The sequence below is a fragment of the Lycorma delicatula genome, chromosome 2 (genome assembly GCF_047948215.1).
Source record: "Lycorma delicatula isolate Av1 chromosome 2, ASM4794821v1, whole genome shotgun sequence".
Taxonomy (NCBI): Eukaryota; Metazoa; Arthropoda; class Insecta; order Hemiptera; family Fulgoridae; genus Lycorma; species Lycorma delicatula.
Window position 1 is genome coordinate 16030526 of NC_134456.1, and position 144179 is coordinate 16174704.

At 32.7% G+C, this 144179-nt stretch overlaps 2 protein-coding genes and 1 pseudogene across 2 annotated transcripts; all 3 read right to left on the reverse strand.

Moving 5' to 3' along the window:
- Positions 1 to 12381: 12381 nt before the first annotated feature.
- On the reverse strand, positions 12382 to 15535 carry LOC142320500 (uncharacterized). The gene is made up of 2 exons (XM_075358364.1): positions 15382 to 15535; positions 12382 to 15046 (listed from the first exon to the last, which is right to left on the reverse strand). Exon 2 carries the CDS (start codon positions 13414 to 13416, stop codon positions 12628 to 12630), a length of 789 nt encoding a protein of 262 aa, XP_075214479.1. The 5' UTR covers positions 13417 to 15046; positions 15382 to 15535; the 3' UTR covers positions 12382 to 12627.
- Positions 15025 to 32396, reverse strand: LOC142319842 (uncharacterized). The gene is made up of 8 exons (XM_075357514.1): positions 32304 to 32396; positions 28561 to 28710; positions 22397 to 22527; positions 19180 to 19312; positions 18730 to 18914; positions 18171 to 18186; positions 15382 to 15488; positions 15025 to 15046 (listed from the first exon to the last, which is right to left on the reverse strand). The coding sequence occupies exons 1-8, from the start codon at positions 32394 to 32396 to the stop codon at positions 15025 to 15027; spliced, it is 837 nt and encodes a 278-aa protein (XP_075213629.1).
- Positions 32397 to 36779: 4383 nt separating this feature from the next.
- Positions 36780 to 120513, reverse strand: LOC142320501 (serine-enriched protein-like; annotated as a pseudogene).
- Between the last annotated feature and the right edge of the window lie 23666 nt (positions 120514 to 144179).

Sequence of the window (144179 nt, forward strand, 5' to 3'; positions counted from 1 at the left end):
AATCATGAATGGGAGGGTACCCCCCTTCATGACTGCGATATCCAGCACGTCAGGCCTAGATCTGCCTGAGCGATGCACGAACGTGGGCACCTCAGGGCCTACGACGACCAAGCGGCGGGCTCTCGCCCTTTCGTACAGCAATCTGCCATTCGGATTTGTCAGAATGCTGTTCGATGACACGTGTTTGGCATTGAGATCGCCCATGAGTATCACGGGCCCATCCCAATTTTCCAGCACGGCATCCAGATCTGCGCCGGTTACCGCGTCGTTCGGCTTGCTATAAGCCGAAACCAGCCGATACACCGTGCCCAGATGCTCCACATGCACACATGTTTGTATGAAGAACAACGCGCGTATGCATGTGGCGTCTGTGGATTAAAACCGCAGTTCCACCAGAGGTGCGAGATCCGGGTCGAACTGGCCTATCCGTCCTATATGTAAAATAGTTCCGAAGGGTCAGTTGCTTGTTTGGGTTCAAGCACGTCTCAGACAACAGTATCACGTCTATCAGTAGATCCTCGGCCAGACGGCATAGTTCCTCCGTCCGGCCTACTACTGAGTTGGCGTTCCACTGCAAGAGTCTGAGGGTGGGCCTAACCATACCTGGACAGTACAGCCATGAGGCACTCTATTAAGGACTGAATACAGTCCTTGAGCAGGCGTGGCAAACAAGTGACAGGGTAAAACAACTGCTGACAAGCCATCGAGAGGATTCGTGGAACGAATACCTCGCCTCGGTCTCTGACGACATCTCCTCGGTGTTCAGGTTGAACAGGAGACTGCGAGAAGGGAAGAAGCCTCGCCATCCGGTTGTGGGGCAGCGAGGTTTTCTTGCATACTCGGAGGCGGAGAGGGCCGAGGTATTCGCCGATACCTTGGAGGAGCAGTTCACTCCAAACCCCCCTCCCTCCCCGAACGACGAGCACACAACCGAGGTGGAATCCTTTCTTGTAGATTATTTCTCACAGGTGGAGGACGCCCCTCTAGAGATTGACCAAGTCACTGAAGCGGAAGTTTCCGCAGCCATTAAGGCCACAAGCCCCGACAAGGCCCCGGGTGTCGACGGGATCAGCGCCCGTGCATTCCGGAACATACCGGCCTCCGTGATTACAGCAATTTCGGTGATATTCACGTCCATTTTGTACGTTGGATATTTCCCGAATTGTTGGAAAACGGCCAAAGTCGTATGTTTACCCAAACCGGGGAAAAGTTTACTTTTCCCACGGAATTATAGGCCAATCTCCCTGTTACCGGTATTGTCTAAGTTGTTCGATAGGATTTTTCTCGAAAAACTGAGGCGATACATGGAGGGAGAAGTGCGGCCCGAGCAATTTGGGTTCAGGGAGGGTCATTCAACCACCCTCCAACTGGTAAAAATAATAGACGACCTTGTCGGAGGCCTGAACAGGAAACGGGTGACTGCAGCCGTTTTTCTGGATGTGGCCAAGGCCTTTGACAAAGTTTGGCATAGCGGGCTGCTTTATAAGCTAGCGCGATCGGCGATCCCCTACCGCTATGTCAGACTGATGCGGTCATATCTGCTAGACCGACATTTTGTCGTGCGCGTAGGGGAAACGATTTCCTCCACCAGAGAAATAGCCGCTGGGGTTCCCCAAGGAGCAGTACTTTCCCCGTTCTTGTACACTTTGTACGTGAACGATATGCCGCTGTCGGAAGGGGTCAAAACGGCCCTTTACGCAGACGACACGGCATATTTCTACGAATCCGCAAATGTGGATTACGCGGTCCGGAGGCTCCAAAGGCAGCTGGACTTAGTGGAACCGTGGCTCGACATGTGGAGAATCAGGGTCAACGGTGAAAAATCGGTGGCCGTGATGTTCACATGCAAGACACGAAAACCGACCAGAGAGCTGGAAATCTCAGGGGAGAAAATCCCTTTTGAGAAAACAGTTAAGTACCTGGGGGTGGTGTTGGACAGGCGGCTTACCTTCGGCGAACATGTAAATTATGCGACCCGGAGGGCTAAGGCCGCCAGAGCCTCGCTATACCCAGTGCTGAACAGTGCCAGCCCGTACCCACTGGCAACTAAGCTCCTCATTTTTCGGCTGTACGTACTGCCGATTCTAACATATGCTTACCCGGCATGGGGGGCAGTGTTGAGCTCCTCGCTTCAAAAGAAGATCGAGGCCGTCCAAAACATCGCGTTGCGGACGATCTTTGGAGCTCCGTGGTTCGTCAGGAACGCCACTCTCCGTTCTGATGCGAGATTTCAATCCGTGTCCGAGGTGGGGGTGGCGCAGGCGCGCAGACTGTTCGGGAGAACGGCTGTGTCCGAACACAGTCATCTTCGGGACATCTGCCGAGAGGACCCAACTCCGACAGTTGTAAGGAAGCGGCCTCACGCCGTACTGGACGAACCACCGTGATGGTGCGGTGCGGTAGCCGAAAATCGACAAACCAGGCTTAGGGGCCTCCATATCGCATGAGCCATAAACGGAATAGTGCGTCAGACGCGTTTCCGGGGTCGCGAGTGAAAAGTTTTCGCGAGTTATATAGTTTGAAGACGTCAAACACGGTAAGTCGCGCATAAAACAAAAACGCGGTCTAAATTTAAAAAAAACTTACAGTAAGACAAAATATCCCAGCAATTGCGACTCCTCCGGAAAAGGGGACGCATTGCTCCCTCCTTATAGCTAGTGCCCCGTTGTGGCGTATTCCTGCTAGCCTATTAAAGAGTTAGCACCGAAAGGACTTCAGTGGACGGTCTGAAGGGGAATTACGTCGGGAGGACAGGCTTTATAAGCCTAGCCTTCCGCGGTCGGCCCATGAAATGGGTTCGATAACGCTGGTTTAACAACGGATTGGAATGCAATTAAATCCGTCTTAAATTCACTAAAATAATAATAGACAAAACTTGAAAAATTAGATCCGAGATTAAAAAAAAAAATAACCCTTTTAAAAACAAGCCCGATTAGAATGATCCAGCAGCAAGGGACTCTGTCCAGGTTCTGCGATAAAGTAGGGAGTAATAGACTCCTGCCAACTTTGCATTCCATTCCATAACATTGATAATATAGCAAGCAATCCTTTAATTTATGAATATATATTGTTATGAGCAAAAATGGGCAACAATCACATGTAAATAGTTACATGAGGGTTATTGAAAAAATGGAAATTTGTGGTTCACTATTTTTTTAAAAATATTTAGGAAAAAAATTTAATTATAAAATGGGAAATATCTTAAAACTAATTCAATTTTAACATGGGGATATGAAAATAATCACAAGACAAAATGTACTTAAAAAAAAAAAATTATATAAATTCATTACAGTAGTTCTGAACTCAAGAAAATTGGTAACTGTCTAGTTGTAAAGATGATTTTGTGGTTTATTTACTGACATCTTAGTCTCCAAATTATCAAATTATACTGAACTTTTGAAAGAGCTACTCAAGCTACCCCATAAAAAAAGATACCTAAAATCCAAAATTACAAAATTTTATTATAAACTCAATTATTTATATTTAGATACAAAATGTTTAATAAACTAAAAACAAGCCCTTTACTACAAAATTTAAAAATGAATATAAAGATTACAGACATTTAATAAATGCAACTATCAGTAAAACAAAGAAGCAATTATAAGAGTAAAACTGATGAATTGGAAAATAAGAGTGGTAAGTGGAGTACTACGTACACAAAATTATAATGATAAAGAAACAAATAATATTAAAATTAACACTAATACATATTTTTTCTAAACACAGGCAAAAACCTTTCTCAACAGATCTTTATTAGGATTTAGAGCGTGGTGTTGCCAATAAGTAACTCATGTCTGATGGTAAAAGATCTCTTATTCTTTAATTCTGTCCGTTTCTCTGATGTGAAAGGAATTATTCTAAGTTTAAAAAATAACGGTAATCTGGGATTGGATGGATAAACAAATAGGTTTCCATTTTTTCTGTAATAAATAGATGCTTTTTGAAAAGCACTTAGATGACAGGTAGCTTATTGTATAGATTAAAAATAGTGAATATAAAACCAATTTTTCAAACTGGTAGCCCAATTCATGAAAATTATACACCATTCACACTAAATTCATGGAAAAATCAACTAATTACATTTTTACATTACCATATCACAAAAAGTAACCAGTTCGGTTTTCTAAATAAAAAATTACATTACACTCTTATTTTATTTTTAAAGACTTTTGTTTTATTTTCAAAGACTGTTGTGCCTTAAACAAAGATGAATTTTATCAGACAAAAACAGAAAACAAAGATGATTAACATTAGCAACTTTTCTCAAATTGGAAAAAGCATTGTAACATTTTTCCCTTTGAGAAATTATTCAAAGATAGAAAAGCATAGAATCAGAAAGTTAGCAATGTATCTTCTCAGAGACCATCTTGAAGATCGAACTCAAACTCTAACAATGGGTTTGGAATCAAGTGAAAACACCATAACACCTCATGGACTGCTACAAAGAACTATGTTATCCCTGATCTTTTATTTATTATTTATTATAAGTGAATATGTATAAGTTGAATTTTGAATAAATTATTTTTCCAAGAATCTTGGGAATCCGTGTTTGAGATAGCTAAAACAGTTTCTGTGCAATAAAAAAAATGACGACTCATTAAATTAAAAAATTCTTTAAGCTTAAACACAACAAAACCACAGTAGTATATAAGTTCTACACATAAAAAAAAAATTGCACACCAATTGTATGCGTAATTATCTGGGAACTGATGAATGTAGATTGAAATAGTAAGTAATAAAAAATATCTGTGTAATAAAAAATATCTGTATAATAATGGATAAAAATCTTACATGAGAGACTAATATTTCCTATATATCTAAAAGATTAAAATTCATGGTGTAAAAATCCAACTGAACTTTTAATTGTTTGGGAACTGATGGATGGAGATGCGTGGTAATTGGAAGAGTGAAAATTGAAAACTATTTTAAGCATAACGTGAGTTTGGGACTGTTTATAACAGCAGATATAGCATCCTGAACTCAACTACATGTTGAATTCATCATTTAGTATTAATTGTGGTAGTAGACAGCTAATTTATGCAGTCCCCCAAGCAGTTTAATATTATCCCTTTTAATTTAATAGAAAGGAATAATGCCATCAAAATCATACAACAGGACTGAAAAACTGGATAATTAAATTTTGCTTAATATTGTTTCTGATTTCTGTTCTTTACTCTCTCACATCTTCTTTTTCTAGTGTAAAATCCATTTTATGCTCCTGTTACTGCTTGCTTTTGTTCAAATGATAGTTGTTAGTATTAATTTGTTTATTAGTATTAAGTATTCACTATCATCATTGTTATTAATTGTTCATAACTGATAACCATTTTTTTAATGTACTTAATCTTTTAATGTAATAATCTTCTGCTGCCTTAAATCAATCTATTTTTTATAATAGATTATCATAACATGATAGATTGAATTCTGATTTTATATCATACTGATAATTAATTTAATTTAATCTGATTTGATTTAATATTTTATGATGTAAGAGTACACTTATTTTAAACTCTGCTACAACTAGTGAGCAAATTTTTAATTTAGGTTAGTATAACCATTTATAAAAACAGTTTAATATCTGTTTATCTATTATTTTTATTTATTGGAAGAAAAAAAATTCAGCATGCTGCATTTCTGGGTATTTTTAAGAATAGTGGAAAAATATTACCAGATTTCACTTTCTCAAATTAAGAAACAATGAGATCATACACATTTCAGTTTATGCCAAAAAATATATTTTTAAAAGAAACCTAAACTTACATTAAAGTACATCTTAATTCAATGGTAACAGTGATTACACAACTTGTGATACAACTATTCTGATTGTTAAACTGTTATGGTCAGCAGTACTTACTCAATTTATTTTTAGACAGCCATCATAAGTCAAATAATAATAATATAATTTTAAGAGAGTGAAATAAAATTATTTAAAAACATGATTTCAGGTTATCCATGATGCATGATATTTTTGGTCTATTGAATAAAACACTTAAGCATAAGTTATTTCTTGATTGTAAATAAATAAAAGCAACCTTTTACTTAAAAGCAAACACTGGAAAATGTTTGCGGTGGATAAGTATTCTCTTATAAGTGATTACTTAATTTGTAAGTACTCTTAATATTAATGGAATACATGTGTGATTTCAGAACATAAACAAACATGTTTAGTTATAGTCGTAGCTATAATTCTTTTACGACAAAGGATTTTATTTAATCATTTGACATGTCTTTGAATGAGGAAGAATTGCCTGCAGATACAAGAACTAGTTGTGGATGGCTTTTATTTGCAAAACTTTTAAAGGATCGTGCTGTTGTTTTCAATAAATTTATTATCCCGGCAATTGTACATGTTAAAGTAAACGCATGGGTAGAAATAAAAGATGAATCTGCCAGAAGTTTGGAGAAAAATTATACTGTTGGGAGGTTAAAAAACTTCTTAATAATATGAAGAAAGATGTAGAGCGGAAAGCAGACAAACTACTACAGGAAACAAGATTAAACTTCTTCAGTGGGAAAAAGCATTTCTGGAAATGTTAAATAATGTTCGTTTTCCCAGATAATTGCAGGAGTCTGTGATATGTAATCCACAAACTTCATTAAAAAAATCTAATGTGGACGCCACATGACTTCCTTGTACACCTATTAAATTACACATTTTTTGCTGCACTTCATTTAAACTTATTTCATTTAAAAGTGAGATACGATCCTCCAATTCTTTAATAAGGTGGACAGTTATACAATTCCATAGTGGTGGACACCACATTTTTTGTAGTGTCTGTATCAGCATTTTATATATTAATTTTTTTTAACATTGTTCAAGTAGTTACGTGGTGTAAGTGAAAACGTGTCAGATCCATAACCATGCATATATTGGTTGAATCCAACTTCAGATACATATTTTTTTTTAACGTTTTTCTCAATTTAAATATATTAATTTATTAATAATTATTAACCTCTGTAAAAATGTTTGAATTAAAATGAAAAGTAAGGGCCCCCGGTAAATCTTATGCCGATCTGTTGAAAACCATGAAAGAAAAGGTTAAGGTTGAGGAGGCCGGCGAAATACTGTCAATTAAACAGGGAAGGGATCAACAACTAGAAGTCCGAATTAGTGGGGCGCAGAAGGCGGGGGAGTTTTCCTCCCTGCTGAAGAACAGAGCAGAGGATCTCCAGGTGGATATAAGAACAAGAGGAGACCGCAGAACAGTCGTTCATGTAAAAGACATGCTAGGCGACACTACTGAGCGAGAGATCAGGGAAGCAGTAGAGAAGGTACTAGGACAAGGAGAAAACTTTCAGGTCACATCACTAAGGGAGGCATTTGGAAACACAAAAAATGCCACGGTGGTCACAAGTCAAAGGAATGCAACGAAATTAATTGCAGCAAGGCTGAGAGTAGGGTGGGTGAGTTGCAGGGCCTACATCCAGACGGATATAGAGAAATGTCATCGATGTTGGGATGTCGGTCACAGCAGAAGAGAGTGCAGAGGCCAGGACCGTTCAAACCTCTGCTTCAACTGTGGTAAACCCGGCCATGTAATTAAAGATTGCAAGGAGGCGACCATATGCCTGGACTGTGGAGCCACTTCACATAGGACCGGGAACCTGTGCTGTAACAAAGGTCATGACTAAAGTAATACTAGTTAATAATAACAGGAGCCGACTCTCTAGTGATTTGAGCATAGAAATAGCAGCTAGATACGAAGCGGACTTCCTGGTGGCCACCGAACCTAATGTGTATTTGGCGGCCAGAGAACAGTGGCTGACCGATGGGAATGGTGATGTGGCAATTAGAAAGATCGTTGGAAATGTGGATTATGATCTATATGGTAGAGGTGACGGACTCATTGCTGTTGAGGTAAGCGATAAGATTATAATAGGTGTATATATCAGCCCTAACTGCAGCAGGGAATCTCTTAAGAACAGACTCCTTGACCTCCAACAAGTCATTATACGAGCTCGGAAGAGAATTGTAGTCCTTGGAGACTTTAACTGCAGGACTGTTCTAGCTGGAGCGGTCTCCTCGAACGCTAGAGGAAAACTCCTGGAGGAATTGCTGGCAGCGACAGGAATGACATGTATTAATGACGGAACAGCCACCTACCAAGCAAGAGGGCATCAATTTGTTCTGGATTTAGTTATAATTGATGGAAGGATGCGCACTGATGCAGCTGATTTCATGGTTCTTAATGACGAAACAGCCAGCGATCACAGAGCCATCTTTGTTAACTTCAGAGAGCAACGGCCAGAAATAAGACAGATAAATAACAATATCAGACTGTCTGATCAACAGATGTATATAGAGTGGCTAATAATGCGGCAAATAGAATTAGAAATAGTACTCAGATAACACCTGAAATATTCCAAAATATAGTTAAAGAAGAGATGGCGAACATACCGAGGAGAAATAATATTAAACATAATATGGTCTACTGGTGGTCCAGGGAGATAGAGGAACAGCGTAGAATTATGCAAAGACACAAGAGGACGGCCCAGAAGTTGCGAGCTAGAGTTGGTTCGGAAATAGGATGTAACATTGCGACAGAGCAATATAGGCAAGCGAGAAAGACGCTTAACTTTCTCATAAAGCAGGCCAAAAGAAGGAAATGGTTAGAACTATGCGAGGAGTTGAATGCTGATCCGTGGGGAAGGGCTTTCAAAATAGTAACCAAGCGGCTTGGGAGACAAGCTCCGACACTGAATGAAGAAACGGCTGCGTTGCAGATCAGAAAGTTATTCCCCAGAACGGAGGAGCAATATAATAGAGAGGTGATAGAATGCCAGGGAGGAAGATTTACACAAAAAGAGGTCATGGAAGCTATAAATAAATTAAAAAATAATAAGAAAAGCCCCGGCCCAGATGGCATCCCAGCGACCATCATTAAGATAATAGCTAGGATCGTACCTTGGGAAATAGTCGATGTAGCCAGATACGGCCTACAAAATAGAAGCTTCCCTGAATGCTGGAAGGAAGCAAGAACAGTCTTCCTCCCAAAGGCAGGACAAACTCAAGAGAACACAGCATATAGACCGATTACGCTCATAAATAATATGGGAAAAGTAGTTGAAAGGTTCTTCTGGACAAAAGTTTAAGGTTCAGCAAGCATATTGATATGATTTGTGGGAGAGTTACTCCTGCTGTGAAGGGATTAAGAGGATTATTACAAAACCACGGCACACCTAAAATGGTTATTCGAAGATTGATAACCGCAGCTATCACTTCGACGGTACTGTATGCGGCTCCCATATGGGGGGCGGCAATGTACATACAGCGAAATAAAAAGAAGTTGAGAAGTGTCCATAGACTGGCGGCATTGCTGCGTGTAGCTGCTAGTTACTGTACGGTATCGTATTACGCGCTATGCGTACTGACCGGGGTCCTACCCATAGACCTTCAGATAAAAGCCAGAACCCTCAGACACAGCGGTATGTCGAAAGAAGAGATGGAAGGGATTATATAACAAGAATGGCAAGAAGAGTGGACAGGGTCCAGAGTGGGAGAATGGACCAGACGCCTAATCCCTAATATTAAAACCTGGAATAACAATAGACTCGGAGATGTCAATTTTTACAAGACACAATTACTGACGGGGCACGGCTCTTTCGGTCAGTATCTGTATAGGATCGGGAAGAGAGCCACCCCGCAGTGCATCTATTGTCCAGAGAACGACGATGCCGAACATACGTTGTTCATATGTCCAAGATGGGCCGTTAACAGAGGTCAAATAGTAATTAATGGTCTTACACCAGAAAATCTCATAAACTGGTTGGGGTACAACAATGAGAACCGGGAATGGTTCCGCAGGTTCGCCGGGGAGGTCCTGCGGACCAAAGAGGATGAAGACAGAAGAATGGGAGTATAAACAGTAGGGTAGGGCGGACAGTCACTCCATGGAGGGCCTGTACGCCTTGGTGTGCGGGTACCTGAGAAGGGGGTGAACTCCAGGGGAGTTTGAGTTAAAATAAAAGACCAAGTCCCGGTCGGCGGGGTCGTCCCTGCGGGAGCCTAGGCTCTTTGTGGGGTCGGCGCTGTCGATTAGAGGCCAAAGGCGTAAAGACCGAGTCCCGGTTCCCTGCTGAGGCGCTGGGGGACGGCATAGCCGGACCTTGGCTCTAAAGCGGGGGATTAGAGTCAGGCAATGTAAAACAAGAGATCCGAGACCGGGGAGGCCAACCTGCCGTGCTGGACGTATAGCCGGCGGGTGGGGGACGCCTCCTTTGAGAGTAAAAGGACACTCTCCCCGACTGAGTATACTTAATTGGATATCCGGTCGGGGAGAGTAGGGGAAAAAAAAAAAAAAACCTTGACTGGATTTGACATGGAATAACTTGACTGTTATTTCAAGGTTAACATGATTTTTTTCAAATGGAATGATCTAATTTTGACTCCACCAATGAAAAGAGCAGAAACTTTTACATTGAAATATGTGATCACACATATGACAGCCTTTTTTTGTAGGTAATATGGCTAATAGGCATTACTACCAAGAGCATTACTAACCAAATACATTTTTCTTCCTTGGTACATTGGAAGGAAAAACAACACATTTTTATACAGTATTTTTTTGAATAATTCTAAATATTATTTGGATTTATATTTAATTTATTCGTATGAAGAAAACTAAATATTTTACAGCCATAAAGAAATATATGGACTGATTAATTCTCCACTGCAAAATATTCTATGTGATAAATGGAAATTACACTCGCTGATAATTCTGTTTTCAAAAATAAAATCATGGAATATTTTTTAATCCATATTGGTTACTGAAATATATAAATTTTAATAATAAATTAATTTTTTTATCAAAAAAGTTTTTGAGACATCTTCAGCGACTGAAACAACTTTTATCTGTTCTGTCTTCAGAAGATGTTTATTGATGGATTCTAATTTAGTATAAAATTAAATATTAATTTCTAATTATTCTACAAAGAGACTTAAAAAAAACAGAAGCATATCTTATCAGATTAGAAAAATATATAGTCGCATTCATTACCTTCAACCGGTTTGAAACAAATCCTACTCACAAAAATGACTACTGACTGTTGCAAAGTCGATAAGAAAGTTACTGCTTTTTTAGAATGAAACCCTTATTATCTATTAATAAGAGAACTAATATTCTGTTGTATAGTAACTGGTAAAAAAGTTTAAAAAAATGTATATACTGCATTTTGAGTGATTCATTTACAAAAGCACTTTGGGACATGCAAATAGAAAAAACCATTATTGTTGTTTTAGTCTATAATAGTTTTGAATTTGAATCTTACTTTAGATAATACTCACTAATACTTACCAAATTAACTGTAGATAAGTTTACTAGTCTGAGTTGTTTGTTTGTACTACCTGAATGTTTGAAGTTTGTGCATAGTTTGAATAGTGCTCGAAGAATTACTTTTTTGTTTGGAGTATTAAAAGTTTATAATATATTATCACATAAAAAAAGAAATTAACAAATAAATCTAATCTGATTCAAAAATATATTCTTCACAGAATATATTTTTATATACTAATTAGCAAACTTTGAAAAAATTTAAGCGGTTGGCACCCAGAAAGAAAATATTTCATCCGTTAGGCTTTGCTAGTTTATTTATTCAGAACTGTGTATCACAATTATAAAATATTAAACGATTTTTTTCTTAGACCTTCAATAATTTCTAATCTGTAAATACATTTGGTAAAACTGAATTAGTAAGTTTATAAAAAATTACTGAAATGACTACAAGCGATAGGTGATAAGCTGAAAAACAATGTAATTATGTTGATAAGATCGAATAAATAAGATATTGCACAAAACATTACAAATGATTTGGAGCGCATGAAATTATACTGATAAAAAGAAACACTAAATCTTGTAAATTCAATACATTTACAATTTTTTCCCCTTGTAAGATCCAAATACTTCATTAATTAGAAGTTCATTTGGATGTAACTCTGGAACCAATGAAAATAAGTACCACATATGATATATCGTTGAAAAACTCTCAATGAGGGCTTCTTACTGCAGTTAAGAAAAAGTCCAAAATTCAATTTTTTTTTGATTTTGGGATTTTTCGGTCACTTTTGGTACCAGTCAATTGCAATAAAAAGGAAGTAAAATTATTATCTTCCAAGTAATATCTCAATTTTTTACACGACTGCCCAAAAAGGAGTGTAATGTTTTTAGGGTGTGTATATGTATTTCATTTTTTATATTTGTAAGATCAAGTAACATTGTAAATAAACAGTGATCATAGAAGACGTTGAATAACAACTATCATCTAGCAATTAGAATCTTAAATTAATATTCGAAAAAAAAGACATTACAATTAATTAAATATCAAACGAAACAATTTATTTCATCATCAAGAAATTATAATAGAACAACTTAAATAGACATATTTCTTGATTTTAGTAAAAATATTTCACTATCATTTAGATTATTGAAGTCCTTGAAATAATTGTTGAATTAAGTAAAAATCTGAGTGTTTGTCATGGTATAAAATTATAAAAATAACACTAGATCCAGTAGTAATCTTCGTAGCTCACGATTACAATTTTGAAGTTTTCTAACAGTTCAAGATGTATATATTGAAGATAATACGATGAATTTTGTATTATAAGTCACATATGCCACTATTAATTTTAAATTAAATATAATTTTCGAAATGCGAAACTTTAGGAGATGTCCTTGTCCATTGATTCCAATGATAACTGATTCTGAGAAGCACATGATGCAGTAAACTTATAAATTTGTTGTTATTTTCAGAAGTTTTCATAATGCATTTATCTTCCTTTAATTCAACTGAATTATCTTCGAATACCTCTATGGTCACGTCGTTACTCAGGGCTGATGAAACAGGTCTATCAGAATACGATTCTTTGCTGTTATCTGTTGTTTTCGATGATGTCTGGACATGACAGACCATTTCCTGCTTAAAACTAGCCAGTTGTTTTTCATAATCTATCTTCGTTTTGTTATTTGCTCTAATAGAATCCAAATGTTGTATCTGTAGATCACGTTTCAGATTTTCATTTTCTCTTCTGAGAAATGCATTAGTGTATTCTTGTTTTTTGTATAATTCATTGAAATGTTCTAGTTTAGCCTTCACTTCATCATAATCTTCACTTAATTCTTCCATTCTTTTTTTATTTGTTTTCATGACCTTTTCCTGTAGAATGTATTTTTCATTTGCTTCAAATAATTCAGTTTTTAGTATTTTTATGTCTTCTTGGAACCGACGATTTTTTTCATTTAAATCTTTTAAAATATTGGTTTTCGATTCTTGAATGCGATTTAATTCAAGTATTTCAGTTTTCAACCTCTTTATAATGTTGTCTCTGATATATATCTCTTGAATTGTATTGTAAGTCTCGCCATTAATTTCTACGATTCCTTTAAATATTTGACTTGGTTCAGTTTGATTATTTTGCGACATTTTTCTTTAAACCGCTATAAAAATTCTTCTTATAGCTATGAGTAGAAAAAATATAATGAATTAGGTAAAGTAAACGATTCAAATATAAAATAATTCTGTTGCACGGCAACAGACTTTCAGATTAATAAAAAAAGTAGATAGAATAATTCATTGTTAACTTCCTTTGGATGCATTATATTAAGAATTCTTTTTTACCTTTAATTACATGATGTTTTTATTAGTATTGCACGGTTAGTTGATTGATGTGATGCCATCTACTGAGGCAATTAATGCTGACCTTCAGAGCGTGTGCTTCTGGAATCGTAGTGAGTGGCTGACTTATTTGAAAATGCCCAGGGTTAAAGGGGACACGTCTGAAGAATCAGAAAGGTAAATTAACGAACGGGAGTTTAAACGACTTTCTGTTCTACATAAAATCGTGAATGTCAGTGATGCCTTACTAATTGTTCTTAGCAAGAGATGCTTTACAGATTTTACTGAAACGAGGAGATCTGAGAGGAATGAATTTCTAGGTAATATTGTCTTCAGCGAGGGTATCAAGTATCGTTTCAAGATGTGCTATTGATGATAAAAGTTGGTTTAATTCGTTTGAGGTTCAAACTAAATTCTTTGCGTTGTCATGAACATTTTCCTCTCCGTGAAATAAAGCGTTATAACGCTGCCAAGAAGGATTTGGCGGTTAATTCTTGAACAAGTTCCAAGTGAATAGATTTCGTGGCCATGCAAACAAATAATGAAATGTATCCGTTGGATGTTTTACATTCTCGTGTGTATGATGTCAGAATTTCAAACGGTTCACAGTAGTCCACTACGATATTAAGAAACGGTCTAGACAGTTGGTGGGCATATGGGCATATCTCCCATTTGTTGTTGAATGAACCTTGGTTTTACTCTGAAGCGTATAACATTCATTAACTATTTGTTTTGCAAGTTTTCGTCCGTTAACAGGCCAAAACTGTTGCCGAAGTGGAAGCAACTAATGCTTGTGGTCTCAAATGTAACTGTTTAATGCGCTCATGTTTTGCAACCGGTTTTGTAAAGCGATGATTTTATGGAAGAACAGTAGGATGTTTTGTTAGTAGTTTGAATCTGAATTGTGTATTCGACCACCAACTCTGATAACATCTTTGTTAGTAAATGGGCACAGGGATAAGAGCTTGCTATGTGTGCTCAATTCCTTGCCGTTTTTTAGATGATTGTACTCATCGATGAATGTTCTTTTTTGAACTGTCTTGACAAGAGTGATCGTTGCTTGATCTAATTCATTCGTTTTAATAATCCATTTATTCTTAAACTGTAAACTTTCAGTTTTGCACTATTTATAAAACGAAGAATATATGCTGATACGCGCTTAACCCTAACAAAGGATGAATATTCATCATCTAAAGTGATCACATTAACCGGAGACGTCGACCTTCGTTCAGGTATGTCATCTTCATAGAACTCCAAATCCAATAGTTGCTGCCATGTGGAAGAATCTGACAACCACGTTGGCCCATGCCACCATAATGTTAACTTTAACAAGTGATCGCTGAAACTCCTCGTGAAGCCATATCAGCAGGATTGTCATCTCCTCTCACATGATTTCAATCAGGGTCTGACATTTTTTTAATCTTTCCAACGCGGTTTGCTAAAAACAAATTCTAATTATATAAAAGTTGAATCAACTTAAAAAAAAAATTAATAATCTAAAAGTATGACATTAAGATGTAAGATTAACTATTAAACAACATTAATTAAGTAGTATATAATTTATAGTGTTGTCAATGATAATCAGGATTGAAAATTACAGAACATTTTACATTTTTTCAAAGACAAACAAAACCAAATAAATTTAACTAACTTTTTTTTTACTTCTGTTAAAATATTTTCAATTACTGTTTTGATTGTGTTTATAACATAAAGTTAATTAATTATAATTAAAGTAATAAAAATAAGTTAATAATAAAATATGTAAAAAAATACCTGAGTTGTGTTGGGAAGAGATCAACCATGATACAGTAAACAACACTAATAGCTAAACTAGCAAGTGCTTCAAATATACAAGACAATATTAAATTTTGTAAAGCGTTTTATACTAATAAAAATCCCAGAGCAACACAACCAGATACCAGTAGACAGAAAACTATTTTTTATTCCAAAAATAAAAATGATTTATATTAATAAAATTTACGCACATTTTATTGAAATATTAATTAATACCATATACGTACCATTAATAATTGATAGAATTTTTTTAATAATTAATTCACCACAGAAGCTCGAAGCTTGTATGTAGGAGTAAAGAAATGGAAATTTTGAAGCGTATGAAAAATGCCATGTCTGACCAAGATTCAAAACTGACCTCTGGATGAAAGGCAGAGAGCACTACTAGTAACTTAGAAGTAATTAAGAAGTAACTTAGTAATTTAGAAGGAACAATGAACGGAATGGATGAAGTCCTACGCAAGAACTACAGCATGAAAATAAACAAGAACAAAACGAAAGTAATGAAATCTAATAGAAATAACAAAGATGAATGTAAAAATAGGAAAAGAAAAGATTATGGAAGTTGAAGAATTTTGTTATTTGGGAAATAGAATTAATAAAGATGGACAAAGCAGGAGCAATATAAAATGCTGAACAGCACATATGAAACGAGCCTTCAGTCAGAAATATAATTTGTTTAGATCAAAAATTAATTTAAACGTCAGGAAAAGATTTTTGAAAGTATATGTTTGAAGCGTAGCTTTATATGGAAGTGAAACTTGGATGATCGGAGTCGTAATTGTCGGATTATTGTTTGCCCAGAAAATTTTTGCAAACGTCTTTAAATGAAGCCCAAGTTGCACTTTCTACATTATTTAACATTGATCTACATTATTTAAATACATCATCTCTGACCAATTCTCTTATCTGAGGACCAACAAATATTCTTTCTTTATTTTTTCCTTCACTTACATCTGCAAATTTCTGCCTGATGTACAAACACCCAGGACTATCCTTCTTCATTGCTTTTACAAAATTTTTCATTAGTTCTAGATTGATATGGAGAGGGGATAAAAATAATTTTTTGGGTTGAAATAAGGGTTCATGAATAATATTTTTCCCATTTGGAGTTAAGTTGTCTCATTTCTTTCACTCTATGGTAAAATAATGTTTATCTCTAGCTCGGCTGTCCCATTCGCAAAGAAAATACGTACATAGTACAGCTTAACTTCATGCCTAACAAAATAGCTATAACTTTCAAATCACCACATACATTCCAGCTATGTTTTTTATAATTTATTTTTTCAAGAACGTCTTTCATCACATTGTATGTCTCTTTCAAATTAATACCATAAGCGATTGGTATTGAAGGATATTTGTTACAGTTTTAAACTATACTTGGACGAATCTATGAAAAGGCACCAGTCCCCAGGTTTATGAACTTGTCCTAAGTGCAACATAAGCTCATCAATATTTGTGCAATAAACAAAATTATTTTCATCAATAAAGTACTGAGAAAGTTCTTTTTGTCGGTTTCAAAAGCCCAAAATTTTTTATATTTTTTTAAAGTAAATTCCAACCTTTCAGTCTTGATCCTAACAGTTCAGCTTGATTTTTGACAAATTTAAATCCCTAACAGAGTCATTTAATTCACCTTGTGATATAAAATGTGGCATATTGGAAGATAATTCAAAATCAAAATCATTGTTGTCTTCTTCAGTACTGCCCGATTCTTCATCACTACTTTCAAAACATACATTCACAGGTGGCTCAGGAGCTGCAATAATTTCACTGTGAAGTACAAGCCTGATTGCAGATTGCAATGAAGGATATTTTACAGTATGTTTAGATTTTTAGAAATTCCAGACACACTTGTTAAACAAAAGTAACGATCAGTTACATGATATTTTGGTTCACGTCAGATCACAAGTACACCAAATGACAAAGCCTTCTGTGTACCTTTCAGCCATCCTCTTAAATAAACAGAACAATTAGTGCATACTATATGAGAAGTCTCCATCTTATCCTGACCAGTTTTACACTGAAATCTCAAGCGAATGCTTTTTTAATTAAAGGTGTAATGTTTTTTTCTATTTGATTTTATGTAAACTCACCACATGCATAACAAAAGATATCCACAATATCTACACAATTTCATGGGATTATGATACTGCACTGTTAACCAACTTAAGACAGAAATAAGACTGAACAAAATTAATTCATTCCTAAATCCAGTGCTAATACAAACAACACAGCTGTATTTTCAGCTACATTTTTGACCTGCAAAGACACGATTCACGATTAATCTTGTCCATGAAGGCTCACTCTTCAGTATTAGATATGATGTCATAATATGCGACTGTGATATGATTTAATTCTTTGTCTAGTATTGTTTATTTTTAGCTTACAAATTATGTTAACAATGTTAAACAATAAAAGATGAGCTAACAAAATACAATATAGGAGCTTAGTATGTTAACTATGTGTTGAAAAATGAAAAAAATCCTTTAATTAAAATTAAAAAATTTTTCAAAAATGGTGGTCTATAGAAAGATTCTGAGTTCATATTTATTTTCAGCATCAAAAAATAGATTAAAATCATGTACTGCATGTTAGGAAACAAAAATTATGTGTTTATCAGTGTTATTAATAAGTCAATATATTTAAATTAAAAAAAAAAAGAAGATGAATCTGATTCGAACCAATGTGCCTTCCCTAAGATCCAAATATTTCCAATAACAAAAATTTTATTTGGCTATAATTCTAGAACCAAAGAAAATAAATACCACATTTGATATATCGCTGCAAATTAGAAAATATCATAAATTTATAATAAACAATAAATACCAAGCAAGAAGATGTCAAAAAAATTCTTCCAATCAACAACATGGTCAAAGTATTTTTTTTAAAAATAAACCTTCCATTGATGATATTTTAAAAACTTACTGTAGGACTGTCTGAGAAACTTCCATTTCAAAATAGAAAAAGGAAATTTATATGATATGCACCAGAACTTATCCCTACGAGATAAAAACTAAAGCTACTTAAAAAAAATTACATATGGATCAAATTGAGGATGTCCTTGTCAACTCTGACAAGGATAAAAGATTTGCAAAATTAAAAAAAAAGATTTAATATACACTAGGCATCAGTTTGTAGTTGAAACAATAAATGAATGAACTTGATTTTAATAAATAAATAAAATATTATTTTATTTTATTATTATTTTTATTTTAATAAATTGATTTTTTTTTATATAAAGTTGTCATCTAAGATGAGTTAAAAAGAAAATATCTGAAACAAAAAATTAAACGTACTTAAATACAATTACTATTTACAAACTACCAATTGCTATTTATGTACTTGCTCAGAAAAAATTTAATTCCTAGCCTATGGACACATAATGGTAACCAAAAACTGGTTGGTATACATGTTAATCCAATTACAAGTGTATGTAAATATACTGAACGATCAATTGAAGTAGCATCACATAGCTTTTCTTCATGAAATACTTTCTTTCTGTTTCCTGTTTAGCCTCTGGTAACTACCGTTTAGATAAATCTTCAGAGGATGAATGAGGATGATATGTATGAGTGTAAATGAAGTGTAGTCTTGTACATTCTCAGTTCAACCATTCCTGAGATGTGTGGTTAATTGAAACCCAACCACCAAAGAACACCGGTATCCACGATCTAGTATTCAAATCCGTGTAAAAATAACTGGCTTTACTAGGACTTGAACGCTAGAACTCTCGACTTCCAAATCAGCTGATTTGGGAAGACGTGTTCACCACTAGACCAACCCGGTGGGTTCTTGATGAAATACTGAAGATACGATACAAACTGATGGAGTTTCATTTGGGTGAAGTTCTTCAAATTTGTCAAAACGATTAAATAATTCAGGAAACCACATCATTAAAGTATAGTACCTGGAAAACAAATAAAAATAAGATTATATACTATTAATAAATTATTTTATATGAATAGACAATATAAATAAATATAATGAAAAGAATGATAAATAAGTTTAATAATAAACTTATTATTTTTGCAAACTTTTACCTTTATTAACAATGAGAATCTTAGTAATTTTTGGGTTTAAACGCAAAAATGTATTACCTTCTAATTGTCCTAAAATTTGATACATAATTTTTTTATCTTCAGGTACCTTGGTAAATAATTTTTTTTTATACTATTTGAACATAAGAGTCACTGAACTGCCTCACTGTAAAGTCATTTCCTTCGGAAGCCTAGTAAAGAGATGGATGTCACACAGGAATACTATAATGTACCAGCACATCACCAAGAGAGATCAAAGGTGAGCAGGTGACATAATTAACTTATCCTGAAGAATCTATTCAAGGAAGAAGGAATAAAGAATAAACTTCGAAAGGGCTTTATCACAGTCTGCCTTTGATCAGGACGATTTATTTGTTACTTTCACCTGACAAACAGGCAGGTTAACTATTTAAAGCAATGAGTGGTTTTATGAAAAATTATACGTAATTATTTATCTTCGCCTGAAAAGCGGAAAAGAAAAAGAACAATGATGCAGTCAAAAAAAAAGGGAAGAAAATAAAAAGGAAGACCCATAAATCAACAAAAAGATAAGACGAGAAAAGGTTTGGTAAGGAGAAATAATCTATAGAGAGGGGATAATGGAGGGAGAAATCTGATACTCACTCGATCCAATAAATTAGTACAGGCTGTAGACAGTATGTGTATTTATGTCTGTATACAAGGGGCAAAATACAAAAAATACAAAAATAGAAGGCTAGTAAAAGTACAAGGGAAATTATTTTTTCACAGTTGATAGAAGTGCTGCATTTGAAAGGGTCTGAATGACATGCAAAGTTTATCAGGTTATCGATTGTAATTAGTCTGACAAAATTAATAAGAAAAATGTGCTAAAGTAATTACATGATCTTAAAGTGAAAGGTTGCTAAGTCGGTGTAATGATTAGCATGTGAGCTTTGAGATAAACTGGTCTTGGTTTGATTACTAACAAGGGTCTGGATTATTTAACTTATCATTTCATCCATCTTATCCTCCTTATTAAAAATGTATGTAGTATGTCTGAGGTTGTCAGTAAAAACAAAATAATGTTTAATGAGTGGAAAGAAATACAAAGTCATTAACTGTAGTAGATTAAATCATTGAAATATCAAGTCTAGTCATTCAGAAAACTGAAGAAAACATTTTAGCTGCGGTGCAAGAGCATTTCTTGAGCAGAATAAATATATATGAGCAAAATTTTTGAAGTGTAGTATGCCACCAAATGAAATAATTGTTATCGTACAAAAGTAAATAAGCATAAATCAATGCAACGGAGGAATATTAACTGCAGTACCAAAAATGATTGCAAACATCAAATGAGAAACTTTGGCTTGTTTATGGAGTTAGAAGAACAATATTTTTAATTTTATTTTTTTAATATTAGGTACACTATCTACCTTTCACACACTCGCTGTGTGTACAGCGAGTTTTTAAAATGGAATACATCTGTAAATGTCAACAGGTGATTTAATTATGACGAAACTAAGAAAGGTAGATGATAAATGTACTATTATAAAAATTACAATGACCTTACCAAAAATGTACATATTTTAATAATAATTAGACGAACATCTTACTAGAAAGTATTTTTGATGATAACCATTAGGTTTAAGACATGGTGATGCCATGAACAGGCAAGAGATTTCTATATCGGTATCAAGAAAATCAATCCAGGCTGACTGGATGCAATGTGATCGTGGTGAAAAGTAAATAAAGGTATGTTCTAAAAGGAACTCGATCCTGGAATAAAAAATATTTATATTATAGTGAAGTTTATTCCTCTTATTTTATATACTGTAATGAAATGGAGCTAAAAAAAAAAAAAATGTTGATATAATTAAAGTGCAATTTGAAATAAAAATGACTTATCTGCACGAACAGAAAATTAACACCCGGGAGCCTGGAAAATGGTTGGTTTAAAAAGCAGGACAGTAAAATAAAAATAAAAACAATTAAAAATCATAGCATCTGTTTGAATTCTTGAAGTTTCCTCTTCATATAGCTCTTAATTTCTACTAAAATACTTATTTTACAATATACAATACCACCAACCTTCAGCTATTTCTTCTTTTGCACATATTTCTGCTAGGTATATACGCATAACAAAATAAACACTAGAAACTACTATTTACACATTTTTTTTTTTTATGAAACAGCAAACATCAACAGCTATAGTCGGTCATTAACCTTTACACAAGTTTACTACAGTATATTGCTTATACTGTTTGTACAAGTTTTACATAATTTAAAATGGTAACATTTTTTTGCATAAATTATAAAGACTTTATACAAATCACAATATAATAATAAATTACACAATATAATTATAAATTGTACAAATCATGTCAGGAGTCAAGAATAGGTTTTATTCCAAAGATTAAAAAAATTGAATTGCTCCACCATTTATATAAAAGAGTCAAGGAAAAATAAGAAAAAACCTAAACCAGTGCAACACTAAAAATTAAAAAATGAGTTAATAAAAAAAAAGGACTGGCTTAAATTTAAATTAATGTAAAAAGATAATTATAGCAGCGAACAATATTGATGTAACTACGTGAAGATAATATATAAATAGAAATACAGCATAAAATAACAATTTCGATAGCATTAATTGATAAATATTTGAGAACAGTGTGCATAATAAACATAGTAATGTATGATAAATACATAATAAACATAGTAATGTATACAAGTTTAATGAGTTGGGAGAAAATCCAGTTTTATCTAATTATCAACTGATTAAAAACTCATCAACTAAGTAATACTGATCCTGTTACAAGAGATTTCAATAGATTGTCAGACCTTTTAGATCATTAGTAGATTTATAAAATGTAGAAACTGAAGCGCAATGAAGTCTCTTCTTATAAATCAAGGTAGTACACGATGAAAGAAAGATGATGATCATGATAAATGTCATCATTGAATTGAAAACAATTTAAATAATTAGTTATTCTTACCCTACAATAAGTCCAAATTGTATGAGGCATGTAAGTACAGTTGGTCTTAAATGCGGACTCTTAAATAATAATAAAGTCTGTTCCCATGACTCCTTTAAAAATATTTTAACATCTTTTCTTGTTTTAATACTTCATACACTTCGCTGTGATAGCATTCTTATTACACTCACCCTGTGCTCCTTTTCACGCAAACTACGAATCTGAAAATAAAATAAGGTAACTACATTCAAATTTTAATTATATATTTTGTTTGAAGTAACTACAGAAATATTAATAAAATACATTTTTTTAAGATAAACTGGACTTTTAAAAAATCTTTGCTAAAAACATTTTGCTAAAACATGTTCCGCTTTAGCCTCGTCTAGTGGAGCTGGTGACCGTGAGATCCCCAATCGCCGAGTTACTATCTTGTAACCTAGCCCCCAAGGGTCTGCATCCACGGTCTCCGTCAGTTCTCTCCAGCAGCGTGCCTTGCTCACGTTGATGGCTCGACGGAACCGCTTCTTTGCTGTCTTATACTCGGCTGACCTGGCGTTCGCGTCAATGCGATTCCTCGCACGTTGGGCCACCTGTCTTAGTCGAAGACACTCTCGGCGCCACCCCGCAATCTCCGGTGTCCACCAGTACACGGGTCGCTTCTGGTGCCTCGGAATAATAATAATAATAATAATGCCCTGAGGTAGGTAATCCCTACGTCCGGAACACAACATCTACGTTCCACTTCCAGGGCTATATGTAATGTACTTACGTACATTACATATAGCTGGCTGGCTAGCAGGGTTCCGAGTGTTGTTCTCGGATATGCTATTTTTCGGCCGAATTTTAAAACTGGATTTCGCGGCCACGTGAGGTACGAAAACTTTTAACGAATATAGACATGTATTGATATCACCTTTAGAGGTGGCGATGTGGGGGCCACGGTTGAAGTTATTTGCAGGTGTAACGGAGACCTTTCGTTGTCCACATGCCCCCAGCGATGGCAAGCACGTAGTTAAGGTGCCCATGTTTTTCATGGCATGGGAGCCCTGAAAACCTCGGTGTGTAAGGGCCTGGAGTCAGTGCAGAGACTGCGCATCCGCTCTCTGCCAAGACATGGAATGGACCTCCAGGGTTGGTAGCCCTGGAGTGGGGGTGTACCCCGGCGGCTAGCCTTACTACAGAAGGGATAAAACGATCATGCAAGTTGAACAAACAAACCTGGCAGAGGGTTCACGTAAACACCCCCGTCTAGAACCAGCCGTTTCGCCTGAGGCAAAACGGAGAAAGAGTGCGGAATCAAGAAGGATTGAGATTGAAGCTAGAAAAAGCTTTTTTCAAGATTAGTAATGTACCTAAACCCAAATACTTGGTCATTACAAAGGAGGATGGAAATTTCTCGAGGGTGAGTCCTTTTCTCATTGCTCGGAAAATAACTAAATGCGCTGGAGGGCCTGTTAAAGAAATAAGGAAGACCTTCACAGGATTTCATGTGGAGACCGTAAATGATGCTCAGTCTCAAAAGATCCTAGGCCTTAAAAAGATTGGAAAATTGGCTGTACATGTTGATCCCCACGGTACGCTCAACACCTCAAGGGGTGTGGTCGTCTGTCGGGATCTTCTAAATTGCTATTGCTCGAAGCAAGCAATTGTTGAGGAGTTGTCATCGCAAGGAGTAATAGAGTGTCGTCGATTGAACATGAGAAGGAACGGTAAGGTCCTACCCTCAGCCTCTCATGTCCTAACTTTCAACCGGCCTACTTTGCCAGAGAAAGTAAGAGCGGGGATTCATCGACTGGGCGTGCGGGCATTTGTCCCGCAGCCTATGAGGTGCTTTAAGTGCCAACGCTTTGGTCACACCGCTCTTAGATGTGAAAGACCGCAAATATGCGTGTGCGGTGGTGAGGTGCATGAAGGGGAGCCATGTAAAGAACCTCCTACATGTATCAATTGAAAGGGAACACATTCTTGTGGATCCAGGAACTGTCCTGTCTACAAAGACGAGCTGGCTGTGCAGGAAGTAAAAACCCTGCAAAAGGTCAGCTACTTCGAAGCAAAGAAGATTGTTAACGCCCGCAAGCCTAGAGCAACAACAACTTATGCTCAGGCTGCGGCTGCTGTTCCTGCTCCTGTTCCAATTGCTGTAGATGAGACTCAAATTATAAACAAACTTGCGCCTACTTTGGCTAACATGATTGAAAGGATCATCGAAAGCAAGATAAAGCCTTTCAGCAACAAAGAATTTGTTAAGCCAAAGATAGTGGTACAGCCTGCTGAAGATAAATCTGTAAAAATGAAAGTTGCTCCTGTAGAAAAGAAACGGACGCCAAACCAGAAGGTCAAGTCCGTCTTAGCGATATCCTTCAAGATCCTTCAAGAAAGAGTGTGTTATAGAGGCTTCCAAGCCTCCTGCAACTGAGGCCTCTAAACCACAGAGGCCACAAAAACCACACAGGGGGGGCAAGTGTCCCCCCTTCCACAGGCGGTGACTGGTGCTATCCCCGTGCCGGGAGTCGGCCAGGTTGTCGCCTCTCAATCGGCGTCGATCCATGTCCTTCGACGTCGGCGGCTTCGGTGGTCTCCGATTCGGAGACTGGAAGCTATACGGGCGACGACGTTCTCCGCGAACACAATGCTGTTCGCAATATGGAGAAAAAAAGGATGGCCGAAAGGAAAACCTAGGCTATAATTTAATTTAAAATCAGCAAGTCGATTGTACAACGGAACATCAATGGATGTTTTTCAAACATCCATGAGCTCCAACGCTTGGTACATGATGTAGACCCGATTTGTATATTTCTGCAAGAAACAAATTTCAGCCGAAATGAAAATTTTAAATTAAAAAGATACGATATATTTCGGCGAGATTAACCGCCAAATGTAAGAATTAGAGGTGGAGTAGCAATATTAACATCGACCAGAGCTACCGCCGAAGCTGTTGATCTAAATACAAACCTGCAAGCGGTCGCCATTAAAATGAAGCGTCCGCTTCAGGTCACTGTTTGCAGCATATACCTGCCGAATTTTGATTGGAAGGAGGATGACAGCACGATTAATTTCTGAGCTTCCCCCCACCTATTTTACTGGTGGGTGATTTTAATGCTCATAATTCACTTTTGTGGATCGGATCGAGTAGATACCCGTGGAAGAGAATTGGAAAGGTTCCTGATGAATTCTGAACTTATGCTTTTAAACGACGGGTCAGGAACCTTTTCCAATGCCAGAGATGGATCGACGTCCTGTATAGATCTTGCACTCATAAGCGGATCGATAGCACCGAGGTACGGCTTCCATGTTTTAGACGATTTGCATGGTAGCGATCATTTCCCGGTGCAAATTGTAACTGATGCTACAAGAAAAATATATCCCATCTCTAAAAGATGGTTGTTTGAAAAGGCAGAATGGACGAGCTTCACAGCTAGAACGATACTCCCTGAAACAACTGGAGTTATCGGGGACGATGTCGACGCTATAACAAATGCGATACTCGAGTCGGCATCTAGATTTATTCCCAAAACATCTGGGAAACTTACGAAGAAACCCGTGCCACGGTGAAACGATGAAATAAGTGAAGCTATAAAAAGAAAGAAAAGGGCGTATAACGACTTTAAGAAACGTCCTACCACAGAGAATCTTATTGCCTTTAAAAAATACAGGGCGTATGCAAAAAGTCTCATGATAGACTCGAAGAAACGATCCTGGCAGCAATACATGTCATCCATTGACAGAAGTACTACTGCATCAGACGTTTGGAGGAAAGTGAAGGCGATTTGTGGGCGTAAAAATTTTGCTTCCATAACTAGCCTTCAAGATGAAGATGAAATTAAAGACACTCCAAACGAAATTGCAAAGCTATTATCCAATAAATTCGTAAAGGCCAACTACGAAGAAGATTTTCGAGCGAAAAAAGAAGAACTTGAAGGTCTACTAAACTTCAGAACCGAGTATAATTATTCATATAATGTACCATTCAAAATGGAAGAATTCGTGAAAGCGTTGGAGAAAGCAGGCAACACAGCTGCTGGTCTGGATGAAATCCATTATAATATGATCAGGCAGCTGAATACCATTGCAAAACTGTATAATGAAATGGCGGGATGGAATGTACCTGCAGCAGTGGAAAAGAGCACATGTTGTTCCAGTACCGAAGAAAAATAAAAATCTATCAGATCCCAATAGTTATCGTCCTATTTCTTTGACGTGCGCTATGGGAAAAATACTCTAAAAAAATGATTGATAATCGACTCGTTTGGGTTTTAGAAAAAGAAAACCTGATATCACCATATCAAGCAGGTTTTCGGCAATACCATTCTACCACCAATCAAATGATCAACTTAGAGAACGTTATATATAACAGCTTTATTAAAAGGAAACATTGTGTCAGAGTCTTCTTCGATCTGCAGAAGGCTTTTGATATGACCTGGCGACATGGAGTAATGCTCCAGATACATGAATGGGGCATTCGTGGCAATCTGCCAGTATTGCTCAGCAACTATATGAATGACCGTACCTTACAAGTACGTGTCAACAATGAATATTCATCTGAAAGAATCTTGGAAAATGGCATACAACAAGGTTCATCGCTGAGCGGTACCTTGTTTACCATCGCCATTAATAAATTGATATTAGCCATTCCAGAAATCAGCAAAAGCGTCTATGATGTTTTGGCAATTGTGTATGCCAGCAACAAGACTGTTATGGTGAAGTACAAATTGCAACGAGTGATTAACGTTCTAAATGAAGTTGCAAAGAATAATGGATTCCATTTTTCACCAGAAAAAACGTGCTGTGTACACTTCTGTAGGAAGAGAATTCCTCATCAAAGTCCTACATTGACAACTGGCGATAATCCAATACAATATAAGGATAACGTGAGATTTTTAGGACTGGTATTGGATAAATCCCTTATGTGGGGATCACACATACAGAACTTGAGTGTTAGATGCAAAAAAGACCTAAACATTATAAAATTTTTATCGAACATTAATTGGGGCTCAGACAAAGAGATATTATTGAGATTGTCTAAGGCATTGGTTCAATGAAAACTAGACCCCGTGGTCTAGTTTTATAATATACAATATTAGTTTTATGAATATACAATACATCCGTATGTATTGTATATTCATCCGCTAGGAAGTTGCATTTAAGAAAGTTAGACATAATACATAATAGCGGAATAAGATATGCGACAGGCGCTTTCCGCACAAGTCCAGCAACTAGTCTAATGTCTGAAGCCGGATTACTGCCACTACATTATAGAAGAGAGATCCTTTTGTTAAGATATGCAGCAAACGTTGATTTTCTGCTACTCTAGTTTAATGTATTTCACCAATCAGTTTTATTTGAGTGTTCAAGAGGTGAAAGTCCGGATCATTTTCTTATGGAAAAGAGGAAAAAAGCCTCATAAGTTTAAGAGGGCCACCATTAATTTATTGCCAAGCTATGAAAAATCCAAGAACTGAAAAACAACTATTTTTCTTATAGTTACAAAATAAAATGATTTTTCACAAAAGTAAATCATCAGTGAGTGCTTCGGTAATAGTATGCAACTGGGATCTTTCAGGATTTAATCGGTCCTGATAGTCCAGAACACAGTTTAGGCATTGACATTAATTAATCTATCAATAAAAAGTTGTTTGCACCAAGGTAAATCTAACTGGTTTGGTTAACCACACAGGTTATATGTGTAAACGTAAAAAAATAAAAAAACACATCATTCTTGTTTGAAAACAAAAATGCAGTAACACACAATAGCAAAACATGCTAACTAAAACATAATAACTAACATGCTTCATAAAAGCAAGGATAACTTTGTAATCATTTACATCATCATTGTATACAATGCTGAATCTGAGTATAAAATGAATGTGATAGTGATAGCTTTGATTGCAGCGTGAGGCTTCAACTCATTGTATTTTCTTTGTTGCGTATTGTTGTACAAAATGTTTATCTACTGTAAAGTTTTAAGTGCAATCTGTTCATCAAAGCTATTTACCTCCCTATACTTTGTTAATAACTTTTTTTTGTACTATAAATAAACACATCTCAAGCCAGACATAAATGCAAAATGTTATGTGGGCTATAAACAGTAAATAAAAATATCATCATGAATAGAACAATTAAGAATTCTTACAATAACTAGGTTTATGTTTTTAACTAAAAAAAAGACAAAGAAGAAAATGCCTTACTTGTTTACATATTGTCAGATCATCATCAGTCTTGGCAACATGTACAAACAAATATTCTTGCTGTCCTGTTTCATGCATGTTTTCTTTTTTAATGGGCAAGGATAATGGATTTTCTTCTAAAACTGAATCACCAGTTTGTGCATCCTTACTCTGAAAACATTATTACGTAATATTAATATTCTATTACACAAGTGTGATTTAAAATAAGCATGTTAAATGAAATATTACTGAAATGTAACATCTGATGAAGTCAAGAGCTTGGAACTAACTATATTATTAAAGATAATTTAACACTTGTTATGTATCAAAGCGGGTTTTTAAGCACTGACTTGTGTCCGTTATGTATGGAAATGACTTGTTATACAAATAATCTATATTTATAACTAACACCACATAAATAACAGAGTTTTATGGTATAACTGAATTTCTAAATCTCCAAAAAATATACATAAGGTGGCAATAACAGTAGAGGTCATCGTTTTTTATTACCTAAAATGATACAATTTTTTGCAAAAGAAAAGTTTTCACTAGGTATATAGACATTGATGCTAAATTAAACAAGGATTATTGCATGTTTTTAGTAGTAATGGAAGCCAATTCAGTTGCGTAAAAGAAAAAAAATTAATTATTGCAGAATCAAAAAATTTTTAGATGTAAAAAGATAATTAAAGAGTTAAGATGCCAGTAACATAAAATATGGCTGTCTTCCATGAGCTAGTAGAAGGACGTTCTTCTTAGGATTTCTTACCTTCTGGCTGTGCAAATATGATTAATTATTATATCTCTTATTATAGGGTTTACTATATCATTATATTTAGTTATATTAATACAGTTACGACACATAAATAATACACACTTCCTTCACTCTGTAAAAGTAATTTTAATGACTACCAAACACCATCTGACAGAATAGATTTTGTATGTATATTACCGGCGGTGTCAACAGTGACAGCACATGGTAGGAATGCATATAAGTTATACTACTGTGCTATTGGGGTGTTCGTATTCATACACCACAGTCAACAATATATGTAAAAACAATGAAATAAGTTGCCGAATAATTAACCACCGTGGATTCTCAAAGCTTCTACTTAACAAATGTGCGAGGAACAAATGAGTTTCTCACGTCTCACTATCATTCTGAATAACTGTCAGTTGTTGATGTTTAATTTAGTTTTTTCCAACAGGGCGGTTATCACTCGGACCCATTATTTCAAAAATAACTAAACTTTTCTTATATGATTCAATATTGTATAGGTTATTATAATGCTACATTATTTTTAGTATTTGTTGTATCTCATTGTTCGATTTAACGATGTATGTAGATTATCGATATAACTTTTGGAGTCGATCAAAATAATCTGTTTTGAGTATACTTTTCAATTTTCATTTTGTCTTTGTTATTTATGTTTTAATTACTAAATTTATTGTATAATTTGAATCGGGTGTGTTTATTTAAATAGAGACTTAACATGTTCGACGAGGAATAAAACAAGTTAAAAATAAAACTTCCTGTGTTTATACACACTCAAACAAATTTGAGTCAAACGTTCAACTGACGACTTTAAATACCACGAATAAAAGTTTAACAATAAAAATAAACAACCCTCAAATTAAATAATATTTATTTTATACTGTTTAAAAAGTATTGAAGTATTCGTTGTCATATAAAAAAGGTTTGTCAAATATATATTGATTAGTTTAGTTCTATTAATTCTTTAGATGACGATTGACTAGGACAGGAGTGTTACCAGCGTCTTGTGATACGAAAAATATGATACAAACAGTTTTGTCTTATGGTAGTCCATTTAATCAAAAATTTTGTTTTTGGTGAATTTAAAATTATTAATGCAAAATCAAGAACTTATCTGATACTATTTTCTATATCATACAATTTTACTTATAAAATAGAATACATAAATATAACCTCAAAACTTGATACACAATTTTCAAAAAATAAATATCCGCTGCAATATAAATAAAGTTTTATGAATACTAACAACAATATTCACTGTTTGAAATATCCGTCTTCAGAAATCCGTGTATATAATTACACAATTAAATATATATATTTAAATGTGAGGGGAAGGCATGATTTGTAAGGTCCTCCCTGTAATCTCATGCAAACTAACAGTAATAGCTCGCCTCCTTAATAACATGTTGAACTACAGAATGTTCCAAGTTATCATTGGACAACAAAGCAGAATAACCAAATCCCATGTATTACTCAAAAGCGCCGGGTTTTGACTTTCCACTTAAGACATAATCAACGCTAACAGAATACAAACTCAACATGGTAAATGTGCCTATTTCCTGTAAAAATAGGGTAAAACACAGACGCCTCTTTGTGAGTGCGGTTATTAAACTGTTAAACACATCACAGAAGTTTGCTCTAGGACAGCTTATGAAGGGGATCCTGAAGATTTCAGAATCAGTAGCTTATATTAATTTGTTGAATGTTTGTTTGTAATTTTTGACTGTAATTGGTGTTGCGTGTTGGTGCCATACACTAAATAAATAAATATATTTATTACGAGTCAATCAATATTTTTTTATGTTAACAACTTGTAATTGCACTGAAAGACAGACTGAATATGATACTACACGCACGTGTGTGCAAACTGATCCACTTAGGCTTGCACAAATCTTCATGGTGTGTTAATTGGCGCATACAACTTCTGTAACTTGCTGAAAATATAATTTTTGTTCAGTTTCTCCAAAAGAAGTATAATTTCAAAAATATTCGCGTTTATCTGGTTTGTTATTTGTTTAAACTTCTCAACAAATTTAATTATATTTTCTTTAAAACCCAATCAAATTCAAACTATTTAATTAATAATATTCATTCACATTTGTGGTACTGTTTTTTAAGTGTTTAAATATTTCGTAAGATAATTTTATCAATATCAACAAAACATCATATCCTCAAATTGGAAGCCGAACACTTTACTCACTTTTTGCAAATGCAACAACAAAACTTTTAAACAATATTACAAAAATTCAAGATCAGTGAAAATCCTCAATCAACAATTCAACATAATGTAAGTAATTTTGAAAAATTTGACAAAGGTGAAAAACATTTTCAACAATACAAAGAAAGATTCGATAACTTTCTTATTATGAAGCGATTAGCCCCAGATAAAGATACATCAAAAACAGTCCTTTTAAATAGTATAGACCCTGAATACTTCGTCGTTTAAAGTTATCAGTGGCACCAAAAAACTACGTAACTTAAAGTATGACGAAATAGTTCAAACTTTGAACGATTAGTAAGTGAGAAAAAGAATGTATTAGTTGAAAGACATAAATTCCTCTCACAAAAACGAGGATCAAATCAACCAATTCCAGATTTTTTCACACAATTACCTAAATATATTTCATGTGAATTCCAATGCAAATGTAAAAAGTCTATACCAGATATTTTTCTGCGTTCACAATTTATTAGAGGACTTTCCAACCAAGACTACGTCATCAATTGTTGCTAGATGACTCAAAATCTTTTCCAAATGCAGTTTTGAAAGCTCAAACCTTAGAAGCGCCATTGTTGGCTATCAGCAATTCAATGTCCAGTAGAAAATTCCTCAACCAATGTACACAGAGTTTCTAGACCACGAAGTAGACATACGAGCAACTTCGTAAACTTTTAACATGGAAAATTTTTTATCCGTTTAAATTACCTATAATCTTTATCGGATTTGAAGCTTGATCTCAAGCTTGGAGATAAACCTTTCAGGAACAACCACCTCTTCCTTGTGTCCTTTGTTCTTGAAGTATCTGTTACTTTCTTTTCTATATCCTGTATCGCTTTGCTGTGTCATCACTTCTGTGATCTTCATCTAGGTATTTCCTCTTACACTAATTCTTTCAGTTACTGTTCCTTTCTCCATCCACATTAGATTTCAAACCAACTACGTCTGCCTTCTTCAAGACTAACACAGATTTTCCATTTCAGTGTTAGTCTTTACATTCTTGTACATTGAATGCTCAACCTACCATTATTTATCTAATTAACTATACTCATTATTTCATTTCCAATAATTGGAATTTTCCTTCTCTTTTACCTGCGATCACTCATATACTTTCACCTTAATTCGGTATGAGCATATAATATGACAAAGAGTACCTCCTTTCAGATATCATCACTTTGTAGCAAATTCTCCCAACATGGAAAAAACTACCAGGTTGTTGGATTCTCCTGGTAATGACAACAATTTTTCTCAATCTTCTAACTCTACCTAAATTCATGATGCAACTTTTTTAAAAATTAATTCATATCCTCCTAATCAGACTAATAATAATCTTTAGTTCAACATAAATTATTTGTTAATTTATTTTTTTTAAATCGTAGCATCCTAAGAAATTCATTTTTTTGGAGAATTTAAATATTTTTATATTATAAATATAAAATGTAAAGTCAATTTGGTATAATTCAATGAAACTTATTTAAAATGAATCACAGAATACTTCTCAATTTGAAAAATATAATAATGAGGGTGAAATTCAATATACAAAAGAACAAATCACATGTGGATAAAAAGGATAATGTAAACAAGCAAAACTTGGAAGAAGCAGACAAACATTGAGATTTTTTGTTACCGACATCATACCTTATATAAATATTAAAAATAAAGAGAAAGATAAAATAAATAAAAATTTTTCTGATAAACATTCAAATTTAAAAGTGGCAGAAAGTTAAAAATAAATGGTAATGATAATTAACATGGAGAGATAACCATTCAAAGTTTCACCTGTAATTGCAGAATCTCAGATCGATGAAATTATTCAAGGAGATAAGACAGGTTATAAAATAATGGATTGATGGAACTAGTTACATAAACACCAAATCTTTAAAAAAAAAAATTGATCAAAAGATTAATTTCCATTTCACCATATAATAAAATGCAAATATTTATTCAGTTGGTTTTCTTTAAGTTCGTATTTCTAAATACCATGCCCTTGCAGATCTGAAATCCCCATAAAAGTAGCTATAAGACCCGATTAAATGAAAACAACACGTAAGTGGCATAAGCCACAATAATTACTTTATTCAAATTAATAATACTCACTATACAATTAGTTCCTTTCAAGGTGTGGATTTACATTTTAGTAGGTTTAACATATAAATTTACAAAAAAATATGATTAGCTCACAGAAGAAAGTAACGGAATACAACTTCAGTTCTAAATTTCTTAAGGAAGCTCATCACGGGACACTTTTATCTTCAGATTGATTTTGCAGATTTCAAGTGCCTAATATCTTGTGTAAAGTTGCCTATATCACTGGTCAACATGATTTTTGTCTCACGAGTACCAATAGGTGTACTTAATGCAGTTCTTTATCCTGTTTTCAAATATGTATTCATAATTTCTCCATTACCTACTTCTTTGTTATTTTAATATTTTAAAACTTTTTTTATCCATTGTCAACTAAAAAATCCTAGAGAATTATAAATGTGATGGAACCAAAGGAGCCAACTCAAAAAGTTGTGTTGCTATTGTTGTGTAGATTCAGATGTGTATAGACATGTACAAACGTTACCTAGTGCAGAATACAATCATCAGAACAATGCCAGTTGTGATATAGTAGTGATCCAGTAAACATGTCATTGTGAGTTCTTTGTATATTTGAATTATTTTGTATTACATATTTACAACTTTTAATTAATCGTTAGTTACAATGTGCCTGCAGTTTTTTTAAATCAACCTAACTTTTTTTTTATGTATCTGGTGAAGTAACACTCTAGTCCCAAAGGCAAAGCCCTACTCCAGTAGTAAAAAAATGTAATGAACTTTATTTGGGTGTAAAGTCAGGATCAAACGGGCCTGGGTCCCATATATCTGTTGTTTATCATGTTCTATGCTTCTAACTGTGTGGAAAAATGCCACATGCCATTGCTATCCCTATGATTTGGAGGGAACCCAAAAATCACTATTCTGACTGTTATTTCTGCTTAACAAAGATTAAAGGGATTACATCAAAATGAGAACATACAGTGGTGTAATATAACTCACAATCTGCAATGAGACCAGATCCACACTCCGAAGAATTGACCATACCAAAGCTTCCAGAACATGTGATGTTAGATGAAAGGAGCTCAAAGTCTGGTGGAAGTAAGAAATAAAAATAAACAGATTCTGGTGATACAACTTATGAACAAAGCATTTCATCTCAGCCTCATTTACTGAATCAAGAAAATTTTAATGAACTCATAAAAGATTTAAAGGATCCAAAAAACAGTCTGGAATGCTTGCTTCCTGGCTAAAAGGGTGGAATCTTCTTCAAAAGAATACAGAGATATGTAGCACTTATCGTAATCACCATTCTCAATTTAAAGCCTCTTTTTCTGAAGAAAATGCCTTAGTGTTTTGTAATGACATTTCTTCTCTTATGCAGACACTTTGTAATGAACATAACCCAACAGAATGGCGCTTGTTCATAGATTCCTCTAAAGTTAGTTTAAAAGCTGTGCTTCTGCATAATGGCAATAAATTCCCATCAGTACCTGTGGCACATTCTGCTACTATGAAAGAAACTTATGAAAACTTGAAATCTATATTGGAAAAGCTTCAATATTCAGTATATAAATGGAGTATTTGTGGTGATTTGAAAGTGATTGCATTAATTCTTGGTTTGCAACTTGATTACACAAACTACTGTTGTTTATTGTGTGAATGGGATAGTAGGGACAGAAAAAAAAACATTTTATTAGAAATGAACAGCATAACCCATGGCCTAAAAATGTGTATCTACCTCTGTTACATATCAAACTAGGAATAATGAACAATTTCGTCAAGGACATGGACAATACTCCTGGTTCATGTACTTAAAACAGAAGTTTTCTGAAATTAGTGATGCAAAAATTACAGAAGGATTATTTGTGGATCCACAAATACGGTCACTAATGCACAATGAAAAGTTTGAGAGACTATTGAATCCACTGGAGAAAGCCGCTTGACAAGCATTCAAAAATGTTACTCAAGAGTATTTTAGCGATATCGAAAGCCGGAAAATTATTGTGATATTGTCAACGATCTTATAAAAACTTGGGTAGTAATATATCCTTAAAAGTACACTTCCTGCACACGCACATAGATTTCTTTCCGGAAAATCTTGGCGCAGTGAGCGATGAGCACGGGGAACACTTCCCTCAGGAGATTTAGTTACGGAAAAGAGGTATTAAGGCAAATGGAATCCTAATATGCTGGCCGATTATTGTTGGACCATCAAGAGGGATGCTACACAGGCGAAGTGTAACAGAAAATCGTCATTTCTTACTTTCTAGGTGAGCCAAATGTATGAATATTTTGTAATGAAGAATGCAGAAATTATTAAAATGTTTGAATTATAAATGCCTCTCTTGGAAACCTTGCGCAGTGGGGAAAAATCAATATCATATTTGAATTCAGAAGAATAAAATATGCTCAGAATCACATATTTTTCTCCCAGAGACAAAAAAAAATTCTTTTTTTCCCCCAGTGTAAGCTTTTGAATTATAACAATCAACATACATATAACTTAAAATATTTTATAAAAAAATCACTTATTCTTACACAAATGGTCAAAAAGGAGTGTAATGCAATTAGGATGTATGTAAATTATTATACAATTTATTTAAATATATATATATATATATTCATATAGCGTGTGACACTTTCGGTAACATAAGGATTCTAATGCGGGGTCATACATTTAAATCGGTTGACTCATAGAGCTAATATGGTGGAACAAACATTTGTACACTCTAAATACATTACACTCCTATTGTCTAGTTTGGTTTCTATTTCATTTTGGTTAATATGAAAATAATCAAAATACATCTGTTATGGTAGAAAATTATTTTTTATTTTCTGGATGAACCGCGTATTAAAAATATAAAATTATCAAAACTATAAAAGGATTACAAAAAATCCCCTAACTAAAACAAGGAAAAAATGGATATAAGAAAAAAGTGAAAGTTGGTACATTATATTTTAGCTGTCCAAAATCAAAAATACTACATGCAATTCAGTAGTGAGAAAAACAGTATTGCAACAATCTGATTATTTTTTTTTATTACATCTTGGGCAATAACTTATAAAATAAGGGTACTGTCTATTTTTTGTTTTATTTTGTCGATGGTTTCTTTACATCTACCATAGTGCCAGGAAATATTTAACCACAGGTCGTTACAAATATCAATTCATCCGTAACCAAAGAAAGATTGATTTTTCATTTCATATATATATATATATATATATATATATTAAAATTCCTTTAAATTAAAGAAACTCCATCTGAGTCAAACATCTATTATTTTGAAAATGACGGGTAAATGGAAAAATGTTGACTCAAAAACTTGTAAATTGTGAAAGAAAACATTGACCCTAATTACGTGTAATTTATTCATTTATGTACGTTCCACATTGGGGAAATTAAATTAAGGTGTGAATTTAGCAAAAGAAAAATAAATATTTATTGATTATTTCACTACAGCTTTTTATAAAGAAATTCAATGTCGTTAATGCTAAGTAGAGTTTCAGCGAAAATTTAATTCTCCATTATATTTTTATTTTTAGATCATCCAAAATAAATTTTATTAAATAAATGTTTAATTCTGATTAAAAATTTACGTTAAAAATAATTAAAAAGTCACTTTCATTTTTATAAAAATTATTTTCCTATCCAGTCAGTCGATCGAGTAAATTCATCATTATTGTTTGTAATGGAAGAATTGAAAGTAGTGAAATTACTGTAAACGACAGTAAAAATATTGAAAATATAAACAAAATGAGTTAATAAAATTAATTACAAAAATTAAAACTAAGTTTAAAAAACTTGTTTACATCGGACATAAAAGTTAGTTTTATGATGATTTAAAATCAAATATAATTTTTATATTGTATGGAGTATTTCCAAGTGAAAAAATAATTAAAAACTCAAAACAAATACAATTTCAAAGTTTTTATCGATATCCACACTAATCATACTTGTATGGTTTTTCATCAACGAACAAAACCCAATCGAGGCTCCGAAAAGAATTACTTATGTTATTAGGTTTTTATTTTATTACATTCATAATAATGCTATAAGGTACAAGGCCAAGAGGGTGAACTTCTCTCATTATAACGTTGGCTGGTATTTTGTGAAATTGGATATATTCAAGAAAATTACCAATAACATCTTTTAATACCATATTCTGATTACTGTCACAATAATTTTTGCTCCACATTAATGCTGCCTGCAACAAAAATATCATTATATAATTAAAAAAATTAATAAAAATCTTACATACAATTTTTTGAGCAACTGAAGAAAATAATCTAATAAATCAGAGATAATACAAACAACTAACTCTTATTTTGTCATCAAAATAAGAACAATTTAAAACTGTAAAAAAAATTAAGTATTACTTTCCAATTTTTAGTGTAATTATTTGTAATCAATTTTTTTTTTTTTTTTTTTTTTTAAGTTTACACGTGCACAAATAAATAGAACTTTAATTTGATTGTACATAAAAATACATTACACAGAACATAACATTATACGATTAATTACAAACAGAAAAACAAATTTTACGATAAAAAATTGATGATTTTGAAATGCACTTAAATTTTTTAATACACACACACATGAAATAATATTATGGTAAGAAATATATAAATGTAAAAAATTATTACAAAATAATTTACTGTTCAGATGTTCAAACTATTTTGAACAAATAGTATGTACACGCTGAACAGTATACAGATAAATAGTTTTATTTTAAATAAACTAGTGGAAGGATTTTTTTAAAGATTTGGCAACTTATTAAATATTGCAACAGTCGTGACCTGTCAAAATAGTCCAAGACTAAATAGCCTTGAAAAAATAGGCTATTCTAAAATAGCCTGACTAAATAAACCTGACAAAAAAGTTGGAAGATCCATACTAGGTTTTCATCGACAATGAAAAAAAATTGATTGACGATTAAAAATTTTATTGTAGTTGAAGATACAAAACTACATATTTCAGGGTTGTCTTCAATATCCTTTTCGGTCACCGGTGTAAATGCTGTACCCACTGAAGCAGCAACCATTCCATATAGGCTTTGTATAACTACATCATCGTTATCCAATTCCAGTTTTGTAGGGTAATACGGGTACGTGATATTTTTCTTTTCATTTGAATGAACAAAACCTAATGTGTGATCTATTTCGTGGAACTGTAATCCCACTGTTCTTCAGAGTCTATATGGATTTCAAGTAAGAAATTATTTCTCACAGAGTAAACCGCATGAGCTAGTAATAAACCTTCACCATCGAATTTTACTAGAGATAGTGATGGTTTCCGCCTATCATTATTGTGACTACCTTGTTTGTTTAATATCAGTACACTAGGATTATTTCAGTTGTGGTAAAATGAGAGTCCTAAGAGAACAGACCACATCTCAAAACGCTCTCTCAGCGATATCTAAAAGACTTTGCTTTACCAACATATAATGCCAAGACAGTCTCAACTTTCTCTATATTATAGAACGGGTCTATAAAAGTTTGAAAAATCCTGCTCGCCGCAACAAGGTGTCTTTGTTAATTGCCGGGTTTCGTTGTTCAGTTCACCATCTATCAGCAACTTATGGTTTCTTGAAACAGCATTACGGCTTCTTTAATTAGTTTTTAGTCTTTGATTTTATTATCGTTCTCTAAATAGCCAAACGTAGCCAGGTAATCTACCACAGAACTGTTATGGTCTTCTATTTTGTAACCATTCATCAAAACCAACAGTACAGTATATGTCATAAACATTTTCATAGTTGAATATATAAAGAAGACATGGTGTTGTAATTCATTTATTGTATCCACATTATAAAAAGATTAACATCTCCAGCTTCTATTTCATTAAGTACTACTTGATCTGATATATAAAATCCTAATACCAACACAGATATCGCACAGTATTCGTCCCCATTATAACGTGGGGATGTGATCTAGTTCTGTGACAAAATGTGTTACAAAAGCTCAATAACATTTACCTCTATACTAATGAACTGCTGCTGTTAGCTCTGAACTAAACATATGTAGTTTGGTATTAATTGATTAGTATCAATTCATGTGGATACAGATGTAGTCAACCGGTAAATATATACACAATAGCATCGGCTGGAACTCCAGCTGTTGAAAGGTATCATTCTCTTGTGAACAACATTTTCTTGTGGTATGTTTTATTTTTACTGAATTTGCCTCAAACATTATGAGGCATTTATTCACTAGTAGCTTACTTAAATGCAGAACAAGGCGCAGGGTTCCTGCTTCTGCGAACTCAGTTAGCTAGTTCAGATGGCAACGAAGTAGGACAATCAAGATGTCCAAAAGAATCCTACAGTGAAGGCTAAGACGAGTCAAAATTCACTGATGTAAATGTCTACAAAAATGTTTACATCCGTGGCATCCCAATGAGGCCTGCCTAATTACTTTGAGATGTAATCAGTTATAGGGTCACAAGACGACCTCCGTTAAGCCCATCAGGGCTGCGAACGGGGGCGTGGGTGTGGAGAGTGGCAACCAGAATCATCACAAGTCTTCCCCGATGGGGGTTGGGATGATGAAAGGTATCGTATATTCATTGCAATTTACCACTCGCTATAAAATGCTTCATTTCGATCTTTCACTTTTATTGTGGTGCCAATAATTATTAGTATGGCGCCATAGCTGATGACATACAGGTGACATCATGGGTTACATAGGTTAGTTGTGACACCCATGATCTTCAGTAAATGAAAGTTTGATAAAACATTAAAAAATTGAACATCACAAAATTTAACCTTTGTTTTTTTCCCTCTTCCAATCTTTACCTTTTCCCCTCATCCCTTATTCCTTTTTCCATCTTGCCTTTTACGCAAAAATATTTCTTTTATGTAAATAATAGATATTCTGAATAGGAGCCAAATTGGACCATAAATACAATTTTTTTGAAATATCTTGACCCCTGTGCCACCTAGCGGGTCCAAACTAATTTAGAAACCTTCAAAGGCATGCACACAACTACTCATGAAAGTTTTGTTGCAATCAGATGAATGTATAGGAACACATATGGGTCAAACAAACAAACATTTATATATATATATACATACACACACACACACACACACACACACATATATATATATATATATACAAACACACACACACACACACATATAGTATATATATATATATATATATATATATATATATATAAGATCACACTTATTATTATCTTTAAAGTATGTAATTTTATTATAAGACAAATTTGATTAAAATCCAACTTAAAATAAAACAAAATCTACCTGAAACTTTGTAAATGCATCAGCTCTCAATTCTTCTCTCGCTAAAATTAAACGAACAACATGCTGTGGTAATAAAGTAAATGAACCAAGGTTTAAAACCTCATTACCATGTTCATCAACAAACTCAAGAACCTGAAAGTTGTGAATAAAATACAAGTAAGTAAATAAATAATTAAAACAAAAATAATCTGATAATTATAAACAATTAAGAACTTGCCTCACCTATTTAGTCCAAAAATAATATATAGCGCTTAATTCTTAATTACAAAATTTTTGGTTTCGATTCTGTGTAATTTACGAAGGGTGTAACTTGAATGAAAGGTGTTTCCAATGAATAATTTCAATTTTAACAAAAAACTTAGATCCTAAATAAGATATATGAAAAATTTTATTTAAATCAGAGGTGAGTTCCTAATTTTACATAATTACAGAAAATTTGTATGGCAAAAATTAGAAAATCATTTTTAATTTTATACTACACCAGTAATTACAAGATTATAATAGACTTTATAATTACCGACAAAAACCATCATAAATAAACCAAAATTAATAGGAAGCTAAATGTAAACTTACGAATTTACATAAGTATTTTCAAATCCAATGAATCATCAATTATTTTAGGTAATGTATTACCTTTGTCATAGGTAAAACTGATAGTTAATATGATCAGTTGAATTAAAATTGGATTTCAACTAAGCTAGCTATCAATTCAAGTGTGGCAATTTAAATAATTCATCATTTTTAATATTCAACTATTTATTTATGAATGTTCATTTATGTTTATATTTCTAGACCCGTTGGATTGGTCTAGGACAGATTCCCAAACTGTGAAGGGAGGGAGTGAGAGAGATAGGTGGGGAAGAGTAATTCATACAGCATATAATACAGTAGCATACAGTTTTCTTGTCAAATTCAATAATTTTTTGAGTTCTTTTCACAATTATGCATTATGTTTTTTTTTTTTTTTAAATACAATTGCGAAATAAAAATACATAAGTATAAAAATTTCATAACCATCTAAATAAATCTATGAAAAATAAAATCAGCAAAGACATATATGGTAAGGTATGACTAAATAATTAAATACAAATAACTAAAAAATGATTTCCTACTTGTTACCAGAAAAACAGTATATTTATAACACCAACAGTTCAAAACTGTTATGACAAAATTAAAAAATATAATTAACTACCCAATAATGTACGAGGCTGAAGAGTAACACAGCCAGTATGTATGTATTCAATCAACTGTCTAAATATGTCTGGTTCAAATTCTTCAATAATTAATGTAAAATGCTGATTTGAAGCAGGCTAAATAACAAATAATAAAAACAATATGTAAATAAATAACATTATTAATAAATAATACTAAGATAATTTTAATATTAAAGGTGAGGCTACATCAGATGCTGACTTGATTAAGAGTAAATGCACTTGAGTGCGGCTTCCAGGCCAAATATGAGTTTACTTTGTTGTAAAACCTTGCTAAAGAAGTATATCCATTCTACTCACACTCTGAGATTTGTACTAACAAACTCCAGATTATGAATTTGAATTTTTGGTGCACAGTGAAAAGAAAACAAAAATGGATGAATAAATATGTAGAGAAAAAAGATAAAAATATGGAAATTTCCACTCATTAATTTGTAAATTTTATTTTCAGTTTTGTTTATTATAGTATTCTCCCATATTAAATCTGTCAATTTTCTTTTTTCTATTTTATTAGTAAACTGAAATGGTTATTAAACTGTACTCTGTAACAAAAAAAATGTGTACACCAAATATTAAGGAGAGAAACACAAATCAGTGTTCTCAAAACTATTTCGAAGAGGTAGGGGAACTTGATTAAGTATCAACCCAAGAGCACTACACAATTTTATCTGTGAAGTCAAGTCTAATCAGGAAATAATTTAATTGTCCTCATTAGAAAATGAACGATTGGATTTTCTAACATAATCGCATTCTAGTCAGGTAAAGTCAAGTAAGAGTCAGTGTAGCTTCACTTAAATAATAACAAATATAATAAAATATATCATATACTAATGAATTGCTTATCACAGATAAACCCAAGAAATCAAATTTTATTTATTGAACAGCATTACAAAACATAGAAACACTTTAAAACAATTAAATATTAAATAACTTACTCTCAAAATACTAATTTTTTTTTTTTAGAGCTAATTATAAGCACATTATTCAAGAGAGTTACTAGTAGTAACACAACTGTTAATGTCACCTATTTTAAAATATTAAAAACCCGTTCAAATATGTACTTGAATAATATAATTAATCTATATTGCGTTAATTCTTTTAATATGATATTTTTTGAATAATTTTGTGCAATAGTGAAATTTTGCGCAGAATTGTGGATAAATTTGGTGTCATTTTTTTGCACAATTTCTACACAAATTTTGTGCAATTGTGAATCTTATATTGTTCAAAAATACTGAGATATCGTACACACAAAATTTATATGTTGTGTTTAAATGTCTTTATATGAGTCTGTTCTGTTTCTGAGACGATTTGCAATAATCCTGAAGTCTAATCTGTATAATAATAGGTTGCTGTATTTATTATAGTATATTTTTTTTATTGTTTTCTATAATCTGTTTGTCAATTTGAAGGAAGCACCATATTCCTTTATTATTAAAAATTTTCAGGGATTGTTTAAAGATCAGCAAAAGGCTCTTTTCCGAGAATGTTAGCCATTTTACGTAATTGTTGGTTAATATATGTTAGTTGTTTTTTGTTGTGAAGCAGATGAGGTTCAGTCAGAAAGTTCTCAGCCTTAAACAGAGATGGCAGAAATATGTCAACGATTTTTATAAAGTATGATCTTTTAGATAGTGTGTTGCAAAATTCCAGATGAATGAGTTCAGTTGCTTGTTTCTGATAATAAAGTAAAGCAAACAGGGTTCGATATTTTCTGAAAATTGGATAAAATTGGGTTCAAGCTATTACAAAGTATTTTGCTTTAAAAGGTTTACAAACCCATATGGATATAGAAAAAAGAGTTAGATTCCATTTTATAGGAATTTTCCCCCTTTGTTTTCAATAGTAAAAAATTTATCTGCTTAATTTAAACATGGTCACACATAAATTCAAGATGATAAACACCTAAAAACTAACAAAACCATCATAAAAATCTACAGTTTTGTACTAAATTATCACCAACTGAAGGTAAGCGAGCTTACTGATATGACAAACATCTTGACAGACTGTCCCACTACATTTTACATAATCTTTTAGGTATGAAAAAGCTTTCTACTTGATGAATGCTGCATTTGTTAACAATCAACCAAAAATGCATTCAATTGAACACTTCTAAAGGGTGTTTGGAATTATTTAAATGTGATTTCACTGAGTTTCTTCAACATTTTATAACAGTAGATGAAATATGGACTCACTATTATATATCAGACATGAAATAGCAGTCCAAACAGTGGGTGGGAGCAAGTGAAAGTGCATTAAAGAAAGCGAAAATGGTTGCATCTACAGAAAAAGCCGTAGCTGCGGTTCTTTGGATTCACATGGTGTGGTACTCATAGAATATCTGGAAAAAGGCAGGACCATCATTGCGAATATTAAGTTTCATTACTGATATTATTGAAATGTGCTATTAAATTGTCTACATTTGGCCAAAAGAACTCTTTCACCACAGTAACACGCCTGGGGATTGCACATACATCTCAGGTTGCATCCTGGCTGAAAAACTCCATGACCGCCAGTGATTCCCAGACTTTTCTAAGTCAAAGCACCCTTTCCAAGTCGCAGATTTTCAATTAAAATTTTTCCATGGCGCCCTACCCTAAGTAAAAGTATGACTACCTGTAAGTAAGTGATAAAAATAAATAAAAATCGTGTATCTTCATTTTTTTTTACTTTAACATTAAATTAATAATTATAAATGTCTTGTTTTAATTAATTATGAAGCTTTTACAATATTTTAAAGCACCCCTGTGAAGAGAAAGTGGCTCCCCGGGGTGCCGTGGCGCACAGTTTGGGAAACACTGACCTATGCTTTAACTTGCTTCCACATGATTGTATTCACCAAATTTGGCTCTCAGCAATTGCTTTTTCTTTCTAAACCTGAAGAGGTAGCTCATTAGATGAAGATTCACTTCAAATGATGTGGTCAAATCTGAGACAAGCATTTATTTTGAATTCGACAAGTCACATTATACTGAAGGTATTAAAAAAATGGAAAGTTACTGGTCTAAATCTATCTAACTGCAAGATGATTATGTTGAAAATAAAAATTTCTGAAAAATCTTTTATTTCCTCTGTCAGATATAGAACTTTGAAACAGCCCTCATACAGGTAGTATGCTTCAAGAGAAAACAAAAAACATACCTTAACCAACAATTTTTTTTTTTTGAGTTCTAATTAACTTTGAAAGATCCGATGGGAAAAATTGTTCCAGTGTTTTGAAAATAAATCAATAAATATTTAATAATTCTATTAGCTGGTTTTCCAATGATACTTTTAATACCTAATCATAGTTTTATAATACGTATAAATTTAAATGACTTGCCATTAATTGAATAATTTCAAAACATTTTTTGATTGTATTATACAAATTCTGCATTGTTTTTGCTAAAACAAATGTTATGATTTAAAAGTAAGATTTTTATATTTAACATAGTATTTTTATACTGAACAGTGTTTTTTCTAAACTGCATATTTAACCATAACTACATATAAATTCTCTTCCTTCTGTTAAAATACGGTAATATATTTTTTTTCAAAAAATATTCAGTGAAAAAAGAATTAAAATAATAATACATAAATAAGTTATTCAAAAACTAAACTCCTTTCTGGTTATTGAAAATAAACCAGTTGCCACAGCAACATGATGCATGTACAACAGCTACTAACATTTATAATTCTGTTACACACTCATCTGTCATCCATAAGTAAACAACAAGTAATGTAAAGCTGTCATTGTTTCACACACCAACTACAGAAGTGAATAGCATAATTAGTTTTCTACATATGAAAAAAGACAGAACTGCAAGATCATATTTATGAAAGTTTAGTTATGAATAATTAGTGCAAGAAATTTATAGAAAGAATAAGACAAAAGAAAATCTAAGCAAACAATATGGAACCAAGAAGTGGATGGAATACAACCGTTTTTAAACTGAAAAAGATTTCTCAACTGAATCAGTGGAACATGCACCACAATAAAATTATAATTTCATTACAAATCTTTAAAGATATAAAATATTTTATAATAGATAAGTTATTAATAATTACAGATAGGCATTCACGTAAATTTATTAGAAATTTAAAAGATGATATTAAATTAAGAAGGATATGAAGAAAAAATTGTCTAATGAACATAAATTAAAAAATATTTAATACACTTTTGTCAATTTTCCCTTTTTCCTAAAAAAAAAAACACCCAAAAAGAAAAATCAAATTTTCTGCTATTCAAAATCTTAAAACCTGATATTTTACAGCAAAAAAAATTATCAAAATATTAAGAAATAAATAAAGGATAAATTAAGCAATGAAATAAGAGAAAAGAATATTTACTTTATAAAAAATTTAATATCTTTCTTATCTGACTAATGAAAATATAAATTTCTTATTTTTTGACAAGACAATAAATAAAAAATATTTATCATAATGCATTAATTAATTCTTATGCATTCAAAGTTTGATTCTTTGCAGTTTCTTTATTTATACTTTCTCAGTGAATACAGCTAGAATAGCTAAATTAAAGAGAAAAGTATTACGATCATGTCAAAAATGGGGTAATGAGTTTTATTCGAAATATTTCCGTTTTACGATCCAACTAGTTGTAAATAAAAAACATACTTAAATAAAAAATAAAGAATGTTCCCTATCACCATTACTTTTTAATCTTTACATAGAACTAGCAGTTAATGATGTTAAAGAACAATTTAGATTTGGAGTAATAGTACAAGCTGAAAAGATAAAGATGGTATGATTTTCTGATGATACAGTAATTCTAGCTGAGAGTAAAAGGATTTAGAAAGAACAATGAACGGCATGGATGAAGTCCTATGCAAGAACTACCACATGAAAATAAACGAGAAGAAAATGAAAGTAATGAAATGTAGAAATAACGAAGATGGACCACTGAATGTGAAAATAGCAAGAGAAAAGATTATGGAAGTAGACGAATTTTGTTATTTGGGAAGTAGAATTACTAAAGATGGACGAAGCAGGAGAGATATAAAATGCCGAATAGCACAGGCGAAACGAGCCTTCAGTCAGAAATATAATTTGTTTACATCAAAAATTAATTTAAACGTGAGGAAAACAGTTTTGAAAGTATATGTTTGGAGTGTCGCTTTATATGGAAGTGAAACTTGGACAATCGGAGTACCTGAGAAGAAAAGATTAGAAGCTTTTGAAATGTGGTGCTATAGGAGAATGTTAAAAATCAGATGGGTGGATAAAGTGACAAAAAAAGAGGTGTTGTCGCAAATGGATGAAGAAATAAGCGTTTGGAAAAATATAGTTAAAAGTAGAGACAGACTTATAGGCCACATATTAAGGCATCCTGGAATAGTCGCTTTAATATTGGAGGGACAGATAGGAAGGAAAAAATTATGCAGGCAGGCAACGTTTGGAATATGTAAAACAAATTGTTAGGGATGTAGGATGTAAGGGGTATACCGAAATGAAACGACTAACACTAGATAGGGAATCTTGGAGAGCTGCACCAAACCAGTCAAATGACTGAAGAAAAAAAAAATTTAATGTGACTATAAATAAGAATATAAAAAAGAAAAAAAATTAACTAACTGAAAAGTTTTTTATCAGGCAAAAATAAAGCATTTATGCTTTAAATTAAGAAAGCATTGTTACTAGACATTTTTTATTCATTTTAAAGCAAATTCATATGGCTTTAGTAAAAACTTAGTCATAAAAAAACCTAAGGGAACTTTTCACAAAAAAAAAACTGTTAAAAAACAAATAGGTTTTTTTTTATTAATTTTATTGTTTTATTTTTTAGCAATAAAAAGATAATTGAATTTATTTTTTTGGATATTGAATTATTCATTTTATTTCCATTCACTTGTAATATGTAAGTAGTCTAGATAATGTATAAGAATCTACAATACAAAAATTTATTTAATACATTAACTAGTTCTGGTACAAAACAATTATGCATCCTTGATTGAATATCTATAAGGTTAATATACAAATTTATTTTTAAATTAACTTTTTAATTACAAATCAAATCAAGTTTATTTAAATATAACTTTTCTAAACCCATGTCATAACGTTTAAATATGCATTTGTAGAAATTTTTAACAAATAATGATTCTAAGAAAAAACCCACTATAACATATGTAGATATAATCTACATGAATACACAAACAAACAAGTATATATTAATTAACAAACAGAATTCATATTTTATTCTTTTTTACCGCATTTTAAATATTTTGTTAAAAAAACTATCTGACTAAAAATATTGATGATATTTTGAAAACAAAATATTTATTAAATTTTATTTGATTTTTTTGCAAAATGTTGAATATTTAAAATAATATTCGTCAATTTTATAGAAAAAATCAATCTCAATCACCCTATCACCTCACTTCCTCCTGAAATTCTCGCACTTCATATTTAAACATTAAAACTAATTATTATAAAATTTGTTCTAAATTATTATAAGCTTTATTGTTCAAAAAAAGGTTATGATAACATTCATTTCAATTCTTATTAAGTTTCAGTAAAAAAAAATTGACACAAAGATGCATTCACATTCTCTGGGGAGGGGGGGTGATTGGATGTGACCCTGGTAAAACTGGTATTGTATAATTCAACACAGTTTTTGAACATTTAATAACACATAATTGTCTTCTTTTTACAAATAATAATATACTATAATCTTATACTATTAATAGAAGAAAGAAATAATATAAATTTTTACAATTAAAAATAACAATAATACGGAAAGTAATGAGTGCAAATTGTGAATAAAATAAAAAAATAAAGCAATGTAAAAACGAAGAAACATTAAACAAATACAAATAATATTAATGTAACATTATTTATTAATGTTTCCATTATAGAGGACTTCAAATATAATTTAGGAATACAAACAATAATAATTTTATAAATAAACTGAACATCCTCTCCCCACCAAAAAATAATTTAAAACTGATATATTAAAATATATTTCTTAACATTAATGTATTATTTTGAAAGCATACATTTTTTTAAGGAATATTCAAGTTATTACAAAAAATATATGACTATAATTTTCAAAAGAAATTGATTATTTAAAAATAATTTCATAAAATCGTCAAACAAACACAAAAAAAACCTTAGAATTTAGCAATATTAACGTAAAAATCTATGAGTAAGGTTGGATAAACATAATCGTAACTACTCATAGTAATACATTTTATATATCGTTATAAAAAAAATAATACATTGCCTAAGTAGTATTATAACATCCTGACCCCTCTAGGGAAAGACATCCGCCTTGTGGCGATCCTGGTTGCTATACCATCCCCTAGCCCTGATGGGCTTTACCAGAGGTCATCTTTTAGACCCTCTAAATTTGATATCACAACACAGTCATCAATTTGGCTTCTGTCAAGATGCCACCGATGCAAATACCTCAGCAGATGAAATTTCAATCAGTGTATTTACAGAACTTACTATCGCCTGCGTATGGCCTCTTCCAACCATGACCACCTGCCGTATCTTACAACCCTCAACTATCAAATTAACCGATTCTTGAAAGCACAATCCCTGTGCTTTTCTCTAACATCGAAGGTTTCACACAAAAACTCTTCCTATATATAACTTCAATTAGACTATACACTCAGATCATTACTTGACCGAGTCATTAAACATCAGAAATTCTATCCTCATACCAAAAAAACAAGTGTTGATCGCAATAACGACAATTTTGTCTTACTATTCAATTTACTTAAAGTAAAAAATTTAATTAGCCACAAATTTAATTAGCCTCTAATGAAAACATTCCTCTGCTCTGATCCACTTTTGGGAGCAAGGTCTCCCACACTGGAGCTCTACCGCAGAGTTCTTCACATATCCATTCTCATCCTAACAGTGAATATCTAAGTTATCCAGGGCTCGATGCCAAAATGCCTATCTTGGCAAAGTAAGCACAAAGATGGGCCCCTAGCGACCCAGATTTACTATTCTATCTATACATTTGTAACAAATTCAGCCTCTCTCAGCCATCCTTTGCAGGGCTAAGAATCTAAGGAAGCCAGCAACTATGTTTCATTCCCTTTCGATTTTCCTATTAACTTGCAGATCAAACTTACAATTGACCCTCGCAAGCTTGAGTGGTGAAAAACGGTTGGCTATATGCATCTTTAGCAGTGGAATCTGCAAGTTCATTACCCAGGATTCTCACATGGCTAGGGATCTAGCAGAAACTTACTTGTGTGTTGTGACAGTTCAACTCAACAAATGCATCATGAATTTCTGATAGGATGTCTAGAATACAAACCTTGTAAAGCAGTGTTCCTCAACCTTTTTTTTATGGCGGACCCATAAAATTATAGAAAAATAAATATACAGGAACCGGCAGACCCTCCACTCATATTTTTATTTTATTAGTAATTAAATTATCATATGCATAATATTAATTAATATCATTTCTATCTATAAACAACAAAACAATATATAAATGAAAATCAGAAAATAAATAACCAAAATTAAATGTAGGTTGTTTTATTTTATAATAGGAACTAAGAACAAATCATATTACAAACTAATCGTAAGTAATGAAAGTTAGTGAGAAATTTGTTGTTGCTCATTTTGCACAATTTTTTCAATGTCGGATTGTAAATTACTTAAACCTAATACAAAGAAATGGATTTATTGATGAACGATTTCTTGTTTTATTTTTAATAAGTGTCATAGATGAGACTTCACACAAATATGTGGTAGCAAAAAGAAGTAGTATTTTCATGGTTTTGTTATATAAATTTGGATATTCATTTTTTATTGCAGTCCAAATTTAATTAAATTTGTCGTTAAAAATTTGTTTTTTAATGTTATCTGAACTCAGTATCAAGAGATGTTCTTGTCTTCGTTAATTAAATTTTTATTATTGCAATTATTCTCAGTAAAAGTTATCCATAAATTCATCTCCTGCAAATATATGTTTATAGGGAAATATTTTTCAAATCCATCATACAATGACTTTAAATGTTGACTTATTACTACATTCAGATTATCGATATTCTTTTTGTATAGTAATAAAATATTAATAAGAATTAAATACATCAGGATTATTTTCTTCAATTTTTTTAAAGTGCATCAATTTTGTTAAAAAAATTATATGCAATTGTTATACTTCCCTGCAAACCTAAATTTAATTTGTTTATGTAAGAAAATATGTCACTTAAATATGCCAGTTTTGCAATCCAATACATATTGGAAAAACATTTTGATAACAGAAGCTGTTTTCTACCAAAAATATCTCCATTTCTGTCCTTAATTCATGAAGTCCTGTAAGCACTTTTCCTCGCAAGAGCCATCTCCATGAAATAAAAGAGTCATCTCTTACTTCATGGAGAAGTAAGAGATGGCTGGTGTTCTGCTCCTAATTCTTGACAAAGAATGGTGAATAATCTAGAGTTAAGATAGCTTTTCTTCACACAATTAACAATTTTTGTCGATTCCAAGAGAATATCATTTAATTCAGGTGACATATTCTGGCTGCTAAATGCTGGCAATGTATTATGCAATGTGTTAATAATATGTCAGGAGGAGCAATTTCTTGATTCCTTTTTGTTACTCTGCAATGTTTCCCAGTCATATTTGCTGCTCCACCAGTACATAGACTGATATAATTTTCCCAGTTTAAGGAATAGTTATTAAACACGAATTTAATTAATCAAAAATTTCAGAACTTGTCATGTGGGAATCTAAATTTTTGTAAAATAATAATTCTTCTTTAATTTCTTCCGAAGAATAGTCTATGTACCTTACGTAACAGAGCAAAATAGCTTTTTTTAAGGATATAACATGATTCGTCGATCTGGATGTCAAACATTGGTGATTTTTTAATACTTTTTAACTGGTATTCAATATTTTCAGGTAGTTTCAATTCAATGACTAATTGTATCATTTGAAAAAGGAATTGGTTTGATCTGATCTGCAGCTGAGGGTCCAAATATTTCATTGCAAACATCAATTTACACCAGTTTAATTAAATTTTCTCTGGTTGTGAACAATTTTTTTGTTTTGGCTATACGTAGTGCAACTAAATATGAATATTTCAATTGTGATTTATTTTGAATAAAAGTTTCTTTACATTTTTTATTTCGGAGATTAAATTCTTGTTTTTATCGTTCAAAATATTCCAATGGTTTCTTTTCTCATTTGGGATGTCTTGATTTTAAATGTCGCAACATTTTGGACAGTTTCATCGTATCATTATTCTTAACTTCCTTTACATATTATGTATATTATCTTTTGTAGAATCTGCCCAAAGTATAAAACCATATTTTAAATACTCATTATTATAGCATCTTGTGAAAGCAGATTTATTTTTCTTATTTGGTGGACATTCACTTTCTGTTTCAGTCGATTTTATCCCAGAGTAGAACTTGTCTTTTTTTACTCATTTTAAGAAGAATAAAAATTTGTGTTTTTGCAATAATTAAAAGTAAACCACTTGACTATAACACTACTACTCAACTGTGTAAAGTAAATAATGTAATTGTAAATGTAGTGTTGCAGTTAGCTGCAATTGTACGTGCACATAGCTGTCATAAAACAAAAGTAGCACCAAAGCTGTACTATTTAGGGCGGCGTTGTTTTGATATCTTCCACTCCTACACTTCATACGTCGCAGGATAGTTTCTTGTTGCCAACTGTGCAAAGAATATAACGTATTTAATAAATTAAACATGCACCACTATTCACCAATGTATACGTACAGAGCATTATTAAATAATTACACAACAGTGTATAAATTCTATATTATCGTTATATGAAATTTTTCTCATACTTTTTAATTTTTTTTTTTTTTTTATGTGGACAATCTGTTCAGGAGTGGCATTATCTCACGGACCAGTGGTTGAGAAACACTGTTCTAAAGCTTGGAGTGCACTACACGAATTGCTACAAATAAGATGTGACTGTATTTTGGATTAAAGGTACTCAAAATCTTATTGGTGGCGTACAGATCAGCATTATATACACTTGTAATACCAAGTAGACCAAACATCTAGATTTTGTCATTTACTACAAAAGCACATCCAATGGTATCATTCTGTTTCGACCCATCTGTCTAGACTAATGTCTACTTTGGTAGGTTAATCTTCTAGATAACATAAAAAAATAATCAATTAATTAATTAATGATGATGTTCATTTAAATAGCCTTTCTTTTCTTCTTCTTCTTTTTAGTTATATTTATTTATACAGCTGTCAATTTTCTCTGCTGAGTGGTAACAAGCATGTAGTTTCACAACAGTGTATATTAATCTGTTTTATGCACCATTTATTCCACTGCTTAAATGATGTAATAAATGCACTCTAGCTACTTTGGTAGGTTCACCTTCATACCTGAGACAGACATATAAGACATAGTGCACATCATAAATGGCCCTACACTCCGGACATAAGCCTGAATTAATCAGACCGTACCTGGGCAACTTATCTCAAAAAGCACAATATCCAGAAAAAACTGTGTAATATTAATCTACCTAACTACCTGCATACTTCTCACATCAGGAAAAATTCTATGCATGTAATGGCCATCAGGTGATTCAGTCCACCTAACCTGCCATAAATGGAAACCCTGGTTGTCTAGTTCTTTTATGCACCGAGAAGTAAATTGGCTCACCTTCTTAATATCATAACATAATTGGGGCTCAGGCGTAAGGATATCAATGGGCTTAATTCCAGAAATAATAAGGATAGCCTTTCTGTAGACAAAAATATTTCTAAAAAAAATTATAAAAACAATGTAAAGAGACTGCAAAAAAAAAAAAAATTAGAAAAAATAAAGGAGTGAATACATTAACAAGAATATGGGAGAAATATGTATTACTTTTTACCCTGTTTTTTTTTAAAGTGTAATTTTTTTTACACTTTAAAAAGTCCTCTTAAGGATAGAACAAAGAACTAAGAACCAATATGAATAAATATGATAAAACATATTTGTTACGGTGTAGTCAACTGGATAAATGCCACAAATTAGTTTTAAAAACCCATAAGCTTTTAAAGAATAATAAATATCCATTACCTTCTTACAAAGAAAAATGAACTGGTGGTGGTTTTGCATTGCTTTTGTCAATGAACTGAACATATTTCATATTAGATTGCCAAACTTGGCAAACTGCAGTTGATATTCAACCTTAAAAACATAACTTTCAATTTGTCCATCTCATAGATCACCAGTAAAATCAATATCTTTACTCTCAGAGAAAGCAACCCCGATTGGTGTCTACTGTATCTCAAACAGTCTGCAAACATCACAGCCATAAGAAACAGTGGGATAAATGGTGTAAAAAAAAAAATTAATATACACAGTTGTGAAACTACAAGCTTGTTAATCAATTGGCAGGGAAAATTGACAGCTGTATAAAGATATATATAACTAAAAGAAGAGCTGTTTAAAATCTACGTTATCAGTAAAATTAATTAACTGATTATTTTTTTATAATATTCTAAAAGATTAAATATAATGTGCGACTTAGTTAAATCAAAGATATCTGCATTTCTGTTTATCTCTGCTGAACACAAAGTCAAGATGATTTGTTAACTACGATTTAATAATGAAATGATAGCTAGTAGCTAATATTGAAAAGCCAACAGCATTAAAATATAACTGGTCAGAGCTGACTTTAACTATCGACCCTCCACATGGTAAGGCAAGCTCTATCACTACATCACATTGATACACATTAATAAAATGAAATATTTTATAAAGAAATAAATAATAATGATAAATATTAATACTAAAACGTCAATATTTACATGTTGTAATTTAATGAATATAACATATCTGAAATATAAAAATAAAAAACAAATATTTGTTTTCTCAGGTAGAACCTCTCATTGAGGTTTTTAACATTCTTTCATTATTAACCAGGAACAACTGTCAAATTCAATCTACTCATTTATTTATTTTTAATCACCATAAATAAATGAATATATGGAATATTTATTTGTAGCGTATGAAAAGTTTCAAACATAACCAAAAATTTAAATGCAGAAAATCAATGATGAAGCTGAAGATGCTACCCCTCTATGACAAAAATCGAGTTACAAATTTCAGCAGGATATTTTCTAAACTACTTCAAACAATATTCAAAACACAGCAAGTAAAAGATTTGCATTTTTAAAATATTCTATGAGTAAATATTATATGAAAAATCTAATATATCACCAATGTTTACCTTTTAGATTGCTTATTACCTTAGCTATAAATCCCATAAAAACAGAACATATAAATATACATGTAAGACGTAAATCAATCTCGAAAATGAAACAACCACTTTCAGGGATAACAAAATCCCCACGCCAAGTTTGAGCAGAAAAAACTGTTACATCTAATTTAAGTCCACTAAAATTTAGGTGCTTTTTTTACTCCAACAAATGACACTTCAATCTTCACCAAGATGACTAGCAGTATATTAAACATCATTTCTCTCAGAGAAAGCAATTCAGTATTTCTTGATACTTATATTCTTTTTAGACATATTGCAACCAAAAGTAAGGGGATGGACAAATCATATAAATAAAAATAAAAAATTATGTTTTAATGTTAATAAATCAATATTAAAATAAAAAAAAGAGTTAAAAAGAAAGGAGATGAAGTCAGATTTGAACCAATGTGCCTTCTCCTTGTAAGATCCAAATATTTCATTAACTAAAATTTTATTTGGCTATAACTCTGGAATCAATGAAAATAAATACAACTTATGATATATTTTTGAAAAGCTCTTAATGAGAGCTTATTACTACAGTTAAGAAAAATTTTAAATCCAAATTTTTTTTGATTTTGAGCTTTTTTGGACACTTTTGGTCCAGTCAATTGCAGTCAAAAGGGGAGGTCAGATTTCCATTGAAATCTGAAAACCAAAGAAGTAAAAAAGTACTTTCCTTACAACCTGATAGTTTAGCAACACAAGGAAAATATATCAAGGAGTAGCATCCTACAAATTACAAATAGTGAAATAAGATGATATGCTTTAATTAAGTAATACTTTAAATTAATTAATACTTTAAGTATTAATACAATTAAGTAATACTTTAAATAAATCAGTTTTTTGAAAGTAACTAAGTTAAACCACACTGGATGCAGTTTCACTATATACTGCTGACACTTATTAAGAGGTTTTATCATGACAGTTGATGTCACACAAAAAATATATATATTTATTAATTTCCAATATGATTAATCGTTTGATTTATTTTTCAGAGATGTTACATTCATAACATTTGTAAAGAAAAAATGTTACAACAAATAACAGTTATATGTTACCACGATTTTGATAGTTCATAAATATAAAAAAAAAACCTTGCTCTAAATAAAGAAAGGAAAGTCAGTATATAGATAAAAAATTATAATTTTTTAATGTGATGTATAAAAACAAACATTACATAGAATTTACTTCTACAAACTAAAAATCTGGAATATAAAGTGCTAAAAATATGGTTATGATAATAACAAAAAAGTGAGACTATTATTTCTCTTTAATTTTTAAAAAGAATGAGATTTAAATATTTTTTTTTTTTAAAGGAATGTATTCTGTTACCTCTTGTATAGGGGCAAGCTGTTGAGTAAAGCCTCCCTTCTGTCAATAAACAGAGAACAACAATACACAAACATACACAATAGTTAATTGTATTTAATGCATACAACATTAATCAACATAAAAATAAACAAAAATATTAATAAAAATTGAATATAAAATCCACATACACACACATGTATATATAGTAATTTCTCTTTGCATCTGTATAATGGGACAGCGATTTCAAAAGTTATAGTTTAAACTTAGTGATTACAGGAATCAAAAATAGAAAAAACTTACATAATCACTTCCTTTTCCTTCTGTCAATAATTTATATAGTTTTCAATTGAAATTAATAAGTAAATAAATATTTTATTCAAATCAGGATCTAATTATACAAGGGATGGCTGAAATGTAATCCACATCAAAATTTAACAGGAGAATAGAAAGTCAGACGAAGGAACAGGTTCAGCCATGTTGTAATTTCATTCCCTTACTACTAATATCTAAAATTCATTTTCTGTTAGTCACCAATGTTGAGGAGTCGAGTATGCCTGCTATGTCAATACATCTTAAACAATATGTAGTGGTTGAATTTTTAACCGTTGTCTAACAGCTGTTTATGGTGATAAATTGTTGATCGAAGTACTTCACAATATTTCAATCATACCTACATGAATAGGCGGGCAATAAAATTTTGTGTATAAGAAGCTGGTAAAACAAATATTGAGGATAAGACTCACAGTGGTCAACTGGATTCCATGACTGATGAGAATCATTAAGAGGAGTTAAATGAAATTATTCAAAATTACCATCAACTGCGCTCTGAAAATGGTAATGAGGGGATGGCTCAAAAAATAAAAATAGGTCAAAAAATCAAAACAAAGTGCCTTGATTTTGTCAACAACTTGGTATTGTTAGCAAACCACTACGACACAGATACTCAAATTTCAAAACATTGTAAATAAAATTGTCCACAAAATGTCATTCGAAAAGATAGAAATTATGTGCCAAAAACCAACACAATTAAAGAAATAAACATAAACGGAAACAAAGTCAAAATAGTAACCCAATTTAAATACCTCGGAGAAATAATAACAAACAACCTAAACAAAAAAAACCTCAATCCAAACAAGAACAAACAAACTAACTTAGGCACAAAAATTAACCTGGTACACCTGCAGTAAAAAATATCTATCCATAAATGCAAAAATAAGACACTACAACACAGTTATAAAACCGGAAACCACAAATGCAGCAGAAACACTCTTCCATCTGAACGAACAATCAAAGACGACAGACTCCAGAAAATCGAAAGAAAAACTGCAAGAACCTGCATCAACAGAAAGTACCAGAAAGACAGGTAGAAATAAAAGAGGATCTGAAAGAAACTGGCCTTACATTAGAAGATACCATACACAAGATAAATTTAAATAAAAAAATCAAGGATAAAAACACTCGCTTCATACTCACAAGAAAGAAACTCATAACATGAACATTTTCAACACCAGAAATGGCACAGAGATTGGAACATATGTAAAAGTATTGGGAGGACTGTGCAAAGCCCAAAAAGTACCTTCAAAGAGACTTTGATAATAGACTGACTAAAGTGATCATATGCAGTTATATAAGATGGAAAAAAAAGAAAATCTTTTAATTCTCTTTTAAATCAATTGGCGAGACAATTTTTTTAAATAGTTCAGTAATTTATAAAAATAGCAACGGAACCATAACTTTTATCCTCTGTCTGAAGTCATAGCAGGCGTTCCCCCAATACAATTAAGAGCAGACCAACTGGTGAGAAAATAAGAAGGTATGAAAAAAGCAGAGGCACGTAGAGGAACTACAAAAAGGTGGCAAGAGCTGTGAGATGCTACCGGGACAGGGTTGTGGATCCAAAAGTTAATTCCTAGGATAGATGTTTGGGTTGGAAGAAAATTGGAAAGGTAAATTATTACCTAACCCAGTTCCTTACAGGGCATGGGGAATTCTCCTCTTATCTCCATAGGTTTGGGATGAAAATACTGTAAGATAAATCCTGGAAGATCCTAATCAGTGGGAAGCAATGAACAGACTGGTGACTGCGATACTCAAACAGAAAGAAGAGGAGAGCAGAGCATGGGGAGTGGACTGAGAAGGTCAACAATTGAAGAAGAAAAGAAGACTAGTTCGAGCAAGTGGCAGAGGTGCTGATGTCAGATATTGAAAAATCCTCTTTTGAGGTGAAGAAGGGGAGGGCTGGGCAGAGGGGAGGGCGAAGGGGAGGAGGACAGCTCCCAATGAGGCTGTCATTGGTCTGCTCTGCGCTTGTGTGGATCAGCAACGGTGATGAGGTACAGAGACTCTAAATCCCTTGAGCCCAATGGCACCTCCCAGAGCTGAGTTGAGAAGAATAGAGGGTCCAGCCCCGGACAGGGAGGTACGGTGAGGTAGGAGTTTTAGTCAGTAGAATGCAGGTACACAAAGGCTCTCATTAACATCTAGCCGAATTCAAATGAATCTGAAACTTCCCCATTTATGGGGTTTAAACCTACTGTCTGGTTTGATAGAGCCTTTCACTTCCCTATCTTAACATTTAATTTTTTATTATCTTTCTTTTCATCATATTTCATTACCCTCTTTTCTTTTTTAATTCACCATATAAGCTTCGAAGCTTGTGCATGAGAAATATGAAATGGAAATTTTGTAGCATATAAAATGGGGGGAGGTGCCCTGGGACCCCCAGATGAAAGGCCGAGGCACTACCATTCCACCACGGAGATTGGCTATTTACTTTCAATTCTAATTTCTACCTTAGCAATAAGTCGATGCAATTCGAAATATCTTAATTAAATATTTCAAATCTATGATACTTCATGAAACCTATTATACTTTTGCACCCTTCTTAATACTTTTATTAAAAATAGTGCCATTTACATATTTTTTAAAGTTGCCCACAAAATTCACATTAAACGTTTTGTTTAGTCACACATATAAACAATAAATAAAGAGCATTTAAATGTTAAAATGTGCATTTATTCAATTTTTTTATAAAAATGTTTTCCTTTTTACATAAAAAAAAATAAAATAAAACTTTTAATTAGACATACAAAAACCTTTGCATGTTTTTGTAATATTGTTAACAGAGAAAATCAGATCTGTATGAATTCTCCAATATCAGAAAACACATAAAAAAACATCAATGTAAAATCTAAACATATTTTAAGTATTTTTTTTTTTGAATTTATAAAAATTATGAATAATTCATTTAGAGTTACATGCAACATAAAACATAAACACATTTAAAAATTATGCACACAAAAACTAAACAAACAAAAATAAAAAAATAAAATAATTATGATGTACATTTTTTTTCTTATTAAAATTTTTTTCTTTATTTAAAAACAATGAAAGTATTTTATAGAAGTATATATAAGTTCATTTTGTTAATAAATCTAAAAATACACTAATATAAAAATCGCACTACCATATCTATGATTTTGCTTTTGGGCAATCTTTAATTTTTTATATGTTCATGTCTGCACAAGCATCACTCGCACCAAGTAGCAGACCGCGCAGCTTTCCCACCAAAACGGCACTGCGGCCCCACCACTCATAGGCTCCAATAAAAGAGCGAATTTTTAATTCGTCGTCGACCACCTCCTGGAGAAAGAAGATGGAGGAAGAAAGAGGTTCCCTAGCCAACTCAACGTGGGACCTCCCAGCAGATGCCAACATCTCCGCCAGAGCAGCAGACCTGGCTAGCCCAACAAGGGAGGATGCTATCTTCCACCCCAGTTTGCTGGGCTTCAATTGCCCTGGCCAGCAGACCCAGTGTGGGATCGCTTGGGGAGAACCACCTCAGCTGCATCGGCGGAATACAACCGATGCCAATCCTACCCTGCGGGGATCTGGGGGCCACCAGTGCCAAGCTGTACTGGGGACCCAATTGCTGAGGGGAAGCTTGGTCTGATTTCAATGGACGAGCAGCAAATCCCCGACTACAGTCAAGCCAACAACACCGGAGACCAGCTTTTGGACCAAACAGTTCTTCTCAGAGCTACCTAACAAAATGCACAAACGATTAGATTGCACTATAGCAGAGCTATAATTCTAGAAGAAAAAGTATTGTAATCGGTCCAATTTGGGCATATGCAGTTTTCACTGGATCTGGATCTTTTTGACATCTAAGGGACTCAAAAAATTAGGTAGAAATTTTCCAGATGTTAATGTTCATACGTACATGTGTGTGTGTGTGTGTTTGGCTTTTGGCCTCTAAATCACCTTATATCTCTAGAACTACTGGAATGATTTTGACCAAACTTGGTAAAATTACTTCTATATATGGAACACTGATGCCATTAAATTTTCAACTTAAAAGGTCAAGGGAGTGAAGCTGTAGAGCAAGATCACCCTCAGTATCTCAAGATTTTGCCTTAATTATAAGTAATATTTTTCTTACGCACATTTGTTAACAATTAAAAAATAACAATATTTGCAAAATTGCACCTGCACCCCAAAAAATACAGTTGTAAGTTAGTCGTCTGCTATGTTCTGACATCACAGTTGAGCGCGGTAGAATTAAATAAATGAATAATATATAAAGTGTAAAAAAACAGTAACTCAGTCTGGCTGGGTCTCAAATTCGATCACCTGGTTGACTTAGTACCTGGTGTGTTAAGCCTCAAAGATACACCAGTCTACTGACCGTACAACCAAAATTTGTTCTATATAAGTTGTGAAATTACATTAGTTTAGTTAGTGCCGACCGTTGCTGTTAGTATTGCCACACTCATGCGAATTAAATGCAATATGCACATGCACTTTAGTTAGAATCACTGAATTAAATAAACAAAAAAATATTATATTTAAATAAAATTATAAATATTTTAAATTGTGTGTGTATGTGTATATAAGTCATAAATCAGAAACAATCTACAGTTGTAGGATTTACCTAGAACGTGACTTTAGCTGCGTGACAGGAAATTCCTACAACTGTGTTGTCAGTTTTTTTTTTTACATAATTCAATATTTTTTTAGGAGGCTTATACATTTTTATTAAAAAATAAAATGAGCAGTATATATAAGTCCTACATATATTTATAAAAAGACTAACAGTTTATTTATAATGGTATATAAAGGCTGGTGAAATTATTAAAGCTAAGCATTTATTCATAATTTTCTTCTTAAGTATTAGTTTGCTGTGAGTGAAACCCCCAATAGACAACATGCCAATAGACTTTTTTTTAATTAATTAAAAAGAGATTTTTCAATAGTGAAAATAATAAAAATCAGTACATAATAATTATTTTTTTATTTATAAACAACAAAAAACACAATTAAAATAAACACATGCAGTTGTAAAGTATTGTAATAAAAAATATTTAAAATGATATTTATAAATAATTTTAAAAAAATATATACATTAAAAAATTCTTTGTATACTTACATAACGACAGATTAAAAAATAAATAAATAAAAAAATAAATGTTAATTTTTTTTTATAAAACACAAAAAAATAAATAACTTAAATACATATATATATAAATATATTGATTTTGTATAATGTGTAATAACATTATTAGTTAAAACTAACAGTTATGATAACATACAAAATAAAAACATAGATTCCATTGACAACGCTTATATAAATACTCACTCGTTTAATATCATATTAAATAACTATTTCAAAATTTATAATTAAATGAATATAAAATGTACACTAATTAGGCACCCTTAGTAAAGTATTCACATAAAATTCATCCATTACAAAACGCAAAAAAAAGTTTTTTATTTTTACAGCACAATAGATATATTGTTCTATGAGGTATGATTAATCAAATTTATTTACACAGAAAACTTATTTTTTATATGATATCTAAACAAATATCATTTCAAATAGCACTGCAGAATTAGGGTGCAAGTAAAACGTTCCAAGACAAATTTTTGTATAGGAAAATATAAGATGGGTATAAAATTGAACATTGAATTCATAAAATAGTTTAAGTAAATTTCATTATACAGGGAAGTGTTGTCATCTCTTTATAATTAATTCACATGATATATGAAAGGAAATGAAGGAAAATTAGCAATGGAATAAGGAATCCATTGTAATTTAGTGATGACATATTTGATCTGAAAATGAGAAACATAGAAAACAAAACTAGAAATATAAAGGAACTGGATTAATAATAATGATATATCTAATTGAAATAAACAATAACAATTTTATCTATATTTCAATCAAGTTTTTCTTTTTTTAAATTAAAATTACAGAATTTTTTAATTCTATTACTTAATTATCGTTGGATGGATATACAAAACTAAGAAAATTATTTACAAAAAAATTGTTTCGCATTATTTTCATAAAGTTGTTTTCTTTGGTTGTCAAACACTTTTGCCAACTTTAATAAAAATTCCTAATTTCAACTTTAAAATAATGATTTCAAAATAATGAAATTGTTGTTGTTATATCATTTTCCATTCACAATAAATCTCAGCAAGAAAAATGTAAAAAAAAAAAATAACTGAAGCAAATTTGGAAGAGTACAAGGGATATCATAATTTTGCTATACAAAATACTTTTTGTTCATCAAAAGATCAGTGTGTTGATGTGTTGTTACTATGAAAAAATTATTCGACTTTATTTTCAGTTTTACAAAATATTTCTTTGTAATTGTACTACTTAGATGACAAGGGTACTGATATTCTTTTTTTCCCTTTGTTACTGTTGACTATCTGGAAAAATCTCATGATGGGTAATATTTGGTAAATTAAAAAAAATCTTCCAGTTTTTCCATGTTCTTATTCAAAGAACACCTCTGAGTCTGATACGATGACTTTGGTTTCCACTCAAATGATTGAGATTTTTTCTGCAAATGTATAAAATAAAAACAAAATAATCCAATTTCTCTTTACTTCACTTTTCAGAGAGTTTCTATTTCTATCAGTCATAATGATGGCATCTCCTGTTATTGTCATTTGCGTTTCCTTTTTATATACAAACAACAACTGGAATAATTTTATACACAAACCATATTTCCATCATTATGGTACCATACAATGATTAAGTTCAATTGAAACTTCAACTTCTGATGCTACCCTTTTGTCATTTGTCATAATAAATGGAAACGAGGTGTGGCTATTAAATAACGAGATTAATGCTGTAAAATATTTTATTTTAAATTTATACATATTTAGTTACTATCGCCTTCTATATACACCACTACTCAATTCCTACAATGCTCCATGTGAATTTTCCATTGTTCAAAACAGTGCTGGAAGTCTTCTTCTGTAAGCTCTTTCATGATGTGTGCCGCTTTTTCTTTCACAGCTTCAACGGTCTGAAATCTTGCTCCTTTTAATGCAGATTTGACCTTGGGGAACAAATAAAAGTCACATGGTGCCAGGTCAAGTGAATAAGGCGGATGGTTTAACACTGGGATGTTATACTTTGCTAGAAACGTCTTGACAGACAATGCAGTGTGAGCCGATGTGTTGACCTGATGAAGAACCCATGACATGTTTGTTCTTCCACAACTCAGGTTGTTTTTCTTATTTTTTCATGGAGTTAAGCAAGGATCTTGAATAAAGACAAGAATAGTTAACCAACGATCAGATCGGATCAGATTACCAATTTTTTCAATATTATTATTAGTTTTTGACGTGAAAGGGCAACCTAGGCGTACATCATCTTCAACGTCTTTTCGGCCATCTTGGAAACGCTTAAACCACTCAAAATCCGTTCATGTGATAAGCATTCATTTCCATATACTTTTTTAATAAAAGATAAGTTTTGGTACCAGTTTTTCCAAGTTTGATATTAAATTTCACGATAATTCTTTGCTCTAATAAAACACTTACAATTTTTTTGGCAAAACAAAAAAACAGATGTTATCCAAACAACAGCCACAGTCAGACTAATATGTCTACAGAAACTGGAATGACAGCAATCGAAAGAGAAGACTACACAACTATCGATTGTATGAATTTGACGCATGCACAGTTCTTCTGTAGCAGTACCAGTCTTGTTATTTAATAGCCATACCTCATATATGCTACCATTATCAGCAATAATAATAACTCAATCCTCCTTACCAGTCATAAACTTAATTATTTTTTTTTTATTGCAGTTTCACTATTTGCTTTTCCAAGCAACATTAATGTCTGTCAGCAAATTTTAAAACTAAAAGTAAAATTTAACATTTTTATTCAGTTTAATGAAGATAATTTCCAACTGTAAAAATATCACAAGCATTTTCTATTGGAGAGGAACAAAAATGTGATTCTGTATTGCATTATAATGAGTGTCAATAATTTTATGAAATTACAAGGCACAGTTCAAAAGTAAGGGCTGATCGGTAATAAAATGAAAATGGTTGAAAAATTTATTATTTTCAAATACTTTTCTACGTAATAACTATTTTGTTCCTAACACATTTGATATAATGAAACAAGCTTCTTCTAACCCACTGCATAAAATTCCAACGCCTGGATTATAGCCACTTATGCACCAAGATTTTCAACTTTTTACGTTCCTCGAAATTTAGGACGCAAGTCAGTCTTTGAGGTGTAAAAGGGAGGAGTAGTGAACAAAAAGATGATAGTCCCTGGGCGTGAGATCAAGACTATAAGATGGATAATTAAAAATCTACCATCCAAATTTTTCAATTGTTTCTGTTGTGCATCACACGTTATGAAAAAAAAACTCCTGATCCCAGCACTCCGTAAGCTTTAAATGCACAACACAGTTTAGAAAGTGTTTCACAACAGACTTCTGATATGATGGATGTGGCTGGTTCCATGAAAACAATCAAAAAATCAAAAGCACACTCTTTTGGTCCCAGAATAGAGTTGCCAAGATTTTCCTTTGAGATTGGTCTTGATTGAATTTTTTCGGTTTAGGTGAATTGAAATGACAACACTACATGGATTGTTATTTCATTTCATTATTGATGTAAAAAATCTAAATTTCATCACCAGTGATAATATGGGAAAAAATGTGTCTCCTCGTGTCTAAAGCAGCCGAGAAAAACATGAGCAGATGTCATTCTGTGATCTTTATAATATTTTCAACATTCTAGGCACCCATCGTGCATACAGTTTGCAATAGCCTAGAGTGTCTGTCATTATTTTAAACAATGTTGTCTTTAAAACTTCTGGAAATCTAAAGAAATATTGCTAATTGTAAAATAACAATTTTCTCTCACTTTTGTTACACATGTTCAACGAGATCATCATCTCTGTTTGTCATAAACATTTGAATGGCCTTCTGTACACTTATGATTCCATTGTTTCATTTTTCTATCACTTAATGCGGTAGGCCTGTGTTTCACACAATTGACTGTAAATCTCAGCAGCATTATGTCCTTTTGCGTTTAAAAATCTAATCATTGATCGAACTTCATAACTGGCAGTTTTTGTTATTACCACACTCATTTTAACACACTGTCTTGCAAAGATAAACAACAATGAACTGATGGCAATGTGACGGTTACATTACATGCCTAATAGAACTACTTAAAGCTACTCTACATATGCAAACCAATCAGTGTTGCAAATCGTTATTTATAACTCATCGGCCCTTACTTTTGAATCATACCTCATATAATACGTTTCAAATAGATGTTTCTGAGAATGTTTTGGAACTAACTTATATATACACACTGGTACACACAAGAAAATGATGTTATAAAAAAAATATTAATTTAGGTTAAACATGACACAAAGGATATAAATCATTTTTTCAAATAATTTTACTATTTCATTTTAATCCATTAATATTTTTAGACCACTTAATACAATAAAAATTTAGCAAGTGTACATATATTTATACATAAAACACACACAACAGAAATGAAATCTTATTCCTTACAGTTGAAATTAAATCAAATTTATCATTATTAAAAACTAACTTCAAATAAAAACAATAAACAAAAATAAACAGACACTTTTTATTATAAGATCAACTATTAGGGAAAACAGAACAAATATTTAACAACAACTTTATCAAAATTCTTGTATAATATGCGATTCATGTTTGTAACAATAACACAAATAAATAAAGCATCAAATTTTCATAATTTCAAGCCTGAGAACCAGTTTCAAAAAATAAGACGACATTTTGATTTCTCTTCAATATATTTTTTTTAAAACAGTAGCACACCCACACAAATATTTTGCAAGAATACTAATACCAAATAAATGACTTTTACGCACTGGAAAAATTATGTAATTTTTAGTTTTGAATTCAACAACGTAAGAAATACAGTTTACTCTCTTATCTAGAACCTAAGTTACAGTTATTTTTTCAAAAATAACAGGAGAAAACAATTTCTGACATTTTGTAAGCATTGATGTTCTATTTTATTTATTTTTTGTACTTTTTTTTATTAATCTAAGTATATACAAGCTCTGTTCAAAAAATAACAAATAAATAAGTGGCGTACGGTTAGCAGCATTGTGTTTTACATAACCTCCTCTGTAACCACATGTTCTTGAATTTTTGTTTAGTTTTCATATTATTGTTATGAGTGCAATGTGTTTAAGTGTTAGCAGTGATTTTTGTAATGTGTGTTTTTCAGGAGCAACAATACAACATAAAATTTTGCGCAAAACTAGGTAAAACTTTCACAGAAACTTTTAAAGTTTTGAAACAAGCTTACAAAGATGATACTCCGGGTCATACGCAATGTTGCAAATGGTTTTCATGATTTAAAAGTGGTTGTCAGTCAATTGAAGATGACCCTCGACCAAAAAGGCCTTCGACTTCAACTAATGGCACACGCTCAGAAAATTAACAATCTGGTGCGTGCAAATCACCAATTGACTGTTAGAGAACTTGCAGAAAGGGTTAGAATCTCGATTGGATCATGGTGTGACATTAAAAATTGAACATGTATCAAGCTGCAGCAAAGTTTGTTCCTCATTTGATGACCGAACAGCAGAAAGAACATCGAGTGGACAATTGCCAGCAACTCCTTGAACAAGCTGATGATGAAACATTCATGCAAAGGATCGTAAAAGGATACAAAAGCTGGGTTTATGGTTACGACATTGAAACAAAAGTCCAGTCATCAAAAAATCACACATTACAAAAATTGCTACTAACCAAACATGTTGTACTCAAACAACACAAAAACTAAATGAGATATCAACAATCCAAGAACATGTGGTTACAGAGGAACGCAATGCTGCCAACCATATGTCACTAAATATCTCCACTTGAGTGTAATTAAAAAAGTTCAGTTATTTTTTTAACAAACCTCGTAGTTTTTATAAAAAATGATTATCAAGAATGTAACAAACTTTTCAGCCGGATATCTTCTTCTGATGAAAATACAGAAGAAAGTTCATAAAAACATAGGTGCAGAAACACTTTGTTAGCAAGTGACACCTGGCAAAAGTTTTGCCTGATTTCTGTGCACTTCTCTACAAGTTTTGTTTAAAACTTTTAAACCTTTACCTATTTAACAAAGTTATTTTATACCAACCAAACAAAAAATAGTGCTTTTCACCTCAACCTTTTGTCTTTTGCCCCAAATTTATCAAAAACTACTAAAAATACAGTTCTGGGACTTATTCTTTTTCTCAACTTTTCATGTCAGATTTCACACAAAACGACTAAATTTACCCCTTAATTTGAATCCCAAGAATTATAATCTGCCTTAATTTTACTGAAGGTGCAAAAATCAGGGCGAAATCTCACCAGCCGACACTCATTAACCAAGAATTTTCAAACCTGTTTATATGAACTTTTTTTCTTTATTTTCACCAGTAGAAGTTCCAAAATTTTGTTACATTTTTCATGAATCACCTTACATTCATTTATTTTTATTCTTGATATACCCGTTGATGATTACTGTTTAACAATTAGATGTAAAACTAATCTTGATTTTTATTTTTACTATTTATTTATTGTTCCACTGAGGCTTACACTCAGTAATATTTACCCTACATATTTTTTTTTAATGATAAATGGATTTTTTGTGTCATGTGAAAAAAATGCGAACTTACTGGGAATCAAAACCGTCATAACCTGGTTGTTAGGCAAAGATGATACCAATCTGCTAGGGATTGTGAATAGATTTTGAATATTTCTCTTTAGTAGTTAATTTCACACACTATTTACTATAACTCATTATTTAAAACAGAAAATAATAACAAATATGTTTAATCTTAAGACACTGAACATTTTTTAAACAAGCAACTGTGCATAAGCAAAGTATTATAAAAAAGAAACTACATGGTTTCAGCCATCTTTTTAAGCTGTAGCTGGTTCTTAGGCTCAAATTAGTGCAAACTAGTTGACTTAATCAGATTATTGCATTATATAAAAAAATAATAGTGTTTGTTATTTTATTCCCTTAAATTTTATTTTTCCTGCAAAATGTATACTATTAATTATAACAATTAAAATGCATAAAGCACCGTTTATAAATATAACTCCTATAATGGACCAACAATTAAACAAAAAACAATCAAAGCATTAAAAATCTACAAAAAAAAAATCATAAATTAATTTTTTATAAACAGTAAATTTCACCACTACAATTAATATTAAAATTAATAACTACAAGTACATTAGACATGTAAATAAATAAACAGACCTGCTGAGCAGCATTTTGTAGGTTCAAAAGAGGTTCACTGCTTCTTTTAAGAAATAATCTTAATTTATTCTCTTTGGGTGGAGGCTCTTTTTTACGTTGTGGACTTGGTGCTTGGTACAACATCTTATGAAACACTCTGTAAAATAACATATTTTTAATTAAAATATAAATAACTAAAATGCAACCCTAAGCAGAATTTAAACGCTACTATTTTTATATGATAAGCACAACCATTGTGTTTTTTAAATTATTTTTAAAATCAGTTAATATGACTTAAATTAAAACAAATATAATATCAATTGGTCATTCTCGAAGCAATAGGAAATATGTTTCCGTAACTAGGTAAAATTATTTGAAGTGACCCAAAAAAACATAAGCTGATTGCTTGACAAATTAAAAAAAAAATTGAAACTTACCCACTTGTTTCCTATATATTTCAGGACCTTGAAATTATTATTTTTATTTAAGTAGTTTACCTGTAACGGCCATTTTTGTTATGGTGTGCACACCTACTTTTGTGGTAGTAAGGGTTTATAGAAAAAAAAATCATAAATAAAAAACCATTGGTCCTGGACCACTGGTCTTATTAAAGAAAATTTTTATCAGTATTATTCTCACAAGCAATGAACACAGTAGGGGTCCAGGTGGCGAAGCCCCATGGCAAGACATAGCAAGTGAAACAAGCTCTGACCAGCTAATAATAAATAACAAATCTGTTTATGTACTATAATTTTGTTTTTTTTATTTAACTTTTTTCTTCATTTGGTACATTTATAAGATTATATAAAGTATTCCTGGCAAATGGGATAGCTCTCAAATTTAATGATTTAACTGGCCATTAAACATTATCTGGAAATTTTGAGCAGATTGGTCATCAAAAGCAGCAGTAGTCTGTGCTCCAATTTTGTTTGTTAGCGATATTTTTAATAGCTTTGTTGTTAGAACTTTGTTCTGAAGTAAGTGTTTCAATGTTTTCAATCTTACTGTCACTGTCCAAATCATAATTATTATCACTTCTGTAGCCAAAATTCTATTCATTATTATTATCACAATCTTCATCACCTCTTTTGTTTTCTAAAATTTTCCTTACATTTTAGTCAGACATTACTCTCCTCACATTTAGTCATCTTTTCAATCAAAAAATTTCAAGGATTTCATTTTCTCTTGGGGGCACAACATGTTATCAGCACCCAGACACAAAATTACTATAGTAAATGATTAAAAATTAAAACACCTATGCGGTATCTTAAGTGCGAAATAAAAATAATATTAAAAATCTAATATGAAACAACAAAATTGTTGTTTCAAAACAACAATTTTGTTGTTTAAAACAACTATAAACGTAAGTCAAAAGCCAAAAACAAAATATTTGAATCCAGATGCATAGCCTTAAGAAATCGTAAGATGTTAGGTACATTGTTGCCTAAGATATTTCGGATGTTAGCTCCCAGTTTAAACTTCTGATGTAATGCCGCTTAACAGGCACAGTCTACAAGGTGTGATATACCTTGAAATAAAGAACAAATTGAAGTTGAAAAAAGTACAATATTAGGAATGTTATTAGTACATAAGGTTTCATATATATGGTTTTAATGAGGCATGTTGGTTGGTACATGATGTACAATAGCACCACTGTATGTGTTAATCGTGTTCAAGCTTTAACACTTCACTAAATGGACCAGTTTTAATGATTTTTATTTTCTAGAAATAATTCCTATGTTGGTTCCATTGTAAGTTTTCCCCTTACAATTAAGTCAAAAATTTTTTTTTAAATGAAATATTACATTGTCTAAATAAGCAATTTGAAGAAAATTAGTTTTTTAAATTCTTTGTTTTTTATTTATTTGTCATTCAATTATTTCATTCATTTTTTTAAATATGATAAAGAATTAAAATAATAGAATAATTATTTTTGTACATAAAATGTATGTATTTATGTTAGTTGATGTTTTTTATGTATATAATTTGTAGTCAATGAAATAAATTATTAGATGAAATGATTCTCTCTAGTCATTAAAATCTTAGCACAGCTCCCTTGTGCATGTCGTCAGAATCCACAGAGCCCCCAAGGGAAGATAAATACATTAGATAAGGGAAAAAATAACAGTTAGAAAAGGATGATAATCTACAACACAATTTTGAAATAAGACAAACGAATGTTCCCAAAGGAGTAGAACTAAATTAGTTGACTTGCTATTCAAGAACAAATAATGTCTTGTTATTCACAAGGGACATGTTTTAAGTATTAAACAAAAACAGTAATAACATGAAAAGCAAGACTTTAGTATTGTGGAAGTTAAGGAATTATGTTACTTAATAATATAGTAGCATGAATTTATAATGGTTTTTTTCAAACATGATAGTTAAACATACAGAATGTATCACGAAGTTCTCCCGGGACTTTCATAGCCTATTCTACTCATGAAAATAACAAAAAAAGTTCACATAAACATACATCCTAAAATGTTTCCTCTGCAAACTATGGCTGATGAAAGATTTCACTCAGATTTCAGTTACTCCGGTGAAATGAGGTCGTACTGAAATTTTAGGAAGATAATTAAGGAGCAGAATTACTGATTTCTTATGGATTTTGAACTGAAAAATCAAATAAAATAGGTCCCAGAACCGTACCTGCAACAGTTATTGAGAAATATAGGGTGAAACCAATAAATTGGGGGAAATAAATTGGAGGGTTTTTTATATTTGACATATAATAAGTTTGCCCAATGGGTAATAACACATAAAACAAACAAAACAAAACTTGTAGAGAATTTAATTCAGAATAAAATGGGGTAAAATAAGTTGAATAAAACAAAGAAAAATTGAAAATATTCAAAATTTATTTAGAAACAGTACACTAGACCAAAGCGTATTATACATACCAGTTTATATTAATTGTTCAAAAATGACGCTGCCATTTTTACATTTCTTGGCACGATTCTGTACTGCAGAAGTGTTTTTTTTTTAATTTATCAGGGATGTCCTTAAGTTTCTCAGCGCATCCATAATGCGGACAATTAATCATGAGAATGTATTTTTGTTTTGTATATAATATTTTTCATCCATGTCCAGATGGAAAAATCTAAAGGTGTTAGATTAGGCAATCTTGGTGGCCAGGTATGTGGACCTTCGTGACTGATCCACCTATTTATTGGTTTTCACCCCTATTTCTCAAAAACTATTGCAGATATGGTTCTGGGACTTATTTTATTCGATTTTTCAGGTCAAAAACCATAAGTAATCAATAAGTCAATTAATGTCCAAAAATTTCAGTATTATCTAATTTCACCTGGGTAGCTAAAATCTGAGTGAAATCTTTCATTAGCCATAACTCGCAAACTAAGCGTTTTAGAACGTAAGTTTAGGTGAACGTTTTCCATTATTTTCATGAGAAGAATAGATTATTAAAAGTCCCAGGAGAACTTTGTATTACACCCGTATATGTAATAATGAGTTATTCTCCCAGTAAATATAGCTAGAATAGCAACATTAAAGCAGAAAGTATGATGATCATGCAAAGAACGGGTATCAGGTTTTAACAAATTTTTATGTTTTAGGGTCCAATTATTTCATCTAGACCAAAAAATGTATGTAAGTATTATGTGTATCACATTGCTTTTGGTCTTGTATCTCAGGATTGAACAAACTGATTTTCATCAAGTTTGGTTCAAATATTTCTATATATGGGACATTCAACCATATTAATTTTTTTTTTCAAAATTCTTTAAGGTGGTGGGTGGACATTGAAAAAAAAAACAGATTTCGATTTTCTTTAGACGCATTTTTGAAAACTTTAGTAAGCCAAATTTGTTGTTACCTACAATTCATATTCATATATAAATAATCCAAAATTTTTTTTAAGGATCAACCCCCACCTCTTAAAATTGAAAAATATGTTTTTTTCTTTTTCTCTATCTCCCTTTGATTTAAATATTTATTTCAAACATATTTTGAAACTTTAAACTTCATAAATAGAGCTATCATGAAAAGTGTACATTTTTTTAAACCATAGATCCTGGACTTAAACTATAGAAAAAGTTCTTATTTTAGCATTTAATGAATGGGATGTTGTTAGAGTTGAAGAAAACTTTACTTAAACAATTTTTTTAAACTTAACCTATTATATGAATATTTTTGAAAACATTTTCTTAAAATTTATTCCTAACCTCTAAAAAATATACATGCTGTTTTTTTGGGTTTTTTCGCTCAAACTCTTTTAATTTTTAATATTAACAAAATGTTTTAAATATTTTTCTTCATCACTTAAAGATTATTAAAATTAAAGTAGCTTCAGCACCTATATTATATCCCAGATCCAAAATGAGAAGCAATTTTTTTCATTACTTTAATAAAAGTTATACTTTTTAATAAGTTATACTTGATCAAGATAGCTGGGATAGTCATGCAATACTTTGTCAGCTTTTTTTATTTATAAACACTTCCTGACCTACACGTAAAACATCCAACAAATTACTAGTCATGAAATATTATCTTACTTATTTTGATACACTAACTACAAAAGTCAGTCAAATGTAAACCATACTTTTATTTTTAACATTTATTAATATAGAATAAAAATACAAAACATATTTATTGCTTTTCTATGTAATCTGTGTAGTTCTACACATTTTACCAATGTCTGGTGAGTTTGTGGGAAAAACAATTTGAGGAAACATCACAAACCAAATGCAAATGAACTCTCCTACTTCATTATCAATCTAAAATCAATATCCTCCTAGTACCTCCTTCAATGGCCTGAAAAAAAAAACACAGGGGGATAAATCTGGACAGTATAAGGATATTTAAGGTTTTCCAGTAAATTTCATCCACTTTATCCCGAGTGTTGAGATCGGCTGTGTGAGGCTTGGCATCATCGTAAAGGAGAATCAAAATGGCACTTTTAGTTCATGTAGACAGTTTTTATTTTGTCCAAAAGCTGGCAGTATGTCAGACATTGTACTTTGAATGTGACATTTGAGAAGAAAATTGAAGAGCAATATTCTTTTCCATTCCCAAAAGATGGAGACACAAACTTTTTCAGCTGATTGACACACTTCACCTTTACAGACAGGTTCTCCATCCTATTCCACTACATACTTCAGAATGTAATGATGGATCCATCACAAACAATTATTTGATGTGAAACATTGGCTCTCTCTTGTCAAAATCGATTCAAGAGCCTTTGACAAATTTTCTTAGGGCCTGTTTCTGATTTTGGGTTAAGAGTCTTGGAACATACTTTGTAGAACCCAAGGAGCTTTGCGATAATGGAATGACCATTCCTGACAGATCCGCCGAAACAATTTTATACTATAAAATGTCAATCATCTTCAATCTGATCATGGATTGAACAGTCACAATTCCTTGAACACCAACTGTGACTCATTTTCTACAGCTTCAAACCTTATTTTACCCAGTTTCTTAATTTAGTCATAGTTTTGCCTACGTGACAATGTCACATCCCCAAACTGTGCATGCAGTCGAGTCAAAATTTCATACAGTTTTGACACCCTCATCTATAAGAAATTTCACAATAATACATTGTGCATCTGACAATGGAACCTCTTGATCTAACATAACACTACTGACCAGAGATAAGTGAATACTAAAATATCGGCGATTTGAGCCCCTTACCACATCAATACCTCTGTCACTGTAATCCATCACTAAGCCTTTAATTATTTAAAATATTGGTATGCAGACCGTGAAAACAAAAGTACAGTTTATGTTTGATTGAACCTCATACCAATGAACAATTTGCAAATTTACCATTAATAAAAACTAACATAAACATTCTCGTTATTTTTATTTATGAAAAACCAGTAACAGCGTACTATCTCTGACAATAATGTATAATCATTTAACATACTTTTGAAGTCACTAATGAAGAATAAAATTATTTAGGTCTAAACTAAATGTAAAAAAATACTTATAATCCTATTTATGTTTTGTCATACGAAGAAAATAATTTGTTAACTTGCACATGTTTGCTTAAATTTTTACACAAAATAACTCATTCTTTTAACATATCCCTTAAATTTCAAATCTGTACCTTTAATCAATTATCAGCTATTATTATTCACTTTGTACAACCATTTTATCTTTTAAATTAGATACAATGTAGAAACAGCAAACAAGATTTTTTGTCTGCATCATTATTTAAAATTGATGAATTTTATAAGTTTCTTTTTTTCTGGATGATTAATTCACAATAAAAGCTTGAAGCCTGTGCAAGGGAATATGAAATGGAAATTTTATAACATGTGAAAAATGCCATACCTGACAGGATTTGAACCCAGGGCTTCAGTATAAGCAGCCAAGACGCAACCACAGAGATCAATCATCACTAAGCTGAATTTTTTCTTTTTTTTAATTTTTACACACAAAGAAATAATTCTTTTAACTGAACTTCTAAATGAGTAATAAATTATAGGAGTAGGTAAATTCTCTCTCTCTTTCGACCCTGCCTATGGATACAAAGCCAAAATGCTTTTATTAAGTTTCATATATTATTATACTACCACATACCAGTAAATATTAGTTTTGAATTATTATTTTACTTTTGTTTCTTTTAACAATTTGTTCAGGAATACAAAGAGACTAAGAAATTTGCAATATGACAGAACGAATCAATCACAGGCAGTTACAATTTAGGGTGTGTTTAGACAAGTCCTAACCCTCACTATACCTAGTCTAGTTACTGCCTCACTGTCATTTGGTTTTTAGCTGTATTAGTGAAAACTAGTAATGATCTCACCATGGTCAAAAACTGAATAGAGTACTTTTGCAGTACAAATTTGCACATGGATTAAATATTAATCAGTGTTCAGAGGAAATGACCCTTATGCTAGGAGAGGATTATCCTCATCATACAGCAATATTTAAGAGGTACCAAAAGTTTGAAAGAAAAAATTTTGGCATAGAGAATTCTCCAAGGTTGACCATCTTTGTCTGTGATGAAGAGAAACATTGCTGAAGTACAAAATATACTTGAGACAGACAGACATACCTGTCTACAACCAAACGAGGTGTCCTTGGGCATTAACGGACCCACAGTTCATGCTATTCAGCGAGATCACCTTCATGTTAGGAACCTTTGTACCCTTTGGGTGCGCATAACTTGACCAATGATCAGATGGCATGTCACGTTTTCATAGTGCCATAAAATGCTGAAAAAGTTTGAAAACAGGAAATCCCTACGTGAACAGTATTGTGATATGTGATGAAACTTGGGTGTACATTATGATACCTTGAATATGTGGGGACCCCCCTGCCATTGGCTGTTTGAGAATCCAAATCAGTGAAGAAATTTTAGAACGAGTTGTGTCAAAAATTCAGAAGTCAGTTACAGGGGAGTGGTATACTTAGGAATGCCTGCCTAAAGTTGTCAAACCTATCTAAAAACAGTGCCTAAATTTATGGTTTCTCACAACAATAACACTCCAGCACATTGCTCTAATGTTTGTTCTGAGTATTTCACCAGCACTGAAATAAGACTGTTAAAAGTACACTTCCTAAACTCTTGACCTCACTCTACATTCTACAATTACATTCTACATTTTTTTAGATATTACTTAATTTCCTCTTTTATCAGTTAAATTAAAAGTAATTTATATATAAAAATCTATAAAAAATAATTTTAAGTTAGTAATAACATTTATAAAATACGATACTGGCCAATTTAAAATAACAACAAAAGCACAGAGCTCTGACTAACGTTTATAAGTCATATAGTTCTGAAAAAAAAATGGTTTTATAAATTGAATAACAGCTCATAGTCAGTTAAAGATATAGATCTAAAATTTAAGGAGTGATAAAAGTTATAAGTGATAAGTTAAAAAAATGGACTAGCTTACATAAAACTTTGAGTAAGATTGGTGCAATAGTTCTTTAATACCATATGATCAAAGTCTAGCTATCAACAAAAGACACGAAAGATATTCGTTTTCCAAACTCACAGTAAAAATATATCTTGAAAAATGAAAAGTCTAAAACCATCAAATGTAGAATAAATTTTGATGTGATTTGTTTTGAAACTGGATGGATAGTTTGGTTTCTATAAGGATTCAAACTCAAATGCATATAATTTCAATGATGACAACAAAAATTATAGCTTCAATATTTAATGCAATAGCAAACATTCCAAATTCATCTGTTATTCTTGAACAAATGATGTACATAAACTCACTACTGTATATTTCCATCCAAACATTAATAAATACAAACTAGAAATTACCAGCTTCTGGCTGCTAACACAGCTTTTACAGCACAAACCGGTTCTCTTGTATCACTAACAAGAAATGTAACGTCACACAATTCTGGCATATTAGCCAAAAATTTCATATCTTCAGCTAAACCAGTTTTATTTTCAAACGTACTAAGATCTGGCTCATCTGTCATCAGAGTAGCTTCAGCCATTACACTGCTTGGTACCACCTGCACTTCAGGCATCCTAAACTGCAAAATAAAACTAAATTATTATTACAATAAAATTAAAACCTGATAATTTTTTAAGATGTTGACACTAACTTATGTGGTTTTTAATTAGATTAGTTCTTTCAAATCTTCAAAAGATTCATCGCCAGGGTAATTTAAAAGCCTTCAAAACGTATGAGGGACAATCCAAAAATTAACATCTGATTGGTCATTGAAAGTTAACTGGTTGCCATAACAATTCAAAGCAGCCACAATAGTCATCAGCTATTTATAATCTCATTGCATGCCCATCGACTGTGCTGTAAAACAATGGTCAATAAATCAGGTAAAAATCAAATTTTGGCATTGATGTTGAAATTCATGATTTAACTGTGTAACTATTCCATATTCCATGTAAAAGTGGCTAGAACAAGGTGAATCATCCATTGAAAAATTCACGGCTAACAGTATATATGATAAAAAGAAATTACAATGGGCCAAGAAATACATAAACTAGACTTTTGTAGATTCTTCAACGGTTGATTTTCCCCAAGAAATTCATTTCACTGAGGAAGGAAAATGTCTCCAGTTTGTTTGAATGGATGATGGAGAATATGTTTCTTCTAAACACATTTGTTTTATTTGTGAAACACCTGATAAAACAAATTTTTTGGGGCCATTTTTTTGTTGAAGGAGTTCATTGTGTTTCAATCAAAGGGAAGATGAATTTAGAAAAAATATATAATGATTTTCTAAAACAGAGCTCTGCCCTTGGAAAAGAAAATCAGGGTATTCCACCAAGATCTTATTCTTTGTAATTTTTCAAAAACAGCAAATAATCTCACGAATTACAATAATATCCGTTTTCTTAGGCAGGCTAGGAAAACTGCTGAATTCAACCCTGTTGATAATTTATAGATCATATGGTGAAGTAGTAGCATCTCAGCCTTTCATCCCGATGGTTGATCTAGTGATGAATGCATCTTCCCAAATCAGCTGATTTGGAATTCGAGAATTCCAGGGTTCAAGTCCTAGTAAAGGCAGTTATTTTTATATGGATTTGAATACTAGATCGTGGATACCGGTGTTCTTTGGTGGTTGGGTTTCAATTAACCACACATCTCAAGAATGGTCGAACCGAGACTGTACAAGATTACACTTCATTTACATTAATACATATCATCCTCTGAAGTAATACCTGAATGGTAATTTCCAGAGGCTAAACAGGAAAAAGAAAGAAAAGAAAGCCTTTCATCCAGAGGTCCTAGATTCAAATTCCAGTCAAGCATGAAATTTTTCTCATACTACAAAATTCCATGTGCAAGATTCAAAGCACCTGTGTAATTCTACAAACCAAAAAATAAATCCATGTGCAAGTGAGGAACCAGTTTTGGGATAAAAAATTGAAACAAAGTATAAAATTAATTTAGCCTACTCCAAAAAAAAAGTAGTGAAAGAGGTAATAAAATAGAAAAGCAGAAATATTTTATACTAGGAAAAATGTATGTTAGGTTAACCTCAGTTATCCTTTCGCTAGTTTATAGAACATCATTACCCCATGAATTATATTACATTTATTGCTGCACATATAAACGACTGTATTAACAAAATTTATAACTCATGTTCATGTTCATTCCTGAGCGTTTAAGGTAGTCCCCCATCAATAGGTTAGTGCAATTAAGGTGATTATGTTAGATTTTAGCAAGCATGTTCATACTTTCTGATTAGATCATTGTACTACGTACGAATACTGATATTTATTATTAAAATTACACCACACATCTTAGTTATTTGAAGTGTTGTGTTGTCATTATCACCGTTGTAGTAATTACAATTCAGTAATGCTACAAATCTTCCTGTGAATATATATGAATTGTTTGTTTTATCAAGAGATAAAATGAATTGCATTTGATCTGTTTCAACATTTTGGTATTTTACCAGAAGATAAATAGTGTAATCAAGGGCACGTCATGGCATAAAATCTTTTGAATGACTGAGAATGGTGGCAATACAAGAAAAGGCAGTACCTATTCACAATATAAGTGTCCAGTCTGATACATGGTTGCAGGGCTCTAAACTAAGCCTTGATAAAATGTTACTATTTATTTATTCATGGAACTATGAAATGACAACTGAGGCATTCTGTGAACACAAATTAAATATCAACCATATTACAGCTGTTGACTGGAAAAATTATCTATGGGAAGTGTGTGCCAAGAAGCTTTTAAAATCAAATTGTGTAACTGGCAGCCCAGGTCTGACAGTAGAGATCAACAAGTCTTTATTAATAAAGAGGAAAAGTCCCTCAGGAGCAATTGCTGTTCGGAGAGCTATGCCATGAAACAGAAGGTTTCATGATGCAGTAGATAATCGTTCTGCAGATATGATATTGCTGATTATAGTACAGCACACTGTACCAGGTTCAATAATAATTTCTGTCCAGTGGAAAAAATTTCAAATGGTATATGTAATTTGAACAGGAATTATGTACACTACCATTCACAGAATGCAGAATTTCATTGATCCACTAACAGTATCACATACTCAAAAAGTAGAAGTACAGGTACAGCTAAAAATAAAATGCACTGTAAAGTAGCAAGAGAATTTCTGAACAGCTACTTGTGCAAATTCTTATCGTAGAAAAATAAAAACTGATGATCGCAATAAGTTTCAAGCAATTCTTTCTAGAGATATGAGGTGTGTGAGAAAAGTAATGAGATTGGTAACACTGCGAGCGATCTGGCAATGCTGTGTCTACCGGTCTGTGCTAGACCGGTTTGTTCATCCCTTCCACATGCTCAGTACAAGTTTCAACTCTGTTCAGCCAATACATTATTTTTGACAGCGCCATCAGTGAAGTTGTGCTTTTGTTGTGTGTTACGAAAATGGAGCATCAGAATTTAGAGCAAAGTTGTGCAATCAAGTTTTGTGTTAAACTTGGGGAATCCACAACTGTGACCTTTGAAAAGTTGAAACAGGCCTATGGGGAACATTACTTATCAAGAGCATAAGTTTTCCGCTGGCACAAATCATTTTTGGAAGGCCGAGGACACGTTGAAGATCAGCCTCGCTCAGGGAGACCTTCAGCTTCAAAATCTGACGAAAATGTTGAGTGTGTGAGGGTTCTTGTGAGATCAGACCATCGTTTAACAATAAGGATGATGAGTGAACAGTTAAATTTCACCGTACATCAAATTTTGACAGACGATTTGGACATGCAAAAGGTTTGTGCGAAATTGGTGCCGAAAAACCTCACAACGGAACAGAAAGACAATCGAAGAAACGTGTGCGTTGATCTCCTTGAGGATTGACAATGACCAAGAATCTTCAATCGTGTGAACAAAGGTGATGAATCCCGCATATTTGAGTACGATCCTGAAACAAAGAGGCAAAGTGTAGAGTGGCACACTCCATCTCTCCTCGACCAAAATAATGTCAAATGAGCAAATCAAAAATCAAAACCGTGCCGATTTGCTTTTTTAGCAGTAGGAGTATCATGAATAAAAAATTTGTTCCTCCAGGACAAACTGTCAACCAAGTGTTTTACAAAAGTGTCCTTGAAAGGCTCAAGAAAAGAGTGATTCGCATGAGACCAGACACTGCAGACAAGTGGATGCTTCGTCATGACAATGCCCCGTGTCACACGACCATTTCCATCACAGAATTTTTGACCTCAAAACACATTCCTATGGTTCCTCAACCCCCCCCCTATTCATCTGATTTGAGTCCTTGTGACTTTTTCCTTTTCCCGAAATTGAAACGTGTCTTAAAAGGACATAATTTTGGAACTCTAGAGAACATTCAAAAGACTGTGACCGACCAGTTAAAAGCCCTACCAGTTGAAGCCTTCCAGTGCTGCTATCAGGAGTGGGAACAATGACTCTGTCAGTGTATAGCCGCCCAAGGGAACTACTTTGAAGCGGATAATATTATTGTTTGAAAAAATAAAAACTTTAGTAAGTAAAAAGTCAGTGTCATTACTTTTCTCACACACCTCGTATTTCTGCTTTTTGGCCTACACAATAAATAATTGTGTTCAAATGCCAGTATTCAATGTTTCGAATATTATTACCTCAATTTCAGCTTTCATTAATTTAATCATTTCAATTGGCAAATTTTTTTTTAACATTTTATAAAAATTATTTTTGACATTTTTATAAATTTATCTATCTGCACATTTTTTATTAATTTTTTTTTAAATGTAAATTAATTAAGAATTTCTTAAATATTTTTTTTCTAAAGCTAATCTAATTTTTTGATAAAAATACAGACAAAATATATTAGGGGAAGATAATGGAAGACAACCACTATTAATCTTTAACACAAAAGAGTCTGAAATTTTTCAATTAATTCAATAATAATGGGAGAGACTGCATAACAAGAAATTACACAAATATAAAAGTAAAATAATAGATTACATAAAAAGGAAATATTAAATGAACAAGTTACATTTTTAAAGAGAGTATTATTAGAAATCCCCACAATAAAAACATCAACAATACTTGGTGAATAAATACCAGTACTTCTACAGATGTAACAAATGTTTTAATATGTAAATACATTTTAAAGGATTTATAATAACTTGATAACAGACCCAGCATTTCTGAAAAAAAGAACCAAAGGGCAATTCACAAAAAAATGCAGATAGAAAACTACTATTATAAAGTAAAGAAAAGCTGAGAGGTGGCAACAGTACACAGAAAGGAAAATTTGCTGGTGATATGTTGAATAAAAAAGAAATAAACTGATGAAATCAATTAGAATCTAAAATTTGAGTTTTATATAGCTCTTTAACAATTTCAACAGGGTTGAAATTGTGGTTGAAATTGTTAAGAGCTATATCAATGGAATCATGGGATTCCACCTCTTTAGTGGGTACTGAATTCTATAATTACATTAAAAGATTTATAATTTGTCGAAATTGTATTCTTTTAAAGATTATTATGGATGTATATGCAATTTCTACTGTCCTGTACTGGAATGATGTAATATCTAAAACATAGTATTTTCTTCGTTCTATTGTCATTATTGCCATATTGTATTTTTATTATGCTTTTAATTAAATCATCATCTTTGAATGTACTCTGTGATGGTACATATTTTATATTTATATACATCAATGTAATATTTCTTGAGTACATTTTCTTTTTATCATTATTAAAAACTTCCTAAATCTCTAAATTATATTTTCAGTCATTAATAATATGTTTTCATTTTAATAAATGGTCAGCTACATTAGATATACTACAGCTGACCATTTACTAAAATCCAAACATTATTACTTTTTGCAAAATAATTTAGATTTTGTAAGTTGGTAATAATGATAAAAAAAATGTATATTTAATGTAACTGACCATTTATTAAAAGGTATAAATAATATTGCTGTTATATGTATATAAATGAGGGCTATTTTTTAAGTTAGGTCAGATTGGCTACGGAGAGAGGTTTAGCTCCGAGCAACTCAGGCTTCAGGATGCTTGAGTTGTGCGGGTCAACAACATAAGATGATGTTTAGCACGGAAAAGACCACGATGATGCTCCTCACATGCTGTTTGGCAGTGAGTTGGCTAGCCCATGTTTCAAAGAAAGGCTAGCATATAAAGTATGTTGAAGTTCAAAAGTAGCTCAGGTGTTTCTTGATGAGAAGTTGCAATTTAAGAAGCACCTTCAATATATCACAGGGAAGGCCTGGAATGCTTTCCTGGTATTCAACTTGTAGTCAATCCTGATTGGGGGTCTTAATTTCAAGACTATGAGCATTCTGTATAAGGCATGTGCAAGGCTATTATGCTAAAATGTGGCACCTGTTTGGGCTGATAGGCTAAAATTTACTGATTTAGGCTAAAGTTGTCAGGATATTTTATTGAGGGCTCAATGCCTTATATTGTTAACAGTAACGGATGGTTACCGTACAATTTCACAGGAGGCGATCTTGGTAATCACGGGTGTGAAACCAATAGATTTGATTGCGTCAGAGAAACAACAGTGTTATGTTGCAAAGAAGACAGGTGAGCTGACTTTAAAAAAAATTCGAGAGATTGAACAACATGGTGATGCCTTGTGGCAGGCCAGGTGGGATGAGGCAAAGGGTGGGTGTTATACGCATGATCTCTTCCCAAATGGTTTGCAGGATGCGTTTTGGGTACACCCTAATAAGTACGTGACACAATTTCTTTCTGGCCATGGCTCTTTTCAGGACAGACTGCAGATATTTGGCCTTCTTCTTTCTTTTCTTGTTTAGCCTCCAGGAATTACCACCTTCATTTACACTCATACAAGCGTAAATGAAGTGTAGTCTTGTACAGTCTCAGTTCAACCATTGCTGAGATGTGTGGTTATTTGAAACCCAACCACCAAAGAACAGTGGTATCCACGACCTAGTATTCATATCCATATAAAAGTAATTGCCTTTACTAGGACTTGATTGCTGGAACTCTCGACTTCCAAATCAGATAATTTGGGAAAACATGTTCACCATTAGACCAACCCAGTGGGTTAGATATTGCCGTCCTGCCAGACAGGCAGGACAATGTCCATGAAGTACTGCGATTGGGCCGACCTTCTGTAATCACAGATGATTTGGTACGTGAAGTTGGCACAAAAATTTGTGAAGACCAGCACTTCATGATTTTCACTTTGTCACCGATATTCCCACAAGTTTGAAATTCAGTGCTATACAAAATTATTTCTGAAATCCTGCAGTTCAAAAAACTGTTCTTGCGATGAGTTCCTAGACTGCTTACTGAGAACACCACAAAAGGAGAATGGCTAGGTGTTTTAACATTTTTGACTTGGCACAGTAAAGAACTTTACTGTAGGAGATGAACTTTACACTTTACACTTTTGTCACAGGAGATGAGACATGGGTTTCTCACATCACTCCAGCATCCAAGCACCAGTCAATGGAATGGCGACATACAACATCTCCAGTCAAAGTGAAAGCCAAACAGATAATGTCAACATGCAAGATTATGGCAACTGTATTTTGGGATAGACTGTACATGGGATAGACTTTGATGAAGCTTTAAAATGTCATACAGAATAACCTATGTGACCTACTGTCATCTGGGTTTTTGTTGCAGTATGACCTCATTCTGCAACTCAAACTGTAGAGTTAATAAGATATTTTAGAAGGGAGCAAATTGAACACCCACCATACAGCCCAGACTTAGCACCGAGTGTTGTCACCTGTTCTGCTACCTGAAGGAGTTTCTTGGTGGTCAGTGGTTTGACACTGATGAAGTGAAAACAATGATTGAAGACTGGTTGTTTTCACAAACAACAGCCGACTGATTTCTATGACATGGGGCATAAACAATTTCGTAAAACACTATGATAAATGTTTAAACAAACAATGTAACTAAGTAAAAGTAGCATAAAATGTAAAGAGTGAAATAAAAAAGGTTTTTATCCATACCTTTATTAGTTTTGTTTGTATTAGAAAATGGATCGGACGTTACTTAAAAATAAATAGCTCTCATATATAAAACAACACATAGTAAATAGTACACTCAGAAACTATCTTTGACATATTTGAGTCTATTCCCAGAACTTTAAAACTAATTTAAAACCGTATGATAAGAAAGAGAATCTTGTCTAATAAAAAAAATAATTGTAAATTAACTTAAAAATTAATAAAATAAAGTTTTTATTTATTTATTTATATAATAAATCTAATTACACGATTTAATATTGCTAAAAATACTTTTTTTTAAAAATAACTAATTTTATCCTATCACCAAATTGTGATTCACATAAAAAAGTGCAAACATATAAAAATTACCATTAGAGAGCATCTGGTATAATAGTTTACAAAATAAAAATTTGATTTCTGTAAATTTCCAATTAAAAATAATCTTTCTTTTTAAATATATCTTTCTTTTAATATAATCCTTTTTAAATATAATCTTTCTTTTTAATATATATTTGTATATCTGACACTTTTTCTTCAGGTTTTTAAACCTCAATCTACATTTCATTATCACCAAATTATGGTTGCTATCAATGTCTGCTCCAGGGTAAGTTTTGCAGTCAACAGAGAATTATATAAAGAACTAAAAAAAAATAAAAACCAAACAAAAATTAAAAGTTTTTTTTAAAATAAAGTAAACATAGGCCAATATTACGTGGTTAAAACATTTTGTTCTTAGTGTTTGTTTATCAGCAAGGTTACATGTGATTATTTTACTTCTTTGTCACTCATTAAACGCTTTACAAATTAATATTCTCCATTCTTCTAAATCCTCAGCATCCTCTTTTTCTTAATGTCTGTAACATCATTCCTTCAAATCCAATCATTCCTTCATCCGCTGCCTCTTCTTCCCTACTCTTAATTTCTTAACAGATACCATAAATGTCAGTTGTATTCACCGGAAGAAAATTTGTCAAATGCTTTTTTGAAAATGTTCAAAATATTATAGGTAATGTCCACACGATAGTAAGTGGTATCTGGATTAGAAATTAATGAAACAAAAGAACTAGGAGAGAGTGAAATAAGGATGTATGTCATCTAAAAAAAAAAGAAAGGAAGGAGAAAGAATAAAGGAAATTAAATATGCAGATAACAAATGTTCACTGTTAGCAGGGAATGAACTGCATTTTATAATGAAGAGAGAGTAATTATAATTGTTATCTTAAACTGCTAATTAACTAGCTGATAATTAACTAACTCTCATCATAAAACTCTAGTTACTGTAAAAGCGGGGAAAGAGCTGAGAATAAAGATAAATATGGAAAAATGAAAGTTTGGACACCAGAATTGACAAAAAAGTAGGCTCTATATATTGTGCTGGAAAGAAAGATTAGAGAGTAGACAGCGACTTAATTACTAAAGAAGTTATGTGACTTGGAATGAAAGATGTATGCAAGAAATAAAAAGTTGATTATCTACAGGAAAAAAAATTTTTTAAAAGTGAAATGATAAAATTAAACAACACAGTTCTGCTCATTTATAAAAGGATTATCAAATCTAAATGATAGGCTTCTATTATCTTACTAAATACTTTTGTTTAAATTCTTGTGTAAAAAAAAATTGAGCAATATTTTTATACATTTTAATCACACGATGGACATCTTTAATGAAACTGATTTTAATTTAAAAAAGAAGTTTTATAAAATGCTTCAGCTTCATAAAATATTCCATGAAAGCTCTTTGGTTTTTTTTAACAGCAGTCAAAATTGAGTCCATGAAATGGAGACACTCAACATCTCCCTTTTTTTTTTGTCTTCAGTCATTTGACTGGTTTGATGCAGCTCTCCAAGATTCCCTATCTAGTGCTAGTCGTTTCATTTCAGTATATCCTCTATATCCTACCTCCCTAACAATTTGTTTTACATATTCCAAACGTGGCCTGCCTACACAATTTTTCCCTTCTACCTGTCCTTCCAATATTAAAGCGACTATTCCAGGATGCCTTAGTATGTGGCCTATAGCAGTCATAAACAAACAAAAATAAATAAAAAGACTGGTACAGTTCTATGCAAGAAGACTGACTTTTTGTTTCTGACACCCGCACTATTTTGTAGTCGGAAAGTACTGATTTTTAGAGTACAACGCATTACATAAGTTTAATAAACTAATAGACCATACATACAAGCATCAAATTTCACACTCACCACTGTGACTAACTGTATAAGCATAAATTAGAAACACACCGCTATACAGTCAACATAATCTCAATCTTTTTTGACCTCAAATTGAGCATAACTCAAGAACAACTTGAATTCTTCATCGAATTTTCATATGTAAAATTTCAGATACAGTACATCAAATCTAAATTTCAATAAAACTGATCAATAGTTTTCAAAATGTTAAAACCACAAAATTAGGACTATACATATATATGAAACCCCAATTTAAATGAATGATATTTTCGTATTCCTAATGATTCAAAACACAAAGAAAATTCATTTTCAGCTCTCACTACCACCATGTAACTGAAAGTAATACTGTACTTTTCTTGAAAAGGTGGTAAAAAAATAACCACACACTAATGTTTGTATTGCTTATACGGATTGTTCTCAAATGTTTTTAGAAAGTTTGATAAATTTTGCACTTAACTTCTTCTCCATTTCATCAGCTGTTTCAGCAGACTTTTTCCTATAACCATTTGATTTTGTTATCTCTTTCTTTCTTTTGATTTTAACTCTCTTTTCAGCTCCTAATGCCATGATTGCATCAGCTTCCTTGTTCAAAATTCCTAATGATTTTTCCATTGCAGATTTTTCATTTTTAGCGTTTTTATTTTTTTCTTGAATCTGTTTTTTCATCTTCAGTTTTTTTATTTCTTCTGGTCATGTAAACAATGAACGCTAGCCTAAGGTGCTTTACTTAAAACATAATCACAATTTCTTTCTCTGAATACATCATAAATGATACTCGATGGAATTAAACTTTCTTCCTTCAGATTTGCCACAATAATCGTTTTAAATCTGAATAGCTTCATTCTACAGTTGCTTGTCCATAAGATAACATTAAGATAAGTTGTACCATATTCCAAATATCACTATCCCCTTTTTTAAAAATTAATTACCAAAAAAAGCATCCAGCTTTTATTTATCCCTCTGAAATTCATTGAAATTAATTGGGCATTCCAACATTTCCTTCAAGAAACAATTTAAATTGCTGTAATGCTGTATTATAGATATTTGAATCGATTATGTACGGTGTACGTATATTTTAAAACTTGCTTCAAAAATTTGCAAGCCATCAATGCAAAATAGATAACTTTTATCTAAAATGATTCATGAAAAATATTTTGAATGGATTTTTCTCAAAACTTTATTTAAATAAAATCTTGCTCCATTTACCCAAATATTATGGTTAACTTAGCATTCAAAAACCCTTGTATTTGAATAGATGCATTAAATCACGTGAAAAACTGCAACTCAAATCACATATGCAGGAACCTATGGAGGCACAGTTTATAATTTAAACTACTTCGGGAAAGAGTTGCATGTAAATTTCATTTTAATAAAGAAGAAAGTTAAATACCTAAGAGCCTATGCTCATCCTGGTATAAAAAGTAGGGGGTTTTTATCAATTCACATATTATTTCTACATCGTGCAAACCAAAGTGATTCAAGCATTCGCAATAAAGCCTTATGCTCCTGAAAACATATGATATTCCCGACATGAATTCACCACAGAAACCTATAATATGTCATAAAAATAATAACACAGTGAAAATCAATTGAAATAGTTATCATATTATAATACGATTTGACAGAAGTTTTTTCAATATTTCTCAAATCACAGTGTAAACTAAACAAGAACATTATGAAATGATGAAAATTACACGTGGAATCAATTGTTTTCTTTCTTAGACTTTTAGTGGATATAGTATACCTTACATCTATTCAACCACCCACTTCAGTTCAAGTGTCTGTGGATAATTTAAATTATATAAAAAATATAGGGCGATTATTTTTATAAGGCAAATTGTAATGTTATTTTCACGAGTATACAAAAAATTGAAAATTCTCTGGAACACAAATAAATTGGAGGGAACCAGGATTTTTGTTACGGAAGAGTGCAATAAGGAAGTAAATATGATAAGAAAGAAGGTAATTAAGATATAAGTTAAGAAGCAGGAATCAAACAAAACGGTAAACTTAGAGGGAACAACTTCTTTAGAAGATAGAAAACTGCATTATACAGAAATATTGAAGGTACATGGAGAATATATGCAAGTGAAGAATCAGAAGAGGGAGCAAGGAAGCGATCGGCAAGAGTTCTGAAGAATGTTAAGAAGCACAAGAGATCATCAGGGCAGTCAACCTCACCATCCACTGGTAAGATTAAGAATTTTTTTCATGCGGATTCTGCATCTTTATCAAGCAGAAAGTAGAATGATTTTATGATGATAAAGCATGTTTTATAACTTCTTAGAATATGGAGGAGTTTTGCAATATACTGTATTAATTTCAGTACTAATGAAACAATGTGCATGCCACTAAAACAAAATGTTTCTATAATCTGAGTGTAACACTGTATTTGGATTGAACTAATAAATTATTTATGCCTGAAATGAGTAATTATTTTTATTAAGTTTAAGATCTAATTTGCGGGCAAAGTTAAATGAAAAAAATTTGCTTGCGAACCAGAATCTAACAGTAATCTACATGAAAACGTATTACCACGTATATCAGTAGTATTACATACAGCTGTTGACAGAATTACATTTTCATTTGACTGATTTTTAAACAAACAATAAGTTATACTTTCAAGTTTATTGCCGTCAACCTTAGAATGCTAATTTTATCCATAAGAACAAGCGTATTGTGTTTCTTATCACAAATCTTACAGACTCTTTGAACAACATTGATTAATACAATGACTTTTACATAAACAATTAAACAGCAATTATTTGCCAAAAACCTTTTACAATTATCTATGAACAAATTTAAAAATTCTTTACATCGATATAAGTAATGATTTGATTAACAAAATGAACATGGATACAAATTGGATTTTACATAATAACTAACATTATGAATTTTGTATTGTTCATTAGGATTTAAATTAAAACATTTGGTTAAAGATCTGGTTGTATTTTATGACGTTGTATTCACTTGCGTGTTTGAAATGGATAAATTAATATTTTCTAAAAGTTATCATCTAGAATAAAGAAATTCAATGAAGTCTGTAAAGGTGGGAAACCTCTCATTTGACAACCTTTCTTTACATAATCTTGAGGTGTTATGATCCAATTTAGATGTTAAAAACTGAACCACGATAAATTAATATGTATTAATAGGAAGTTTCATCGCTTTAAGTGAGTTCACGTTTGCGGATATTTCATTAATAAAATCGGAGAAAGTATCTACAGATTCTTTTTTTACAGAACCTGATTTTAAAATGCGTTCAGCATTATGAAAACCTACTACATATTTATTGTCAAACCGCACCTTTAATAATTCTAGAGCAAATATTTTAAAGAATGTAAATAGTGTCATTTTTTATTGTTAGTTAAATCATGTCTATTATGTATTAAATTAATAAATACAAGATATATTAATATAATACTGCCATTCTAAGACATTACCTTTAAATATTGCTATATTTATAGGTTGTAATTGAGTTTGTTTAAATGATGTATTTGTACTAACTTGTTGATTAGATGGTTTTTGATTAATATTATTCATTAAATGTTGCAATTTGCATTCTATATAGTACACTAGTTTTCTTTGACCTGTTCATGATGCAATGATAAAACATCATTGTCATAATCTAATTCAAGTTTTCATTGAATGAGGCCATATTTGCATTGTAAATAAAGAAGATTCCTTAATTTAATTTACAAGGCATGACTATCACCTTGTGATGGATCAAATTTTTCAGTAAATGTGGCGATTCTAGTTAGAGGCTTTTATTGATCCTCCTTGTTTAATTAATTGTTCCTTTTCTATAATAGTGATTTAAATTAATATAAATTAAATATGAAATAAATTAAGAAAGATCGTACATAAATGATGTTGTAAAATTAAGACACCGTGAATCGTAGATTTTTGAACTGAAGATTCTTGAATAACATTTCTTCAAATTGTAGATTTATATATACCTGCAGTCGGAGGACCAATAAAAATGTAAATCGAAAAGTAGAGATGTTTGTTTTAATAAAATTATTCTTGAGTTTTTGTAATTATAATTATTTTATTGTAATTGGAAATATAATTCATATGTATAACATTAATAACTTATAAATCTTTATGTAAGTTTATTGTATTAATAAATGTAATCAGTGAGAGAAGACTAGATGAGTCCTTAGAGACTTGTAATAGGACTGAATGAAGTGAGGAGATTGCTTATATACTGTGTACGGAACCGCTGAATCGTCAGGAGCCGTGTAACCTGTAAAGAGCCGAGTGATGCCGACAGGAGCTGAGTGCATCTCAAAGGAGCTGCGTGAACTGTATGGAGCCGCTGAATCATCAGGTGCCACGTGCAACCGAAAGAAGACAAAGTTCTTTAAATTTTAAGTCCTCATGAATAAAACCTTACTCTATAACCCGTTTTCAACATTACTATGAGTCAAATTTTCTTCTTAATTTTGAAACTTCTGTTTTTTATTTAGAACAAAAGAATATTCCATAATAATTTTACTTTAAGATGAAAGAGAATAATGAAAATACAAGAGATAATGTAATTCCAATAAGTGATGTTAGAAATTGGTTTAACCAGGAATTGTGATTTACTGTTTACATAAATTTATACAGAATGTTTATAAAATCGTGAGCTGGCTATACTTTTGGATTCTACTTTAAAAACTAAACAAAAAATATCCATAGGAAAAATTGCAATTTCTTCTTTGTTCTTCCCCATCTGTCATTTTGTTACTTTATAAAAAAATTTATATCTCAAGTTGAGATAGAAGAATCACATCATTATTTGGTATAAAAAGTCTTGGTAATAAAAGTTTTAAAATTAGCAAAAAATCAGGACTTAAAATACCTTAACAAATTACAAAATGTTACAAAATCAAAAAATGTTAATTTTTTGATCCGTTATATAAATATAAGGTTTTATCAAAATGTATGTTATTAAGCCTTTTATTATTTTTAAATCGGTTAAAAATAGCCGAGTTATGACAGATAATTGAAGTTGTAATTTTGTGTCTGTTTTCATGTCCTCCACTTTATGTTCAATTTGATTAAATATTAATTGTTTTTATTTATTGTTAATTCTAGTATTGTAAATTAGTATCAAATTAAATAATAATTTTACGATAGACCTATTATCTTTTCATGAGCACAGTATAAGTATATCATACGCATTATAATACAGGCAATATTTATTTAGCCGTGCTACAAATGTACGTTTACCCGGAAGTCGACCGAATTGAACAAGAAAGTAAACTTGCTGAAATGTTTCAACAAGAAGGTGCACTCTCGCATTTTAGCCTAGGCGTTCGACGGGGCCTTTCGATGAAAGATTTCCTGATCGTTGAGTCGGTCGAGCCGGTCTAATGCTTTGGCCTGCGAGAAACCCGTATTTGACACTCCTAGACTTTTTTCTACGGGAATTTAAAAACAATCGTCTTTTTGGGGGTGGGGGTTCGATTTTGCAATTATTGTTATTTTTTAATCGTTAACAAATCGCCTAAGAAAAATATGGCGAAATTCCCTATAAAGTGACAAAATCGCCTGTGATTAGACAGAATCTGGAGATATTGAGGGCAAACTTGTTCTAGAGACTCATCCCGCTGACCTTTTACGCTGAAAATGTAATGACATCAATGCTCCATATATAAAAGTAATCTGACCACGTTTGGTCAAAATCGGTTCAGTAGTTCTTGATATAAAGTGATTTAGAGGCCAACCCCAAACACACAAACTACGAACCTTAACATACGAAAAATTTCCATCCGTTCTTTTAGGTTTCTTAGGTGTCAAAACGTCAACCCACCGGGTTGGTCTAGTGGCTCCCAAATCAGCTGATTTGGAAGTCGAGAGTTCCAGCGTTCAAGTCCTAGTAAAGCCAGCTATTTTTACACGGATTTGAATACTAGATCGTGGATACCGGTGTCCTTTTGTGGTTGGATTTTAATTAACCACACATCTCAGGAATGGTCGAACTGAGACTGTACAAGAATACAGTTCATTTACACTCATACATATCATCCTCATTCATCCTCTGAAGTATTATATAAACGGTAGTTACCGGAGGCTAAACAGGAAAAAGAAGAAGAAGAAGGTGTCAAAACGTCAAGATCCGGTGAAAACCACATATGCCCAAATTGGACCGATTACAATACTTTCCCTTCTATACCTATAGCGCTATCTAGACGGGAAAATAAAAATGGAGATATATATATGATTTATTGGATATCTTTCTTTGAAGAAATAATATCACGCTGATTTTCCTGATGGTATGGTAGCAAGACTGCCTTTTAACCAGAGATTTCGAGTTTTAATTATAGATACTAAATTTTTTAACAGTGTTCGTCAGTCAGATCTTGCGATAACGACCTCAGAAGCGGTGTAAACGAATCCTGTTGGCGCGTTAAAATATCGACTTTTGAAATATAAATGTTCTTTTTTTATTTATTAATTAGCTTTTATCTCGATTAATTTTTAATTATATTCTTGCATTTTATATGAGAATAAAGTTAACGCGTCAAATTAAAACAGATATCACTCAAGGCTAACCCTAGCGTTTTTGCCGCCGTAGGCAAACCCCAAAAATCCCGCCACCGCCAAGCTTCAAAAAAAGTTTAAAATTTAAAAAAAAAAAAAACAGAATTATAAAAGAACTATGTTAACCAGAAAAATGACATATAGTTGAATTAAGATAATAATACTAATATAGATTTACGTAAAATTGTTTTATTGAAACAAAAAATTACATTTTTAACGAGTTAACGACAACTAAAACTAGTACCTACTATTTTCAGAGATGATTTAAATATACTTTTAAAAAAATAAACAAAACTACTAATAAATAGTAAATAATATTATTTTCTACATTGAAGTAATCGAAATATATTTTTGTGGGTAGTTATTTTTTTTTACGCTCTAATTCAGGCGGCTTTGCCGCCGTAGGCATCGCCTACCTTGCCTACCGCCGGCCCCGAAACGTGAAAAAATATTAATTTTACCGTTTATCGAAGAACAGAATGAATTTTTCCAAACATAGTTTACAGAAGTATACTTCTGTAAAAAAAAAAAAACAACTTTTTTTCAAAACTTTGAACGTTTGTTTAGTGATATTACAGATATTACTATTGAAAATAACTCTCACTGTTTGAAAACCTACTTAAATATACGCTATCACAAATTTGAGTATACAATTAAATTGTAGTCTGTTCTACATTTCACTGTATCAAGAAAGTTGGACAGTTCAACAAACAAAAACAACAGAATAAACCTTTGTAAACCATCTCGTGGAAACTGAATTCTTACATAAAATTACCGACACGCCGTGCAAATCCTAACTTTTTTAAATATGGATAAAGTTTGCGTGATCCACTTCTCAGTAAGAAATATATAAATATAAATGTCATAAATAGTAAAATTTCTGTTATACATAATGTAAAATGTTTGGACCGTCTAATTAGATAATAAAGTTTCATCAGAATAATAACCCGATTTCATTTACAGTGGGTTAAATCACACTGTGTTGCTTTGAAGTATTTTATTAAACGCTAACGATGATAGGGTATACATAAACGTAATTTATACTATTATGTTTTGTGATTACTTGAAAAAGTAAAAAAAATACATATACTAAAATAGACTATCAGAACTTCGTTTTGTACCGGTAAATATGATTCGTGTAAATTATTTCGTAAATTATAAATTCTCATGTTTCCGTGCATTTATATTTATGAATGTATAAAATTTGCTAAGAAGTAAATGCTATTTATTATTTTAATAAAAATTAAAAAGCGAAAATTGTAATTAACTGGTAACAGATTAACAAGCGATTTTCCCTTTGCAAGCGTGCATGTACGTGTGAATTCTTGTATTACTGATGAACCTATGTTGTACACATGTAGTTCTATCAAGACGGAACATTAGATTTGATTAAATAAAATAAAAAGCTTTATCAACCCCTCCTGTACCGTCGGTATTAATTTAATCTAGTTTTGAAGGTACAGTTTTATTTAATTTATTGTAAATACATCGCTTGCGATATATTATTAAAATACATTTTAAAAAATCCAGATTGCGATTAAAACAAAATGTTTATAAATAAATGTAATAAAATATTTTTTTATACTAATAAATAAAAAAACAAAATAGTTCAATAGTCGATGACAAATATAATTTATACAATTCTATCGGTCTATTTTACAAAGACGAATTTTACAGATAATTATTTTTTCGTTTAATTTTTTTGATGATGCGTCAAAAGAAAAGAATTGTCAGTCGGTTACTAAGGGAGGGTGGAGTGCGATAGTGAGGGGAATCACCCCCCTCACTGACCCGCTGCGCCGCTGTCGCGCTGTCCCTCTGTTAAACACGAACAGAACGGCCAGCTGTCTTCCTTCGCGTCTGATTGGCTACCGTCGGACAGTACTGATCACGCCACAATTCAAATACAACCTTTAACGTAACGGTCATCACTTCTAAACGAGTAACAAAGTTAATAGCAATCACTATTTCTTATATAGACGTTCGATATAATTAAATTAAATCAAGATTAGTCCATTATTTTATATCGATTTAAAATAATAATTAAGTTCCTTTAATTTTAATAAATACATTAAAAATATTACGATAAAGTATATTCGTTTTGTAAAGTAAAAAAAAAATTTAACAATAAATTATAACAGATCAAATTTCTCCTGTTTTCTTTACAATACGACCTCGAAATATCCTACACGTGTAGTTTAACGAGCGAGGAATAATAGAATCAAACCCGAGCCCAGCTTTTTTAGAAGTTAACAATCGACTGATCGGCCAGTTTTTAATATGATTGTTATAAACTTACTTTGAAATAAAGCATTAAAGGATAAAAAAAAATAATCAGTAAAACTTATAATTAAATCGATTATTTATGTTTCTAATAAATAACGTAACAGACGGCCAGATAAATACAATGTTGCGTTACACGCTATAAACAACCTACATTCCTACATTTATGCAATTCTTTAATGTTTATAAGAACATAAAATATAATGTTATTTAATAGATCAACAAACATCAACTAAACCGTTTGCCGACCGACCTCCTAAGTAAGAAGCTTCGTCCGGAGGTCCCGGGTTCGAATCTTAGACACGGTTGGAATTTTTAATTTAATTTATATTATTGACTCGTTTAATTATTTATCAAAATATGAATTTATATTACAGAATATAAGGTATATGTTTAGTGAAGGCTGTTAGTTCAGTTTTTAGTCAAGGTCGCAGACACAACGTTGTTCGAAAAAAACAACGGTTTTTCCGATTTCGCATTAAACGGACTAGGTTTTGTCAACAAATCAGTGAATGGTGTTATAAACAACATAACCCAAGCTTGTTTATTATTACAATTCTGACCTGTGTGCGATGCCGTTACCAGCTGTCGCCAGTCTGCTCTCTGTGTGCGTTGGGTGTGTTAGTGGGCGCGATGAAAATTATGATTGAAAATCGGGTCGCAAATACTGAAAGATTGATAAACGCTATATTAACCCACTATATTATACCCTCCATCGCATTATTTAATCGCGTACTATTTTTCTTAATATTTAATTCATTAATTAAAATTTTATTTGGCTATAACTCTGGAACCGATGAAAATAATTATCACTTATATCGTTGAAAAACTCTCGATGAGGATTTATTATTGCGATTAAGAAAAAGTCCAGGATCCAAATTTTTTTGGATTTTGGGCTGTTTTGGACACTTTTAGCCCGGTCGATTGCAATCAAAAGGGAGGTGCAAAACTAGATGTTATAACAGTCTTAAATCCAAAATTTCAACATGCTACGGCTAATCGTTATTAAGTTATGCGAGATATATACGTACGTAAAGACGTCATGCCGAAACTATTCAAAATGGATTCAGGAACGTTCAAGATGGATATTTCCGTTGAAATTTGAAAAACGAAATTTTTCGCGATCACAATACTTACTTTACTTCGTACAATTAAGTTAAAAAAAAAAAAAAAAAAATATTTGTTGTGCTATATGACAGCTAATTGGTATATAAGAAAAAAGTCTAACTTAAAATGTCTAAACGAAGGTAGATTAGTTCACACATTACTTAATCTTAGTATTATTAATAAATAAATAGATCTCATCTCTCTCTCACTGTGTGTGTGTTTGTTTGGGCGCGTGCGTATTTGTATTGTAGATTTGCTTACAGTAAACGTTGTAATCGGCTAAGTTAGATAAATTTATAATTAGTGTAATCGTATCATTACCCCCTTACATACCACTTGTTAATCTTTTTTATAATCTATAATAATTTGCGGTTCAGTTTAGTTGTGGAAAATTTTTCAAATACTAATCTGGTATCGAACCCAACACTTTGGTTTAAGATTTAGTAAGCAAAGCACGTTTTCTGTGGCACTGAAGCGGCAACATTACATTTTTAATTGTTAATTATATTTACCAAAAAAAAAGTATAAAAGCAAGCACGCGAATGTGCTTTTGTATACGTGCAATCATTATGTGTACGTGCGCGGTTGTAATTATATATAATAAATTGAATATTAGATAAAATTAAATAATTGAAAGCCTCATAATTACCCGTTTATGTACCGTTAGCTATGTTTTTTAGCTAACACATACAGGCGAATTTTAAAAGTCGTTTTCATTTATTATGTTGTACAATTTGTAAGTTATCACGGTGAAAAAAAAGTCAGAACAAAAATTTTGGCTAAATTTTGTCGAATAAAAAAATTAATAATAAATCTGACCGTCTAACGTAAAAACCGACCGTTTCGAACTGCAGAACACATCAATATAAATTTCAAGAAAAGTGTGAAAATATTTGTAAAGTATTTCACGATGACAATAAAAGGAAATTTACCTTCCTAAAATAGATAGCTAAATTATTAATCACCAAATGCAGACACAGGTAAAACGTAAATTTTTTAAAACAAAAACAGAACTTCAATAAAATATTGATATCCGAAATAATAAGTAGCAATAATTAGAGCACATTTAAATAAAAATAAATTTAGTATACAAAAAAATGAGCAACCCCTTTTCTAGTGTAACGGTACTTACTTGAAAGCAAATTATTTTATAAAGTAATCTACGTATATATATTTTATTTAATTTAAATTAAAATAACAAGAATAAAAATATATTTCGCTAAGCTAAAAATAATCATTTTTGCCAAACAAAATTTGCAAATGATGAAACGTTCATTAAATTCCCATAATTCCTGCTAATGAGTTAACCTTTTGTAATTAATCACATTATTTGTGTACTATTTTGCTTATTACATAATATTTTATTGAAAGAACTTACCTAATTTACATGTAGAATTCTTCTCTAAATGGTCGTTTAGATTCGTGTAAAACACTACTATATATACTGAAAACAAATAACGTATAAGTAAACAAAATTTGATACGGTTTTAAAAACACCATTAGATCGGAAAGAAATAAATATCATTTATTGTACATGACAACGTTAATCGTTCGTTAATACTACTTATATTAGATTAATAAGTTATCAGAAAGAAAATATTAGATAATATTACAATCTAAGTTTTCTTTATTTTTACTACATCGCTGTATATAATGGAAGAAGCTAATAAATAATATAAACAAATATAATTTTTCATGAACGTAATAAATATTTTGACACACGCAGTTGTTTTGACTAATTGTAGCCGAACCAAGTTGAAGGACGAAATAGTCGGATACAGTCACAGCAATTACGCTTCCTGATCAATTCTATCTGTACACTCCCTTTTACTTACACCAACACGTACAAGTTACCGCAGTTAGTAAATTTTTTTCTCCGCTCTATCCGTAGTTCAGAACCCATCTTTTTATTTTATTCTGTTAGGTTTTTTTTACTATTATTTTCTTATTAATCTGCATAATTAATTTTAATTTTCTAATTAATGTTTTTATATTAAAATATTTTTAAACTTTTTTTAATATAATATATTTAAAAATGTATTTTTTAAATGTAATTAATAATTTTTTCACAAAAAAAAACCAAAAGGATTGATTTCTAACAGACATTCGATTTGGTTTGCTTTAATTCTTATTTTCAATTAGAATCGCATTCTCTTAACTGAATTTCAATGGTTTTCTGAGAAAAAGAAATTTTGACTATAAAAAAGTAATCGGGTTTATTTAACTATGTTGCTTTCCAACCTGTTAACTGCCATCTGTGATCGGAATTAAGTAACGTTTAATGATTTTACAGTCTAGGAACTCTTTATAACCGAATTTAAAAATATATAAAGTTTCATATCATTAGTAAATATCCTCGATGAATCGGGAGCTAAATTAGACGGTTCTGAAACTTCTTCAAGGTTTGTTATTTCAAAAACAAAACGTTAAATTTTTCAACGAATAAAACCTATCTATATTTAATTTATTCTGTAGTAAAAAGATTACGTACATATGACAATCTGCCATCGTTTAAAACACACACATACACGCACACACACACAGACAAGAGTTTATTAACCTCCCCTTAGAGACTATTGAGTGCGATATTAAACTCGAAAATCTTCTTTTTCCTTTCCTTATTTATACAAAATAAACAAACTACGTATCATTGTATTTAATAAATCATTGTCTAAACAAATATTCAATTTTAACAAATACAATTGTTACATTTTAAAATGCGTACAATAAGATAGATTAATAAATAAATTACACTGTTGATTCTTGTATTAAAAAAACCGTTTGAAAATAAAGATATGTTGCAAAAGGTTCTGGTTTCGAATTCCTAATCTCAGACAGGCTCAATATTCTTACACCCTAAAAATTCATTTCATAATTAAAGAGAAAAAAATAACCGGATATTATTAATTTGTTGGCAGTTTAGATTAATAAATTGTTTAATATAAAATAGATTATGAATATTTGTTTTAATAATGCGTATTAAGATCACGACAAGTTCCTTCCCGCGCTGTCTGGCCAGCGCCCGTTGTTGAACACAGTTATGTAATATTACTCAATCCACTCGACAACAAAGGTTCAAGTTTAACAGTCTGACGCGCTTTAATAAATAAATCCCTTACGCGATAGAGCTGAACTGTAGGAAGAATAAATCGATTCCGTATCTAATATTTATATGAATATAAGCGAACTGAGACAGAAGCATTATTCCATGTCACTCAAAGAAATTTCAATATAATTTTTGGATCAAACTGTTTCGTTCATTGAGAGCCAGGTATTAGTTAAAAACGACGAAATATATTTTAAAAGATCTAAATAAAATAAAATTAGGCTTTATACGTATAATAAAGTGAACTAATAAATAGATCTACGGGTGTATGTACGCTCTTACACACCCATTCGATTTGGATATTGTAGACAGGCCGAACCGTGAAATTTAGAGATAATACTAATCATTCATTACCTCCTTGCGTACTGTTCGTGGTTTCTATAATCTACATCGTAAAAGATGCGGTTCTGTTATTTTTCTTTTTGAGAAGATGACTGTTCGTCTTCTCAAAAAGAAGCAAATCTTTTGATCATCTTCTCAAAAAAAAACTGCAGTTCCAGATATCGATCGAATCTGGAACTTTTAGTCTAGCAGGTAGCTTGGCGCTACCTCTTCTCTAATAGCATGTAGATCATGTTACATCTAAAAAAGAAAAGATTAATAATACAATTTTTTTATTTCCTGATTGATATTTAAAAAAATATAGTAACACTTAATAACAAAATTGTACGTGCGCGCGCGTGGGGGTCCGTATTTACATGTAGTATATATATATATATATTTTTTTTTTTTTGAGGACGAAAAACGGTTGAACGTTGTCATCGCCCGGATGTACTATATATTGAGCTTGATTACGTATATAAATTGATTATACGTATTTAAATAATAAGTAAAAATCTCGTTATAACCCCTTTGTGTACGGTTGGCTGTTGTTGTAATATGTCCATTTATAGTTTTAAGCGAAAATTTATTCTCTTTAATATTTTATCTAATTATAAGTTGGTCAAGACCGATAGTCAATTTTAAAAACAATTTAATATTAGACGACATGTAATGGATGCTCTAATGTTGAAAAAAATTGATGGTGATAACAGTTTGCGAACCAAATTTTAGATATAATAATTTTGTTGTTAAACTAGCGAATGTCTTTCGATGACGTCGATTCCGTAGTGGGGGGAAGATGAGTCTAACTAAAGAAATTCACGGAGATGCTTTGTTTTGTGGTTAGTTATTGGCGGGAATTATCGGTAGATAGCCGACTGAATACGTAATGCTTCCAGTTAACATTGACGTCATCCAATTTACATCTTTTTACTGAGATATTTCTTATTACTGATTAAGGTGAGTTGTATTTATTTTTTTAATATTATTGGCCAATTATTATTGGCAGTTGTTTTATTCTGTGTATGTGTTACTCAAATTATTTATTAGATTAAAAATGTTAGAACCCAATTTACTCTCGTCTATTTTTACAAAATAAATTTAATAATAATAAATTTGTTTATTTATCTCTTAATAGCGGCTAAACAGTATCGAAAAAATAAACAAGTTATATGTTTGTAAGAGTATTTCGTGAGTAATATATTAGATGTATTTCGTGTTAAATATATTATGTTTTAAGTCGGGTAACGAGAATGAAGCTAAGAAAATAATTCGCATCTGTATCGTTATAAAGAATATACCGATTTACTAGAGTCCTGGGTTCGACACCTAAATAGCTTACCGTTTGTTCACCGATCTCAATTAATATCGTTAAATATTCAAATAAATGAATAATACTCGGGAATAACACAAAAATTTGAAGAAACTATTTTTTGATAGGAAAGAAAGTAACAAATAATCGTTTTAATAAATTTATCGGCGTAGTTTTTATTTAACATATATATATTTAATAATATAAGTAAGAAAGGAAAAAAACATAGGTAGTGAGTTTGTAGAAGGCAACCAATATTTTATAATATGAGTTCGACACCCAGTAAGGACTCTGTATAATCTTAATAATTATGCATACATATTATTTAAAGCAGAAATTATTCGTAAACAGTACAACGAGATATATACAACAAATAGTTCATTACAGATTTTTATATTTAACATTTCCCGTGTTTACTTTATATTTTTTAAGCTAAATTAAAAAAAATCACAACATTGTTGAAAATGTATAGTCGATCGTTCTTTTAGAGGAAAACTATTTTTAAGAAAGATATAACGACCCTCCTTAGATCGATCGGTTGATAAATTAAGCGACTGATATACCGATATTCCTAGGTTCGAATCTCGGCATCGTTTGGCATTCCTTATCGGTTACAGTTCATCTAATTCTTTACGTACAATTATAAACGACGCAAAATAAAGAAATTACAAAAAAACTATGTTTATTTGCTGATCAAAGGAGCACTGAAATTAAAAAAAAATTGAAGTAACATAATTTAACGATGTACTCGTATTTTCGAAATAAAATTCTATACGCGTAATTTTTTATTACTACAAACGACGTTGTAACTTTTCTTCTCGTCGGGAAAAATCTTTGGATCAGAGGTTAAATTTTACGTAAATTTTTCATTTACAGTTACCGTTTTTTTGTTATAATTCCAACGAGAAATTTTTTAAAGCTTTTTCACGAACGGAAAGGCATTAATAAATTTAAAAAGTGTCGAAAACCTTAACGGTCAATTTTTTTATTACAAAGTTTTTGTAAAAATGCACTTTGAGTGAGAAAATTGAAAAAATACAAACATGTTTAAGTAGCCCACCGCATACAGCGAGAGAGATTGACGGAGGGGGAGAGTGAGAGAGTGACTGGGAGAGAGAGGGGTCGAGTGAGAGACAGAGCGGGTAGTGTGAGAGAGCGAGGGTGATGGAGAGAAATTGAGAGAGGGTTTGGTAGGGGGATCAATGATGGAGAGGAAGCGAGACAGAGGGTCTCTCTCTCTCTCTCTCTCTCTCTCTTACTTCTCTTCTCTTCTAATACTATTCTTAATACGGAGTGGTATATAATCGCAGCTCTAACATTGTGACTACAACAGGTGCCATGTTGCCAATTAACCTGAGTTTTCCTTCCCCCCTCACCCTTTGGCAGCCAAGATCGGCATGAAGTAATTCACTGCGTTGCGTTTGAGTTATTCAACACTTTTACATAGAATAAATACATCATCCAAGCTAACCAGTAAGGAAGATGAATGAAAAAAATAATTTTTAATATTTTTGTAAATTTTTTATTATTTATTTTTTTTTTTTAATTTAATAATTAATCATATTATTATTTTACTATTATTTATATTTATATATTAAAAAAAAAAATCGTGTTAAATTCTTTGTTTGACAATAAGGTCAATGAACTTTGATATTTATCGTTTATGTATTAGTGTTAAAAACTTAAAAATCATACTTGATAACTTTTTTGTTTATTTTAATTTTTTTATGTTGTTATAATACAATTAGTAAAATAATCACTGATTTTATACATCCGGCTCTCGTTTAACCGGACTTATATATTTTATTTATCCGTAAAATTTACATAAACTATTGCTTGTTTAAGTACTCGAATTATCAGAGATTTTCTTGTTACAAAATTGTGATTCAAATTAAATATAATCTGAGATTAATGTTTGTTAAAACGTCGATTATTCGGACCTCCATATCTCAAACATTTTTCGACTAATTGCAGGGCCTTTTATCCGGAGGTCCCGGGTTCGAATAAAAGGAAATAACTGAAAACCTTAACATTACAGTTTAACGTTGGTTACGTTCCTTTGTTAACTTTGTATACATAGGTTTAAGCGAAAATTTGGTTTCAGTTATTATTTTGTCAAATTAAAAGTTTTCAAATCTGTAAAACATTAATGCTATACTGTCGGTTGTTATTATGAGAGGAGAAACAGTACAGTGTAGGTAATACATTTTAGTTGGCGCGCCAATTTTCATAATTTATTTTGCAGATTTGTTCGGACGTTGTTTGAAGCGACAGAGAAATAACGTGCGTGGCAGAGAACGAAAGCTTATGGAATCTAGCGACATTACACATGGCGCTGTGATATGCAGTTCAATTTGGATCCTCGTGTCTGCGGTCATTCTTGTTTAACTATTTCTTATACGTTGTTTATTTTGTTTTGGTGTTTAATGACCTTCATTATTAATCGAGGTAAGTTTCTTTATATTAATATTATTTTAATATAGCTTAAAATAAGTGTTATTATTTTTGTTTTCACGTACTGCATTTTCTATTTATAACACCGGCTACATAGTATCCCCCAAAAATAAACAAAAGTTACACGCTTGTTTATAAATTTTAGGTTAATCGGCCGATAAATAATTAACCAAATAAAATGCCAAATAACCAAATAAATAATTAACCAAATGCACAATCTAAACGTACCGTACTCGTGGGTTAAGCAAAGTACGGTTAATGTGTAAAAACGCGCTCACACGCACCCACAGAGAGAATGAGAGAGAGAATGTTAGAGAATTTTCGCGCTGTCTGGGACAGAGTGAGGTTTAAGAGACGGGGTGATGATAGTGATTGTGATGTTTTATTACTTTCCAAGAGCGACTCTTATTTTGATAATCGTATTCTCTAAATAAGTATATAATTTCGTACCAAATTCTTACGGTATTTTGTATTTCACTTTTATTCGTTTCTGGAATATTAAATTTCGTATTTTAAAATGCTTGAAATTTATCGGTGATAAATTATAATTTTAAACTTGTATTTAAGAGAATAGAAAGTAAAAACAAAAATAATAGTAATGAAAACATTGGCAAAAGATACCAGAATTGCAGGTAGTACAGGTAGACAGAAAGTTCTGTGTTCAAATTTCGGTCAGAATTGGCTTTTTTATACGCTTTATTAAAATTTGAAATAAAAGTAAGTGACGAACTGAATGTCGGTCTATTGCCCGTACAAATAAATAAATAGAAAAATGTATTAGGTATTAATACGTGTTAGGAATACCATTAATAAAGATAACTAGGTCGAATTGTAAATAAAACTGGAAAAATGTTATCTGTTATTATGTAATATTAGAATTTTTTTTTTTGTAAATTACTTTACAAAACTGATAAATTTAATCGTAATATTTTTAAAAAAATTATTAAAATTAAGGGAGATTAATTATTATTTTAAATAAAATGTAATAATAGATATAAAATGATCGACAAATCTTTATTTAATTTAATTATATCGAACGTCTATATAAGAAATATAATAGGGATATTAACTTTGTTATTCGACAGAAATACAGACACACGTACGCACATTTACGGTTGTATTTGAATTGTTTACCATCGCGTGACCAGTACTGTACGTGGGTAGCCAATCAGAGTGAAGTTAGCCACCTGCATTGTTTCACCCCCCCCCCCTCATTCGCGCTCACGTCTAACCATTAGTCAGACTGACAGTTGGTTTTACATCCCAAAAAAATTAAACAAAAAATAATTACCTCTGACAGCGTATGAACGATACAATTTTATTAAATTATTGTTTTATTTTTTATCATTGACTATCGAAGTATTGTTTTTCTATTAAAGCATTTATTATTATAAAAAATTTACTTATTACATTTATTTTATTTATATTTTATTTTTTTTTAAACACTTCGCTTTTATTATAATCAGAATTTTTTTAAATCTAGCACAAATTATGTATTACAGTAAATAAATTTGTACCTTCAAAACTTGATTGTATGTTAGTTCAATCTAGTTTTGAAGGTACAAATTTATTTACAAGGGGTTGTTGAAGCTTTCTATTATTTAATAAAATCTAATGTTACAGCTGGATAAAACTATATGTGTATATGTCTTTATCAGTAATGCAAGAGTTCGCACGCACGCACACCCGCGCGCGCAAATGAAGAAATACGTTACTACATAATTACAATTTTTAATTTTTATTAAATATTAAATACGTTTACTTCTTAACAAATGTTACCGTTCGTAAATGTAAATGCGGGGAAACGTCAAAATTTTTAATTTACTAAATCACACGAATCATTTACCGGTACAAAATAAAAATGCACATATTGCTATATAAATTCATATTTTGATTTAAGCACGTTTTTTCAAAAAAAGGCCTAAAGGATTAATATTTGAATAGATGTATAAATAAATATACACTTATACAGACTTTTGAGAAAAATACAAGGTCTTCTGAAGCAGCTTTTTCAATATTGTAATACCGGGCGAGCGACTTAAAATCAAACCTAATCGGCTCGAACTGCAGTTATTTTAGCGTCGCGTTTAATACTGCTATTACTAATAGTCTATTTTTGTCGGTTGTAAACTGTTCCAGCTACAGTGCGATATAGTTTCGTTCTTTACGATTATGTTTATTCTAAAATACAGTATTCCATCGAGGAAAGGGCTGCTATCGAGGAAGCTTTAGATCCTTTCAAGAGAAACGTAAAATATTTTCGCTAAGTTTTCGAACGTCAGTATCCCGATAAATAGTAGTAGTACACGATTCGGTTAAAAAACGGCGCACAACGGAGTCCGTTTCAAACTAAAAAACGAAATAGGCGACCTTTCGTCAGGACTCCGTAGGCCATAGCCCGTATTCAAAAAACAATATCTGCCGGTCCGAAAAAATCTATAGGGTAAATTATCGCACCAAGATCGTGTAAAGTACACATCTTGTAAGATTCTTCACGACTTAAATCTCGGAAACCTTATCGTGTAAAAACTAAGCAAAACAGATTAACCGAAACGTCTTAATTTTTAAGGGGGTCATAAAAGGAGTAAACTTGACGGGTCCTTATGATTTTCACCTGAAAACTCGAATAAAGCAGGTCCCAATATTGTATCTCCCATAGATTTTACGATAACCGCCGTAAAACAGAAAAATTCAGTGACGAAAAACACGTTTTTTTAGGTTTGAAGTACAATAATTTTGTTAAACGACTGAAAAATGCGTAAATTTTATTAAGAAAACATGTAGAGAACTTAATTTTGAGAAAATTGATGAAATGAAGTTACGAAAAACAAAAAAATATCAACTTTTATTATTAAAAACAAAACGGAACAAAATTTAACAGAAAACAGCGAATGAATTTATGAAAATTAAAAACAACTTTTTAGCGTAATAAATTTAGATCGCAAACAACAAATTTATTTGTAGAATTTAATAATCTTCGTGAGAATAGCACACTTCACAGCACTCGTGTTTCATTTGAACGCCAACCGGTACAGCCGATGAAAAGAAAAATTTCTTCAAGTAGTACAGTTTAGTTCCAAAACGATCACGCGAAGAATTTCTACGTTACTCGACATTCTACAAAGTACAGTACGGAGGACATTACACGCTCAAGGACTGAATCCTTGTCACGTCCAGAAAATAAAACACCTCAAGCTTGGTGATCGTGCCGGACGGGTTTTTTCAGCGGGTTAACATAATTACTTTTAAATCTCGTTCGTACTATTTTTGGACGAAGCTACTTGTACCCGTAACGGCGTAAACAACACGTGAAATTCACATAGGTGGTGTGAAGAAAACCACACGCTCCAGTCGGATCAAATTTCCAGCCGTAATTTTCGGTGAACGTTTGATGCGGCACGATCGGCAACAAATTAGGCCCTTTCTTACTAAAACGTGTCACGGGGAGAAATTTTTAAACGATGTATTTTTTTGCTTGAAAATTTGTCATCGTAGAAACAAATCGAAATGTATTATCGACTTGATGGAATACCGACACGTTTGCCGAATAAAGTAAGACGGTTTTTAGATGAAAAATGTACCGGTATTTACGTAAACTCTACGACTGGACGTAGAGGGCTGGTAAATTGTCCGAGTAGATAGCTGAACCTTAAATCCCTTAGATTATTGTTTACGGGAACGGATGAAATGAGAGGTGTACAAGTAAAGAGTAGACGCACGTGACGAACTGATCGCTTGCATTCTCAGTGCTGTTGCCCCTCATCAAGGAACGCAAGGAAACGAGTTGAAAAGTGCATCGATGTTAACGGTGGAATTTTCCAACGTTTATTTTAAATTTAAAAAAATATAAACCACAGTGAGTATTTTTTTTAAAAAGTGAATTAAAATTATTTTAATTTTTCAAAGGTTAAACATATTTTACTAAATAAAAAAAAGAAAACGGTTGTTTTTACTTTTACAAATCCTTAAAGTTTTTTTCTCCATACAGTATATTACAACGATTTTCTCAGAATTAAACTATCTACAAGTTTGTTTAACAAAGTTATTCTACTTCAAACCTAAAAAAACGTTTTTCGTTACTGAACTTTTCTGTTCTACGCTGGATATCGTGAAAATAAGGGATGATAGTTCTGGGTTTTATTATTCTATTTTTCGCGTCAAAAAACATAAGAAACCATCAATTTTACCCCTTATATATATAACGCCTTAAAAATTTCAGTATGACTTATTTCACCGGGGAACTGAAATCCGAGCGACATCTATGCTAGTTAACGGTAACTGATAGTTACCGTTTATTTAATGTTCCATTTCTGACAAATCAGGTGACTTTATTATTAATATAAAAGTACACGTTAAAACAATCGCACGCGTGCGCATAGAAATTTCATATCAAATATCGCTAAATATTTAAAATTAAATAAATAAAACGAATGAAGGTTGTAACAACGGAAAAAGAACTGCTCCCACTGTTACACTAAAAGTCGTGGGTTGAATTGGCGCCTAGTTATGGTAAACGTATAACAAAACAATCAAAACGTAGTTAATAGCTGAACCGACTTAAAAGTGAAAAATAAAATTAATTACTCGATTTCCGTAGCCGAGCGGTAGCGTCTCGGCCGTTCATTCAGAGTACCGGGTTCTAATCTCGGCCAGACACGGTATTCTTCATACGCTAAAAATTCCATTTTCACGTTCTCGCTTTAGAAGTGTCTTTGTAAGCTTCTGCGGTGAATTAATTCATCGATCGAAAAAAATAAATAATAAATGAACGATAAACATCGTATAGATAGATGGTAACAGCGACCGATTCAGTCATCGTGGACGGCTATCAGGAAGTTGTTATTACGTCTAATGTTTGAGATAGCAGAACTGCGGTTCAAATTCAGTTTCTCTAGAGAGATATTCAACATTTATAGTGAATCGATATAGATGATGAGGATCATATGATAAAAAATGTCACACCCTTACCGTGAATCAAACCGACTATCGATAAAATAAAAGATACACACACCACCGCATTACACTATCTGATTGTTCTGTCGCCTAAAGTTATTCATCTACTTTCAATCGAGACGTGAAAGTAAAAGATACCTCTATAAATTTTTCTTTTGGGGTTTAATTAAGTTAATAAATAATTTTTTTTATTCCGATTAGTGTAGAATAATATATTATATAAGAGTATATAATACTCCGGAACGCGTAAATACGCTATTTCATTAATAAAAAAAAAGGAACTGTCCTGGCATTTGTGCGGATGGATCAAGGGAAACCGTGGTAAAAACTTAATCAGATCGGCATGAAAAATTTCACATCGATTACAAAATAAAATTAGGTTCGATTAAAGTCCATAAATATAAAAACAGATGAAATAATATCGAGATAACTAAATTAAGCGACTAAATATATAATAATTCACAATTCAGAAGGCGTTAATGAAAATTATTTGTATTTGTTTACACGGTGAACAGGATACGGGAAATTGAGGTTTTTTTTTATAATTTAAAAATTATCGACACAGTAATATTGTTTATGTAGAATGAAATAATTTAATTGTTTTTTAAATAAACAACCGATGTTAATTTTTTTTTTGAAACGGTTCAGTAACGGAAGCATAATATAATGCGGGCGATTTACACATAGTTTGTCTTTTAACCAGTGATTTCTCAGAGACTACTAAAAATACAGTTCTCAAACCAATTTCTTTCGATTTTTCACTTCAGATTTCATAAAGAAAAGAAAACATAGCATTTACTCTTTTATTTAGATCTACAATCTGGCTTAATTTTACCAAACTGGCAAGAATTAAGGTAAAACTTTTATCAGACAAGAATCGCTAACCAAGAAAATGTAATTTTTAAAACTATTTGAATGTAAGCGTATGTAAATTTTTAATTGAAGAAACATATTTTCTTTTTGAGGGGTTCATGATTGCTTTTTTATCTTTTTTTATAATTTCAAGTAATCCTCATTACAGCTTTTTTGTAATAGATCTATATCTACACACACACATATGTATATATATATATATATATATATATATATATATATATATATATATATAAATAATTTGATGAAGGGGAGAACGACTAGGAAACAAAATGTTTTACTAAGAAATTTGATTTTTTCCTCGATATAATTTCAATACTGCATAATTTTTATACTAAAAACGTCATTTGACAAAAGGGTTCAAATCTGACTCGAATTCTATTACTCGATATTTAAAAATATTTCGAGATTGTATTCTAAATATCAATGGCGTATTTGAAATAAAAATCAGTCAAGAGGAAATCTGGGGAAGTTATGCAACCGTGTACTAGTTTTGATTTTACTAAAAAAGAAAAAAAAAAAAAAAAAAAAAAAAAACTACAAAAATATATAAATAAAATGTAATTTTTTATAGAAATAGAATAAAGTAAGTAGACTGTGAATTTTTTATTCTGTAGTCTTATTCAATTAGCCATTATTTCTAATTCTGATGCACGGCTTACACACACAACTTAATTTAAAATATTTATTATTTTATTTAAGTATATTTATTCGTTTACTTAATTCAATGATTCTAACTAAAGCGCGCGCGCATACCGTATTTAATTCGCATACCGTCATGTGTGACGGGACTAGCGACAACAGTCGGCATTAACTAATGTAATTTCACAAGTTGCACAGAACAAATTTCGCTTACACCGTCGGCAGATTGTTGCAGCTGTGAGGCTTACCGCACCGGCCAGTCCGAACTATTTTTTTACACTTTAAATATTATTCATTTATTTAATTTTACCGCTCACCTGTGACGTCACAATATACTCGTATAACAGTAGTTTAGAGCATTTTTTGGGGTGGAGGTGCGATTTCGCAAATATTTTTATTTTTAAGAAAAATACGACTTTAATTAGGTGAAATCTCGAGATACCGAGGGTGCCCTTGTCCTACAGCCTCGCCCCATTGAGTTTTTAAGTTGAAAATTTAACGCATCAATGCCCCGTATATAGAAGTAATCTGACCGTGTTTGGTCAAAATCGGTCCGGTTGATCTGGTGATATAAGACGATTTAGAGGCTCACACCGAACTCGCACACTCGTACATACGAACATTAACATTCGGAAAATTTCCATCCGGTTTTTTGGGTTCCGTAGAGGCGAAAACCGCGTATGCCCAAATTGGACAGATTACGGATACTTTTTCCTTCTAGAGCTACAGCTGTACTATAGCGTTATTTAGACGGGAAAATAAAAGAACCGCTCCACATTTTTCTGGATGGATCAAGGGAAATCATGATAAATACATAACCGTGATAAATTCATGACAATGAGTGTCACAAAATATTTAATTAAATGAAAAAAAAAATTAAAATCAGTTAAAAATTGTATTAATACTAAAAAAAACACAACCACAGGCGATAAAGTACAATTAACAACTCGGCATCGAATTGAATTTACTATACATAACCTATCGGAAAAATGTTCCGTTGAATCGCTTAAAACTTTACTTTAAATTTACTATAGAGATATCCTTCGTAAGTTAGATCCACGTGTGGATGTCTGTTGCGTATGGAAAAATTATGCAAACCATAGAAATATGATTTTACTCTCAAATAAATATACATACAGAGTTTTTATATAACAACTGTTTGATTTCAAGTACGATTTAAACGGCATTATATTTAAGGTAGTATAGCTTACTTACTGTACATTAGTGTCTATCCTTAACGGGTAGATTTTGAAGTTTTTCTTGGTGTACTTCGATATATGTACCGTTCGCTGCCCTGCAAATGTCCAGACGGTAATCCGGCTCTTCCCACGTACTCGTCAGGATGTCGAGTGTAATGTATGCTACCGTCGCACTGCAACAACCCTCTCCTGTAGATAGCTGATGTCGGGGATTTTCTCCGAATAATGATTTTTATATGCCTCCCAAAAAGAAATCTAATGGCGTTTAGGTTCCTTGGTGGCCTTGCGATCAGCCCTCCTCTTCCATTCCGCTTGTTTTGAAACCGATGTATAATGCAGCACGGACACGGTTGCTGTAACACGGCGAAGCGCCATCTAGCCGATAGAAAATTATGTATTTGAGCTAAATTTCAACTTTTAGTGGTTAATGGGGGTCACATTAATTCGGCATTAAGCAGGCAATGAAAAAAACTACAAAAAATAAAATTATAAATAAATATTTATTTTCATTATTTTAGGTAAGAATAAGGATATCAAAGATTAAATTCCACGGAAAACTAAACGAACTGTTCCGGCATTTGCCCTATTGTATCAAGAGAAACCGTGGCAAAACCTTGATAAGAACAGCCTAACAATATTTATGTCTACGATACATTTCACATTACAGGCTTATAACACAGTAAAAAAAAAATGTATACATTACGATAATATTACAATTTTAATTATAATAAATCTTTATGATTTATAAATTTCTTCCACATCTGATGATATCCATCCTTTTTCCCTGCAAAAAGAAATAAAAATTATATAATAATAACAATCTACAATCTCTTATCAATAAAATGTATCGAAAGGTTTTCACCTGTTACACCAGTCTTCAGGAGAATATAGAAAAATTGAGTGAAAAAACACATTATATGTTACGGTTGTTCATTACAAGCACGAGTATATTCCTTCAATTCTAACGATCGATTATGAATACATTTTTGATAAAATATTAAAAAAGTCTTATATAATATAAGGAAAATTACAATGAATGTAATCGATATGTGGATTAACAGAATAAAAGTTCTTTGAACAATGAACTCAAACCTAGAAATTTACAATTATGTAATCTATTCTGATCGGTTCCAGATAAAAATCTAAACAGTATTTTCATCCTGTGTACTGATATTTGTCATATATATATGTATGTATTTCTGGGTTTTGCAACAAAAAAAAAAAAACACATCAGTTATTTTCCAGTTATAAATAAATCAAAAAATTATTGTGCTTTAATGAGCAAATATCGTTTACTATGCTTAATTTACAAAATGTATGAACAGAATATTGCCTTTCATACGAGTGACGTAAAGAAACAAATCGTTTTCAACTCTAGATGAGGGAGATTAAAATTTAATGAATCAATTTTTATTTTTTAACTAATTTTTCTTCTGCTACCTCTTTAGGCTACCTAATGATGGCATAGAGACCTGCAGTCTGGTCTTTGGAACTGTTGCTAATTGTAATCTTAGTTAGCAGTCAATTTACTGTTAAAGCTAAATATTTAAAACTTATATTTAGGTATAAAATAGATAATAGCGTAGATAGGGCTATTAGTCCCTTAGTAAAATGTACGTATACTACTCTCGCATCGATTTAAAATACCAAATTTGGCCTTATAATTGGAAAAATAAAATAAAGTTAAACGAAGTCAGGGACGGACTCCCCTTTTATGACTAGACTAATTTACTGTAACAACTCATCTTTTAGCTGCGCGATTACAATTGCGGTCGATGTCTATACACAGTTATGGTCACAAGCAAGAATTTAGCCATCGAAAGTATCTACCTTCACAAAAAATAGACTTGTTGGCTGTAGTTGAATGAATTGACAGATTCTTGTACATTCAATCCACCATTATGGCGTAAGCCATAATGGTTCACCGTTCATGACAGATCATTTTTCCTCTTGGCTTTGAAGTTTCAAGATGTTACTTTAGCATCCAAGAAAGTTTATTTAAATGAGTTAATTAAATCTTGTATTCTGATGAGTAAATAATAATAATATATTATATACTTTATATACATCGCATCTCTTTTCAGTTAGATTCCAAAATGTGTGTTATAGTTATGATACCGAAGAAAGCAGGAGCAGATAAACGTGAAGAATACAGTAAAATTAGCTTAACTAGTCATGCATCAAAAATCTTAACTAGAATTCTGTGCATAAGAATTGAAAGGAGAGTGGAAGCAGTGTTAGCAGAAAACCAGTTTGGTTTCAGGAAAAGTCTAGGGACAAGGGAAGCAATTTTAGCATTCAGATTAACAGTAGAAGGAAGATTAAAGAAAAACAAACCTGCATACGTGGCATTTATAGACTTGGAAAACGCATTTGATAACGTAAACTGGAATAAAATGTTTGCATTTTAAAAAATTTAGGTTTCAATTACAGAGATAGAAGAAAAATTGCTAACATTTATAGGAACCAAACAACAACAGTAATAATTGAAGAACATAAGAAAGAAGCTGTAATAAAAAAGGGAGTTCGACAAGGATGTTCCCTATTCCTGTTACTTTTTAATCTTTACATAGAACTAGCAGTAAATAATATTAAAGAACAATTTAGATCCGGAGTAACAGTACAAGGTGAAAACATAAGATGCTACGATTTGTTGATGACATGGTAATTATGGCCGAGAGTAAAAAAGATTTAGAAGAAACAATGAACGATTTGGAAGAAGTTTTACACATGAACATAACAAGAGCAAAACAAAAGTAATGAAATGTAGTAGAAATATTGTAGACGGACCACTGAATATGGAAGAGAAAAGATTATGGACGTAGAAGAATTTTGTTATCTGGGAAGTAGAATTACTAAAGATGGGCAAAGCAGGAGCGATATAAAATGCCGAATAGCACAGATTTCGAATCCCCGTCAGCCATGGGATTTTTCACACATGCTGCAAAGCATTCATCTCATCCCCTGCGGATAAAAATTGCTTAACTGCGGACCCGGAGGGTAAAAAAAAAAAAAAAAAATTCTGTCTACCTAGATTTAGTATAATGTTATCTCTTCAACATTTTAAAGGAAACTAAAGATTCATACATTAATAATTTTAACAATAATTAAGATCAGCTGGTTCATTAACAATTAAAAAGAAAATGAGATGTTTACATTTAAGCGAGAAGACAAAGAAAACAATTGAATCTGAACATACTGCTCGTCAAAAAAGAAGTTCTTTTTTCTTGTAATATCATATCAAATCAATATAAGGTAGATAAATGTTATATTAATACAATTCAGTGATACAAGATAAACCAGGTATATTTATTTTACATTTTTTTATCAATATAATGTATAATAGTGATCACAAATCAATGACAATGTATACAAATAATAGTAATAAGAATAATCAATAATGCTCATAATATTAATAATAAATGTAAATATATATTCTTGGAAAATTGTACCTGTAATCGTATAGAGAGTAAGATTTCTATAAATATGTTATTCATGACACAAGAGATGTATCCAATGGTCTGAATAACCATGTGCCATTAGAAAGTGTAAATAATGAAGACATTGCACATTTAGTGACTTATCACATCTAACATATAATATCTATGTGTGTGTGTACTTATGTTGTATGTGTTGTCTGTGTATGTGCATGGGTGTAGTATATATGAACATGCAAATATAGTATAATAGTCCGTACAGTAGAGAGTTAGAAGAGCATATCAGTATGATATAATTATACAGAATATTACATTATATATCAATATATAACATTTATGATCGTAATATAAATCGCATTAATAAGTTACAATAATAAAGTATAATATCAATCAAAATTATTATTTTAACAATATTCTCAATTAGTAACATGTGAAGTATTTTTTTTAAATAAATAATTTTAAATTATCAGACACTGGCAGCAAACACAACTTATGCACAGGTCTTTGAAGCTGACCATTCGTAGTCTTTAAATCAACTAATTGGTCAGGACCTCTTCTTTTTCCTGTTTAGCCTCCGGTAACTACCGTTTAGATAATACTTCAGAGGATGAAATGTAATGAGTGTAGTCTTGTAAATTCAGTACAAAAAGGATTGAATGTTTGATTTTAGATTTTCCGAATTTAAATAAGTCATACAAAATATTCTTGGCAGAACGGAAGTTGGAACAATTATCTGAAAATATTTAGGTAGGAATACCTCTTTGTGAAATAAATCTTTTGAGCGTTGCTATGAATGACTGTGTAGTCAGAGAATTGACGAGAAGGTACTACTATGAAAGAGAGTAACTGACCTAGTTGTTGCATTTGAGTTTTTATGTGAAAGCAAGAACAATTCAAACATTTATTAATGACTGATGCGTCAATTACTAGAATGTAAAAGATGTAAATGCTCAGCAGTAAATAAATAATTTAATTATATTTGCCTTTGAGTGTACAATAATAGGATGTTTAGTTTGATAATAAAATAAAGAGTGTTGTAATCTACCTCCCACTTGTAATAATCCTAAATCATCCAGAAACAGGTCAAGCGAAATGATTTTATTTTGGTTAGAAATAATTTGATGGTTCTTAAGTTTATTTAATTCATTACTTTTTTTTTTCCTGTTCAGCCTCTGGTAACTACAGTTTAGATAATTCTTCAGAGGATGAATGAGGATGATATGTATGAGTGTAAATGAAGTGTAGTCTTGTACATTCTCAGTTCGACCATTCCTGAGATGTGTGGTTAATTGAAACCCGACCACCAAAGAACACCGGTATCCACGATCTAGTATTCAAATCCGTGTAAAAATAACTGGCTTTACTAAGACTTGAACGCTGTAACTCTCGACTTTCCAAATCAGCTGATTTGGGAAGACACGTTAACCACTAGACCAACCCGATGGGTAGATATAAGAACCTATTTTAGTGTTAATGAAAGAGTCACCTAACAGGAGTTTATCGGATTTACATGGTAATTAAACGATAAATCTACCTTGATTGTTTCTAGTGGTATTAAGTTTGAAGTGTGTTTCACATGTAAGAAGATTCATTAACTGAAACATCAGAATCAGCTTCATAAATTTTCCAAACGTTTTCAAGTATAGTTCAATGATCTAAGGTATTATTGCTTGTAAAAAGGAATGTAACAGTATTCTTATGTTTAAAGTTAGATCTAGAATAGTAACTAACATTATATAGTTTATAAATCTTGCTAACCTTGGAAGTAGGATGTTTGCGATAAGATTTAAATGCATTGTTGTACTTAACATTTGCATTTCCAATACTGAATTCCATAATTTGGCAGTATTATAATCTAGCTTTGTTGTTAGAAATTGAATTACAATAAATTCAAATATGTTAACTGGAAGTTGTATTCCTTCAAGCGAGTTGACAAATGAAGAAATGTCATTAATGAATTTAGATAGAAGATCTAACGATTCTCTTTTCACAGAAATTAATTTTAAAATGCAATCTACATTAAAATATTCAATCATAAATTTATTATCAAGTTGTATTATCAATAAATCTAATGCGATTTTATAATTTTCATCAATTATTGGAAGAGTTTTAATAATGGCTAAGGCTTCATCTCTAATTGTTGAATGTCAATAATGTAATTTTTGAATATTTGTTAAATCTTGTGGATTAAATCATTAAATATATTAAAAAAGTGAGACCATTCAAGAATTTCACCTTTGAACGATGGTAAATTATGGTAAGTTGCAATTGTAATTGTTTAATAGTTGTGCCTACAGAATGTTTTTGATTATTTACTCTATGCTGACTATTTATCTGCGAATAATCCAATTCTTGTAATACAGTCCTTAATTGATTTTCTTTAACATAATTTTGTTCTTTATCCATAATGATTACAATAACGAATATGGCCAAAAAACAAAGTAAAACTAAATTACACAAATATTATATAGATATTAATGTAAATTACGAATCCAGTTTCAATATAGTGAAGAAAGCACCAAAATAATATTTTTGTTCATTCATAATTTAATTATTATTGAAGATCGGCAATGGAAATTGAATTTTCCAAGCTGCAATTTATTTATATATATATATATATATATATATATATATATATATATATATATATATATATATATATATATATATATATATATATATGTATATAAAACAATATTAGAACTTCACATATAGCAGATATTTCACATAATTATTTAATTATCTGGTCTTATCCATTTTTTTGGTCTGCCAGGCTGGATCATTTAATCGGAGCCCAATTTTATTTAGATCTTATTTTATCTTGTTAATTTATTCAAGATACAAGATATCCTATTATTCATGAGACTAAGCTAGAATATACTCTCACCGGTTATCTTCCTATTATTTAAACATAAAAATACTGTTACGTCCCCTTTTACAAGCAACAATAACTTAGATCATTGAACTATATTTGAAAATTTTTGGAAACTTCATGCAACTGATTCTGATGTTTCAGTTAATGAAAGTTCTACATGTGAAACACACTTCTAATTTCATACCACTAGGAACAATCAAGGCAGATTTATTGTTTCACTACCACATAAATCTGATAAAATCCAGCCCGGAGGACGAAAAATAATGTACAACAATTCCAGCCATAGAGTAATTTGTTGGTTGTGTAAACTGTATATATTATTATTATTATTTCAATTACAGTTAAGCACTTCCTTTATTTATTTTAAACTTACATTGAATTAATCATTACACTGTGTTTCAATAGTTTCATGTTTTTAATTAAGTTCACATTTTTAAATATATATTAAATATGCTGTCTAACTAGAACAGATATAGAATTTAGTAATGTTATCTGTTCAACATTTTAAAGGAAAGGTGAAAATTCAGACATTAATAGTTCTGAGCTGGTTCATTAACAAATAAGAAGAGAAGAAAATGACAGATGTTTACATTCAGCAAAATGGCAAAGAAAACAGATGAATCTGAACAATACTGAGCATTATTACCATCAAAGAAAGTAATTCTTATTAGTACTACCTACACTGCAGACGGTTTACAATTATCACAATCATAAGAAAGAATGCAACAAATTAATGAGCTCTTTCATTCAGGAAACTATGTATTACACACAGTTTCCAGTCTGTGTGGAATGTACAGTAATTAAGACTATACCAGACTCTTAACAGTTTTACAAAATTAAAAATAAAAGTTATCGTAATATTTTTCCCCTAAAATGATCAACAATTTTGTAGAAAAAATTAAACTAGCAAGTTACAAATTAAAGATTTCAAGTATGTAAAATGAATTACTTGTAAAATGTGTACTATTTTTATGAGTAATTCCAGCATAAAAATTTCTTTATAGTTTGATAATGATTTTTTTTCTTTATAAATTGTTTTATGAATTAAAAAATTATAGTTTTTATGAATCAAAGAAAAAAATTAACAAAAAGTGCAAAAAGAGGTTTGATATTTGCTGCAACAGTAACAGAATAACAAAAATGTATCGCTGTCTCTCTACTTTGAACTATTGTGTCGGGTTACATGAAACCAGTCTGGTTTGATTAAGGTGGATTTGTTCGTTTTTTAGTAGTATCTTTGTAAATAAAAAAATGGAAATAAATTAAAATATATAAAAAATAATAGTTTCTGTATTCTATTGTACAGTTTAATTAAAAAGTTGTAATGGCATGAACCTGACATTATTTTTGAATAAATTATTTTTCTAGGTTAGATGCACAATATTATTTTATAAACTAAAAATATGGCTCCGTAATTGAAATCAGTAAAACTACAAATTAATTTAATTTAATTTAATTTATCATCCCATCGATGGCACAGGCGAACTTGTCTGTTATCAAAGATCCGAGAATCGATTCTAGGCTTCGGTCCAGAAAGTGTGTAACGAATAGAATAAGTGTGTAACCTGAATGATTACTTGGGACTAGATTTTAAATTATCTAAAATAATTGTTTTTAACACATCAACCATATTTTGCTTACCCCACGAATACAGTACGTTTAGAGATTGTACAATAATTTTATTTCCTTGGTTAATTATGTATTGCCCATTTAACCTAAAATTTACAACCATGCATGTAACTTGTTTCATATCTATTTGTATATGTTTGGGATACCATTTCGCCCGGTATTATAAATAGAAAACAATGTTAGAAATGTTTGGATATGATATTAAGAAATAGTTATGTATTTTGTAAAAATAGGACAGTGCACATTGTATTCTAAAATGCATTACGTAAGTATGGATACACCAGGAAAAGCAATAATTTTAAATTCTATTAAAATAATAATATAAAAAAACTTACCTCAATCAATGAGGGTCGCTATATAAAATGAACAATGCATAAGAAATAGTAATAGTTAATAATATATCAAGTGTGATCACAGACGCAAAGATCCAAATTGAACAGCGTATCGCAGGCCATCAATAGCCATTTTACAATCAACCCGAGTCTGACCGCTGGGTTTTATATTCTGCCTACGTAATTCACTGTCGTTCCCCACCCTGCAACTTCTGTCGCGTTAAGAGAAACAAATCTCTTTAACCGCCAGAGCAAAATAAATTATGAAAATTTATTTCCTGCACCGCACTGTTTCGCCTCTGATAATAACAACCGACCGTTCTCAAAGTTCTCTTATATTTGTCATCGCTTTTAAGTCGATATACAAATATCATTAATAGTACAACCAACCGTATTGTCCATTGGAGAATTTAACACGATTTTAAATATTTTAGGAAATTTTTTTTTTTATACATATATATATATATATATATAAAATAGTAAAATTATACTATATTGATTCGTTATTAAATTTAAAAAAATAAATAATAAAAATTTTACATAATATTAAAAATGAGTTTTTTTATTCATCTTCCTTACAGCTTGGAAGAATTTTTCTATCTAAACGTATTGAATAAGGCAAACGCAACAAAGGGATTTTGTAAGCGATCATAGACCAGTTGTTATCTCAATCGATAGTAAGGGTTTGTCTCAGTCAGCTATGCAGAAGGATGGTTGGGAAAGCAGACTGGATCAGCTACAAAGCTTCAATTATCCAATACAACAAAAGTGGTGATGTGATCTACCAAATTTCCAATTTTTCACCGCTGATACTTGATAGTGCAAGTGAATATATCCCTCTAACATCTGGAAAATCAAGGCACCTGCTGTTCTGAAAAACAGAAATTGATAGAATGAAGAATGCAGAAGTGCATTAAGGGATCGTTGCAGTGCTTTGTGTCCTTTCAATCGGCCTATGATAGAATGCTTTGCGCCTACTGCAATGTGAAAGCTGTGTGCAATCGAGTGTTTCAGTGTGCTAAACAGAAATCATGGCTAAATTATGTCAGTACCATTTCTCAGACAATTGCATCATCTGTTGTTTGGAGAAAAGTACAGGCCATGTGCGGGTCAGGACAGTCACCACCGTCAATTGGACTGAAAAGCAACGGCATCCTCGTTACCTTACCAATTGGTGTGGTGAACGTGCTTAGTTACTCTTTTAGGTCAGTTTCACTTATCATCATACTGTCCTGAGTTTATGAATTATAAGTTGCAGTTAAAAAGTGTGCCTTTTATTAGCGAAGAATTGCATAATGAATTAAAAGTTGCTTTTTCTTCTCATTACGGGAGGTGTGCCTTGAATATTTCCCATGATATTTCCACTGGAAATGCTATATGATATCGATCATATAGTTGCCTTGGAATCTGCTATTCAAAACACCTTTCTACTTTGCCAATGCCTGGTTGCTGTATTTTTTGATGTCCAAAAGAAGTATTTCACGGCTTGGAGGAGAGGAATCCTAAATACACTGTGTGAATGCAGTATTCTAGAAAATCTTGCATTTATCAGGGGTTTCATCCTGTCAGCCGTTTTGAGTAGTCGGCCCTTTTGAGTTTGAGTTGGAAAGACGATATCTGAAAATTTCACACTAGAAAACTGAATGCTTCAGGGAATTGTCCTAAGTGTTACTTTATTTGCCGTAGCTATAAATATTAAAACTAACTAACTCTTTATTTGTTGATGATTTTTCAATTTACGTAGCATCTAGAACTTTGTAACTACTAGCGAGAGACTGCTCCAAAATAAAACAACCCATTTAGAATTGTGGTGTAAAATGACTGAATTTGCATTTTCTCCAGGGAATATGAAATAACATCTACTTTTAATTTTGAGGGAAGATACTGACCCTCAATTGTTTTTGCATGGTGAACCAGTTGAACTATACACAGTGGTTAGATTTTTAATAATGTTGTTTGATCAATGACTAATGTCTGTAACATTTTTAAAGGAGCTGAAAGTAAAATTTTAAAAACGATAGACATGCAGAGAGAGTTTTATCTAATAATCGATGAGGAGCTGATTGAGTATGCATGTTGCACTTTTACTGAGTTCTAGTCCATTCTTACATGGAGTACAACTGTGTAGCTTATTCATTCAGTTAGTCCACCATTCTTAGAATGCTAGCTAGATGTAGTTTATCATTCATTCATCCATCTTACTACAGGTGCATTTCATTCAAGCCCTGTTGAAAGTGGCGAAATGCCATTAGAATAGACAAAACCAAATGATCTGTACTTAGCTCATATTAAAGTGCAACAAAATCATCCAATTTTTGATGTAGAGTTCTCTAACGCATATGAATCAATATGAGGAACAGTCGAGATCTACTGCTGGTTTTATTTCATTTTTTGGGTTCTTAGTTTTTAATTTTTCATAACCTCCGCGGTTACGATAGTCATCATATAGTTCAAGCTCTGGGAAATTATAAGGACGATGTAAAAATAAACTGTATCGCCAACACGTCCGAGCGATTACAGTCACTGTCTGTCGGTCCGTTGAGGTTCTTGGACTCTTTACAATTTCTTTCGTCATCGCTCGAAAAACTTGTGGAAAATCTTGTAAAAGATTGTCAGGACAAAGACACCGTATTTAAACGTCTCACAAACTGTTACCCGCTACCCGAGAAAAGAGATTGTTTAATCCGTAAAGGCGTTTACCCGTACGAGTACATGACCCATATAAACAAGTTTTTCGAAACCCAACTTCCACCACAGACGGCATTCTACAGTACGCTAAGAAGAGAGAACATAACGGACGATGATTACTTCCACGCTCAAAACGTGTGGGAATCGTTTGACTGCAATACGTTAGGCGATTACCACGATCTTTATCTTCTTAGCGACGTATTATTGTTGGCAGACGTCTTTGAAAATTTCCGAAATACGTCTATGCAATATTACGGTTTGGACCCCTGTCACTTTTACTCCACCCCCCATTTCACGTGGAATGCCATGTTAAAGTTTACCCGACAAAAATTGGAACTGTTGACCGACATAGATATGCATCTGATTGTCGAAAAAGGAACACGAGGTGGTGTAGCCATGATTTCAAACAGGTACGCCAAGGCGAACAATCCCAACATTCCAGATCAGTATGACCCATCCGAACCCACATCCTGGGTTCAATATTACGATTGCAACAACCTTTACGGGACAGCCATGGTTGAGCCCTTGCCACACGCTAATTTTAGGTGGTTGAGTACTGAAGAGATTGACAATCTCGATATTAACAGCGTTTGCGATCGTGGTGAAAAGGGCTACATCTTAGAAGTGGATCTTGAGTATCCACAAGAATTGCACGATCGTCACAAGGATTACCCTCTTGCACCAGAACGATTAGTACCAACCGATGATATGCTGTCCCCCTATTTGAAGGACATAAAGAGATGTCCCGTAAAAAAATTAATGACTACATTGTACGACAAACAAAAATACGTTTTACATTACAGAAACCTAAAGTTGTACACTCGACTAGGACTGAAAGTGAAAAACATTCACAGAGTTCTGGAATTCTCCCAGTCGCCTTGGATGAAACCGTACATCGACTTCAATACTGAAAAGCGTGCACAAGCACGAAACAGTTTTGAAAAGGACTTTTTTAAGTTGATGAAAAACGCGGTGTACGGTAAGTCCTTAGAAAACGTACGAAACAGAATAGACTTCCAACTGGTCACTAACGAACGTAAATTGGATAAGGTGATTGCAAAACCGAGAGTTAAGGCTTGGTACATCTATAACAAGGATGTCGTTGGGGTAAGTCTGAAGAAAACGGAGATATTTCTTAATCGTCCGATCTACATCGGATTTACCGTATTGGACATTAGCAAAATGATCATGTACGAATTCCACTATGACTACATGGTGGAAAAGTACGGTCATAATATAAATCTTCTAATGACCGATACGGACAGTCTGATGTATCATATCGTGACCAATAACGTTTACAACGATATTCTTCACGATATCGATCGGTTCGATACTTCAGATTACCCTCGCGATCACGCATGTTTTAGTAATACCAATAAGAAACAACTTGGTAAATTCAAAGACGAAATGAATGGAAAAGCTATTCGTGAATTTGTCGGTCTTCGTGCTAAGATGTATAGCATTCTCGAATTCGACAAGAAAGAGAAGAATGTAGCAAAGGGTATTCCTAGAGTATCCATTGCAAAGGATCTTAGACACGATCTGTACAAAAAAAGTCTTTTTAATGATTCCGTTACGTATACAAGCGCGTACGGAATCATAAGCACTTTGCACAGTATATTTTCCATTAACAAGTCAAAGAAATCGCTTTCACCTTACGACGATAAACGTTACATATTAGAAAATAAAATCAACACAGTTCCATACGGACATTACAGTATAAACAAAAAGAAACGTAAACTCCCACTCAACAATAACGTAACACTCCGCAAAAAAGACCAAGAACCGTAAACGAAGTGCTCATAGCCCACGGTCATGACTATTGTTAATTTTTTTTTATCATGCGGATATATATTGCCTTTCTTTTATTTAAAATAAAACCATTATGTAATAAACTATTGTAAGTGAAAAAAAAATTATATGTAAAAAATATGAAATAAAGTATATATCTAATAATATAAATGACTTTTTAAAAATTATTACATAAATCACTTTTTTCAAAAAAAATTTAATGTAAAAAAATATGAAATAAAGTATATATCTAATAATATAAATGACTTTTTTTTATTTTAAGTGAAAAAAATTATTTGTAAAAAAATAAGTATGTATCTAATTATATGAATCACTTTTTTCCAAAAAATTTAATGTAAAAAAAAATATGAAATAATATAAATGACTTTTCTTTAAAAAAAATTATAATTACTTACATCAATTACTGCCGTCGTCTCCCTCTCTAATCCGATGGTATCCACACATATCCCGTCGACAGACGGGACAATTCCTGCTATATCTTGCTAATTTCCTCACAGTCTTCACAGTATCGATGACCGCAACCCGACAACTCAACAGTAACCGATTCTGTTAAACAGATCGGACATCTGTCGGTTGTCGGGTTACCATCATCGCCCTCGTCCGACTGGCTTGAATTAGCGTTGACGACCTGTTGCAGAACTCTGTTTAGAGTACTACAATGAGGTCGTCGTGGTGTTGAACTACTATCCACGTCTGTGATCACGGGACGACGACATACCCGAATACGTCGACGACGACATTGATGACCACGTTGAACACGGTGATTGGCACTATGTTCAATGTTATCACCTTCAACTTCGACAATTTCCTGAATAATGTGTAATTCATTATCAGGTAATTGCGATGACGGTGATTGGTCATCATTGTTGTCATCGTCGTCGATGTGTGGATTGAAATCCGTCGCGGACCCATCGGATTCTGCAACCTCTTGTTGATGATGCTGAGATGGTGATGACGGTGGAAGCGGTCCATCAAAACGAGCGGCTAAAAGCATTGCCCGTCTTCTTGCCCTCAATATCCCATTCGTCAAGTCATTCGTCGCGTGTTCGACCTCCGAGTGATCATAAATATTTCTGACTATTCGGTCTTTAATGACAAGCAGATCTTGAAAGGCGCTCATCAACTCATCAATTTCGTGCTGTACCGTATAATAACTCATTGTGAACACTTCTTCAATATGTAATGATGACATTTGAAACGTTGAATGCAGAATGATAGTTATATATATACAAAAAGTAAACTGCAATCTTATCAATTTAGTTTATGTACTATTTTTTAATTGCAGTGTCAGCGATAACAAGTACGCGGTAACTAATTAATTTTATACAAAAAAGAAATATTAAGTAAACTGCAATCTTATCAATTTAGTTTATGTACTTTTTTAATTGCAGTGTTAGCGATAACAAGTACGCAGTTACCAATTAATTTTATTAAAATACAATTTTAACTGCAGTGTGAGCGATAACATTTATGCGGTTTTGATAACACTTCTTATAACAAACAAATATAATTATTATCATCAAGAGAGAGACGTAATGCATTTCATAATAAAGAAATAATTATTGCACATAACAATAAATAAAATTATGAAAATAAACTAAATTTTATATAACTTATCAGCGGAAGTTGCATTCAGATAATAAATAATTGGAAAATAAATTGCATACGATAATTTAATCGCGGTTACAAAGTCAACTCTTTGTATAAATTTTATTTTCGGAACTTGCATTCAGATAAAAAATAATTGGAAAATAAAACAATTTAATTTTATAAGAGATAAAAATTATTATTCGAAACTTTATTCATTCTTGCGTTAACACTCAATCATAATGGAACGTTCTTTTTATGATAGAGTCCATACATTTTACAGGGTTACTAGAAACGGTAACAAAAAGATTTATACACCCTTATGGCCACATATGGACAATCCGTTACTTTCCCCCCTGATCCTAGCTATGCATGGATTCAGGTATGAAGGTATCGACGATGTGGTCAGATGTGACTATTGTCGTATACGTTTGTTTAAATGGGAAGAGACAGACAATCCGTATGTGGGACATACACGACGTATGCCATCTTGTCCGTTTTTTCGGTAACCGTTTAAAATGTAAAACGACCCTTTATGTAAAACGGTCCTTTTCAGGACCACCCTAAACCCCCCGAATCGATCACACATTAAATCTTTAACCGATCTGCACATGTGCAGATCGATTAATGATTTATCATTGTTATCGATACGGCCGGTGCCAAGGCCGGGATATAAGAGTGGTGAGGCGGGGAAAAAAAAATAAAGAAATAAAGATCCTTTTTTTTTTCTTCCTATTCCTATCCAAACGAACACACAAGAAATACAGTCAGTACAACAATGAACGTCAAGGCGTCAATAGCTAAAGAGCTCCATCGACAGGCGCGTCGAAACTACCCCACAAGACGCGTTGAACTTAAAGGTATTTCAGACCTATATCAAGCTGACCTTGTTGAGATGATACCGTATGCTAAATCGAACAAAGGTTATCGTTACATACTGACGATGATAAATTGTTTTTCTAAACTCGCATTTGCCGTACCGATTAAAACCAAAACCGGTACGGAGATCGCTAAAGCCCTCAAACCCATATTGGATAAACACAAGATGCGACATTTTCAAACCGATTTGGGTAAAGAGTTTTACAATCCGTCGGTTAAACGACTATTACAGTCGTACAATATAAATCACTATTCCACACATTCGGATAAAAAAGCGTCGATAGTCGAACGGTTTAATCGAACACTGAAAACGATGATGTGGAGAAAATTTACCGAACAAGGAACCTACAGGTGGTTAGAATTACTACCGAAATTGATCGCAAAATACAACAACACCAGTAACCGCACTATCGGAATGAAACCGAAAGATGTAATTAAGCGAAACCAAGCCGCTGTTTTACAGCGGTTAAATACGGTACTCTATCGAAAACCTACTTTACCGAAATACAATGTCGGCGATCGAGTGCGTATAAGCAAATTTAAAAAGACATTCGCCAAAGGATATCTACCGAATTGGACGAATGAAATATTCATCGTACATAAGGTACATGATAATACGCGTCCGTGTACTTACACGTTGATCGATGTTCACGGTGAGGTGGTGAGCGGTAAATTTTACGCTGAAGAGCTCACTAAAACTAACGTTACAAATAATGTGTATTTAGTCGAGAAAGTCTTACGAAGAAAAGGCGATAGGCTATTTGTAAAGTGGCAAGGGTTCGATGGAAAACACAACAGTTGGATACATAAGGCGGATTTGGTGTAGTGAATCGATCAGTCATAAACATGAAGTTGGAACGTCAACAGGTCGGTAATATTACGCTAGAAAACTTCGACGAATATACAGGAGCCGGGTGTGGAGAAGGAAAAAGGACTCGTCATGGACCTCTTCTACCGAATACAATCAGATGTATTATCTGTGGACGGTCTAATTGCGGAAAAACAAATGTCCTATTCAACTTGCTGTTCTCACCGGACGGTTTACGATTCAGAAATATTTACGTGTTTTCTAAATCGCTGTACCAACCGAAACATAAGTTTCTAGAACAAGTCATGACTGGTGTCCCGGAGATAGGCTTTTTTGCATACTCAGAAAACGATCATGTGATGGCACCCGACGAAACGGAACCGAACTCGATAATGATTTTCGACGATGTAGCTTGCGAAAAGCAACATATTATTCGCAAGTACTTTGCGATGGGGCGACACAACAACATAGATAGCTTTTATTTGACTCAGACTTATTCCAGTGTCGGGAAGCACCTTGTACGGGACAACGCAAATCTCCTTCTTATATTCAAACAAGACGATCTCAACTTACGTCACATATATCAAGATCATGTAAATACCGATATGAAATTCGATCGGTTTAAAAGTCTGTGTGGTGTTGCATGGAGAAAACCTCATGGATTTTTGGTTGTGGATAAGGAGAGCGATATCGACGGTGGACGATATAGAGTAGGCTTTGATGTTTTTGTAAAAGAGATCAGTTGATAGTCGGTAACAATGGCAAGCATACACACCTACGAGGACGGAACACCGTACGCTAACGCGATACGTTTTAGGCAAAAACCGCAAAACAACTTGTGTTCCAAATATTTTAGCGACCGCCACAAGTTTTGCGGTAACTACGTCTGTCGTAAAGTGAACTACTGTGAAAATAAAGACCGACGATGTTGGCGACATGTAAAAAGAATGAATCGTGACTATCCGTTGGTCGTTCTGTTGATGATTACTAGCGAAGGTACGATTTTCAATAAGCGTATATGGTTAAAATTTTTAGAAGAATGTGACAAATACGAGATGCCAATTGAACTGGTGATATACGATAAAAACATGTTCAACACCACAATTCGACACGGATGGAACTTTATTTCAAGATTTAGACCCTCTCCGCTCGTGTACAAAAAGCCTTTATTGGAACTTCGAAACCGACATGCATCTATGGACTACACAAACGTTTACATGCACATGTTGGAATACGGTAGTCGTCTAGAAGGAGCGAGATGCTGTATAGTGAGCACGGAACGAACTATTCCGATCAGGTCGCCAAAAACGTTGTACCGCTTAGCGTTATCATACGGTAGAAAATGTTTTGTGGATACGGCTTACGGAGTACGATTTACTGACGACGTACCGGAAACATTACCGATAAGACGAGGAGGATTACCGTTCGACATCGTGAACAACAGGGCGCAGGCGCTCTTTTCTGGCGAATTTCTAAACGAAGCGCTACCTACGTTGCGATTATACGCCGACTCGTTCGGATTGAGGTACAACGAACGACGCGAACTGTTTGAAATTCAAAACGAAGATCTGCTGCGAAAATGGTGCGAATATGCAGGAGCGAAACCGGATGAATTTTGGTTGTTGAATAGCTATCTGTTGCATTTACATTCGGAAGGTGACCGTCATCCGATCAGACGACTTTCCACACGGTACTTGACAAAGGTACCACAACGCGATCACCCAACGGTTGTGGATATTCCGCTGTGGGTTGGAAATGTAAAAAGGGCTGCTGTCTTTAAAGACACAAGCACGAAACTCATGATACCGTCTATCGATCAGGGTGTGACATAATATTACCGCGAATTGTGCAATACCAATCGTCGTCTGACAAGAATGAATGTTTCGTTAATCGATGTTATACGTTTTCTACGCAGAACCAAAAAACATGCAGTGTTCTTTAGATCGGTGGAACTAGGATGGTGATGTGATCGACTGTTTTCCGATCATTCGTAACCACGATGTCGAACAAGAACGAGGTCGATATGCCATCCTCGTCGTCGTCCGCGAAGTTGGTAATGGAAATCGATAGAATACGAGATTCGATTAAACGAAAACATCGCGCTATTACGCAAGGAATAACAGAATCGGAACAAGTTATTGAAAAGCAATTTAAGCCTATTGTCGGACCGCTCCGAGAACTTAATCAATCGTTTAAACAAAAGTACGATGTTAAAAAAGAACAAGAAGAGAATGCAAAGGAGGAGGTGGAAGAGACACCAACGGTTATGAGAAGACTCTTTAAAACACCGACGTCGGAAAAACAGTTCGTGAAACCTGTAGACCCGTCGACACCGAAAACGATGGGGTTTCGTGCAAAACATTTCTTGGATCTTACCGTAACGGATAAAGGTAAAAAAATAGACAACGTCTACGGAGTTAAAAACATTGACGATCAATGGATGATCGGAACAAAACCACTCCAGTTCAAAGGAAATAAAATAGTTATCGACAACAAGACGTATAGCGGTTCCAAAGGTTTATATCAATTGATTTTTTTGAACGAGCCTGTAGATTATACAACCAAAGATTTAAATAACTATAAGAAAATATTAGAAACTACTGAGGCGCATAAAAGTCAAAATACCGGTCGCATAATTTCCAGTCGATCGTTAAAGTACAAGAATATTATCAAAAGACTGTTTCCTCGTACGCATCTTTCGTCGGAAAGCGGTCATGACGACGAAAGTCCAATAACCGGATCGGGTCTGTTGATGAGAGCGAAGAAAACGGTTAGACCGGATTACGTTTACTGGGACGATCCGAATGAACTGTGCGATAGACTGCGACTTTTATTGGCTTCGAAACGTGCGGGTCATACCGGTCATAAAAACGAAATAGTTTCAATCGTAGAAGATCTGCAAGAAGGCGGATACATAAAGGAAGGTAGTACAGGGAACCTTTTATTTTAAACAGTCTGAAGATGAGTATCGACAAGTTCGGACGTTCTCGCGTTGGGAGTGCAACCGCCCAACCACCACCAACTCGGATTGTTGAAACGTTTGACAAAACCGCCGATGGAGATTTCGATATCAAAAAAAGACGTTTGTGCAACGTCGGACCGCCTGTTGAAGATGATGATGGTGCAACAATCGGTCACGTTAAGAAAATGTTCGTAAAGCAAAGCGAGTTGAATAATAAATACTTACCGACGGTTTCACCGATGGACAACAACGCACTCTCCTTTTCAAAGAGGCGATTGTGCGATATCGCCGATCCAATTGTAAAAACAGACGCCGTAACTGTCGACTATTTACGGAAAAACCTTTTCGGTACAAATGAGAGAATTAACGCGAGAGGGTGCGTTATCGCAAATGCTGGTGCACCAATTAATAGCACAGATCTCACTACAAAGTCATACGTAGACAAATTGACAAATGGGATTTTAACGATTAAAAACGGTGTTGTGGATATCCAAAATAAGCGAATATGTAGAGTCGGTGCTCCTGTCGAAAAGACGGACGTCGTTACTGTCAACTATTTACAAAAAAAACTTTTCGATGAAAAGCAAATACTTAATTTGCTTTTAACACGCGCACTATTTAATTTTTACAAATTTATATTAAACATTAATGACAGCGCTAACAGAAACTTAAATCAAATATCGCTTATGCGTTTATTAACCGCTGACAATCATCACCAAAGCGATTCTGCAAACACAGATCTAAATAGTAAAGATACAAAAAAGAATGAGGATGCGACAAAAAATATGGTGCGTCCTCCGATCACTGATAAGACATTGAAGAATGAGGATGTGAATAAAAATATGATACGTCCCCCGGTCTCGGATGATGTGAATAAAAATATGGTATGATTGTCGAACATGGATCCAATGTAAGATGGTAGAATGTTGTAAACAAGTTCATTGTCTATTCGACATGGCAAGAGTGAGGAGGTCAAAATGTTCTCCCGTTCAAAAGGGTAAGGTGAGAAGATCTAAACGAATAGCCAATCTTAAACGAGGCGGTGGACTGTTAACAACTCTAACAGCAGGAGCTGCAGGAGCGTTAGGATCCTATATCGGTGATAAAGCATTAAAAGGTGTCAAAAAGGTGGTGGGTACGGTCGTAAACAAAGGGGTCGATTTATTACCGATAGAGTTACATATTCCGGGATATCAGTACTGCGGACCTGGAACGAATTTAAAAAAACGATTAAAGAGAGGCGATCCCGGTGTAAACAAGTTGGACGCCGCTTGTAAAGAACACGATATCGCATACGCAACGTACAGCGATAACGAAAGAAGAGCGGCAGCAGACCGTAAATTAGCCGATAGCGCTTGGGAAAGAGTTAAAGCTAAGGATTCGAGTATCGCGGAAAAAGCTACGGCATTGGCGGTTACAAACGCGATGAAATTAAAAGCAAAAGTTCGGCGGTGGAAGAGTACGAAGACGAAGAAGACGAACAAAAAGGAATAATATAAAACGCCTTGTCGAAATGATGAAACGAAAAGCGGGCGCTGCAGGGCAGGGATTATACCTTAAGCCCTACCCTTTGACCGGATCGGGGATGGGCGGTAAAAAAAACGTCGTCGCCGTCGTCGTCTCCAATAAAGGGAATACCAGTGCGACCGCTATCGAACATAGAACTAATGTGGTACGCGAGAAGACTAAATATAACCGATTTTCGAGGGGTCTTCATGTTGGACGCATTACCTACACAACCGAAGATTAACGAAACTGCGATAGTTAATCTTGACCGCAGTACTGGTCATGGAACACACTGGGTATGTTATAGAAAACGTGGACGGATGGTGGACTATTTCGACAGTTTCGGTAATCTGCGTCCACCTAACGAATTGATACGTTATTTTCCACTCGATTCGATTATAAATTTCAATTATAACGCCAGACAGAGTATAAACACGGTTATCTGCGGTCATTTATGTCTTGAATTTCTCAGTCGTGATTCGTCAGCCTACAGGTGAACATGTTTTGCATAAGTGGAACTACGTCGTTCTTACACGCTACATTCTTTCCGCCATTGGATTTGTCTGATGGCGATTGGGAATTGGCGTTGATAAACTTAACCACATACAACTCGATTCCAAATGTCGAAGAGGGAATCAACAACACATTTACTGTTATACCAAAGAAACCTCAAAAACCGATTAAGCTGACACTAGCGACCGGATCGTACGAAGTGGATGATATCGCCAAACGCTTGAGCGATGAACTCAAAGACAAAAGCAAAATAGATTTACTTATGCGTCCGAATAACAACACGTTAAAATGCGAACTTAAATGCAGCGCTGCCATCGATTTGACATCAACGGATAGTTTAGCACCGTTGTTGGGGTTCGAGAAAACTAATCTGACGGCGAATATATGGCACGAGTCATCGAAGCCAGTTGCCATTAACAACGTGAACACCGTACGGGTCGAATGCAACCTTATACGAAGCTCCTACACGAACGGATCAGAGGGACACGTGTTACACGAATTCACGCTAAGCGTACCGCCTGGTTTCAAAATAATCGAATCGCCGAAGAATATAATCTATCTACCGGTGAATACGAAGAGCTTAGACGATATCGCTATAAAGTTTACCGATCAAGACGGAAAACCGATTAATTTTCGCGGTGAAACCGTTACGGTGAGATTGCATTTACAAAGGAAAACGAAGTAAAAAAGAAAGCCAATAGATGGGGTTAATATACAACAGCGTTGGTACTAGTAGCGAAACGACGCGCAAACCGATCAGTCGACGTGCAAACACCAAAGCGTTAACATCGCGTAACGTGTTGTTTCTTCGTAAACTTGGTTTTACAGTTTTGGTGAACAGTAATGGCAGGAGCGAATATGTTGGACGTCGGTGAAAGTGTTTCGTTCGATAACACGATCACACAGTACGAATATCATACCCATCTACCGTACGCTTCGTCGACTTACAACAACGATGAAATCCGGATTCCGATACACCAACAAGATGTGTACACTTTACCGCATAAAAGCTATTTGATGGTCGAAGGTGCGTTAACTACTAAAGCAGGCGATAAAAAGGCAACGGAATCGTGGTTAACAAACAACGCGATACCGTTTCTCTTCGAAGAGATACGATACGAGATAAACGGTACGGAAATGTGTCGCGTACAAAAGCTAGGAATAACGACAACGATAAAGAATATTCTTTCGTTGCGTAAAAGCGAAGAAAATATTTGGAAAATTTCGGGTGGAAGTTCAAAGCGTCGGATAAGTTCGATTTGGAAGAAAACACGGGAAGATTTTGCTTCTACGTACCGCTGCGTATGCTTATGGGTTTCGCCGAAGACTACAGACACATAATATTCAACGTCAAACAAGAATTGGTTTTGCTTAGATCTTCCAACGACGTGAACGCATTAGTGTCTTCAAAAGAGGCGCCTGATTCCAAGTTGAAAGTGACTAAGATAGCGTGGAAAATTCCGTATGTTCACGTTGCCGATACGAAGCGATTGCACTTGTTGAAGGTAGTAGAACGAGATAGACAGTTAGCTATTGCTTTTCGTACATGGCAGATCCACGAATATCCGGCTCTACCACAAACAAACATACATTCATGGACGGTAAAAACATGTGCGCAAACGGAGAGACCGAGATACGTGATATTCGGTTTACAGACCGACAGAAAAGATAAAGCTACAAAATCATTGACGAACTTCGATGTGCGAGTTGGTAAACGTTCGTCTGTATTTGAATTCGCAGTACGATCCGTACGACAATCTACAGGGAGATGTGAATATGATGTATGAAATGTTCGCCAGCTTTCGGTCCGGGTATTATAACAAACCGCAGGACGAATGTCCCGCTTACAGTTTGGCGGATTTCAAGACCAGTGTACCGTTAATAGTTATCGACTGTTCCCGTCAGAACGAATCGCTTAAAACAGGAACAGTAGATGTACGTATCGATTTCGATACTAAAAACAATATACCGGCCAACTCGACTGCCTACTGTCTCATTATACATGATAGCATCGTCACGTACACTCCGCTCAGTGGAATAGTGAAAAAACGTATGTAATGCCGGTGGTATTTGAGATGGATCAATTAGGTGGTGGACGGGGAGAGGAAGGTAAAAAGCAAATATTAGCTACGTGGCGACAGTTTACAAAATGGTTGATAACATTTAGCATATTTAAAACGGGTATTGCAGTTGGAATAATCGTAACACTGTTACTGGCCGATTTTTCGCATGAATCTTGTACAACGATCAAACCGATACGGTGTAGAGTGACTTTTTCTACACAATCACCGGTTAACATACCGTTAGTATGGTGTAATTCATCGTCTGTGGAGGTGTTGTCCATTTTTTACAACGCTACCGTATCACCACCATCATCTTCAAAAAACCTGTCTGCTGACGTAGTTAGCAACATCACTACATCGTTACCTTCAGCGAAGACGACAGTATTACCAAAGGTAAACATCGACAAAACCGCATTGAAGAGGAAAAACATAGTGAATGTAACGACATCATTACCTTCAGCGAGGACAACAGTGTTACCAAAGGTAAACGCTACCAAAATCTCATTACGTAACATAACGTTACATGCACATGGTGATGATGACTATGATGGTCCTCTAAACGAGGAAGAAGATGTGGAGGGGGTAACCCCCACCACTTCTACTTTGAAAGTATAAAAAGGCTTAATCCGACTGCACGCATACAAATCAGTAGTTGTTGAGCATCCGTCATGGAAGGAAGTGGTGTATATTCGCCAGACGACGTTCAATCGTTTCTATTCATGAACGATTCTTTGCATAACATCAATCACCATCCTGAAGTTACGAAACCGACTGAGAAGGAGGTTAAATCGAAACCAACGAAGATCCGCAAAAGGAGAAATCCGCGTAAAAAATCTTATGATAAACCTTCTTCAGTTGAACACACGATCACAAAGACCAAGACCAACAAGAAGCAGAAGAAGAAGGACAAAAAGAAGGCGGATAAGGGGAACGAAGGGATATCCCCCACCAACATTGTGATTTCATAGACATCGTTGGTGGTTACATATCGCCATCCTCAAACACGGATGAGCGATCGTCATGGAAGGAGTTATCGAGTATCACGGCTTTCTCGGCAAACGAGGTGAGTTTATAGTTAAAGAACTTTCTGTTGTCGGTGATGGAAACTATATGATTCTTCACTTTCGATCACCGTACCCAAAGTCTGAGTTGACATCTAAATACAAACGGATGGTCGGATGGTTGGAGAGGAATTTTCACAAAATCGATTGGAATTACGGCGAAGTCGTATAAAACGACGATATCATGAAGGCGTTATGTTCGCAGTTTGCCACAATACACACCAAAGGGTTGGAGAAAGTGGAATTTTTGCGACGGTTTCATAACGATGTTCGTCAGATACCGGACGGCGCACCGAAACCTAATTCAAATTATATCGTAAATTGTCCGTACCACACGCACAAGGAGAGTGGAAAATGTGCGTTACAAACCGGTTGTTTCTACATGGAGTGGTTGAAGATGTGTAAAAAGCCGTTGGATCTGGTGAGAGAAGCTGATCGATTGCGATCGTTTGCGAACACAAACGCGGAAAACAAAGAGGAATTGGCAAAAAAACGGTTATTACTATTCCTTCAACGAATTGTGGGTAAAATGTTGTTGGTGTAACGAAAGGATGGATGTGCATCACCACTCAACTCGTTGTCAAAACTGCATCAAGGAAAACGTACCGCTTTCGTTTGAATATGTTGTTCCACGTCGAATACCGCTGTAGAGCTCAGTCTGCTGCAAGATGTTGATGAAAAAAATAAAAAATAAAAAAAAATATAAAATATAAAAAAAGATTCGAGTGTTTTACAGTAGGCCTATTGGGGAGAGATTTCACTCATGTAAAAAAAAAATCTCAACGCGCCACGGTTGCTACCTCGTGGGTGGTGTGGAAACGTAACCGTTTTTTTTTAAATTTAAAATAACAAGCGGGAAATAACAGGAAGTACAGGGTCCATAGCACTGATAAGGTATATATATTTGTCGCTCTGCTCACTACATCATTCATTTCACAACACAGCTGCACATCAGACGAACATGGGTGAGAGAACATGGACATCATTCGAACTTGCTAAAGCAAGAGTGGTTACCAGTATTAGAAACTTGGTGCGTAGTATCTCAAGTGTGAAGGGTGCAGATGTACCCTTTTTAGAATCGCTTAGTGAGGCATTAAGAAATGTGAAATGTGCAGTAGAACGAGGTGTTATACGGGATGAAGATTTGACCAGTACACTGCGATGTAAAATATATCTGATTGCACGTGTAGGAGCAACGATACTACCGTGTGGTCATACATTCTGCATAGATTGTGTACGGTATTTAATACAACACAACCTTCCATGTGGGATGTGTAGACAAGCGGTGACTGGCTATATAAAAATCTATTTCAACTAGTCACCTCATCGTCTTTCCCAAACTGTCCTTTTCATGACAACAACACATTACACAAACAACACAAAATTACACGCGTAGACAAAACAAAAAACACTTTAAACCCCCATACAATAAATTGTAACTAATTATTGTTTTTTTAATTTAAAAAAAAACAAAAAAAACGATATTTATTTACATTTATTGAATGTAGTGGTTCCAAGGCCCGTGACACGATATGATATTGGATTTATCCACTATCAATTGTGTTACAAACGGTGAGGAGAGTGTTTTATAGTAAACCTATTTTTTCCCCTTAAAAAACCTTCCGATGTGTAATTCCATCCGCAGTTTAGCGATGGACATTGACATAGCCGCATCGGTGGACGATTAGATTTTTTCCAAATCGTCGCGTAAGAACGTTGCGTCATCTTATGAAACTTACAATTGCTGCGTTTCCTCACGCAACAAGTATTACCGCAGACATACACCGTTTCAATACGGTTAGAGTGGTTTTCAATTACGACGCCACTTACGCTGAACTTCACGACGGTTTACAAGAATATTTAGACAGTTTAAAAATAGATACTGTAGACGGATTGTGTAGACATTATATTCACTATAGTGACGACCCGATATAGAGCAGCGATGAAAACGTTTAGCGATTCGGTAAACGAATTGAGGTTTATTGCATCGTATATTTGCAAATATTGTTTTATGATGCTTACCACCCACTACGATGTTAATGATGAAATACATGCTTTCGATTGTAAGAAATTCGACTACTGCGGTCGTGGTCTACCAGAATACTTATGTTCGTGCGAATTGATTATTGAAAACGTGAAAAGAATGCACGCTATGGTACGTGCAAATAAATACGAAGTGTTATGGGAAAGTCCGTTCGCCTGTGCAGTTATCGATCGTAACGAACTCTATCGGTTGTTTTGCAAAATTGTCGTGGAAATAGGGGGTAAGAAGGTAAATCACACTTGCAATTGCCATTCGAGTGTGAGCACTGCGAATGTTAAGATGGACACCGTAGCATTTATTAACGTTTTCAACGATGAATATTGTTTTCTAAAGAAGATACCGTTCAGGAGGTTGACCGATCTTGATATCGGTGTGAGCTACGTACTGTTGGAAATGAGAAAGATATTTACTCAATACGGCGAACTCCGTATTTGCGTAATATTGTTCGACAGCGAATCGGATGAACCGGACAGCTTTCAAACCTTATTACCAAAGACGTATACAAACAGATTTACCGACGATGAATTGAACGTTGTAAAAAATCATTCGATGAAATTAACTTATTATGGAAAGAAAAAACTCGCCAACGGTGACGTTGACGAGTTCAACGAGGATATAAAAATCAGTTTGTAAAATTTTGCACGAGTGTTTGTAGGCCTATTGGGGAGAGATATCACTCGCATAAAAAAAATCTCAACGCGCTGCAGTTGCTACCTCTTGGGTGGTGTGGAAATGAAACTCGAACAAATGTATTTTTTTTTTGTGGTGTTGGTAAATGTTTGTTTATTTGTGATTACTGTTTTATAAGGAAAATATAATTTTTAATTGGCACGTGGGATTATTTATCGTGACGATAACAATAAAAAAAATATTTATAGCGTTGATAAGAAATAAAAATAATTTATGGCTTTGATAAGAAAAATAATTGACTCAACCAGATGTTGTTAAGCAATTAAAATAAATATTGATAAGAATAATTTATGGCTTTGATAAAAAAAATAATTGGTTCAATTCGTGGAATTAATTATCATGACGATAACAATAAAAAATTATTTATAGCGTTGATAAGAAATAATTGGCCGACCGGATGTGATTAGTAGATAAGAACTTAAAATAAAAATAATTTATGGCTTTGATAAGAAAAAATAATTGGCTCAACCAGATGTTAAGCAATTAAAATAAATATTAATTATCGATTTAAAATAAAAAATAATTTATGGCTTTGATAAGAAAAAATAATTGGCTCAACCAGATGTTGTTAAGCAATTAAAATAAATATTGATAAGAATAATTTATGGCTTTGATAAAAAAATAATTGGTTCAATTCGTGGAATTAATTATCGTGACGATAACAATAAAAAATTATTTATAGCGTTGATAAGAAATAATTGGCTCGACCGGATGTAATTAGTAGATAAGAACTTAAAATAAAAATAATTTATGACTTTGATAAGAAAAAATAATTGGCTCAACCAGATGTTGTTAAGCAATTAAAATAAATATTAATTGTCGATTCTTGGAATACCGATTGCGGATGTTGATAAGCAGATGTGTGGGTATAAATAGCCAGTTGTAATCGCTCTAGTCTCATTCTAAAGCTAACGTTTGAAGAAATAACATCATCATGACTGACGGTAACAGAAAAGATTTTATTCATCAATTGAATAAGCGACTTGTTGCAACCAACCTAGAGACGAAGAGCGTTGGTGATCTTACGATTGGGAAACCGTACGAGGTTGTATGGTTAAGAAAAATTGCAACGCGGTATGGAAAAAGTATCGTGTGTCGTTTACGTGAAGGTGAGGAAACGATGTTTAATGTTTACTTGCCAAGACGGTTTGCCGAAACATTGAAAGAGGACGAATTTGACACAATAACTGAAATGAAGCTGAAACTCGTCTTCAAAGGACGCATCGGAAAAGCCTTCGATGTGGTATTCGAGTAATACCAGGTAGCTATTCAAACTGTCCTTTTCAGGACAACAACACATTAAACAAACAACACAAAATTACACATACATACACAAAACAAAAAACACTTTAAACCCCCATCAATAAATTTGTAACTAATTATTGTTTTTTAAAAAATGTTTTCTTTTAAAGTAAACAAGATAGAACACGATATTTAGTTACGTTTATTGAATGCAGTGGTTCCAAGGCCCGCGACACGATCTGGTAATAGATTTATCTACTATCGGATTTTGTTGCAAATGGTGAGGAGAGTGTTTAACAATAAATTGAAAAATTGTAGCTTCAAATCATACAAAATGCACTTGTCAGGATATCACCATACCTATCAGATGAATTTTTTTCGAATTGTGGAGGGGAGTAAACAAGATAAAAAAAACAAACAAGTAAACAAGATAGAACACGATATTTAGTTACGTTTATTGAATGCAGTGGTTCCAAGGCCCGCGACACGATCTGGTAATAGATTTATCTACTATCGGATTTTGTTGCAAATGGTGAGGAGAGTGTTTAACAATAAATTGAAAAATTGTAGCTTCAAATCATACAAAATGCACTTGTCAGGATATCACCATACCTATCAGATGAATTTTTTTCGAATTGTGGAGGGGAGTAAACAAGATAAAAAAAACAAACAAGTAAACAAGATAGAACACGATATTTAGTTACGTTTATTGAATGCAGTGGTTCCAAGGCCCGCGACACGATCTGGTAATAGATTTATCTACTATCGGATTTTGTTGCAAATGGTGAGGAGAGTGTTTAACAATAAATTGAAAAATTGTAGCTTCAAATCATACAAAATGCACTTGTCAGGATATCACCATACCTATCAGATGAATTTTTTTCGAATTGTGGAGGGGAGGTTGTGACATTCTGATTCGTTGATAGCAGGGTGTGGTAGTTGTGGTGGTGGGGAGGAGCTTATAAATACAGTGTAACTGAGTGAAGCAGTTTACTCGTTGAGAAACGTTCGAGTTGTAAACATGATTCAGTTTAGTGAAGAAGATGTACGCGTGCGCGTCGGTGACCAACAACTGACGACTATGTGTTTTAAATTAAAACACAGTTACGTATATATTGTCGATTTATCTGATCATGATTTTGATAAAAACGGTGATAACTTGACCATAAGAGTGGTTTTCAATGATGATGATTTTGGATATGGACGAAAATATTATTGCGAATTTGAATGCGGTGAACAAGCTGTCGCACTTATTCACAGCAAAGAAGTACTGTTTTCTGGATTCTACGGTGACGACGGTAACGTAAAGGCGTTCAAATTAAATCGTTCGTCGAATATGAAGTTGAATGCGTCCGTGTTAAAAAATCTCAATACGTCGCATCGAAAAAATAACGTACTCACTGTAAACGTGTTTGCTGCAAACGAAAGAAGAAGAGTAACAGCTAATGTAGCGACGGACGGAGGACTTTTCTTCAGAGGTCGTGATGAGGTAGATTGTTCTGCCGATGGTTGTGACGATGATACCCAACCGCTGTTGGTGGCGTACGACACAAATGAATATTCAGAATTCGATTACGTTAAAACCAATCGATATATGAAAGGACGTCACATCGCTTCTCTTTATTTTATTTTATACAAGAATACGAAACGCAAAGAAGAGTATAAAGAAAACCGTCAACGAATTTTTTAATTTCTACGATGTTTAAATAAGTCCTTTTAAGGACTACAACATAAATTAGAGTTATCTTGGGATTTTTTTTTTTTTGTTTAACATAGATGTTCTTTCTTGTAAAGAAGTATCATGAGGACGTTTCTTAAGATATATATAGTCGAGTGTTTTGTAGGCCTACTGGGGAGATATCACTCTAAAAAAAAAAAAAAAATCTCAACGCACCGCGGTTGCTACCTCTGGGGTGGTGTGGAAATGCAACAACACTCTAAACCCCCATACAGTAATGTAAAACTATTTTTTAGAAATAAAATTTAGTCGATCGGCATTACTGGATGAAGGTTCCAAGGCCTGCGGTGTAATCCGATGTCAGATTCACCATCTGTTGTCGAATTACACTTGCGAATGGTGAGGAGAGTGTTCCAACACATAAATTCATTTCATAACTTTTTTTTTCCTTTTACAGATCCAGACACAACCGGATTTAACCAGTTACAACAACTCAAGTCACTTTTGTATTAGTGATCCGATAATTATTAAAAAAAAAACATTTTCCTTATCGCATCCGCTCTTATTAGAGACGACGTTCGAGTTCGCACGTACGCACTAACGGCTAGTGCGCATGCGCCGATTCGAATTCCAAGCTGCGATTGGTCAATCGGACAACTTCAGACCACGTCGGTCCCACAATTCTTCAGTCGAGCGCCGCATCTCGCACGGTAAACACCTCTACGTCACTCCGCTGACGCACGCACGCAAACACAGCCGCCACCACCTCCCGGTGCACGATCCACGACGAGAACCTCTCTCCGTCGCGGTAACGCCTCCCGACGCCATCGCCTGGACGACCAGGATCATCCTCGAGGTACGTCTATATTCACTTGTGTGTATATATATGTATGTGTGTGTGTGCATGTGTGTTTGTGTGTCGCAGCAGACATCACCGCCACCACATCCCGGTGCACGATCTACGACGAGAACCTCTCTCCTTCAAGGTAACGCCTCCCGACGCCATCGCCTGGACGACCAGGATCATCCTCGAGGTACGTCTATATTCACTTGTGTGTATATATATATATGTATGTGTGTGCGTGTGTGTTTGTGTATTGCAGCAGACATCGCCGCCACCGCCTCCCGGTGCACGATCTACGACGAGAACCTCTCTCCTTCGAGGTTACGCCTCCCGACGTAATCGCCTGGGATCATCCTCGAGGTACGTCTATATTCACTTGTGTGTATATATATGTATGTGTGTGCGCGTGTGTGTGTGCATGTGTGTTTGTGTGTGTATGTACAGACTGATGTTACGTTAAAATTCACAGCTTACGTAGAACATTTTTCACTCATTACATCAGGGAGTCACCGCAGCCGATTGGTTTAAGGCGTCAGTCGGTCGCGTCCCGTCATGACCGGGTTCGAATCCTCTAGCCGACAGAATTTTTTTCACTTTAAATAAATATTATTTATTTATTTAATTCAAATCGACCGCCATACAACAGTGATACCAACCTTTGAAATATTTCTTCAATATATAAACATGTCAACAAAAAATAAATCAAGTTGGTAACACTGACTCGCTGTCGACATAAAATAAATCAAGTTGGCAACACTGACGGGGTACCGGCGTCAATGACGTCACAATCCAAGATGGCTGACCACAGCTATCTTGAATTAGTGACGTCAAAAATGACCTCATTTTTGACGCCGTACCACCATTTCCGTACTACTTCCACTATTTTATCAATTTGTAACACTAAAACAAATAAAAAAGTAAAACAATAATAACATATTAAGATTTTCTATTTTAGTTAATTTTGAAAAAACCCAAAAACGATAAAAAAGGATTATGAAAAAAATTAAGTTACTAATTTATAAATTTACTTGCTATGCCTCATGCTCATGTGGTAGTCGTCAAGGTTATAAGAAATTCCCCAATTTTTTCAGATAGTATTTTTATTCTTCCTTTAGTACTTGCAAATCTGAAGTTCAAAAACCCTAATGAACTCTAATATCCCTAATTAGTTTCCCTAATGAACCCTAATATCAAGTTAGAGTTCAAGAACCCTAACTTGATATTAAACTGCTAAATACCAAGGGCACACATGTTCTTGAAGAGTGATGTTCAAGTGAAGAAGGAAGTAATACATATAAACAAAAATTTTAACAAGAGTGTTAACATGTACTTTTTAATAAGTACTGTTGAAAAATATTTTCTCATCTAGAGCAAAATGTTAAGCAAGTGTGGTATGCAACCTGTTAATGGTTGGAAAAAGACTGTAACCGGCTCAAATCTCAAAGTTGCCTGTCTGTGCTATAGCCTCAAAATTTTAGAGCACCTGGACACACAAGATTATAAAGAAAGAAAAATTTTTATTTCAAAATAATTCTTTATTCTTACAAGCATTTATTCTGAATACT

What these genes read in the sequence shown, in the direction of transcription:
- LOC142320500 (XM_075358364.1), bottom strand. Translation starts at nt 13,416, where the DNA reads ATGTCGCAAAATAATCAAACTGAACCAAGTCAAATATTTAAAGGAATC.
- LOC142319842 (XM_075357514.1), bottom strand. Translation starts at nt 32,396, where the DNA reads ATGAAGATCACAGAAGTGATGACACAGCAAAGCGATACAGGATATAGA. An exon ending in CAATTTGGACTTATTGTAGG is followed by an intron (nt 19,313 to 22,396) that starts GTAAGAATAACT and finishes TTTGTTTTCCAG; the next exon opens with GTACTATACTTTAATGATGT. An exon ending in CTCTTCCCAACACAACTCAG is followed by an intron (nt 15,047 to 15,381) that starts GTATTTTTTTAC and finishes ATTTGTTTTTAG; the next exon opens with CAAACCGCGTTGGAAAGATT.